Source organism: Hypanus sabinus, chromosome 4 (assembly GCF_030144855.1).
Source record: "Hypanus sabinus isolate sHypSab1 chromosome 4, sHypSab1.hap1, whole genome shotgun sequence".
NCBI classification, from domain to species: Eukaryota; Metazoa; Chordata; class Chondrichthyes; order Myliobatiformes; family Dasyatidae; genus Hypanus; species Hypanus sabinus.
Genome location: NC_082709.1, coordinates 54,963,836 through 55,108,014, shown reverse-complemented (window position 1 = coordinate 55,108,014; position 144,179 = coordinate 54,963,836). Strand labels below are relative to the sequence as shown.

General features: G+C 40.8%; 1 protein-coding gene across 1 annotated transcript; it reads right to left on the bottom strand.

Moving 5' to 3' along the window:
* Positions 1-52,284: 52,284 nt before the first annotated feature.
* Positions 52,285-142,895, bottom strand: ndufa10 (NADH:ubiquinone oxidoreductase subunit A10). The gene is made up of 10 exons (XM_059967104.1): positions 142,761-142,895; positions 139,825-139,993; positions 134,301-134,516; positions 131,460-131,546; positions 129,857-129,978; positions 104,626-104,705; positions 90,737-90,791; positions 78,400-78,485; positions 60,436-60,544; positions 52,285-52,558 (listed from the first exon to the last, which is right to left on the bottom strand). The coding sequence occupies exons 1-10, from the start codon at positions 142,830-142,832 to the stop codon at positions 52,490-52,492; spliced, it is 1,065 nt and encodes a 354-aa protein (XP_059823087.1). The 5' UTR covers positions 142,833-142,895; the 3' UTR covers positions 52,285-52,489.
* Between the last annotated feature and the right edge of the window lie 1,284 nt (positions 142,896-144,179).

Below are 144,179 nucleotides of genomic sequence, written 5' to 3'. Positions count from 1 at the left end.
TATCTCTACAGCCACTGCCTCACTGCCTCACCCCTAGTCTATCTCTACAGCCACTGCCTCACCCTAGCCTATCTCTACAGCCTCTGCCTCACTGCCTCACCCCTAGCCTATCTCTACAGCCTCTGCCTCACCCTAGCCTATCTCTACAGCCTCTGCCTCACTGCCTCACCCCTAGCCTATCTCTACAGCCACTGCCTCACCCTAGCCTATCTCTACAGCCTCTGCCTCACTGCCTCACCCCTAGCCTATCTCTACAGCCTCTGCCTCACTGCCTCACCCCTAGCCTATCTCTACAGCCACTGCCTCACACCTAGCCTATCTCTACAGCCACTGCCTCACTGCCTCACCGCTAGCCTATCTCTACAGCCACTGCCTCACCCTAGCCTATCTCTACAGCCTCTGCCTCACTGCCTCACCCCTAGCCTATCTCTACAGCCACTGCCTCACCCCTAGCCTATCTCTACAGCCACTGCCTCACCCTAGCCTATCTCTACAGCCACTGCCTCACTGCCTCACACTAGCCTATCTCTACAGCCACTGTCTCACTGCCTCACCCCTAGCCTATCTCTACAGCCACTGCCTCACCCCTAGCCTATCTCTACACCACTGCCTCACCCTAGCCTATCTCTACAGCCACTGCCTCACCCCTAGCCTATCTCTACAGCCACTGCCTCACTGCCTCATCCCTAGCCTATCTCTACAGCCACTGCCTCACTGCCTCACCCCTAGTCTATCTCTACAGCCACTGCCTCACTGCCTCACTCCTAGTCTATCTCTACAGCCACTGCCTCACCCCTAGCCTATCTCTACAGCCACTGCCTCACCCTAGCCTATCTCTACAGCCACTGCCTCACTGCCTAACCTCTAGCCTATCTCTACAGCCACTGCCTCACCCCTAGCCTATCTCTAGCCACTGCCTCACTGCCTCACCTCTAGCCTATCTCTACAGCCTCTGCCTCACTGCCTCACCCCTAGCCTATCTCTACAGCCTCTGCCTCACTGCCTCACCCCTAGTCTATCTCTACAGCCACTGCCTCACTGCCTCACCTCTAGCCTATCTCTACAGCCTCTGCCTCACTGCCTCACTGCCTCACCTCTAGCCTATCTCTACAGCCTCTGCCTCACTGCATCACTGCCTCACCCTAGCCTATCTCTACAGCCTCTGCCTCACTGCCTCACCCCTAGCCTATCTCTACAGCCTCTGCCTCACTGCATTACTGCCTCACCCTAGCCTATCTCTACAGCCTCTGCCTCACTGCCTCACCCCTAGCCTATCTCTGCCTCTGCCTCACTGCCTCACCCTAGCCTATCTCTACAGCCTCTGCCTCACTGCCTCACCTCTAGCCTATCTCTACAGCCTCTGCCTCACCCTAGCCTCTGTACAGCCTCTGCCTCACTGCCTCACTGCCTCACCCTAGCCTATCTCTACAGCCACTGCCTCACTGCCTCACCCCTAGTCTATCTCTACAGCCACTGCCTCACTGCCTCACCCTAGCCTATCTCTACAGCCTCTGCCTCACCCTAGCCTATCTCTACAGCCTCTGCCTCACTGCCTCACCCCTAGCCTATCTCTACAGCCACGTCCTCACTGCCTCACTGCCTCACCCCTAGCTTATCTCTACAGCCTCTGCCTCACTGCCTCACCCTAGCCTATCTCTACAGCCACTGCCTCACTGCCTCACCCCTAGTCTATCTCTACAGCCACTGCCTCACTGCCTCACCCTAGCCTATCTCTACAGCCACTGCCTCACCCCTAGTCTATCTCTACAGCCTCTGCCTCACTGCTTCACTGCCTCACCCTAGCCTATCTCTACAGCCACTGCCTCACTGCCTCACCCCTAGTCTCTCTACAGCCTCTGCCTCCCTGCCTCACCCCTAGCCTATCTCTACAGCCTCTGCCTCACTGCCTCACCCCTAGCCTATCTCTACAGCCTCTGCCTCACTGCCTCACCCTAGCCTATCTCTACAGCCACTGCCTCACCCCTAGCCTATCTCTACAGCCTCTGCCTCACGTCCTCACTGCCTCACCCTAGCCTATCTCTACAGCCACTGCCTCACTGCCTCACCCTAGCCTATCTCTACAGCCACTGCCTCACTGCCTCACCCCTAGCCTATCTCTACAGTCTCTGCCTGTCCTGCAGCATGTTTCCATAATTTTCACTTTTTAAGTCTAAGACAAAGTAAAATTATTAACAAAGTATACAAATGTCACCATATACTACCTTGAGATTCATTTTCTTGCAGGCATTTACAGGAAAATAAAGAAATACAACAGAATTTATGAAGCATTATACATAAATAAAGTCTAACCAACAAGAAATCTGCAAAAGAAGGGAATTTGTGCAAATAATAAAAAAAATGCTAAGAACATGAGTTGTAGAAGCCTTGAAAGTGAGTCTGCAGGGTGTGGAATCGGTTCAGTGTTGAGGTGATGGAAGTTATCCATACTGGATTGGGAGCCTGATGTTTGAAGGGTAATGATTGTTTTGAATCTGGTGGTGTGGGACCTGAGGCTCCTGTACCTTCTGCACGAGAAGAGAGCACGGCCTGAATGGTGGGGGACCTTCATTACAGATGCTGTTTTCTTCTGGCAGCACCTATTGTATATGTACTCAGTGGTGGGGAGGCCTTTGCCTGTGAAGGACTAAGCTAAATGCACCAGTTTTTGTAGATTTTACCCTTCCTGGACATTGGTGTTTGCATACCCTGCCCGTCTTCCAGAGGCCTATCAAGTTCAGATTATTTGGAATTGAAACTTCACGTGTACACAAATTCAGAGATAAGCTGCCATAATTATCTTCCAGAGTTGCTGTGCCCAATTGTGCAGGGGTTCCACCTCCCGTACCAGTGCTGCATGACCATCTTTTCAGATTGTTACTGAGCTATGGGCAGCTATGGCAAGGCCAACACCTGCTGCTTCTGAATGGAGCTTTTTTGCTACGTCAGATAGAGGGCAGGCCAGCCAAGGTCTCCTTCCCTGAAGGACATCAGAGATTTTATAACAATCTATTAGCTATGTCCTCACAATTATTAATAGCATTTTATTTTACAGTTCCAAATTTATTTAGATAAGCCACTGAATCATGGAGAAATAGAGCAAGCCCTTTGGCCCATTGTGTCCATGCCAGCTAACAACTGTCATTAAATTTAAGCTCATGGGCTTAAGGTGAGAGCAGAAAGATACGAAAGGGCCTAAAAATAACTTCATCAGGCAGAGGGTTGAGGGTCTGTGGAATGAGCTGCAAAAGTGGTTGAAGCAGGTAGAATAACAACATTTAAAAAGACAAGTATATGGATTTTGGCCAAACGTGGGCAAATGGGGTTGGCTTAGATTGGCACCAAGGTGGGCACAGAAGAATTTGGCCAAAGAGCCCATTTTCATGCTGTATGGTCATAACACAATTACTCAAATTTTAAATTAGATACCCCCTAGGATTTGAATTCTTATCACCACATCCATGGTCCAGGTGTACAATTACTTATACAGTATTGCAACTATTATAATGCAGACTCCAGCATTCCAACACTAAAGAAGCTGGCCTTTAAAACAATTAGCAGGTTCTTTCATAGAATACATGTTGTGGGCTTTCCTTGCTCTTAGGGTACATCCACACTACACAGGATAAGCCCGTAACTGAAGCTTTTTCTCTTCATTTTTACCCTCTGTCCACACTAAAACAGCGTTTTTGTTCCCCGAAACTGGAGCTTTTCAGAAACGCTTTCCAGGGTGGGTATTTTTGAAAACGCTGCTCGGGCAGATCAGTGTGGATGGGGTAACCGGAGAAATCTGAAAACACTGTCAGACGGCAGTGCGCCATTTCATTGTTTTCTTGAATGCAACCTAACAATTTCAGAAAAGACGGCAATGAGACTGAAGCCAGAAGAGTTAGAAATGTACTCACCAAATACTTTGACCCATAACTTCTGAATAAATAAGTATACTCACTTTGCCCTGTTTTCTGTCCTTGCTCGTATGAAGGTGGTTTACCTATTTATGCAAGTACTTCTCTGGCAATAGATGTGTAACAGCCTAATGTAACATTGTATGGAAATACAAGATAACACTGATGCAGACGTGTTTTATACATTTAACAAGGTGCTTTATTAATGCAACAGAGTTAGTCAATTTTTCAATGTTCGTTGTCAGCCGGATCCATCTGTCCGTGAATTCCTTGTCGGTTGCCTCCGTACGCTCCGGTATTTGTTTTTTTTTTACTTTTAAGTTCTCCTGCGTGAGAGCCAACAGCGGTCCGTCGTTTTAAGTTTTTCTAGTCTGTAACTACACAAATGCACACTTTCACACCGAGATTCAACACCAAACAGGTTGCTTGTTTTCGGTAGATGTGTCATGCACATGCGCAGTAGGAGGAGATTCACCAAAATCTCCATTTCAAGGTAGACAGAGATACTTTTAAAAACGCATAGTGTGGGCAGCTATCGTTTTTATGCGAAACCGGCGTTTTCAAAATTATCCAGTCTAGTGTGGATGTAGCCTTAATTTACTGGAAAATTACTTTAGTTATGATGGTTTAATCTGTGCAAGTCTGCTTGTATATTATTCGAGTCAAATAGTCATTCAACACGGATAAAGGACATTCTGCCCACTGCGCCAGAATCAGAATCAGGGCTATTATCACTGGTATGTGTCGTGAAATTTGTTAAATTAGCAGCAGCACTTCAATTCGATACATAATATAGAAGAAAAATCAATCAATCTATCAATTACAGTATATATATATTGAATAGATTAAAAATCATGGAAAACCAGAAATAATATATTTTTAAAAAGTGAGGTAGTATTCATGGGCTCAATGTCCATTTAGGAATCAGATGGCAGAGGGGAAGAAGCTGTTCCTGAATCGCTGAGTGTGTTGCCTTCAGGCTTCTGTATCTCCTACCTGATGGTAACAGTGAGAAAAGGGCATGTCCTGGGTGCTGGAGGTGCTTAATAATGGACACTGCCTTTCTGAGACACCACTCCTTGAAAATGTCCTAGGTACTTTGCAGGCTAGTACCCAAGATGGGGCCAACTAAGTTTACAACCCTCTGCAGTTTCTTTTGGTCCTGTGCAGTAGCCCTCCCCCCACCATACCAGACAGTGATGCAGCCTGTCAGAATGTTCTCCACAGTACATCTATAAAAGTTTTTGAGTGCTTCTGTTGACATACCAAATCTCTTCAAACTCCTAATGAAGTATAGTTGCTTCTTGCCTTCTTTATAGTTGCATTGATATGTTGAGACCAGATTAGGTCCTTAGAGATCTTGACACCCAGGAACTTGAAACTGCTCACTCTCAACACCTATTTATGTTACATCTACTCCATTCACCCCACATTTATCTCAGCTAACACTTACAGTAGCTAAATGGCCAACCAACTTGGATGCTTTTGGGATGTGGGAGGAAACTGGAGGACCCAGAGCAAATCCTCCCAGTCACAGGGAGAGCCATCAGGCCAGAGGTCAGGGTTCAACCTAGGCCTCTGGGGCTGTGAGGTAGCAGCACAACCAGCTGCTCTTTATTGCAGGGAGCTTAAGCTACCTCATATATCAGATAATCAGGAGCAGCAGAGAGCTACCCAATATTCTGATCAACAATCTCTTCCATTCACCAGGGCACGATCCGCACTGGTAGTTTGAGAACTTGCTGCAGCAATAGTACTGATGAAAATAAAAGCAATTAGTACAAGTTTTTTAAAATAAGAAGTAAGCAAGAAAGTTACTACATTTTTAATAAGCAGTCAGCTCTGAACTTTAACTACATATTTTGAACCATATTAAATAAGGAAAAACCTATCTTGATGACTATTGTCCAGTAGCACTTACATCCACAATGATGAGTGTTTTTAGTTGGTTGGTAATGAGGATCTGTCCTGGGCCCAGCATGTAAGTGAAATTACAAAGCAAGCAGGGCAATGCCTCTACTTCCTTAGAAATTTGCAAAGATTTGCCATGACATCTAAAACTTTAACAGACTTCTATAGACGTTTGGTGGAGAGTACGTATTGACTGGCTGCATCGTAGCTTGGTATGGAAACAGCAATGCCCTTGACTGGCAAATCCTGGATATGGCCCAGTCACTCATGGGAAAAGCCTCCCCCACCACTGGGCACATTTACATTCATCATCAAAGACCCCTACCATCCAGTCATGCTTTCTCCTAGCTGCTGCCATCAGGAAGAAGGTACAGAAGCCTCAGGACTCACACCACCAGGTTCAGGAAAGTACTACCCCTCAACGATCAGGCTCTTAAACCAGAGGGAATAACTTCACTTGCCCCATCACTGAACTGTTCCCACAACCTATGAACTCACTTTCAAGAACTCTTCATCACATGTCGTCGATATTTATTGTTTGTTTGTTTATTTATTTATTATTTTGTATTTGCACATTTTGATGTCTTTTGCACGCTAGCTGTCCACCCAGTTGGGATGGTCTTTCACTGGTTCTATGATGGCTATTGGATTTATTGAGTATGCCCACAAGGAAATGAATCACAAGATTATTTATGGTGACATATATGTACGTATATACAATTATATATATAGTTATACAATAAATTTACTTTGATCTCTGAACTTCGAACATAATGACGCAGTCTTAAGCACCAAGAATTTGGAGCTTCTCTCTGAACACTCATCACTGCGAGTATGGAAAAACACTCATAGTTTTGTGACAAGTTATTTACAAAGGGCCTGGAAGCCCTCTCCTCGGACAGCCCCCTCCTCAGACAGCCAGCCCCACCCCATTCCCTGGAGGTTCCTTTTAATCCCTCCTTGCCTTTGATGCGAGTGCAATGTGGGGGAAATTTGCCAAGTGGGGCTGTCCAGGATGAATAACCCACGCAGAAATTCTTCATAAGGCCAAATGACATTTCTGGAATTTAAGTAAATTTGATTATTAATATTTCATTCAGGCTTCCTCTGTCATTAATCTCCAGATGTACAATTATGTTACTCCCACTAACTGCCAAAGTTCATAATACCATATCACCCTCGTGAGAGGCAATGAAGGAACATTTCTCCATTCACCCACTTAACATAGCTCCCGTAGGCTTTTTTACACCATGGCCATGGGTTTGTTTTTGTTATTCCATATAAATAGAAGGTAGCAGTGATTATGAAAACAAATGGGAATAGGTTTGGAAGCTAATTCAATTCTAGATGTTGACATAATTTTACCTGGCTTGGTCCAGATGTTAATCTGCTCAAAAGCATGTGTAGCTTTGCTGTTTCTGTTACAGATGTTGTCACTATGGCAGTCTGAAAAGTGTGGCAGGACAAAAAATAGCGATCACAGCATGAAGGAGTCTTAACACAAAGTAACAATCCATATGCTTGGAGACAGAGAATCAGCGGTGCTATGACAATGATTTGCTTTTTAAAACCTCTGAATTTATGCAGCAACATCTCATATTTCCTTTACAAGAGAGGAGTGGGTCACTCAGCTGACTGTGCCAGCTCACGTCGCAAACCCTCTTCCCACAAATTTTCTCTGCAATCTCTTCTTGTCCATCCTACCGCTTACATACGTTCAGGAAAATTTACACTGGCCAATTAATCTACCAGGTCGCGTATTTGTGGGATGTGGGAGGAAACCAGAACACCATGAAGAACCCTGTACAATCACCCGGAGAATCAGAAAACTCCACATAGCTAGCATGAGAGTTTGGGATCGAATCTGCGTCACTGACACTGCAAGGCAGTGGCTGCACTAGCTGTGCCACTGTGTCACGCATCCCAAATTACCTTACAGTTAACCCACCATCATTTGAAGCTGTGATGCAATTGTGTGAAATATCTGTTGTGCTTCTTATATCACTGTGACATAGGAAACACAACAGATAATTTACACGCACAACATGACAAAGAACATTTTGAACTCCATTTTGAAGATCCTTGGGATCCTTAATTGCCAACATCTCATCTGAAAGATGTTCCGAATGCAGAGGTGCTTGTGAAATCCCTGACTCAATATAAAGATAAAAATAGCATTCAGCTGATGAAAGGGAATTATGGAATGCTGTACATTCACAGAACTAAACCATCGAGAAGGAATCACTTGGAAACACAAACAAGGGCAGTTCAGAGCTGGATCCTATTAGGATTGGTATTCTAGATAACGGGAGAATCACACTGGTCTGACCCTCCTGAAATCAAATGGTTCTTTGATCCACTGCAGTATGGATGGTTTGTAGAATAACATTTCCTTGGCACTATATTCCACCCCATCTGGTACTATCAATGAGGTTTAAATGTAGGTTAGATGCAGGGTAAGGGTACTTTGCATTACCCTATGGGGTCATGGAATCAATAGCTGTCCATGTGGGTTAGATATTGGGTAAGACTCATTATGCTGTGAGATAACAGGGTGACTTATACCCACGCTAGAACTCACTGGGAGAAATTTACTAAAAAGTAAGTCAATGAAAGAAGAAGAAACATAAAGTAACACAGCAATGTCACTAAAACTCTATTTACCTTATCTTTTGCAAGTTCAATAATACTATAGAAGATCTGGCCCTTGAATATAGTCAGACTTTCTTCCATATACCAAGTGCACACAGTATGTGATGCATAATCCTTTTGTGTCCCAAAGATCGTAATGGATCCTTTTACAGAAAATCCTATTTTTAACTTACTGTAAATTAATTATTTCTGTAAATTGGTTCCCATGTTTTTCCCAGTTTTCTGGGCATTAAATTTACAGTAAACAAGATACCACAAATTGCAAATTACATACACAAGAGATTCTGCAGATACTGGAAATCTTGAGCAACACACACAAAATGCTGGTGGAACTCAACGAGTCAGGTTATACCTATGGAGGGAAATGAACAGCTGACATTTCAGGCTGAGACCCCGCATTAGGATGAAGGATCCTGATGAAAGGTTTGTTTCCATCCATAGATGCTGCCTGACCCACTGAGTTCCTCCAGCATTTTGTGTGTGTTGCTCCCAGTTGGAGTTATGATTTCATAATGTGAATTAATGTTCTGCCGGGATACTGAAAAACCCTCTTTACTTTGTTGAATGATGATTTTTGAACTCAAGTTTGAATGAAGGTTCCTCTCACAATGCAGCACTCCTTCAGTCCAGCACCAAATCTGTTTTGATACTTGCTTACAAATAATGTTCTTGTGACTCCATGGAAATGCCTTTGTCTGCTTTTTTTTCCTGTCTATCACCTCAAAAGTTGATTAAGACATACTGGAGACCAGCAAACAATCACTTTCACATCAGAAACACAGCTGCAGATGAATTAGAGTCATAGAATCATACACCACAAAAACAAGCCCTTTCAGCCATCACATCCATATTGTTGAGTGAACTAATCTACACTAAACCCAGTTCCTCTCATTTGGCCCATTACCTTCTGTGCTAACAACTCAATTGTTCATCTAGATATTAAAATATTGTGAGAGTCTCAGCCTCCAAAGCTTCTAGAGGCACTGCGTTCCAGACTGTAATCATCCAGGATCAAAAAAATTGCCCCTCAGATTCCCTCTAATCCTCTTCCCTCTCACTTTAAAGCAATGCTCTCTTGATTTAGAGCAGGGGAAAATGATTCTCACTACCTGCCTCACGGGTATCCCTCATAACCCTCCACACTTTGATCAGCCCTCAGCCTTCTCCAATGCATGGGGAACAACCCCTTCCTATTTCCAAAGCTATAGAGGGAGACCAAAGAACGTCCTGGTGAATCCCCTCTGCAGTCTCTTCAGTGCGATCACTTCTCCCTCTCTGGTGAATTATCTCTGTCGGTGCAGATACTTGCTCCCTATATAAAGGAAGGCTTGGAACACTTCTCAGTAGCAAGAAGATGGCAGAGTAAAATAATATTGCATTCTCATCTGCCACTGACACTTTTTTTAATAAACCCGTAATTTCCCATAATGCTCCAGTTTATATAAAATAACCCACTTGCTCAGTTTACAGCTTCCTTTGTTCTTTGATTTGACTTTGAAAGCTGCAATGTCCAGCTGAGCTCTCTCGCTGTGAAAGCAATAATCATTCAGGGGACTTCCTGCCATAAGGGATTGAGCATTGCCAAAACAACCATCTGCAGGTAGATCATTATTTCCCCAAATGATGCCAGCTACAACGCAAATAGTTTTTAGATTACACAAGCCAGTGAGAATTTTGTCTGGAGGGATTCTTACAGAGGAGCTTTTTAATCTTTGCACATGCAAAAGCATTAATGGAAGATTTTTTTTAAATGCATTAAGTCGTGAATGACACAGTAGCATATCAGTTAGAAACATGGGTGCCAAAGACATGGGTTTGGTCCTGAGCTCAAATGGGGTTTCGACGCTCTCCTTGTGACCAAGTTGGTTTCCTCGGATGCTCCTGTTTCTTCTCTCATCCCAAACTTAACAGGCCCGATAAGTACTCCCTCAGGTGTAGATGAGGGGTAGAGTCCATGGGGAGATGATGACACTATGGATGAGAATAAAGTTATGTGATTGAAGTGGAATTGGTGTAAGTGGGTGGTTTATGGTCAGTGTGGTCACAGTGGGCTGAAGGGCCTGTATCAGTGTCTCACAGTACAATGAGATAGTGTGCTCCATGTCAATGAAGGGCTGGCAATAAGTCCTGAGACCATTGCATCTGTGTCTTGGAGGAAGAGTGAATTGCTGTCCTTGTCTTCCAGCTGTAGAGGCAATGGGTTTGAAAGGACTCGGTGAGTAAATGCAATGCATTTTGTAGATGGTACATGGTGTAGCTATGGTGCATCGGTGGTGGAAGAGGTGCATATCTCATTGTGTATTAGGCAGACTGTGACACACAAAAATGTTGGACAAACTCGGTGGGTCAGGCAGCATCGATGGAGGGAAATGTTTGGGCTGAGACCTTTCATCAGTTCTGGAAAGCAAGAAGGCAAAAACCAGATTGATTCTCTTTCTTTCCAGTTCTCGTGATGAAAGGTCGACTGTACATCTTTCACCGGAATTCCAGGATCTGCAGTCTGCCTTGCGTTTCAGTCAAGCAGGCTTCTTTTTCCTACATGGCTTCACATTACCTGCACTAATTTAGGCAGACTATTCCATTGTACTACTGTTGTGTGGCTTGTGGATGTGGAAAGGCTCCAGAGGATTAGAATGTAAGTCACTCACTGCAGAATACCAGTCAATATCTGATTTATATGGCTGATCCAATTAAATTTCTGGTCAAAGGCAAGAAATGAGAATGAGATTCAGATTTATTTTTCACATCCACATCAAAACATAGAGTGAAATATGACATTTGTATTAACAATCAACACACGTGAGGATGTGCTGGGGCAACTGTAAGTATCACCACATATTCTGGCACCAAAATAGCATGCCCACGATGTTTGACAGAACACAACAAGCAACAAAACATCAACAGCAAAACAAACTCCTTTCTCCAGCCCACCAATCACACACACATGAACAGTCCTCCAAATCCAGGACAGGGCTCTGGGCCTACAAGCACTAGGTCTTGGCTATTGGGCCTCAACCTCTGGACTTCCATTGATATTTTGGTTTGATGTTTGGTATCTAACCAGGATGATGTGATGAAAGGACCCTAAAATCAAGGCTCAATGTCCAGCTGACTCACCAGCGCTCGTGCCTCCTGTTTGCATGGACGTCCAGTTCTGAGACCCACCGACCAGGGACAGCCCGACATCCATGGATGTCCTTCATCATACATCCATATCACTGGATTTTGAGTGTGGAGAGGAGGCCTGGACTCTGGATGCCCTTTGTCCAATGGTCACATCACAATCCTTTGAATGCAGAGCACAGGCTAGACCCTGGATGTCCTTTGTCACCCATCCACGTCACTGGATGTTGAACACAGAGCACAAAGTGGAGGCCTAGACTCCAGCCTGACCCCTAATTCATCCACATTTCTGTCCCTAAATCCTAATCTGACCTCGAAAGAGCAGACCAGACTAGGGTGGAAAGGAGGTTTCCTTAGTAGACTTACTCTGCTCATGAGAATTTCCACTGAAATGTGTTTCATTGCACAGAAAATCATTTTGCAAATGACAATGATCATTATCTAACTGAATTTCTGGCACCAATTTGTGCATGCAAAAGGCAAGCCCATTTCAAGTGTCAAGTGTGAAACAGTAGTTTATAATTGAGAAATGTGCTTTCTCATGATCCTTCCAAGTCAGATACCTGTGCGATTCAAAAATTCACAATCTGATGTATTCTTCAGCACGGAACGGTGGCTCATAATGATCAGAATGCTCTGAGCCTTCCTGCAGTCTCGCTGCCTGCTCTTCCAGCACCACCTGCTGGGATCTTTTGAGCAGCTCTTTGATATAATGTTAAACAAGAACAGAGCTCTGCCCAGCATGGAATGTGGACTCATTTCTTGCACTGGTGTAAGCTGCTCAAGCCAACCCATTCCAAGAACCAATATTAGAGTCAAAGAGTAACCTAGCACTGATACAAGGCCTTCAGCCCAACTTGTCCTGGCTAACTAAGATGTCTATCTGAGTTAGTCCTATTTATCTGCATATGGCCATATCCCTTCAGGTCTTTGCAATCCATATTATTATTGCTGTTATTATTAGTATTATTAATCCATTATTTTCTCCTTTATCAAATAAAATATTGATCTTTAATGTTTTAAGTTTAGGAACAGGATGAGACTTCAGCCAGTGCTGAATTTGGATCAGATGCCTCAACTTCATTCCCTTGCCTTGCTCTGTAACCCATTGTCTCCTCCTCAAAGCAGAATCTATTGATCACAGTCTTGAAATTTCAACTCACCCCCAGTCCACATCTGTATGTATTCCTGGCTGCTCTTGTGTAAAAATTATTGTCTACTTGCTTGACTGATCGGTAAATTAAGACCTTAAGATATAGGAGCAGAGTTAAGCCATTCGTCTCATCGAGTCTGCTCTGTCATTCAGTCATGGCTGATATTTTTTAAACCCTTTCTCCAGCTTCCCTCCCAAAACCCTTAGCACTTTTTACCAATCAAGAACAATCAATCTCTGAAGTAAATACACATGATCAGTTAGCCTCCACAACACTTTGTGGTAATGAATTCCACAAATTCACCATCCTCTGACTGAAGAAATTCCTTCATATCGCAGTATTAAAGGACATCCCTTTATTCTGAGGCTGTACCCTTGGATCTTAACTCTCTTACTAGTGGAAATATTCTCTCTACATTCATCTATCCAAGCCTGCCGATATCCGGTAGGTTTCAGCAAGGTCTCCCCAACCCTTCTGAATTCTGTTGGATACGAGTCCAGAGACATCAAACACTCATCATAAGATAAGCCTTTCATTCCTGAGATAGATCTCCAGGCTAGCACGTCTTTCCTTAGATACAGGACACAAATTGCTCATAATTTTCCAAATATGGTCTAATCTACACCTTCAGCAGTGCATCCTTGCATTTATGTTCTTACTGCCTGTTATGCTGCAGGCATTTAGGGTAGCAATGAAGGTCCTCCATCTCTGTCTGTCCTTGGCCACTCAGGTGTAGGATTCTCCACTGCTGTTATTGTAACACTTCTGTTTTACCAGTCAGGGTTGTTACCCTGAGCTGAACCCTGAATCTAGAGGACCGATGGACCACTCTTAGTCTGGCCTTTACCCTTTGACTTGTATGGAATGGGTAGCCCTACCATGAACTAAAGTCAAAAACCCTGACTCCAGTCAACACAGCTCTCCAGGTCACTGAAGCACACAAACCTCCAAACTATGACAAGGTTGTGGTCCTCTTGGATGTTTTATGTTCTAGTCTCCTCAAAATGTTGAAAAGAAAGAAAAAACAATTTGTACAGAGCTGTACAATGGAACATTATAACCGAGTTTCTCAGGAAAGGTCGGAGGATGCAAAGATAGGAGTATAACTCCAATCATCTTGACTTCTTGCCTCATACTTCAAACAACGTAGGGGGCCATTTGGCCGATGAGATCCATGCTGGTTCCCAGGGGAACAATCTCATCAGCACCACCCATCTTGTCCATATGCCACAGTTAATTCTCTCTCAAACATGCCCACCAACTCCCCTTTGGTTTTCTTGCTACCCACCTACACCAGAGTTAATTCACAGTAGCAAAATAACCTACCAGTATGTTTTTGGGATGTGGCAGGATACCAGACAACCATGGGTTAAAGTTTAGAGCAAAGATAAAGTGTAAATGAACAAACACGAATGTTCTTTTTCTTAATGTGCTCAGCATGTCACAAAAAGGTAGGCGAATGAATGGCTCAAGTAGATATAAATGTGTAGAGATTTACAGACACAGGATTTTCTGCAGATGCTGGAAATCTTTTCTTTCACTGTGTGTGGTGCTCAATGGATAGAAGTTAATGGTCTTTTTGGAAGTATAGTTCTGGTGACCAAGACTGGAAATTAACTATTCCAGAAGAGGTGAAATTGGATTAAAAGCAGTGTATGAGAGGAAACTCAGTTTAGAAGATCAAGAGGTAGATTCAGTCTGGGTGCAGCTCGGAAACAGTGACAGGTGGGAAACATTGATGGGAATTGTGTGTGGGCCCTGAACAAGGGATGGTATTAATCAAGAAGTTAGGGTGTGCATGCAACCTTTCATCATGGAGAACTTTAATTTACAATTAAAATGGACAAACTAAAGTAACAGGTATAGTGTGGAAGAGAGATTAATGGTGTGTATAGCAGATGGTTTTCCAGATCAGAACACGGAACAACCTATAAGAGAGCAGGTGGTTTTAGATGTGCACAGAGCAATGGGCCTTTAACAAACACTGATCATAATATGATTGGATTTTGTAACAAAATAAGGCTTGGCTCCATTGTAAAACGAACGTCTTAAATTTGAATAAACTGCAAAAGCATGAAGCTGGAGTTGGCTGGAGACTGTGAAACTATGTCAAAAATGTAACAGTAAACAAATGCCTGACATTTAGAAAATTAATAAATTGTGCAAAAGTAACACATAAGTAAATCAAAAAGATAGACATGTCAGAGCTATCAAGAGAAATTATAAGTAGTACTTGACCAAAGGGAAAGGCAGATAATGCTGCCAAAAGAAACATTAAGCTTGAGGGTGGGAAGGTCTCAGCATTCAACAAAAGAGAACCAAAACTTTGATAAGGAATGGAGAAATAAACTTGGAGAATGATCTAGTGGGAAGCATTAAAAGTAAACTGTAAAAAATGTGAGAGAAAATCATCGACGATTTTGACACGTAACATCTAAAGGTCCTTTCCCTGTCTCCTCTCACAGATGCTGCTTGACCCATTGAGTTCCTCCAGGGGATTGTTTGTTGCTCCAGATTCCAGCATCTGCAGTCTCTTGGGTCAGCATCAAGAAAATAATTGACATAAGTTTTTGCAGTTCCCTTAGAGATCAAAGCAGAAGAAATAATTATTTTTCTGCCCTTCCTTGAAAAAGGAAGGGCATAAAAATTAACCAAATATCTGTGCTTGCCTTATGGAAGAAGGAATAGAAACATGCCAGATATAAAGGAGATGCATCCAAAATGAAGAATAAGGTATAATAATCAGTGTTGGAAAAAATAATGGGCATTAAAGTTGATAAACCCAGAGGATTGAGGACCTGCTCCCCAGAGTTTTGAAAGAGATAGCAGTAGAGATAATGAGTGCACTGGATGCCACCTTTCAAAGTTAATTGTTCTGAGAATGGTTCATACAGAATAGAAGATGAGAGAGAAAACAGGAGACTATAGACCCAACAATCTGACCTCTAACAGGAAAAAGGCTGGAATTTCTTATTAAGGAAATGTTAATAGAAAATAATGATGGAATTAGGCAGAAATCATGGGTTTATGAAAAGGAAATATTGTTTAATTTGTTTTTAGTTTTTAAAGATTGTGACTAGCAAAATAGATTACAGGGATTTGTAAACATTTGAACTTCAAAATGCCTTCAATAAGGTGCAATACCTGATGCCATTAAATTAAACTGCAGTACATGGTATTGGGGCTAATATAGTGGCATGCATTGATAATTAGTTAACAGACAAAAATGGATTGTAATCAATAATTGACAGACCATAACTACTGGTGTGAAGCATGAATTGTTACCACACCCCCCAGCTATTCACATTCTGTATGAATGATTAAGGTGAGAGGATCATGTAATATATTCAGGTTTGCAAAGTATCAGCTGTCAGGAGGGTGCAGAGAGATCTCAACAGAATATAAACTAACTAAATGAATAGACAAGGAATTGGTAGACAATAATAAAAATGTGAGGTGATCAATTTCAGTAATAAAATAGAAATGTGAACTATATTTTTAAATAGTAAGTGACTGAAAGTTTAGTGTTCAAAGGGACCTGGACATCCTTGAACACATATTATTGAAAATTATTATGCGGACACAAGAAGCAATAAGGAAGGTTAATAATTGGATTTGAATGCAAGAATACAGATGCGATGCTTCAATTGCACAGGACCATGGAAAGTACACCTCGAATATTGTGTGTAGGTCTGCTCACCCTGTTGACTCTATAGAGGAAAGATATACACATGTGAAAGAGGGAGTGCAGCAACAGTTCACAGATTGACTGTTGAGATAGTATGCTTGTCATATAGGGAGAGATTAACCAGACCAAGCTCTCCTGCTTTTAAAAAAATAAAGGGGGAATCTCATTGAAATGTACAAAAGTCACACAGAGATTAACAGAGTAGATATTTCCCATGGCTGAGATATCTCGAAGCAAGGGTCACCATCTTGAAATAAGGATCCAGCCATTTGGGACTGATGAGAAGAAATTGCTTCTCTCAGAGGACAGTCACTTATATACAAGAGGACTGTGGAGACTTCGTCACTCATTTTATTGAAGGTCAAGGCAGATACATCTTTCGGATCACCATTTTGATTTGAGACTGTGTATCAAGACTTGTTGGTCACTAGAATAGAGAACATCTACTTTACTTGAGACTGTCAAGGTAATTCACCATCCTCTATTGATGCCACTACCATCAATATACCAAAAATCCTCCACTGGTCCTGATGGGAGGTCTTCATCACCCACTTTAACAATATACATAAGATTCTGGAGTTCTTTCAGCAGCTTTTTTTTTCCCTTCACGTTCCAGCATCTGCAATCTTTTGATCCCTATATTTATTTCAGTGCCCATCCAACTCAAACCAATCACATGGCACAGCTAAGCAGCTAAGCAGCTGAGGAGACGAGGAGCAGAAGGCTTGATTCCTCAGTGAATGTGAACATCCGTATGCATTATTGAGTGCTGTCTAAACATTTATCCAATCTGTTTGATACCTTTGGGAAAAGATGGATATAGCAGCTAACCATATAACCGCAGGAACATGAAGGGAAAATCAAATGACAGGTTAATGAAAGCAAGGATCCAGTGGCCCCATTGAATTATAAGTGAAGAATAAGGCACAGTCGAAGTTGAGCTTTTGTCATGTACACAAGTTCTGTACATGTATACACAGGGCAAAGAAAAACTTAGCTGCAGCAGCATCACAGGCACATAACATTAGAAACATTAGAGACACAATAGCCACAAGAGAAACATAAATTAAGCACAATTATACAAAGAAAACACGATGTGAACAAAAAGAAGTGTCTATTGCAATCTAAAGTGGTCATGTATTGCTGTATTGAAAAGTGACAAGGCAGCAATGGCAGATGTTTCTTTTAATAGGCTACCTTCTCTATCTACTGGAGATAAAGACAAGTTGTGCTTAAAGTTTAATAAAACTGATTACACCACTCCTTTTAGTGGGTTATAGAAACATAGAAAACCTACAGCACAATACAGGCCCTTTGGCCCGCAATGCTGTGCTGTACATGTCCTTACTTTAGAAATTACCTAGGGTTACCCATAGCCCTCAATTTTCCCAAGTTCCATGTACCTATCTAAGAGTCTCAAAAGACCCTATCGTATCCACCTCCACCACTGTTGCTGACAGCCCATTCTACGCACTCACCACTCTCTGCATAAAAAACATACCCCTGACATCTCCTCTATACCTACTTCCAAGCACCATAAAACTGTGCCCTCTCGGGTTAGCAATTTCCGCCCTGGGAAAAAGCCTCTGACTATCCACATGTTTATTATTTATTGTAATGCCTACACTGTTTTTGTGCACTTTATGCAGTCCAGTGTAGGTCTGTAGTCTAGTGTAGCTTTCTCTGTGTTTTTTTTATTACGTAGTTCAGTCTAGTTTTTTGTACTGTGTCATGTAACACCATGGTCCTGAAAAACGTTGTCTCATTTTTACTATGCACTGTACCAGCAGTTATGGTTGAAATGACAATAAAAGTTGACTTGACTTGATGATCAATGCCTCTCATCATCTTATAGACTTCTATCAGGTTACCTCTCATTCTCCGTCACTCCAAAGAAAAAAGGCCAAGTTCACTCAACCTGTTCTCATAAGGCATGCTCCCCAATCCAGGAAACATCCTTGTAAATCTCTTCTGCACCCTTTCTATAGTTTCCACATTCTTCCTGTAGTGAGGTGACCAGAACTGAGCACAGTACTCCAAGTGGGGTCTGACCAGGGTCCTATATAGCTGTAATATTACCTCTCGGCTCTTCAACTCAATCGCACAATTGATGAAGGTCAATTCACCGTATGCCTTCTTAACCACAGAGTCAACCTACGCAGCTACCAACCTCAATGTGTTTAGTCACATCCTCAAAAAATTCAATCAGGCTCATAAGGCATGACCAGCCCTTGACAAAGCCATGCTGACTATTTCTAGTCATATTATGCCTCTCCAAATGTTCATAAATCCTGCTTTTCAGTATCTTTTCCATCAACTTACCAACCACTGAAGTAAGACTCACTGGTCTATAATTTCCTGGTCTATCTCTACTCCCTTTCTTGAATAAGGGAACAACATTTGCAACCCTCTAATCCTCCAGAACCTCTCCCATCCCTATTGATGATGCAAAGATCATTGTCAGAAGCTCAGCAGTCTCCTCCCTCACCTCCCACGGTAGCCTGGGCTACATCCAATCCTGTCCTGCAGACTTATCCAACTTGATGCTTTCTACATATTGTGTCAGGACACACTTAACAAACTCCACCCCATCTAAACCCCTTGCTTTAGGAAGATGCCAGTCAATATTTTGGAAATTAAAATTTCCCACCACGCCAACCCTGTTATTATTACACCTTTCCAGAATCTGTCTCCCTATCTGCTCCTTGATGTCCCTGTTACTATTGGGTGGTCTATAAAAAACACCCAGTAGAGTTAATGACCTCTTCCTGTTCCTAACTTCCACCCATGGAGACTCAGTAGACAATTCCTCCATGACTTCCTCCTTTTCTGCAGCCCTGTTACTATCTCTCATCAACAGTGCCATGCCCCCACCTCTTTTGCCTCACTCCCTATCCCTTCTGAAACATCTAAAGCCTGGCACTTGAAGTGACCATTCTTGCCCCTGAGCCACCTAAGTCTCTGTAATTGTCCCAGCATCATAGCTCCAAGTACTGATCCATGCTCGAAGCTCATCCGCTTTGTTCATGATGCTTCTTGCATTAATATATTCACATCTTAAATCATCTGTCTGAGCGCATCCCTTCTCAATCACCTGTCTATCCTCCCTCTCACACTGTCACCAAGCTTTCTCTATTTGTGAGCCAACCACCCCTTCCTCCGTCTCTTCAGTTTGGTTCCCACCCTCCAGCAATTCTAGTTTAAACTCTCTCCAATATCTTTAGCAAACCTCCGTGCCAGGATATTGCTCCCCTTTGGATTCAAGTGCAACCCATCCTTTTTGTACAGGTCACACCTACCCCAAAAGAGGACCCAGTGATACAGAAATATGAATCCCTGCCCCCTGCTCCAATCCCTCAGCCACGGATTTATCCTCCACCTCATTCTATTCCTATACTGACTGTTGCATGGCACAGGCAGTAATCCCGAGATTACTACCTTTGAGGTCCTGCTCCTCAACTTCCTTCCTAACTCCCTGTAGTCTGTTTTCAGGTTATGGACATCCCTGGTGGAAAAATAACACATTTGGCTTTACCAGCAATACTCAGTTGCTCCTGGCTCTGATCATCGAGCTTTCACTCCTTAAGACCCTTTCCTTGAGTAATTGAACCTTCCTTTACCCTGACAGATTTTGGATATCTTTTGAATGTGTCAGCTGTTCTGATATGGAAGAAATGTTTTTGAACCTGAGCCACCTTGTTCCAATCTTCTAATTAATTTAAAGTCCGATGACCCGTCAGGACACAGCATCAGCAGCAGCCAAGCCAGTGGCACTGCGGCTGGCTCTGAGGCTCTGCAGGGAAGGATAAAGTCAAGTACAGCGATAGTGATAAGGCACCTGATAGTGGGACAGACAAGAGATTCTGTGGCTGCGAAAGAGACATAAGGATGGTGTGTTGCCTCCCAGGTGCTGGGGTTAAGTGTATGTGAGAGCAGCTGCAGAGTATTTTCAAGAGGAAGGGTGAGCAGTTGGAGGTCATTGCATCAACGACACTGGGAGAAAGGGGGAAGAGGTCCTGCACCATGAGTATAGCGAGTTAGGGAAGATGCTGAAGAGCAGCACCTCCAAAGTAGTAATCACTTAATCAATCCCAGTGCCATGTGCTAATCAGGGCAGGAATAGGACGACAGAACATGTGAATGAGTGGTTGAGGAACTGGTGCAGGGGGCAGGATTTTAGATTTCTGGATCACTAGGATCTCTTCTAGGGGAAGCAAGACCTGTACAAAAAGGTTGGGCTACACCTGAACACGAGGGGCTTCAATATCCTTGTGGGCAAGCATGCTGGAGCTGTTGGGGAAGATTTAAGCCAATTTGGCGGGGATGGGTGATAGGACTGAGGATGGGGCAGTTGGTGTATGAGTAGATGCAGTGTGCAGTGAGACGAGGAAGGACAGGCAGATGATAGGGCAAAATTGCAGTCTGCAGGATGAGTTGCAATGTAAAAGGGGGACAAAATCAAAAAAGGTAATAAATACAGGACTGAAAGTATTATTTTGATGTAATATGCAGAATAAGGTATATAATCTTGTCTGCACAATATGATGTTGTGGGCATCACTGAGTCATGGCTGAAGGAAGATTAACATCCGGAGATACACACAGTATCAAAAGGACAGGCAAGCAGGCAGAGAGGGGTGACATGGCTCTGTTAGTATAAAATGAAATCAAATTCTTAGAAAGAGATGAAACAGAATCAGAAGATGTAGAATCCTTGTGTGTGGAGTTATGAAAATGCAAGGGTAAGAAGTTATATAAGGCCTCCCAACAGTGGTAAGGATGCAGGATACAAATTACAAATGAGAGTAGAAAAGGCATGTAAAAAGGCCAATGTCATGGGGGAGTTTCGATATTCAGGTAGTCTGAAAAAAATCAGGTTGGTGCCAAATCCCAAGAGGGAAGTTGTAGAACGTCCACAAGGTGGGTTTTTAGAGCAACTTGTAGATGAGCCCACTGGGGTAAAGGTAATCCTGGACTGGGTGTTGTGTAATGAACCAGATTTGATTAGGAAACTTAAGGCAAATAAACTGCTAGGAGACAGTGATCATAATATGACAGAATTCACTCTGCAGTTTGAGAGGGGGTAGATAAAGTCATATGCATCAGTATTACAGTGGAGTAAAGTGTATTTAAGAGGCATGAGAGAGGATCTGGCCAAAGCTGATTGGAAGGGGACACTAACAGGAATGACAGCAAAATCGCAATGGCTGGAGTATCTGTGGATAATTCAGAAGGCACAGGGTAGATACATCCCAAATATGAAGAAATACTCTAAAGGGAGGATGATGCAACCGTAGCTAACAAGAGAAGTCGAAGAGAGCATTAAAGCAAAAAAGAGGGGAGGTAATAGAACAAAAATTAGTGTGAAGTTTGAGGATTGGAGGGTTTTAAAAACTAACAAAATGCAACTAAAGAACCCATAAGGAAAGAAAAGATTGAATATGAAGGCAAGCTAGCCAATAATATCAAAGAGGATACAAATATTTTTTCAGATATATGAAGTGTAAAAGTGGGGCAGTAGTGGAAATCAGACTACTGAAAATGACACTGGAGAGGTAGTAATGGGGATAAAGAAATGACAGACAAATGTAGTAAGTATTTTCCATCAGTCTTCACTGTGGAAGACACAAACAGTAGGCTAGAAATTTGAGAGTATCAGGGGCAAAGGTAAGTGTTATTAGTAATGAGAAGGTGCTTGTGAAACTAAAAGGTCTGAAGGTTGATAAGTTACCCCAAGGAATATACAGAGGTAACTGAAGAAATCGTGGAGATGTTAGCATTGATCTTTCACGAATGACTAGATTCTGGAATGGTGCTTAATGACTGGAAAATTAGAAATGTCACTCCACTGTCTAAGAAGGAAGGGAAGCAGAGGAAAGGAAATTACAGGCTTGTTAGCCTGTCTTCAGTGGTTGGGAAGTTGTTGGAGTCCATTATTAAGAATGAGGTTTCAGGGTACTTGGAGTCACGTCATAGTATAGGCCAAAGTCAGCATGGTTTCCTTAAGGGGAAATCTAGTCTGACTAATCTTTTGGAATTCTTTGAGGAAATAATAGGAAGGATAGATGAAGGAGTGTCAGTTTATGTTTATTTGGATTTTCAAAAGGCCTCTTATCTTTAAAAAGATAAGAGCCCAGAGTATTACTGGAAGGATACTAGCATAGATAGAAGATTGACTGACTGGTAAGAGGCAAATAGTGGCAATAAATGGGGCCTTTTCAGGTTGGCTGTAATGCCTAGTGGAGTTCTGCATGGGGTTGGCATTGGGTCCACTTTTTTCATGTTGTATGTCAATGATTTGGATGATGGAACTGATGGCTTTGTGACCAAGTTAGCGGATAATACCAAAAGAGGTGGAGAGGCAGGTGGTGTTGCGAAAGCAGTGAGTCTGCAGCAGGACTTGGACAGGTTGGGAGAATGGGCAAAGAAGTGGAAGATGGAATATAGTGTAGGGAAATGTATGGTCATGCACTTTGAAAAAGGAATAAATTTTCTGAATGGAGAGAAAATTCATATTCCAGAGATGCGAATGGACTTGGGAGTACTTGTACAAGATTGCCTAAAGGTTAACTTGGAGATTGAGTAGGGGTAAGGAAGGCAAATGCAATGTTAGTATTAATTTTGAGAGGACTAGAATATAAGAGCAGGAATGTAATGCGGCTCTGGTCAGACTGAATTTGGAATATTCTGAGCAGTTTTGGGCATCTTATCTAAGAAAGGATGTGCTGCCATTGGAGAGGGTGCAGAAGAGGTTTATGAGAATGATTCTAGGAATGAAAGGGTTAATGTTTGAAGAGTAGTTTATGACTCTGCACCTGTAACTTCCTGTAGTTTAAACAATGGTGGGGAGGAGATTGGTATATCTCTTTGAAGCCTATCGAATATTGAAAGGCCTAGATAGAATGAATATGGAAAGGGTGTTTCCTGTAGTTGGGGAGTCCAGCACCAGAGGACATGGCCTCAGAACTGAGAGGTGAAAAGGAATTTCTTTAGCCAGAGGATGGCTGTGGAGGCCAAATCACTGAGTACATTTAAAACAGAGGTTGATAGGTTCTTGATTAGTTCTGGCATAAAAGGCTACAAGGAAGAGGCAAGAGAATGGGGTTGAGAGGGATAATAAATCAGCCTTGATGGAATGGTAAAGCAGACGATGGGTCAAATGGCCTAATTCTGCTCCAATATCCTTGGCCTGAAATCTAAGTATTGCCTAGTTTTAGCATTTTGTGCTCTCATTGTTAGCTTAATCAGGTTTCTTGGTTTGATGTGCCTGACCATCTCTTTAATACACGTTTAGGGAAGAGATTCTGCTCCAAGGATTTGGGGTTAATAAGCTTCAGTGAACTTTTGCTATATGAAACTGTTGTGTAAGTGCCACATTTTGTAATTATTTTCTTAACACAGAGAAGAGTCTGTGTATCCTGTTGGTAACTCCTACTGGCTTTTATGTGAGTCCAGCCCAGTTGCATCCTGTTGGTGTCAGCCATGACTGTGATCAGCCTTTGAATATGAAAATCTACAGCACAATACAGGCCCTTCAGCCCACGATGGTTGAATGGGCTGTTATCATTCACTGTGTAAATTCACTGGTGTGAAATGGTTTAGAAGCAACAATGCCTGCGAGACTGGACCTGAACGTGTGACAGTTTCTTCAATAGGGAAGGAAGCTGAGAAATGACCATCATCCCACAGCAGCTTTAAAGATCTATGAAAAAGAAATGCATTCCATTTGCAGTTCACTCAGCTTTGCAACAGGAACTCAGTTTAACCACAGAAGCATCCTCTGGCAGGTGGGTAAGACAGAAAGGGTAAAGTTTCTGGAGAAAGTAACTGGAGTAGGAGTGATGCACCATCAATAACTCTCAGAGACGTGAGGCGAGATACAGGCTTTTATTGGCTGGAAGAAAGAACAAGCAGCAATTGACCACCACACTGCACCCTGGAGACTGAGGCAGGGGCTGTGCCTCTAATCGCCTTTAGACTGGGGTCAGTGGGAGGAGTCACAGGAGCAGTCAGCGGGGGGGGGGGGGGGGGGGGCGTGTCCAGACAGGTATATGTAGTTTACCACAAGGAGTGATGAGATTAAGTCAGTTACTGAGGCCTTGATAAAATTGATATTAACCTGTAAAATTGGAAATACTTCACTACCCAGTTTAAGGAAAGCTCAGGATACATCTCCCTTAAAATAGAGTGATGGCTGTGGACATTCCTGTCCTCACTTTTAAAGACTGAATCTGTAATTAGGAGAGATATCCGGAGGACTCCCATCATCCAGGCCATGTTCTCTTCTCACAACTACCATCAAGGAGGAGGTAGAGGAGCCTTAGGTGTCACACCACCAGGTAGTCATCAGGCTCCGGAACCAGCGTGGATAACTTCTCTCACCTCATTGCCAAACAGATTCCACAACCTACAGACTCACTTTCAAGGACTCCATGACACATGTTTTGAATATCATATTTTTATTTGCATGTCTTGTTTGCTTTTGCACATTGTTTGTCAGTATTTGATATTCATAGTTTTTCATAAATTCTATTGCATTTCTTTATTTTCCTGTAAGTGCCTGCAAGAAAAATAATCTAAAGGTTGAATATAGTGACATATATGTACTTTGAAAATAAATTTATTTAGACCTTTGACTTTGATGCAGAAACATGTGACTTCACTGTTCTCTCCGCTGCTTCAGCTATTGTTTGTTTGACACATATACTACATGAGGACTCTGCACACTTTTCCCATGCTTATTGAAAATGAAATTAAGTATATGCTAGATGAACCTTGCTAGGTACTCTAAAAACTTTAACTCATTTCCAATAAGTTAATAAACACCATGTTCAATGTTTAAAAAAACACTCGGTTCACTCTCCTTCATTATGCAGAGCAGTGGGTACACTGTACAAACTTGGAAGGCATAGAGTAAAAACTCTGACTGCATATCTCTTTGGTCTTTGAAGGGAAATGAAATGTACCATAAATCCTACAGCAAGTCAGTAATTGCAAAACTCCTTCCTGCGCATGACCAGAAGGAAGACATTGCAGAATAATGCTTCCAATTTTCTCATTCACCTCTTAAACATCACTATATTTTATAGTGTAATCACTCAGTTTTTCTCCTATCCACAATAGCACATTCTGCTGAACAGCTCTGCACCAACCCTCACCCTTACACAGGCCAGAATCAGCCCAAGTATTTCCTGAATGAAGTAATCAAATCAATGGAATTTAGAATCATGTGTAGTTTGTTTGCTCATGTTAAATACTGCATCTCCATAAAATCACTCACAACATGACTAGTAACTGTTCACAAAGTCAAGAACCAATCAAACTCAATAGAATTCTGGGGCAGTAACTTAATGAGAATTGTCCACAACAGCCATCATCACTTACACTGGTATAATATATTTTCTTTGGTGCATGTGGTATGGTAAAGAGTTACCATTGTGCTTCTCCATCTGTCCAATCAAAGCACTGACTTGCCAGAATTCGTACATGGATGTGTCCTTCTTTGCCATTTTAATCAACATAGATGTTGTCTGAACTTGATGGTGTTGGTAATAGGGAAGGATAACTTCTGTTGCAGAATACGAGAATGAGGTATTGGGTGAAGGTTGAATTACAGTGCTTTTATCCTGTCTGTACACCCTCTGTGTCCAGTAACATTCTCACAATAGGTCCTCCTATATTAGGTATGGAGTTAATTGATTTCTCATTCCCTTCTTAAATAATAGAATACGATTTGCAATTTTTCAATGAAAAGACACAATCTCTGGGAAAATTATGAGTAATATGTACATCTGTCATTTTCAAAATACATTGGAACTCTCTTTCCAAGATTTTCCACATCACTACATTTTACAATAAATCCAATAGACTTTCTTTTCTTTTGTTTTTATTTATTTAGTGATACAGTGTGGTAACAGGCCTTTCTGGCCCACGCTGCCTAATTATCCCCATGCGACTAACTAACTTACTAAGCCGTACATCTCTGGAGCGTGGGAGATAAATGGAACACAATAAGAAAGCCCACGTGGTTATGGGGAGAACATACAAACTCCTTACAGACAGTAGTGGAATTAGCTGGCACAGTAAAAGCATTGTGCTAACTGCTACACTACCATGCTACAAGCCTAAAAAGAAAATGCTTCTATTAAAATAACTTGTAATGGCAGTTTTAGGTTTCGTGTTCTGACCTTTGAACCTTCATTCGCTATAACCTGTCTATGATGAGACCCTGCTCCCATGAATGTTTATGATGCTATTCAGTTTTCCTTCACTAAATCTGGCTAGACCACAAAAGTGCCTTGAGGCCCTTAACCTCAGTGGCCACCTGTGCATCTGCTTGTTAATGCAAATCTCTAATCAGCCAATCATGTTGCAGCAATACAATGTATAAAAGCATCCAAACATGGTCAAGGGGTTCAGTTGTTGTTCAGATCAAACATCAGAATAGGGAGGAAATGTGATCAAAGTGGCTTTAACTGTGGAATGATTGTTGGTGCCAGGTGGGGTGGTTTGAGTATCTCAGAAACTCCTCACCTCTTGGGATTTTCACACACAACAGTCTCTTGAGTTTACAGAAAATGGTGTGATACAAAAAGAAAATCCAGTAAGTGGCAGTTCTGGGGGAACAACTTGTTAATGAGAGAGGTCAAAGGAGAATGGCCAGACTGATTCAAGCTGACAAGATGGTGATAGCAACTCACATAACCATGTGTTGCAACAGTGATGTGCAGAATGGCATCTTGGAATGCACAACATGTCAAACCTTCAAGTGGATGGGCTACAGCAGCAGAAGAGCATGAGCATACACTCAGTGGCCTCTTTATTAGGTACAGGAGGTACCTGATAAAGTGGCCACTAAGTGTATATCAGCTAAACTTGTTCAATGCACCACCATTCTTGTGATGTTTAGGCTTGTGATTGAAGACAATTTATATTTTTTAAGATTTATTGTTTGGGACCTGAACGCTAGAAAGACCATCTTTTGTTGCTTGTCCCATGCTGCCCTGAGAAAATGGTGATGAGATGCTTTCTTACTCCCGTTCCGAAGGTTCCTGACTGTGCTGTTGGGCAAAGGGATCCAGGATTCGGACCCAGCAGTGATAAATGACAGCTGATACATTTTCCATGTCAGGATCGTGTGTGACTTGCAGCTGTCAGTGCGCCATGTGCCTGCCGTTCTTGACAAAAGAAATCATGGGGTTTAAGAGATGTTTGGAGTTGGCTTTGCGTATAAATGGAGTGCAATTTGCAGATGGTACACACTGTAACCACTGTGCACTGGCAGTGGATGGGATGCTGATCAAGTGTCTTGCTGTGTCCAGGATGGTTTAGTTTAGATGGTTTAGTTTACAGACCCTTCTGGCCTAACAGGCCTGTGCCGTCCAGTTACACCCATGTGACCAATGAACCTACTAACTCATATGTCCTTGGAATGGAAACCAGAGCATCTGGAAGAAACCCTTGCGGTCACGGGGAGAATGAGTGAACTCTTCACAACAGACAGCGGCAGATCTGAACCCAGCTCTTTGGCGCTGTCGTGGTGTTACAATAACTGCTACCTTACTGAGCCACCCTGGTGTTGAGCTGCTTGAGAGCTCATCCAAGCATTGGAGAGTGTCCCATCAACCCTTGTAGACGGTAGAAAAGATCTTAGGTCCCAGGAGGTGAAACACTTACTGCATGACACCTGACCTCTGATCTACTCTTGTAGCCACCAGTATTTGTGCAGTTGTACAGGTGAGTTTCTGATCAAGGTTAATACCAAGGGTTCTAATGGTAGTCATCTCAGTAATGGTAATGCCACTGAATGTAAAGGGTTGGCAGATAGACTCTGTTTTAGAGGTAGTGAGCTCCTGATACTTCTCGGCCACTAAGGTTACTTGTCACTTATTAGCCCATGCTTGAATGTTGTCCTGGTCTTGCTGCATGCAAAGAGGGTTGTTTCATTTGATGGTGAATGGAACTAAACGCTATGTAGTCATCAGTAAACATCCCCTAAAATTATTATGGAAGGAAGGTGGCTGATGAAGCAGTTGAAGATGGTTGGTCCCAGGATACTGTCCTGGGGCTGAGATGATAGACCTCTGACAACCACAACCAACTTCCTTTATGAAAGGTATGACTTATAGGAAGGATGTGGAATCTTTAGAGAGGGTGCAGGGCGCTGCACGTATTAGAGAGCAGGTGCAGCGAGCTAGGGCTTTTCTCTTTGGAGAAAATGAGGATAAGAGGTGAATTGATAAAGATGTACAAGATGGTAAGAGGCATCGATTAAGTGGATAGCCAGAGATTTTTTTGCAGGACAGAAATGGCTAATATGAGAAGGCATAATTTTAAGGTGATTGGAGGAAAGTATAGGGGGAATGTCAGAGGTAAGTTTTTTTTTAATAAGAGTGGTGAGCGTGTAGTATGTCCTGCCAAGGTGATGGAAGAGGCAGATACATTAGGAACACTTAAGAAACTCTTGCATGGCTGGTAGAAAAATGAAAGGCTATGTAGGAGGGAAGTGTTAGATTGATTTTAGAGGAGATGATAAGGTTGATACAACATTGTGGGTCAAAGGGCCTATACTGTACTGTAATGTCCTATGTTTCACTTAATGGAGCGTTTTCCCTTTAATGTCCATTGTCCTGCTTTACCAGGGTTCCTTGATGCCACAATCATTGAAAAGCTGCATTGACGTTGAAGGCATTAGTCTCAGCTCACATCTGGAGTTCATCTCTTTGGCCCCGTCAGGAAGTAGGCTGTGATGCGATCTGGAGCTGGGTGGTTCTGGTCACATGCAAACTGGACATTGGTGAGCAGGCTGTGAGTGAGTAAGTCAGGTGTCTTGGCAGTTGCTGTTCTTCTCATCCAGGCCAGCGGATAATTTGTACCGCACAAAAATTAAACTAAATCAAAAATCAACCCTTCCTAAGGGCACTCACTTTAACATTTATCTTATACATGACGTTAACTGAAAGAAGACTGAGCCACTGATTTGTATAGTGTTCTCTCATCATTCCCACCTCCCATCTCCCCCCAAGTCTTGCGGGAAGGGAGACCATAAGACATAGGAACAGAATTCGCCATTTGAGTGATGCTGCACTCAACACTAGTAAGGCCAAAGAGCTGATTGTGGACTTCAGGAAGGGTAAGACAGAGGAACACAAACCAATCCTTACAGGGGGTTCAGAAGTGGGGAGAGCATGAGCAGTTTCAAGTTCCTGGGTGTCAATATCTCTGAGGACCTAACTAGGACACAACATATCGATGCAGCTACAAAGAAGGCTATATTTCATTAGGAGTTTGAGGAGATTTGGTTTGTCAACTGAAACACTTGAAAATTTCTACAAATGTATCATGGGGAGCATTTTGACTGGCTGCATCACCAGCTGGTAACTCCAGCAAGTGTGTGTGCATGAGGGTGTGTGGATGCACCCTATCTTCATCCATCCCCCCTGCCCTTTACATTCAATGGCATTAATATTGCCCAGACCACCACCTTCAGTTATCCTTGGTTTCTCCTTTAAATAGACACTCTACTTGTCTTGTACTGGTGGCTACATGAGCAAGCCAGAAGCTGGGTATCATTCAGTAAGTATCCTGCAGCATCTCCTGGGGCTACAAACCTTTTCTACTGTTTATATGGTACAAGTCTAGAGTGTGATGGAACAGTTCCACTTTTCTGCATGTTGTATAAATCAATAAAGACTGATTCAGAATTTAACACACATCACAAACGCAGAATCAGTAATACATTTCAGGCTAGGTAGATGAGGGTGGGGCATATACAGTGAATGGCAGGGCATTGACAAGTGTTCTGGAACAGAGAGACCTGGGACTGTAAGTCCACTGTTCGCTGAAAGCACCTGCCCAGTTAGATAAGGCAGCGGAGAAAGTGTTTAACATGCTGGCCTTCATTAGTCAGCCAATGAGCTTAGGAGTAGGGAAGTTTGTAAGTCATTGGTGAGACCACACTTGGAGTATTGTGTAGTTTTACTCACCCTGTTAAAGGAAAGCCATTGTCAGATGAAGAGGGTACAGTAGATTAGAGGACACAAAGTACACTGCAGATGCTGTGGTCAAATCAAGACGTACAAAAAAGCTGGATGAACTCAGCAGGTCAGGCAGCATCCATTGAAAGAAGCAGTCAACATTTCAGGTCGAGACCCTTCGTCAGGACTAAAAGGCTTCTTTTTCATAGATTAGAGGGCCTGAGTTATAGTGAGAGGCCAGTCATAGTAGATCTTTATTTCTTGGAGTGTAGGAGAATGGGAGGTGACTTCATGGAAGGTTATAACATCATGAAGGATATGGATAAGGTGGACAGTCATAGTCTTTTCTTCAGGATTGGTAAGTCCAAAAGAGATATAAGATAAAAAGGGGGAGATTTAAAAGAAAATTAAGTGGTAACTCCTTTACACAAAGAGTATACTGAGTACTTGGAATGAGCATCCAAAGGAAGCGGTTGAGGCAGGTGCAACTGCAATATTTAAGAAGCTTTTGGATAGGTACATGAAGTGGAAATGCTTGGAGGGTTGTGGAAATGCTTGGAGGGTTATGGTCTGAATGCAGGCATCTGAGACTAGCAGGGAGGATGCTGTGGTTGTCATGGACCAGATAGGCTGGAGGGCCTTTTCCCATGCTGTATTGCTGTATGGCTCTCTGACTTTGATAGTTTTCCTTAATATAACCATATAACAATTACAGCATGGAAACAGGCCATCTTGGCCCTTCTAGTCCATGCTGAACGCTTATTCTCACCTAGTCCCACCAACCTGCACTCAGCTCATAACCCTCCATTCCTTTCCTGTCCAAATACCTATCCAATTTTACTTTAAATGACAATATTGAACCTGCCTCTACAACTTCTACTGGAAGCTCATTCCACACAGCTACCACTCTCTGACTGAAGAAATTCCCCCTCATGTTACCCTTAAACTTTTGCCCCCTAACTCTCAACTCATGTCCTCTTGATTGAATCTCCCCTACTCTCAATGGAAAAAGCCTAATCACGTCAACTCTATCTATCCCCCTCATAATTTTAAATACCTCTATCAAGTCCCCCCTCAACCTTCTATGCTCCAAAGAATAAAGACCTAGCTTATTCAACCTTTCTCTGTAACTTAGGTGCTGAAACCCAGGTAACATTCTAGTAAATCTCCTCTGTACTCTCTATTTTGTTGACATTCTCTCTATTTTGTTGACATAATTGTAAATGATGCATGGTAATTTCAAACCCCACTCTTGCTCACACACCATCCCCTTCCCACTACTCACTCCTGTCCAACTAGCAATAAACTAAGCTCCACCAACCACACTTACTCATATTCTCAGCCACAAAACTCAACTGAAATACAATGAGAGGCAGTCATGAGTTTTATTAAAAAACTTGGAGGAGGAGGAGGAGGAGGAGCTCTTTTGTTTTTAGGAGCAGAATTCCACATTGGAAAAGGCAAATCATTTTCCTGTTTTGCCAATTTTGCATGGCTGAGATTCTTGGCTTCTCTGTAATCTGTTATTCAAAGGGTAACCGGAAATTTGTGGAAACTGGTGTCAGTTGTTTATCACCCTGCTGAGGTGTTTGTACATGGATTTAAAACTAACCACACTTGAAGGGACAAATATAATTCACATAACCACATATCTGGCTATCCTCAGTCTGTATTGTAGCCCCAACTGGTGACTCTCTACCATCACCCAATAATGCCACAGAGCACATGTTGGGCCATACTGGGGTTGGCGCATGGTACAGTGGGTAGAGTCACTGCCTCATGGTTCCAGAAACCCGGGTTCAGTCCTGAATTCTGCCCTCTGTCCGTGTGGAGTTTGCATGTTCTCCCTGTGACGGTGTTGGTTTCTCCTGGTTACTCTAGTTCCCTCCCACATTCCAAGGATGCGTGGATTCATGAGTTAATTACAGATCATAGCTCACATGCAGCTGTTTTCCTTCCATCAAAACAGAGTTGGCATTGCTAAAGCAATGCTGTAAAGCATCACAACGTGTTACACAGGGATGTCTTCTGATCTGAATGAAGAGGAGCTAAAGCAGGTTACCAAATTTCTCAGTGAATAGGGGCTGGTTTTAAAGTGTAAAGTCATAAAAAGATATAGAAAGGGATAAGGCCCTTTGGCCCACTGAGACTGTACTGAGCATTCGCCACCCAATTACACTGATCCTAATCCAATTGCTCGCTCTCTGCCTATCCTCATCAACTTCCCCCAGATTCTTCCAATCACTTAGACACTGGGGACTGTTTACAGTGATCAATTAACCTATCAACATTCTTGTCTTTGGGAGGTGGGAGGAAACCAGAGGACCAAGGACAAACCCACATGGTCACAGGGAGAATGTGCAAACTCCGCAGAGACAGCACCAAAGGTCAGGATTGAACCTGAGTTACTGGAGCAGTGAGGCAGCAACTCTATGAGCTATGCCACTGTGCCGCCTGTGTTAGGAAGGGAAAATGTCATCAGGGAAGTTCTAATGGAGGACAAAGAAATGACGGACAAACTCAATAGTATTTTGCATCAGTGTTCATAGAAAGAAACATAGAAAACCTACAGCACAATACAGGCCCTTCGGCCCACAAAGTTGTGCCGAACATATCCCTACCTTAGAAGTTACTCGGCTTACCCATTGCCCCCTATATTTCTTATCTCCATGTACCTATCCAAAAGTCTCTAAAAAGACCCTATCGTATCCACCTCCACCACCGTTGCCAGCAGCCCATTCCACACAGTGACCATTCTGCATAAAAAAACGTAGCCCTGACATCTCCTATGTACCTTCTCCCAAGCACCTGTGCCCTCTTGTGGCAACCATTTCAGCCCTGGGAAAAAAGCCTCTGACTATCCACACAATCAATGCCTCTCATTATCTTGTACACCTCTATCAGGTCACCTCTCATCCTTTGTCACTCCAAGGAGAAAAGGCCAAGTTCACTCAACTTATTCTCATAAGGCATGCTCCCCAATCCAGGCAACATCCTTGTAAATCTCCTCTGCACCCTTTCTATGGTTTCCACATCCTTCCTGTAGTGAGGCAACCAGAACTGAGCACAGTACTCCAAGTGGGGTCTGACCAGGGCCCTATATAGCTGCAACATTACCTCTCAGCTCCTAAATTCAATTCCAAGATTGATGAAGGCCAACACACTGTATGCCTTCTTAACCACAGAGTCAACCTGTGTAGCTGCTTTGAGCATCCTATGGACTCGGACCCCAAGATCCCTCTGATCCTCCACACTGCCAAGTTTCTTACCATTGATACTATATTCTGCCATCATATTCACTATGAAAGGCACCAGCAGCATGCCAAAAATTTTAAAGTGTCAGCGGCAGAAGTGAGTGTAATCACTATTACTAAGGAGAAGGTGCTTATGAAGCTGAAAGGTCTGAAGGTAGATAAGACAGCTGAATCAGATTAATTATAAGCTAGTGTTCTGAAAGAGGGAGCTGAAGATATTGTGGAGGGGGTAGTAGTGATCCTTCAAGAATCACTGGATTCTGGAATGGTTCTGGAGGACTGGAAGGTCACAAATATCACTCCACTCTTTAAGAAAGGAGGGAGGCAAATGAAAGGAAATTATAGGCCAGTTAGCCTGACATTGCCAAGGTGTTAGAGTCAGAAGTCAGTATGGTTTCCTAAGGGAAAATCATGCCTGGCAAATCTGTTGGAATTATTTGAGGAAATAACAGGCAGGATAGGCAACAGGCAACAGGCAACAGAGGGATAATAAATTAGCAATGATGGAATAATGGATAATAATAGTGGATAATTTTCAGAAGGCTTTTGACATAGTGTGGTATATGAGACTGATAAACAATATGGGAGTCCATGCTATTACAGGAACTATATTAGCATGGACAGATGGTTAATTGACTGGCAGAAGGCAGAGTGCAAATAAAGGGGGCCTTACCTGGTTGGCTGCCAGTGACTGGAGTTGGTCAGCCACTTTTCTCATTACATGTTAATGATCTGAATGAAGGAATTGATGGCACTGCAGCCAAGTTTGCAGATGATCTAAAGATAGGTGGAGAGCCAGATAGTTCTGAAGAAGCAGGGAGTCTGCAGAAGGACTTGGACAGATTAGAAGAATGGGTAAATAAGTGGCAGATGGAATACAGCGTAGGGAAGTGTATGGTCATGTACTTTGGTAGAAAGAATATAGGTGTAGATTATTTTTTAAATGGGCAGCAAATTCCAAAGTTGGAGGTGCAAATGGATTTGGCAATCCTACTGCAGAATTCCCTAAAGGTTAACTTGCACGTTGAGTCAGTAATAAGAAAGGCAAATACAATGTCAGCATTTATTTCAAGAGGACTAGTATATAATAGCAAGGAGGTAATACTGAGACTTTATAAGGCAATGGTAAGACCGCATTTGGAGTATTGTGAGCAGTATTGGGTGCCATGTGTAAGAAAAGATGTGCTGGCATTGGAGAGGGTCCAGAAGAGGCTCACGAGAATTATCCCAGGAATGAAAGGGTTAAGTATGAGGAGTGTTTGATGGCTCTGGGTCTGTACATACTGGAGCTTAAAAGAATATGGAAAGGCTTAGAGCGGATGTGAAGAGGATGCTGCCAGTTATGGGAAAGTCTGTGACCAGAGGGCACTGTCTCAGAATAGAAGGATGTCCCACGGAACAGAGATGAGGAATAATTTCTTTAGCCAGAGGGTGGTAAATAGTGGAATTCATTGTCACAAATGGCTGTGGAGCCCAAGTCATTGAGTCTATTTAAAGTGGAGGCAGATTGGTCCTTGATTACTAAGAGCATCAAAGGTTACAGGGAGAAAGCAAGTGAATGGGGTTGAAGGGGTAATAAATTAGCAATGATGGAATAATGGAAAAGATGTGATGGGCCAAATGGCCTAATTCTGCTCCTATGTTTAATCATCTGTGGTCTTGTGTAAGGAATTTAATGAGAAAATCTTGCACATTAATGGCATGGCAGCTGAAGGTAAGTCTAGCAAGTGTGAGCAAGAGAAATTGAGAATGTGCCCCATATTAAATAATTCTGTTCATAATCATTTATGCACCATGGCCAATTCAATTCTACTCATGATAGTGACAAGTCATTAGGTATAGAGCATATAATGTGGAGGTTGATATGTTCTTGGTTACTAAGGGTACCAATGGTTACCGGGGAGAAGGCAGGAGAATGGGGCTGAGAGAGAAAATAAGTGAGCCATGACTGGATAGCACAGCACACTCGATAGACCGAATGGCCTGACGCTGCTCTTGCTTCTTATGATCTTACGGTCTTAAACTGTTCTTCAGTGTCTCTTTGAGACTTCTTAAGAAGGACTACTATATTCAGCGTAAATTAATTGATTAAGAATAAATGTTCTATTAACTGGTCATCTCATAGGCACTATCAGGAAGTTAATTCATATATTGCAGAAGCAGAACTACCAGGAATTATTCACTGCAGTTAAGTAAACACAATATCCAAACTAGAATTTAACTCTGATTCAACCTCAAACCTTTGTATTTTCTACAGGCAGTGAGGAGATTGAGAAAGTGTAGTCTGTTGACGGATGCATTTTTTTCATAATTATGAAATGGTATTGTTTTTACCATAAGTAATTCTGGAGATTCTCTGCAAGATTTTCAGAGAAGATGAAGAGATTATTTTTCTTCTAATAAACAATAGCTTTCAAAACACAGACACTCGGGGTTTGGCATCTTGCTTAATCTGGCTGTTCAAAACCACAAGATTTCCTTCTCAGAACCGGCAGCTCAATTCATTTTATGGTAATGTTGCCTGCAGAGAATATGTGGGCTGAATAAAGACATAACTTAAATTCCCATCGAGCATTACGTGACCACAGAAATCTAAAAATGCACCGTACCTTTGCAATCCCAGTTAAAATAACCTATGGGTGGCTACAAAGTATGACAAATTGGACCAGGGTTTTCCATTGGTAAACCCTGATTTTTTTCCAGTCCAATTTATGCTGAAGAGTTGAATAGTTCCTGAACCTACCAGTTGTAAGAATTTTAAAGGAAATGGGATTCAGAAACACAAGAGACTGCAGATACTGGGATCTGGAGCATAAAACAAACTGCTAGGAGGTATCAATTGGTTCAGCAGCATCTGTGGGGGGAGGGGGGTGAAGAATTGTTAATGTTGCAAATTAAGAAACTGCGTCATCCCGAACTATCCTTTCCCCTCCACAGATGCTGACTGACTGCTGAGTTCCTCCAGCAGTTTGTTTATTGCTTGAGAACCACAAGTCTTTTCTGATATGAACAAATGATCACAGGTAGTGCTTTACAACATTGGAATTTGCCTAGCATGCAATAAATGTTGAAAACCACCATGACAACCACATAGAATAGAAACCGTAAGACAATTACAATGACAGGTCTGTTGTTAGTTTTTACAGAATTAAGGATGTTATCTGGGACACCACAAAACTCTCTGCTCTTCTGCGAACAGTCTCAAGATTTCACATCTATCAAATCGAGGGCACCTCTGACTATGCAACACAGATCTCAAGTGTCAAACTAAATTTTATGCCCAGATCCCTGGTTGAGGACAGTCTCAATGAACAAAGCTAAGTGATGAGTGGGAATATGTTAACTAGGCATGACACTCAATCCCACAAAGTTGTTTCCTTGCTTCACTACAAATCAAAGCACACTTTCCACTCACAACTCTGTTCTATCATGTCTCATCCATTCTGTTGAATTCAGTTGTAAAGTTCACTTCCATTTTTAATAGCTGTATCATTTTTGGACTATTAACCAATAATCTAGTCAGAAAAGTACACTTCCCCACATCAGTTCCTTTTTAAAATTTGTGAAGTGATCCATATTTTTCGGCGCTGAATAAAGTATTTTCTGAGACGTTCTGTAGACAGTTCTACAAGAGACAAGACTGTCTTCTATGTTATCTTGGGAAGTGAAGCTGGGCAGATAGTAGAAGTGTTGGTGGCAGAACTCTTTGGTAACAGTGACCATAATTATTTTAAATTTCAAGATGGTCCTGGAAAGGCTGATCCTCAGCTTAAGGTCCTGAACTGAGGGAAAGCTGATTTTAATAGTACCTCACAAAAACAGATTAGGAACAGGTGTTTGCAGGTAAAACAACATCTATCAAGTGGGAGCCTTTAAGGCCAGCATATACCAGAAAGGATGAATGGAAAATATGGTGAGAAGGGGAACCTTGGATGGCAACATTCATTGAAAATATGATCAGGAAAAAGAAAACTGAACTATGATATGGGCTACTGGAATCAAGGGAGGTTGGAGGAGAGACCATGCTTAAGAAATTAGGTGGTCAAATAGGGATCATGAAACATTCTATTGGCTACCAAAGGAGTACTTAAAATCTGAAATTGCGAGATACTTGTCAGGCAAAGATATCATGGTTTGCGGAAGTAGGTTGGGAAGATGGAGTTATCGGAAAGATCAGACCTAGTCTGAGCAATAATGGCTAGACCCAGGAGGGTGTGGGTGAACTGAATGGTTTTATTACTGTCTCTGAGTAGAACCGGCCATTACTCCCCATTTAACAGATGTTTAAGTAATACTTGATGAACTGGGCAAGGAGTGTTGGCCCATTCCCAAGTGGGAGGTGGTGGTCCCATACCTGAGACCTACCCGCAGACAGGATTCCTTGTGCACCTGAGATCCCAGTGCAAGGATCAGTAGAATATCTGGCTGAGCTTCAGTGGCAGGTTCAGAGGCACACAGTCAGAATTACCGTTCACACTGAGCTCACGGACATGAAAACCAAGCCACTTACCTTTCATTGTGGATTCCCATACAGTAGTTCATTAGCAGAGCAATTTTAACTCTAATTCACTATTTTGACAGCAGCGTTTCTACAGTTCTCTCGTGTTCCCTATGCCAGTGTTAATTTAAAATAGTGAAAATAATTAACAAGATATCTTCTTGAAGATATCAATATAAACAACTGTTTTCCTTACACTCACCCTTTCTAGCGGTGATTTCCATTGCTCCTTGTTCTCCCCGGTTGGATTCCTTTGGTCTGAAGGTATTAATTTTGGCAATTACTGGGAAATATTCGGTTCCACTGATTATAACTAAAGAAAATGAATGACTCAGAATAACCATGTAATGGCTGATAATGTGATTACAGTTCTGTGAATGTACAAACACAATCAGAACATTAGAATTATCAGCAGGAGTAAGTCAGATGGCCTATCAACCTCTGTGCTCAATATTCTCCCTAAGCCAGTCCCTCGCACACATCTTCCTAGCCCATCACCAAGATTCCTTGAAAAGACTCCACAACAGAATGCCCACCTGAGTATTTTTAAGATTCACAACTCACTGCATAAAGAAGTTTCTTGTGGTTTGAGTCCAAAATCTTCATTCTTCATTCCAAAATACTCCTTGTCTTCCTCCAGGCCTGAACTCTCAGCTGAGAGGAATTGGCATCCAGTTGATCCCTTACAGAATCTTGTCCTCTAACGAGATCAGCTCTCACTCTTAAAACCAATGGTAATAGACTCATTCACTCTTACAATGCAATCCTCTCATCTGGATAAATCTACATTGCTCTGCATTCAAGGCCAATTTGTCTTTCTTCTAGTATGGAGTTAAGAAAATGTTTCTAGCTGCAACTTTAGCTGTGGTTTAGTGGCTACTATTTGCACCTGTGATTCTGCAGATTGTTATTTCAACTTTTATCTAGAGACTTGATAAAAACAAATGCACAAGATGCTTTTATGCTGTACTGAGGGAGTCATAGAGTCAGCATGGAAACAGATAATTTCTTACTGAGTACATGCAAACCATCAACCATCCAGTTATATCTAACCTACACAAAACCCATTACCATGGGTATCTTGACTATACTTCTTCCTACCCTGTCTCCTGTAAAAATGCCATTCTTTTTTCTCCACCACATCTGTTCCCAGGGTGAGGCTTTCCTTTCCATGACACCAGAGATGTCAACCTTCTTCAAAGAATAGGGTTTCCCTTCCTCCACCATTGATATTGCCCTCACCAGCAACTCCTTCATTTTCTGGACATTCGTACTCACTCCATCATTCTGCCCCCTTAATAGGGAGAGAGTTCTTCTTCTCCTTCCCTACCACCACACGAGTCTCCGCATCCACACATTATTCTCTGCAGCTTCCGGTGTATTCTGGCTTCTTCCCCCTTCCTGTGCGGTCCTGATGAAGGGTCTCAGCCCAATGCCGCCAGGCCTGCTGAGTTCTGCCAGCATTTTGTGTGTATTGCTCAAAATTCATTTTCTTATTTGCCCCACATTCCCATCAACACCAGTAGATTAACCAACCAGTCCTTCTCAGTGGGGGTACAGGAGCCTGAAGACACAAACTCAATGTCTTGGGAACAGCTTATTCCCCTCTGGCATCAGATTTTTGAATGGACAATGAACCCACGAACACTACCTCAGTATTTTATTGCCCTCTCTTTTTGCACTGTATTTGCTTTATGTATACTTCCTATTGTAATTTATCGACTTTATTACTATTGCAGTGATATTAAACCTGATTGTGATTCCGATTCAACCTGCATGGCATTGGGACGTGGGAAGAAACAATCCGGACCTCAGGCTACTTGCTGTGTGGAGTTTGCGTGTCATCCCCGACTGCGCGGCATTCACTTGATGCTTTTGGCTTCCACCCACATCCCCAAAGCTTGTATGTTGGTAGGTTAAATTGCAGCAAGTGCATAGGTGAGTGATGGAATCAGGGAAAAGTTAACTAGAATGCAGAGAGAGTAAAATGGGATTAGTACTGGATTTGTGAAAAAGGGTGGATGATGGGAGGGAAGGGGGAGCAGGGTTTGTTTCACTTTTGTTGCTTGGTACGCTCTGTTTTGTTGTGTGCTGTGTTGTTCTGCTGAACATTCTGGGCATGCTATGTAGGTGCTGGAATGTGTGGTGACACTTAGAACTGTCGCCAGCACATCCTCAGGTATGTTGGTTGTTAATACAATTTACACATTTCACTGTGTGCTGCAGTGTGTGATAAATAAAATAGAAATGTGAATCCGATTTCTATGATTTCATGATTTTATAACAATGCAGTGGGCGAAGAATATGAAAAAGGAGCCGCATGTTTTAACTAATGGTTTTACTATTGCAACAAATCTAAAGTAGTTTGACCTTGAGCGCCATCTGTCTGCCGTTCAATTCAGTCAAGTTGTCGCTGCTCTACATGGGAATTCTGCATCACTTCAGAATAACCCAAAAACAGTTATCACAGAGCAAGGTGGAGCCTTTGTGAAGGAAGCCATACCGCAGTACTGATCTCACTGCCTGTTCCAAATAAAGTCAGGGCTAAAAGCAGCCAAAAGATGGCAGAATCTGTGAACTGGGAGCATTGGGAATATAGGAGTGCCAGATAACCTAATCCATGATATTTGGCCACTGCGCTGGCAAGACTGTAACTTTGTAATGGGTCAGAAAGGTTAAGTTAGACTCTGCTGTGAGTACAATTAAACAAGACAGCTATGCAAACTAATCCTTTACTAAAGTCCTAGGAAAATTAACAAGGCAAATTTAGTCCATCTTAATCCCAGCATATGAAATACCTTGATCAATTTCTAGTGATACTTCACAGAACAGTAAGCACGTGTGAGTATCAGAGAAGGAACTGACTGTTCAGGAAGTTCCCAGCCAGACTCAAGTATCCGACTATTCATTACTCAGGTTTACACATACAGAGAGACCAGTTAGTGCAGTTGCTGGTGGCACTGGAACCATACTACAGAACAACCTATTGTTTTCTGGGCAGGGGTTAATAGTAGGAATTTTACCGAGGTATCCCTCTTACATGATAGAGTACCTCAATCCAGTTTAGCAATCTGACCAGGGGCCTTCTGTTTGGTGTTGCCAATTTCACGCATGTATTGACTGAGCCTTCTTCCAATGGTGTGGGTTGCAGTTATAAATTGAACAAGCGAGGGCTTGTTCCAAGATGTTTTGGCAGCACTGTATAATCATGCAGGCAGCTGTTGTCCTTCAAGGTCAGTTTGGTCACTGAATAATTCCTGTTATCTCTTATCGAATGACCCTTTAATTCTTCTGCACTAAGAACAATCTCTCCTCCAGTTTCTCCACATACAGTGGCTTCATCAATATTCATCACAACCATATTTCCTGTTCCTAATTTTTCTCTTTAACACATAGAGCATTGGACAGTACAGCACGGGAATAGGCCTATGCTGAGCATTATGCCAAATTCAGTGGTACAACTATATCCCTCTAGTTCTCTTTCGGTGTCTTAATGCCTCTATGCTATTGCTTTTTCACTTTTCTTTCACCATGGAACACTACTAAGACCAGTGTTGCTGTCAGATTCACTTTGAGAGAGTCTGAGAAAGGATCTGACAAAAGTTGACTGGAAGGGGACACTAGCAGGGATGGTGGCAGAACAACAATGACTGGAGTTCCTGGGAGCAATTTGGAAGGCACAGGATAGATACATCTCAAAATAGAAGCATTCTAAAGAAAGGGTGTGGCAACTGTGGCTGACAAGAGAAGTCAAAGACAGCATAAAAACAGAAATTATTGGGCAGCTAGAGGATTGGGGAGTTTTTAAAAATGAACAAAAGGCAACAAAAAAAAGCAATGTAAGAAAAGGTGAAAAATGAAGGTAAGCTAGCCAATGAGAGACGTTTTTCAGATATATGGAGTAAAAGAGAGGTGAGAGTGGATAATGTACCCCTGGAAAACCATGCTAGAGTGGTAGTAATGGGGGCAAAGGACAAGTGGACAAACTTAAGTATTTTGCATCATTGTTCATTGTGGAAGACACCAGCAGAATGCCAGAAATTTGAAAAGGTCAGGGGGCTGAAGAAAGTGTAGTTGCTATTACTAAGGAGGAGCTATTTGGAAGCTGAAAGGTCTGAAGGTAGATAAGTCACTTGGACCATATGGACCGCACCCCAGGGTTCTGAAAGAAGAAGCTGAAGAGACTGTGGCCACATTATTTATTACTGTTTAGAGATACAGCACAGAAAAGGCCCTACTGGCCCAACAAGCTATGCCACCCAGCAACCCATTAGTCCAACTCTAGCTTAATCACAAGACAGTTTACAAAGACCAATTACCCTACAAACTAGTACATCTTTGGACCATGAGATCAAATTGGAGCAACTGGAGGACATCCATGCAGTCGCAGGGACAAAATCCTTACCAACAGAGCCGGAATTGAACTCTGATGCCTCAAGCTGTGATTGCATTGCGCTAACTACTATGCTACCATGGTGCCAGTAGTGTTCCTTCAAGTATCACTAGGCTTTGGAATGGATCCAGATGACTGGAAAATTGAAATATCACTCCATTGTTTAAGAATAGAAGGAGGCAAAACGAAGGAAATTACAAGCTGGTTAGCCAGATTTCAGTGGTTGGGAAGATATTGTATTTCATTACTAAGGATGTGGTTTCAGGGTACTTGGAGGAACATGATAAAATAGGTTAAAGTCAGCATGGTTTCCTTCAGGGGAAATCTTGTCTAACAAATCTGTTGGAATTCTTTGAGGAAATCACAAGGGGAATAAACAAAGGAGAGTCAGTGGATATTGTGTACTTGTATGTACTCCGTGACTAAAAGTATTCCACTGCAGGAATCGGTGTTAGGACTACTTCACGGTACATGTCAATGATTTGGATGACAGAATTGATAGTTTCGTGGCCAAGTTTGTGGATGATATGAAGATAGGTGGAGGAGCAGGGAGTCTGCAGAAGGAGGGATTAGGAGAATGGGCAAAGAAATGGCAGATGGAATATAGTCAGAAACATGAGAAAATCTGCAGATGCTGGAAATCCAAAGCAATCTCCATCACCGCTGCCCTCACCTGCATCTCTTCCATTTCATGCACACCTACCCTCACCCCATCCTTCTGCCACCACTCCACGGATAGGGTTCCACTTGTCCTCACAACACCCCACATAATTCTCCTTAACTTCTGCCATCTCCAACGGGATCCCACCGCCAAACACATCTTTCCCTTGCCCCACTTTCCACAGGGATTGCTCCCTACATGGGTCCATTCACCCTCTCCACTGATCTCCCTCCTGGCAATTACCCTTGCAAGCAGAAACGCCACACCTGCTCTTACACCTCCTCCCTCACCAAGGGTCCCAAACAGTCCTTCCAGATGAGATGACACTTCACCTGCGAGTATGAAGGTGAAGTCTGTTGTTTTGATGATCCCGGTCTGGCCTCCTGTGTATTGGTGGGCCCCAACTTAGACTGGGAGTCTGCTTTGTCGAGCATCTTCACTCTATGCAGCACAAAAAGTGGAATTTCCCATTGGCCACCCATTTCAATTCTACTTCCCATTCCCATTCCACCTTGTCAGTCCATGGTCTCCTCTGCTGTCAGGATGAGGCCATACTCAGGACGAAGAAGCAAAACCTTATATTCCAAATGGGTAGTCTCCAACCTGATGGTGCGAACATTGATTTCTCAAACTTCTGGTAATAGTCCCCGCCTTTCACCGTTGCCCATTCATGTTTCCCTCTCACAATTTCTCCTCTTACCTGCCCATCACCTCCCTCTGGTGGTCCTCCCTCTTCCCCTTCTCCTATGGTCTTCAACCTTCTCCTATCAGATTCCCCCATTCTCCAGCCCTTTATCTTTTTCACCAATCAACTTCCCAGCTCTTTACTTCACCCCTTTCCCCCTCCTTCTTATTCTGACTTCTCCCCTTCCTTTCTAAACCCAATGAAGGCTCTTGGCCTGAAATATCAACTGTTTACTCTTCTCCATAGATGCTGCCCAACCTGCTGAACTCTTCCAGCATCTTGTGTGTGTTGCAGATGAAATATAGTGTGGGGAAGTGTATGGTTATGCATTTTTGTAGAAGGAATGAAACCGTAGACTATTTTCTAATCAGGAAGAAAATTCAAAAATCAGAGCTGCAAAGGGATTTGGGAGTCTTTGTGCAGGATTCCATGAAGGTTAACTTGCAGGTTGAGTCAGTGGTAAAGAAGGCAAATACAATGTTAACACTCATTTCAGGAGGATTTGAATATAACAGCAAGGGTGTGATGCTGAGGTTTTATAAGGCATTGGTAACATGGCACTTGGAGAATTAATTGCAGTTTTGGGCCCCTTATCTAACAACACGTGCTGGCATTGGGGAAAGTCTGGAGGAGGTTCCTGAGAATGATTCTGGGAATGAAAGGTTAATGTATGATGGGTGTGTGATCCTGTACCTGCTGGAGTTTTGAAGAATAAGGGGTATCTCATTGAAGGCCTAGATAGAGTGGATGTGGAAAGGATGTTTCCAATAGCAGGGGAATCTAGGAATAGAGGGCACAGCCTCAGAATAGAGGGGTGTCCCTTTAGAAGAGATGAAGAGAAATTCATCTCTTCATCACCATTGATAGCTGTGGAGGCCAAGCCATTGAGGTTGAGAGGGATAATAAATCTGCCATGATGGAAGGGCAGAACAGACTTGATGGGCTAAATGGCCTAATTCTGTTTGTCTTATGGTTACCAGTTCTAGTTTATTGAGATACAGCACAGAAATACTCCTGCCTGCTGGATTCTCCATTAATGGGTGCCATCTGATACACTGAGTTTCAACAAATGTTTCCTCTTATTTTAGAATTCTACTGTCCACAATTTGTAACTCATGGTTCTTTTGCCTTGAAGAACCTCTACTCTTCATTGTGATAAAGTTTCTCTGTCTCCCACTTATCTTCCCTACGCCACTGACCTGGCAGGCTCAGGATTTGGTGGGATTGGATCAGCAGATTTTCCAGATTCACTTTTTGTTAGCCATTAGACAGTACTCCATTTTCCAGTAAACCCAATAGGTTTAAAGGGAGTCTGGGAGCAGAGTCCCAGTGAGTTGGAAACATGTTCAACATGGCAAGCCAGATGCTGAACATCAGGATCTCTGAACAGGCAGGTAGCAGATTATCTGAGTTTCACTGTTTCTACAAAGACTCAGCTACAGACACTGTAATCATTCGCAATTCTCGCCCAACTTTCACCTTTCCATTCTTATCTCTTGACATTCAGCCTGACTGTTAGTCATAAATGCAGTGCAGGAACAGTCCCTTCAGCCCACTGAGCTCATGCTATCACCCACCCATTCATATGTAGCCTACACTAAATCTATTTTTATTTTCCCCGCATTCTCATTGACTCTGGGTTGGCCAAAGTGTATTTTTCTGTATTGTATAGGTCTGCATCCCTTCCCCGACTCACCTACACACTAGAGGCAATTTACAGTGGCTGATAAACTCACCAACTTGCCTGTGTTGGGGTGTGGGAGGAAGGCAGAAAACCCAGGGAAAATCCCTGTTGGTCACAGGGAGAAGGTGTGAACTCCACACAAGCAGCAGGTCAGTGGGGCTACGAGGCAGCAACTCTACTTGCTGCACTGCCTAAATCCTACTCCCAAAGTCTCTGGTGCGTCCATATAACTGACCCATCAAACTGTGCCATTCTCCCTCTGTTTTTAATTCCTAGCACCATATTCAGCTAGAGAGCCTCTCACCTCGACACCAGGAGCTATGGGTTCACATCAGCCTGGCAGTAAACTGGCATTACAGGGCAGGGCTGAAGGGACACTGTACTGGGTGATGAGCTGACTACACAATGAAGCCTGACTGATCAATCACATAGATGCAAAAGGTTCCCTCAGGGAAGATGATCTTTCTCTTTCAAAATGGCGGCACCAAATCGGATAGCCTGATCATTCCAGAGTGCTATTTGTGGGATCTTGCTGTGCTTGGGTGATGGGAATCGACTGGTTTGGTTTGAATGATACTTCATAGATCGAAGAATGCCTTTTCTTCTAGCATTCTCAAAGCTGCTCCCTGCCCAACAGATTCAGCCGAGATTCCAAGATTTTCTGATTGTATAGTAAATTTCTAGAGCAATTTGAATGTCGAAATTTTGATTGAGCAAGGGGGAGAAGCTCACTGAGATCAGTGGAGATTACAGTTACAGCAACACCATTTCAAAAACCTGGCAACCAACCAAAGTTACTTGGCAACAATAAATGCTCACATTCCCTGTGTACATTAACATTCAGCAGCACATTCCAAAGAGCCAGACTCCCCACCCATTCATTTATTTTTACAAAGGTTTTGTTTTAAACAATGGCGAATATTTCAACATGTATCGTGCAGAGAGGACTGTTTTGCTTGCAGTGAGACAAAACTTCTTAATGCACATCTGATATCTCTGAGACCCATGGCTATTTACACTTGCCAAGAAATGGGTCCCTTCTGCCATACCATTCTGGTGATATCAAGCTGGAAAAGGAAAAAATAAAACATACACTAAAGTGCCATTTCAATAATGCTTTCAGAAGTAACGCAACATGATTCTTCCAGTTAACATTTGCGTGTTATTAATGACTCTTATAAAAAAAAGTGTGCACCATGTTCAGAGATACACGGTCGCTTATGTTTTGAAATATGTGTTCTCAAATCTAGGTGCATGTTATCAGCTAGAAAATAAAACAAAATCAGCAATTTTTAATGATCGATGTATGATTTTAAAACATGCTCAAACTTCCAGATGGTTCCTGGCAATGAATTAAAATAAAATGTGCCAGTATTATGTGTGAACATAACGCAATGACCATTTATTTCCTTACATGCGTAGTGGTCGACACTAGATTTAGTGGATAATTATATATTTGAAGTAAAATGTAATGTTGTCTTTAGTCTGCTTTAAAATTTCTGGCAAATGTGAGGGTGGGTTTAGGCAGCAGTACATTCAATCCCTCTCACTCATGGGCTGAATTTAGGCTCACGCCAGAAGGCAAAGCTTCTACTTCAAGCCACACGTTTGGAGCACATACTGTATGGGTGCCTGTGAACGGTTTAATGACAGGACTTAAGCAAAAAGCTGTGACACTCACAAGTTGCGTGGGAAGCTTTCCTGAACAAGAACCTAAAGTGTTTAGTGGAAAAACATTGCACATCTGAGAAAGTGGCTTTTCCTTTATGAATTCATTCACTCTGCCTGATATTGAAACCAAAGCTCTTAATGTGGGCCCAGCAACCAGCCATAGGTCAGCATTAACCAACAATTTTAATTGGCAGGAAAGTAGAGGCTGTACAGCTAGGCTAATTACCTAATTGCTTCCTTGGTTAGAAGGCTTCTTATAATATGATATGGCCACAATATTGGAAGAATGGCAATAGAATTAGAATAATGCTTACATCATTTCATCTGTCCTATGCCTCAGCCAATGCTGTTGTAGAACAGAATGAGAAGCACCTCTGTAAATGCACGACACACAGAGTCAATGTGCGTGGGGTAGGTTTTGCTCATCATCTGGGGACTAAGCTGATTTTCATTTAGGTGTACATGCGGCATCACTTTGTGAACTTCCAAACATTCAAAGATCTGGGCTGGCAGCACCTCTCTGAAGCAAGAGGGAACCCCACCTGTAGTGTTTATTGCCCATTAATGTTTGGTGCACTCTGAACTTGTGCTTCAGAAGACATGTGCTTATGGGTTTGTCCTAAGGAAGTAGGGTAAAAAAAAAGTAAGTGGTTGTACAATGTGTAATGAGGAACCTCTCAGCAGGAACAAGACCCCGGCTCCAAAGCAAGTGGAAGGAGAGCCTGAGGGCAGCCCTGGCACTCAGCAAGTCTTCTACACAACACGAGTTGATGCAGGTATCCGTGGGAAAAACTGCCCACAAAGGCCTTCTCTGTCGACGAGATATAAACATAATAAAAACACCCATTATCTTATATTTTTCATGCTGCATTAACAACAGTGTGAATTCCAGAGGAAACGTCCTGATGAAGGGTCTCAGCCCAAAACATTGATTGTTTATTCACTTCCATTGACACTGCCCAACCTGCTGAGTCTCTCCAGCAATTTGCGCATGTTGCTCTGGATTTCCAGCATATGCAGAAGTACTTATGTTAATTGCAGGCAGACTACAAATTATTTAAATAAAGGAGTGTGTTATCACAAAATCTGATTTTATATTAAATAAGCACATATGTTCGCTGGGCTTTTGGCTTTAGCTAATATTTTTAGAAGAACTGCAGGCAATGCTGGAACAGTAATTTTGCATTCTAACCTTGCTCTTATACAAGTCCAGGTGACACTATAATGGGGGAAAGTTCACACCCAATTTTGTTCCATCATGATGCCATACAAGAGAAAGTGTATGTCCCAGGCTGCCCATAATCTTCCCACAGCTAACTCAATCAATGATAAACTTTGTGGACAATCTGCTGTCACTGGACAAGTAACATTGTTGGTGCTCGATAATACCCCAGGTCACCCTGAGAATCTTGACACATTTCAGACCTGCATTCCTGTAGAAGTGGTTTACCTTCCACCCAACACCACTTCATTACTCCAACCAATGGATCAAGGAAAAATATCCAATCTTAAAGCCTACTACCTGCATTGCACATTCAGGCAACTTGTAGGGGAAACAAAAGATCAAGACGAACAATCCATCAGGCAACTTTGGAAAAACTACAACGTCATGAAAGCTGTAGACAATATCTGAGCAGCCTGAGATGAAGTAACTTCAAAATGCATGAACGGAGTGTGGAAGAAGCAATGACTAGAAGCTTGCAACAACATTCTAGGATTTCAGGCGGAACCAGTCAACCAAAACATCATTGAACTAGCCAATGAAGCAGGATTACAGGATGTTAATGATAGTGATGTTGAAGAGTTACTGCATTCTCGTGGTGAGAGTGTTAATAATGATGAGCTTTGAGAATTGGCAGAGCAACGCATCATGGTTGAATCTGAGTACCTGGATGGAGAAGAGGAAACACCAGCAAGAAGCCTCATCACAAAATTCCTCAGCACTAGCATCACCACAATCATTGATAATGACCCTGACTGTGAGTGAAGCAATAAGGCAAAGAAGGGTGTTCTCAACATGATCTCCTGCTACTGAGAACTGCTTCATAAGAAGAAACTTAAGAAAAGGCAGTCAAATCTCGACACCTACTTGAAGAAGCTACCAAAGTTAGAGGAGAATCCACAACCTGGTCCCTCCTCTAAGACTAACCACCACTCACTTCCCTCCGCCTATTTGCATGTTTTCTACTCCACAAATTACTGTGTACACAGAAAATAATATATCTTGGGTCTTGGCCCGAAACATCGACAGTGCTTCTCCCTATAGATGCTGCCTGGCCTGCTGTGTTCCACCAGCATTTTGTGTGTGTTGTTGTTTGTGTTTCCAGCATCTGCAGATTTCCTCGTGTTATATCTTGGGTTTGATTTTTTTTAAATCAGACACACTTGTCCATTTACATAATGTTATAATGACCCCGCATGGCGCTGATTTACATAGTGCTCCACCTCCAAGGAACACATCCTCAGCATTAAGCAGGGTCTGACTGCATAATCCTTTATCAGATGAGGGAATGATTAGATAAAGGATTATTGTCTTTGAACAAGTGTAAAAACCTTGTGCATTTCATTTGTGATTTTTTGGATTAATTTCAAAATGTAGATTGAATTTCCATTTTCAGCAGAATAGGGTAACAGGGACAAACATCTCTCAAATAAAGCAAAAAAAAATCACTCAGTAGATCAGGCAGCTCTGTCTGCAGAGTTAACATATCCAGACAATAACCTTGCATCAAGTCAGCAACTGCTGTCTAATCTAATGAGTACTTTCAACTTTTTCTCATTTCTTTCACTTTGTGACAGCATTTTGCTTTTGATTTATGTTCATTTTCCAATTTTATTGTATACTGTATCATTGTTTGATATCCGAATTGTACAAAGTGCCTGTAACGGGCTATTTCAGAAATAGAATAAAAATAAATCTGACAACACATCTGCACTTTGGGACACGTGACCACAAGGTTTTAACAAGAGCCTTAAAAGTTGAATGGTGTTGAGGAAGGCAGAGTTCATACAGCTGAACATAAGAACAAAAGAAATTGGAGGAGTAGACCATCTGGCCTGTCGAGCCTGCTCCACCATTCAGTAAGATCATGGCTAATCTGACTACAGACTCATCTCCATCCCAATAACCTTTAATTCCCCTACTTTGTAAAAATCTATCCAACCTTGTCTTAAATATATTTACTGAAGTAGCCTCCACTGCTTCATCGGACGGAGAATTACACTCTCTGGGAAAAGCAGTTCCTCCGTTTTAAGTCTACTCCTCCGAATCGTCAGGCTATGTCCCCTAGTTCTAGTCTCACCTATCATTGGAAACAACTTTCCTGCCTCTATCTTAGCTATTGTTTTCATAATTTTATATGTTTCTATAAGACCTCCACTTATTCTTCTGAATTCTAGCGAGTATAGTTCCAGGCGACTCAATCTCTCCTCATAGTCTAACCCCCTCGTCTCTGGAATCAACTTGGTTGACCTCCTCTGCACCACCTCCAAAGCCAATTAATTCTGAAAACAGGGCTCCACTTTAAATTGGAAAATGCCCATGTTATAGGAACATGGCAATATGAAAAATGTTAGGAGCCCAAAAGAACCTTATACAGTATCAGCCAGAAACAAAACCACACTCACTTATAGGAATGCAAGAGGTCACATCTATTAGAGAATAGCCCATTCCAAAGGTCCATACCCGACCTAGATCAGGCCTTGGATAACTTGCATTTGGATTCTGGGCCCTTCTTAACTATTATAATTGAAACAAGTTGCCATACACAAGTTCTCTGTAGCATCTTAGAATACTTAATTAAACAGTTCCCCCAGCAACACTCTTCTGAGGTGGGTCCCAACTCATCCAAATAAGGTGACATACTGAAAATTGATTAAATGACCCTCCCGTGGATTCTCTGCAAATCATCCACCATAAAGAAATACAGTCGGCCCTCCTTATCCGCGGGGGATTGGTTCCAGGACCCCCTGTGGATACCAAAAAACGCGGATGCTCAAGTCGGTGGACTTTAGGGCCCAGTGGAGCTCGGGACCTGCCGCCCGCAGTGTTTCTGTTTCGAAAAACGATCACAATTGAAATAATAATAATAATAATGGAAATAATGAAGCGTTCGGAAAGAGGTGAAATGCCATTGGTCATTGGAAAAGTGTTAGGCTGCATTTGGTCAATGATTGGAATCATTTTAAAGGAAAAAGTGAGAATAATGGAGCATGTGAAGGCCCTGCCCTGATGAAAGCTACAATTATTACTAAGCAACGCAGTGGTTTAATTATTGAACTACATATGATTCTAAAGTGTTTTACATGCATAGAAAGGTAAAATATATACTATATACTAAGACAAACGTTTGACTGACACTAAATAATACCGGGTATATCTGCTCTGACTGAGAGAACTTCCATTTCTTTTTTCGATTCCTGATCCGCAGTAACTTATGCACATCCTCCTGTGTACTTTAAATTGTCTCTAGATTACTTATAATACATAATACTTTGTAAATGCTATGTAAATAGCTGTTATACTGTATTGTTTATGGAATAATGACAAGAAAGTCTGTACATGCTCAAACAAGTGCTGGAGAGAGAACTTCCAGGTTTTCCTGATCCGCGGTTGGTTGAATCCGTGCATGCAGAATCCACGGATAAGGAGGGCTGACTGTGATGTTCTAGATCTCATGTTATTTAATCCTCCCCTTTATCAACAAGAAAAATTCTGCTCAAATCTGGATGTTGGACAGTTAGACTAACAATACAATGGAAGGGCTATGAGAGCTGGTGAAGTGTAGCTAGTCACTATCAGGGAACAGGTTCAGGAAACACAAACCTCTTAGATAATGTAAGTGGGCACATCTTATCAGGTGTGTTCCTCTGGGTTGGGAGCCCACCTTTCACTGGACTACAGAATGATGATATACCACTTCAATCAATCTGCCATAGCACATTGGTGCTGTATCTATCTTACATGTGGAATGCATATCTAAGTCTGCTACATGTCACCACACTTTGTTTCATTTAGACCGACAGGACACCAGTGAGTTCAATGTTGAGTTTTATTAGATACCTGTCAATTAATAAGGTGCTCAAAATTCTGAACAGACTGAGAGCAACTGCAGACAGGTTTGCTGTGCTTAGCTCAGTGGGACACCAGTTTTTCACATGAGAGCAAAGAGTTCCCTCTCCTTACCACTTTCTGTTCCTCTTAAATCAATTTTAATTGTTCTTTTCGAAGCTGCACAGTTACTTTAACCAGATCCATTTGTCCCCAACGTCAGCATTGAAACCTTTCTCATACTTCCGACCTGGGAGCTGAAAGAGAGAGAGAAAAAAAATCAAAGGTACCAAGGTGTGAATGCTTTGTACAAGTTGTGCGAAATCCAGTCTGAAAGTAGTCACGGTTTCACAATTTGTTTTGTTCTATTTTTAATTGACCTGTGAAAAAAATAAATTATAATTCTGAAAGCAAATTCCCCTATTTGTACTGCATCTTCCATTTTACTAAAATTTGCAAAGAATTTTACCCGAAAATAGAGCAAGAACTAGGGTTTATGGCAGCAAGGAGGAAATGAAATTAAGAGAGTTAATGAGAGTGAAGCAGGATGCAGGGGAGAACCCATTTCATCACAGCTGATAATTCACCAATACCCAAAACACTTCCCATAGTTTTCACACTGAAATATTCCTTCCTGCTGAAGCAATCATTTACTTATCATTCTTCCAATTTCACGTACTGTGCAATTCGGTAGGAGGTCTCCTCCAGATTAGAGACACCACATGCAAATCAGGTAACCATTTTGAAAAACTCTTCCACTCAGTCTTTGGGCATCTGGAGGCTCCAGTTTCCTGTCACTGTAATTTTCCATCCCATCCCCTTCTACATTGCTCCAATGAAGCCCAACATCGTACCATCTGAGTTCTTACTTTACAGGCTGAAGACTCAATATCAAATTTAAAAATTTCTCAGAAACAGCACTGTGTTGCTCTTCCTCGTCTCCTGCCATTCACAACCTGCTACTTACACCATCCCCTGGTATATCTTTTGTTATTCACCAACTTTCACCAACACCACTACAATTTGTGCCATTTAATTCCTTCCAGTGTTTGCCTGTCCTGCATCTTCCCCTTTGTTCCCCTGTTGTCTCCCCATTTTTCTGCAAATTAAAACTTGTTTTCTAGACGGTTCTGAAACACGAACTGTTTCTCTTTCCACAGGTGTTTACTGACCTAACATTCTCTGTTTTTATTTTAAGGCTTTAATAAGCCCTGACATCAATACTCCCAGGGTAGGAAGTAGAGAGGAAGGCAGGGCAGCTCCTGTCAGTCTCGTGCTGAGATCACAGCACCTTTCAGCAACTGCCCACATTTTTGGTAGAACAAAAAGATTAGCTGATTATTCCCAGAAGGAGTCGCATGCATCTGTGGTAAGCTCCATTCATTATTTAATGCAGTGCTTAACAGGACAAGCTTGCAAGTATGCAATAAGCGCCTCTGCCCTTTTCATTTACAACCTTCCTTGTATTTCTCAAATATTTCAGCCAAATAGCCTTAAGAACTGGGCAAAGTAAATACATTAAAGACACTCAATTCCCAAAGACAACCTCAGCTAAATATGAAATAAAAATAAGATCTGAATGATCAGTCGTCCTTTATAAAGCCTCTCTCATCTTCAGTGCAAAGCACCAATGACCCTAAACATCTTAGAACAATATAAAAAGGTCAGAGATAAATTTAGTCCCAAGGGGAGTAAAACCTCTGTTCAAAACAGAAGTAAAAGCAAGATTTCCGGTGAACAATATTCTGTGGGTTTTTTTTTTGCTTCATCTTTATGTTTAATGTCAGTCTTACATTGCTTTCCACAGAATCATTAACCCTGACACATCCCCTGAGATCACATTTCCTCTTTCCTTCACAGTAACAACTCAGCTTGTGGCTAGACTAAAAATAGCCAGCTTTGAACTGTGCTGCCAAAAATGCCTTTAAAATGAGAGGCTGTATAGAAGAGTTGTGGTTTGCGGCCAGAACAGAAATGTGCAGTCTCTGTGCTGGACACTGTGACTGGCTCAAAACATTCTTTTTCTTTCCCATGGCAGATTTTTCATTTCATTAATCATAAAAAACACAGCTTTGACAAAAATCTCTTTGGTCACCACTCATTACACTAACCCAAATGTATTTTTGGCAATGGATACTTTAGTTGAAGGTCCTTGGTCAATGTCTTTAATTAGTTTGATTTAATTCTGCAGTTTACTCATTTTTGGTTTGATGTTTCTGTGTGTGGGGCAAGGGGCAGGGGTCCTGGGTAATGAAATATGCCCTTCTAGCTCTAAAATCCAGCCTGGATAAGGAACAGTTCTATCATTGTCCTTAAGGTCTCCGACCAGTTCGCCAGTAATCATGGACTCCAGCTTTTGATGGCCAACAGCCATGTCCTAAACTTGGCAAATTACACAAAAGGATTTTGATTGGGAAATAAACCTAACTACATTATTTTATGCACTCTGCCTTGGAAATTCTTTCCACTAACATACTTGACCTAGTTATGAGGGAAATGGGCATTACAATTGAAAGAAACATTAATTCCTAAAAACTGGAAAAAACATCTCTTCCAAATGCATGTAGTTAACCCTTCATATCAATATATTCCAAATTTTTGAATTATCATTTTAAACTTTAAACATTTCATCAAGCCACTGAAAGATACTGAGAACAGATCTGAACCAGTTATCACTCTGCCCTCCCGTCCTCCCAGTTTGAGTGCTGGTTTTTTAGCCACTTCACCGTGAGGAATGATGAAGGAGGAAGAGAAAACTCCTGCACTCCCATCAAATTCTGGGGACACAGTGGAAAGAAAAGCTTTTCTCATTCTCGGACACGAGAACATTAGCTTACCCACCAGCTGCTTCCATTGGATAGCTAGTGGGAAAGGACTAGAGCGGGGATTCCCAACATTTTGTATCCCACGGACCCCTACCATTAACCGAGGGGCCCGTGGACCTCAGGTTGGTAACCCCTAGTATAGAAGCAGAACAAGAAGGCAGAACAGTAGCAGAAAGGAACATGAAGGTATTTCTAGCTTGAAGGATACCGTGGCCTAATTGCTCTAGCAGCAGACTTGAGTTTGGTGAAAACATTACCACTGCCATATATGATTTAATCAAGTTTAGAATGGCATGATTGCATGAGTAGAGCCACTGCCTCTCAGATCCAGCAAACTCAGATTCAACCCTCACGTATGCCACTGACTGTGTGGAGCTTGCATGTTCTCACCATGCAAGTTTCCTCCAGGTGCTCAGGTTTCTTCCCACATCCCAAAGATGTGCAGATCAGTAAATTAACTGGCTGTTGCAAATTGTCCTTAGTGTGTGAGTGAGTGGTACATCCTGGGGGTGAGGGGGGAGTTCTTGGGAATGTGGGGGACAAAGAAATGGGATCAGTGTGTAAATGGGTGTTTGGTAGTGGGCATGGATTGACTAGATTAGCTTTTATTTTACTGAAGCATACAGTGAAATGCACCATTAGCATCAAATTGAATCAGCGAGGATTGTGCGGGCAGTCTGCAAGTGTTGACATGCTTCCAGTGATAATAAAGCATGCCCAGAACTTACTAACCCTAACCTACACATCTTGTTGGAACTTGGTGGAAACCAGAGCAACAGGAAACCCACTGTATATTGTCACGGGTAGTGTGTATAAAATCCTTGCAGACAGTGAAGCCCAATCTTACAGCTGGCGTGCAGTAAAGCATTATGCTAACCACTACACGACTGTGTCGTCCCTGTCCATTCAATCAACTTATTTCCATGCTGAAAGGCTCTGTGACTTTGGTCTAAAGGATAACACAGGAAGCAGAAAAAAAGCTCTGAAGCAAAGAATATTATGAAAGGTTTCTCCAAAGAAGGATCTATAAAGTAAGGAAGTGTTTCATGAAACTGGGGAAGAAAATCAGATAGAAATATAGAACTTGCATGACTTTGGCTTTAACTGTAGGTTTAACTCTCTCAACGTCTGCTGGTGCCGTTCTGTTACGAGCAAGAAGATCGAGCAGAAGAAGCAGCATCACGGGGGAAATCCAGTGAATGGATCAAGGACCATAACGGGTAAAATTCAACAGAAGCCACCTCATTAGTATATAATGAGATCTTCCTATCTGCTAAGCTTTATAAACTAATGAAGACAGCTGACATCGGATGGGATACATAAGGGACTTTGCTAGGATTCCTACAGGCATCTAAACAGGAAAATGTGACAAGGATAATCAGTTACGTAGGAATGGGGTGGAGAGACTCTGTATCATAGAAATTTGTTTATTTCCATGGCCAGAAAAATACAGATGTGTGTCTTTAATGACTGCTTAAAAGTGCTATTGCTTTACTTCTGAGAAATGTCTAATGTGGCTTCAGAGCAAACAACAGCAAAACTGGTTTTCATGGTAGATGGTGGATTGAGAAACACACAATGGATTCTTTGTTCATCTGACTTCCAACTGTGAAAAACCCTTTTTCAATGCAGAGAATTCAGATTTTTATCTGATGTTGCATCAATTCAGCAGTTCACAGGCTGATTAAGCATGTATTGTTGGACTCCTGTCTAAGGCTGCTAAGTTCATCAGGTCAAAAATAGGGTGAGAGCTTCAACTGACTAATGAACAACCATAAACCAGTAATATTAAGACTCAGCCAACATTCAGGCATGGGCTAATGATTAAATTTAAATCACCCCTTGCAAGGCCAACTTCAGTAAGAAAGAGACAGATAGTCGGTCTTTTACCCTGGGTAGAAATACCAAATTCCAGAGGATGCGGCTTTAAGGTGAAAGGGGGATATATGAGACAAGTTTTATTAGAGTGGCAAATACCTGAAAAGTACTTCTAGAGGAAGTGGTGGAAGCAGACGTAATAGCAACATTTAAGAGCATTTAGATAGGTTATAGAGGGAGCATGGACCATGCATTAATAGAAGAGATTGGTTTGTATTGGCATCGTAAGCCAAAGGGACTGTTCTATGTTCAACAAACTACCCTGGACATTACGACTGCTGACCTCCCCAGAATCTTGGGGGTCACGTTGACTAGGAACTCTACTGGACCAGCCAGATAAGTGTTGCAACTACCCAGGTAGGCCAGAAGCTGGGTATTCTATGGTGACTGACCTCCCAACTCCCAAAGCTTTCCCACCATCAGCTATGATGGAATACTTTCCACTTGCCAGAAAAAGTCCTATGCCATCATCTATCAAAAAGCTCAACACTCGAGGACAAAGCACCCACTTGACTTTTACACCACCCAACAGCCTAAATGCTTATTCTCTCCACCAACGGTGTACCTATAAAATGAATTACAACATGCATCCAGACTATTCTGACTGTTCCTCCTAAACCTCTGTAACCAAGGACAAGGGCAGTGGGTACAAGAGAACATCAGCACCTTCATGTTCCCCTCTAAGTCACATATGATCCTGACTAGGAAATATATCACTTTCACTCCGAATCCTGGAACAAACATTGTGAGGCAACCTTCATGAAACACCTACAATAGTTCAAAAAGATGGCTTATCACCACCTTCTTGACAGCAATTAGGGATCTGCAATTAAAGTTCAAAGTACATTTATTATTGAAGTATGTATACAATATACAATTTTGAAATCCTTCTTATAGGCAGCCACAAAAACACAGAAACCCAACAGAACCCATTAAAAAAAGACTGTCAAACACACAATGTGTGGAAAAAAGAACAAATTGTGCAAACATTAAAAAGTAGACGAGTAACACTCAGAACTACAGTTTACGAGAGTGAGTGCACAGCCACAAAGTCAATTCATTGCTGCAGCCAGACCAGGAGCCATAGCCTCAGTTCAGCGCAGAGTAGAGTAAATCTCAAGTTGAACACTGGCCCATCCGCCGCCATCAATCTGGCCCTGCACTTAAACTGGCCAAACATTGGCTCATTCCTCGCTCTCCAGTCCAGGCTTTGCTGCTTTGATCTGGCCACAAATCCACAACAGCAATGGTCAGAAATCAATACTGGCCTTACCAGCTATGCCTGCATTCCAAAGATCAACTTAACAAAAAAAAATTGCTGAAAAGATTGCATGCTATACTAGTTGGAATAATTAGAATTCCAAAGAGTCTTACAATGCGAAGTAGAGTAGGTGACAGGATATCATTGAGTCATGGTGGGGTAGAACAAAAAATATTCATTATGGTCTGAATTTTGTAATGATTCCTGTAATGTGTCTGTAAGTCTGGCACAATATGCTGTCAGATTTTGCTTCAGGGTATGCCTGGCTTCAAGCACTAATGATGTCATTCTCAGTGAGCAGCCCTTGAAAAATTCTCAACACAATTTTTAACAAATATTTTGTAAAAACGCAGAAGGAATTCACAACTGAAGCACAGGCATAACATTTGAAAGCTATCAAATGTTAAACGTCAAATGTCAAAAGCTATCAAAACTTAGAGAATAAAAGAAAATCACTGAAACAAACTACTGAAGAAACCCAGTGGGCCAAGCAAAATTATTTGGGGGAGGGCAAAGGAACTGCGTGGAGGGTCTCAACCCAAACATCAACAATTGCTTTCTCCCTCTCCTCCTCCACCCCACAGATACTGCTCAACCTGCGAGTATAGTAGTTTGTCCCTTTTTTTTTGCTCCAGATTCCTGCATCTGCAGTCTTGTATCTCTGAGGAAAATTAAAAATCTGGTGTAAATTATTTAGCGATCATTTACAATACATGCATGTAAAATCAGTTTATTTAGGCCTAGGAAGCTTGCCATGCAACAATAATAGTTGCCATATTAACTATTAGAAACTCACACTGCAGGTGACTAGATGGAACACTAAGTCTACAAAAATAGTTTAGAAATACCTGAGGCTATGAACATAAAAATTACAAGAAATAGCAATTGTAGGTCAAATGTCGCCTAAGCTGCTCTGCCATTCAACACCACCTTGTCTAATCAAACTTTGGTCTCAAACCCACTTTCTTGCCCAATCTGTATAATCCACAATTCCCCCAAAGTTTACTAACCACAAATATACTTATGAATCTTTATCAGTTCACTGGTTTTCCTTGATAGAGCCAGAATAAGATGCCAAATTGTGCAGCTCATGAGAGTAGAGATTTGTAGTCAGTGAGGTTCAGATTTTTATATTTAAATATGCGTGTGTGTTGCCCAGAAACGCCTGACAGTTTCAAGCTTATTACTGCCAACAAACACTCAGTTTTATTATTGTTACAACCACGGAAACCAGGCCCAATACATGACAGAGCAGAGAGTCAAACTAAATAATATCAATGCCTGGAAAAGTCTAGCACTGAAATGTGTGAACAGATGAACAATGATGGATAGTGCAGGCACTCTCCCAGATATTGTCAATGGAAAGCAGCAGCAATAGAGGTGCCAATAGCTGAACAAACCCAAAGAAACTGCTAAAATCTCTAAACGTTGGGACCTGTGCCAGTCACCTATACACTATACTCAATAACATCATCAGTTAGGATAGGGGTGGCATGGTAGCGTAAAGCTATACAGCACCAGCTATAAGATTGGGATTCAATTCCTGCCCCTGCCGGTAAGGAATTTGTACTGTGTGGTTTTCCTCCAGGTGCTTTGGTTTCCTCCCACAGCCCAAAGACAAGCTGGGTAGATTAATTGGTCATTTGTAAATTGTCCCATGATTAGGATAGGGCTAATATGGTTTTTCCAGGGTTGCCAGTTCAGCTTGGCTTGACAGGCTTGAAGGGCCTACTCCTTGCTGTATAGTTAGATAGATAAATAAAGCTAATCTTTTATCTTTCATCTTGAAACAGGGTAAAACCTTCCATAGAAATAATTGTCTCCTCTGTTGAAGGTCTCTGCTCTCTTGAAGAAGCAGCCGGTCTTGTTGCCCTCGTGTTAAAGGGGAGAAAATAATCTTTGGGTTGCTTGTGGCAAGTAAGAGTGTAAGGGAAATTACACCTCCACATCCTATATCCCACTGGCCTCGGACAATGGCCAATTGATCTGCAGCTTACTGGGCAGTGACCAGAATGACGCTGGATGTGTAGAACAAAATGCAGCCTGTGTATGAAGAAACATCAGCCATCCCCAGCCACAAACTGCTCATCCAGTCAGACTGCGAATGATTTACAAATCTAAATTTATAAACCCAGAAACAAAGAATATGGGATTATGCCATGTTTCTTACCTGCTTGTAAGCGTGATAAATTTCATCAAACTCATGGGCTCCCACTGTAATCTCCGGAAGGAATCTGGGGATTGATGTCAGGTCAGCTATGCGTGATTTATCCTGAACCCTATTCAAGGAGAAAAAAATAAATGTTAATAAACACTGTTACTGCTTTGTATCTGTGAACTTAGAGCTGGTCCCAACTATGATTAAGAAGGAATGAAGTGAAGTTAAGAAGTGATGGGTCTGACACACTGATGCACGACTGGGGCAGAAGAGCTTGCAAATGATAACCTAAACCATGCAGCAACAGCATCCCCTAGTGGTTTTCTGTGGTGCAGGAAAGAACTCAACATCTTAATAACAGTATAGTTAATTACGTCGCAAGAAAGTTATTTTCAGAGGTGGAACCTACTCCATCAAAACCTTTGGTTGAAAATTTCCATTTTCTCACATTTTTCTGTCAATCTTCAGCATTTGGGCAGGATTCAAATGAAGCCGCCCTACTGAACCTTCCCTGAAATAAAACAAACAATCTACCACTGCCAGCACTCAGCTTAAAAGATTAAGTCGTCAAGAGCTGGGTATATAATTTTATCTTTAATTAAATTCAAATGCAAAGGAAAACATTGAGCTATCATGGTGTTCTCTCCTTCAAGGGAAACTTAACAATTCTGTAACAGGACTAGAAAAATTAAAGGGGTTTCTGCTACATTCCACACATTACAATTTCAATTTTTACAGAACAATCTGAGCTTGCTTATTCAAAGTTCCTTCTGCTGATTTTAACTGCTCCATTACATTGTTGTAGGATGATAAGTATATGTATATAATGTTTGTACAATAGTATTAGTAACGTCAATCTATGTAGAACAGTCAACCCAGAAGCAGGCCTTTCGGCTCATGATGTGCAGAACACGATGTAAATTAAAGCTTGTATCCATATCCCTCCATTCACTGTATATTTGTGTGCCTATCTAACAGTCTCTTAAATGGCACCATTATATTTGCTCCCACCTCTACCCACGAGTAGCCTCCAAACTGATTACATGAACATTGAATTTTCTAATTTCCAGTAATTTCTCCCCCTCCCCTCTTTTTCCATTCCTCGTTCTGGTTCCACTCTCACTCTTTATCTTCCCTTCAACTGTCCATCACCTCCCTCTGGTGCCCTTTCTTCCATGGCCCACTGTCCTCCTATGAGATTTCTCCTTCTTAAGCCCTTTACCTCTTCAACCTATTAATTCTCAGCTTCTTACTTCATCCCCCTTTCCCCCCAATACCCACTTTTCCCCTCACCTGGTTTCACCTATCATGTGCCAGCATGTACTCTTTGCCCTCCCACCACCTTTCTCTGGCTCCTACCCCATTCTCTTCCAGCCCTGATGAAGGATCTCAGTCTGAACTGTGGTTTATTCCCCTTCTGTCTCAGGGTACAATCCATTAAGTTAGCACTAGATTTGGACCATCAATTGCCAATTGTTTCATGAGTAATACCTTAAGTGTTGTTTAAAGATAATTATTTTGAAGTTAGTAAAAGCAGTAACTGATGGTGCAATCAACTTCCTGAAATGAGTGATTTTTTTTTTTGGTGTATGTGCCCCCATGCAATTCACATTACAAAGTCCTTCATAAGTTTTGTTTATTGAAGCTGCTTCTGGACATACCAGTCAGGAAAAACAGAACATTTAGCACAGGGCAGAGTGTGATTCAAAGGCAAAACCCTGGGCTTATGTGATATGGTAAGGGGAAATTATCTCAGTATAAGGCAATGATTTTTGATGAGCCCTGAAAGAGTTTCCTTTCATAACCTGATTGAATAGGCCAGGATTGTCATGCATTCTTTTTCTAATCTTTGAAGAATTTCAAAATAAATATGAAGTCGACATCAACCCTCCATTTATTTTCCTGTTAGCTAGCTGCAGAAAGCTGAGAATAGTATTTAGGGAGTTAGGACACAGCTAATGAGACTTGTGCCTGAAATACACAACCAACAAATCCAGAAAAGAAACAAAGCAATGGAGTATTACATTCAGTATTTTCCCTTTGTCACTCTTTCCTCCCTCTTAATTTAATTGCTAACCTTTATTTTTGCATGTTATTTTCACCCTATTTCTTGCATTGCTGTTCATTTTGTCACTCTTAAATATCATCAGCCCTGCCACTCACACAAGTCCAAGATGTCCATTGTCCTCACTCTTATTTCACAATTCCAGATAATCAAATGTCTCAAAAGTTTAGGGCTCATGGATTCAAGAAATAATCCAGCCTCTACTAAATGGAAACTTTTTTCTGAAAAAAAGTGTCCCTGCCACCATTTCACCAATGTAGAGAGGAGCATTCACCTGCATTAACAAGCTTTCACCACTCTCTCTCAACCACTGCCATTCAACTTCTCTTGGTCACCACAAAATCAGACAGTCTTGTTCTCTTGATCCCTTCTCCTCTTCTGCAACTTAAAACATGTTCTTAAACTAATAAAAGGATGAAATGCCACTTCAGTTTTGTTCTCCACATATAAGGTTTGACTTGGCATCTTTCAGTTTATTTCAGAAACCTAATGTCTGGAGGCTTTTGCTTTGGGACTCAGCCATTGCTTTTTTGTTTTCATCATTTGGGTCCAAGTGTTGGTCTACATAACATCCAGGGACCACGTATCCCACCCAAGGTGTGGTACCTACAACTATTCACAGTACTGTTTTAATGACACAAATCTATTCCACTCATATTTCCTTGGGAAACACTAGAAATAGTGCTGCTATTCCTGTAGAGCAGCCTTTCTCAACCTTTTTGCCCTGGAGGAACCTTTAAAATAATTTTCAGGCCTCAGGGAACCCGTGCTAAACATTCTTATATCTACAGCTCACGGTACCTTATCATGATCAGTAAGCTGTAGATATAATAATCCCAAAATAATTGTAAGTACTCTTTTGAGTAGAGAATAAATGTTCAGCTAACCTTTCTTGAAAAAAAAACTTAAGCTTAGCTTACCTTTCTTGAATTAATTTCTTTCTTACCTATTCATAAATTTTAAAAACTCGTAAGGCAAACATAATACATTTCTATTAAAGAACTGGCCTCAGCCAAAAAGGGATTTAATTTTTCTACAGGTAGGCTCAGTAGATTTAACTTAAATAAAAGTTGTAAATTGATTTCAATTATTGTAATTTACACCATGAAAAATTATTTGCAATGTTGAAACAGTGTGTTGTGACAAGGTCAAGATTTTCTTTTTTTTAAAAAAAAAGAAATCTCTCATGGAGCCAACCATTGATAGGGCACCATCAGTACAGATGCCAACACAGTTCCTCCAAGACAAACCTTTTGTTTCCAGCTGGGAAGACCAAACATTAAATACATCTTGGCCTTTCAGGTAGCTCTTTGTAACAGAAAAAGTTTTCTTGAATGTCACCACCATTTATAACTCTTACAAACACTACAAAATGACATTTATTGATGAAATCTGTTGACTTGTCTCTCTATTTTTCAGTCTGTCACACAAGACTTCTTCAGCATCATGTGTTATGTCATCAATACGTCTACTTATCGTACTGTTTGAGAGGGAAACCTTTCAATTTCTTGTAGTGCATCTTGCCCTAGCATTTTACCCATTATAATTTTATATGCTGGCTTTATTAGGTTCACATCAACTGTGTGACCTTTCCTTTTCCGAGTAACAAGTTCTGCCACTAAATAACCTGCTTCCTGGGCCCTTTTACTGACTGTTACTTTATTAACAAAAGCTTTACTCTGTTTTGAAATTCCAACAGCCTACAGTTTAGAATAATCAGTACTTTTACGAGTCATACAGGTGTGATATGTAGTTATGTGTCTGTTCAATTTTGCTGGAGCCATTGCTGCATGTGTAAGTGTTTGTCACAGACGAGGAACAATGGAATAGGACAACTTGGATCACCGGTCCATGTAAAACCCATTGTTAAGTAATTTTCATTGTAAAGACAGACTGTATAAGAAGAACTGCATAATAAGAACAGCATAATAAATAACTAAACGAGAAAACCACAAAAAATACTAAAACCACAATACAGTTCACTTCTAGCCTACACAATCCACCTTCTGCAACATTTACAACAACGGCAAAGTGGCAGGCCAGCAGCTGAGCTGCAGCACATAAAAATTCCTTCTTTATAATGAAAATTCCCCTCCAATTTTCTACTACACTGGTAGCTTGTTCACTCCCATAAGTCTATCAGTGGCACACAAGGGGAAGTTTGAGGAGGTAATTCGGGAGGGAGAGGCTGACTACACAGCCCAAGTTGGGAGAGTCTATTCATTGCTTGAAAGACACACTTCATTCTCCTCGTCCCATCCGTACAATGCAGCGCTCACCAATTACCAATGGTTGCCCCCGTCTCGCATCAAAAACTGAAAATGGACTCAACCAAATAAACACAGTCCTCCTGCCCACTGCCATACTGGTCTGAGGGACCTCTAACGAGATTGCTAATGGGGCTGCTCAGTCACTGCCTACCACTATAAGCACTAGCATCACATATCACGCAAAGTTCGAAAAACCATGCCTTTTTTTTTAATTACTATCTCTAGGAACCCTGGCTGAGAAATCCTGCTGTAGAGTGTAGCTTTGAAACAAAGGCATATTTAGCATGCTGTATTTATCCTTGTTAGACAAAGAGCATTTTATACAGAGACTGGCATAGACTGAGCTAGCTTCTTTACAGATTACGGAATCTCTCCTGGATCGGTGCCACACTATGAATCATACAAACACAGACCAGTTGGGATGTAACAACCTGTGTCAAGTGTAAAAGTCCTTTGAATTCTAACATGCCTTTTCATATGTCTCAGTTTCTGCAGTTTTAGTACAGCACAGGACTGGAAGCTAGTGTTATTTTATTACCCAATGCATTTTTACAGAATGTACAGTTGCCCTGAAATTAATAACCTGATATCACAATACTACACCCAGTGCTAGTACCTTGCCTCAAACCTGAATAGGGAACAAACTAAGAAGACATACCGACAAATCAACCCCTTTAACACACTGGAATACAGAGGTGATCTATGGTGGCAAACAATTCATTTAAACAGCATTAAACTAGGTAAACAGCAGGGAAGAAATAACAAACTTGGAACTGCAAAAATTTACAACACGGGAGGTGACCAGTCAGCTTATCATGTACATGCCAGGCCAAATAAAAATCATGGGAACTGATTAGACCATGCATTTCAGCAGGTTACACCACATCAAATACCTCTCGAGTTCTGTGAAGTCTTCTGGCTGAAAGAAGCCCATAATGAAAAAAAAATATTTCCAGTCCCCTTGACTGCTTATACTGGTACCATTAAATCCATAGCCTCATTAAGTGACTCCTCCATTGAGAGAGAAAGGTTCTTTTTATTCAACTTTCAGAACTCTCATCATTTTATGTGCTATCCAAGTCTCACCTTGCAGTAAAAGCCCCTAGCCCTGATACTCTCTTTGATAAAATCCTTTGTTCCTTCCCTAATACCGTTACACAATGGTATCCTGGCACAATCACAACTTTTCCTTGTATTATACGGAGCCAATATAAACTTTCTTGCTCTTGCTTACTATACGTGGCTCAAGAAAGGCAAGTCGTCTGTATATTACCTTATGATCTAGTCAGCTTACAGCTCTGCTACTAACACTGGTGCATATCCTTACAATGCAGTTGATTTTTTTTTAAAACCTCCTTACAACCTGATAAAATTAATCCTTTACATCATGTGGGCAGTTCGGGCTATTTTAAGAACTTCATCTCTTTATGAATGCAAGGGATGTAGCCAGTCAGTGACTCCACAGATGGGACTAGTTACTACTCATCAGTAGGAGTTCATGTGGTGTGTTTTGATTGCACTGCAAACTAGATCTGCCCTTTAGAGGGCCCCATTCCACAGCCATTTAACTCATCTCGTGAAAAATTTACTCAGTCTGATCCTGGCATATAATGAATCTAAAATTCAACAAAAGAGGGCAGGGATTTTATTGGAACAACAAAATGCTGACAAAATTCAGCATGGATTTGTAGACAAACATTTACGTTATTGTGGATTATCTGTTCTCTAAGCTGCCCATTATTTATTGTTGTTATTGCCTGTACTGCCATAAAGTATTTTCAATCCCAACGGTTTGTAAAGCTTCCTGTTGCAGGGCCTTTCTACAACAACAGCCTCATTCTGACAGAAACAGAAATGGTGTTCCTCTTAAGCATGGCGAAAGTTAATTTCCTTGAAGCAGGATAAGGAACATTAGTTACTGGAATACGTAATCACATGAGACCAGCTGTTGTTGCAGGCCTGTATCAAACAGACACAATATAACTAGCACTCTGTAAGATTTCTCTGTAGCAGCAATGTTTGGGTTATGACTACAGATAACGGGGGCTTTGGAATGTGCACTATCCAATGAGAGGCGTGTTGTTTCTTCTTGTGTGTCTGAGAGAAGGTATTCACGGGCTTTTTGTTGGTGAGAGATGAAGGGAGAAGACACGAGTGGAGAGTCGGTAGACTGCAGAACGGAGTGGACAGAGCGAGGGTCCATGAGCTCCAACGTGTTAGACTGTGTCATTAAAACGGGTCCTTTTTCTTTTAATTTTCTTTACTAACCCTATAGTCAGATTAAGAACTATAAAGCTCAATTGTTTAATTGCATATGGTGTACTGTCTGATATTTTGCAGTACGGATTTGTAACCGGGCAACACACAGCATCGAAACAAACAAGATTTCTCAGTCTGGCTGGGCCGGAGGCTACCTTCCCCGAGACAAACGCATGCTGGCCGAACCTGAGGGTTACACAACTGACACACACACAAGATGCTGGAGGAACAGGTCAAGAAGCATCTATGGAAAGGAAGAGTCAATGTTTTGGGCTGAGACCCATAATCAAGCCAACTAACCCAACACAATTAACATCTGGCGTACTCAGATGCCTCACAGAAAGCATTAATAACAACATTCATGAAGGCTAATAGGCAATAGAGGAGGCTTTAATACAGGGTTTTAAAAGGAACAAAGGGAAACTTCAAAGGTTTAAGGATGGAGCACTGGAACTCAGCAACGCTGCAGAGAAGGTAAAGCTTGCGAAGCACGAACTGGAAGACTGATATGTGTTAGAGACATCCACTCAGAAGCCGGTGCATTCTCCTGGTAAGAAAGCTGTAATGAATTGCTGCGGATTTACTTGAAACTCAGAAGGCTGCAGGGAGCCAAGCTTTAAGGTCACTTAGCGCTGCATTTTTACCAAGCAATTAGGTGCAGGATAAAGTTATAAAAAGTCATTGTGCATTAGGACTGTGAAGAACAAATCTCAGTATACAAAGTCAGATAATATGGAATGGGTTAAAACCAGGAAAGCAAAATATTGCTCCTCCTTGAGATCCAAAATAAGATTGCAACTTCAAAAGCACCACTCGTTTCCTCCTTCTCATACTTGTCTTGCTCACTATCACTGTTGTCATTATCTGCCACTTAGAATAAATTCCTGTTCTACTGGCTATCTCTTACATCATCTCCTCCCCTCCGGGATGCCCCATGGACCTGTCACTTCCTCAGACAGCAGCCATGTGTAACAACCCACACCTCTGCTTCGCCCAACATGTTCAACAACCTCACCTTCACCCTATTCATTTCTTCCAAGTAAAAGACATCACTATGGGAACAAGAATGTGCCCTAACACCCCCCAGCGGCTCACTGGATATGTTTAAAGCTTGAAGGTGTTAGCATTATGCACCCCTGAATGCCTGCTTATAAAAACTGTGTAATTCTTCCCTGTGGAAAGAATAAATGGCAGCCTCGGAAAATCTAATTTTTGCTTTCAGAGCATCAGGAATGCAGCTTTTGAAACTTGTATGTACATTAATCCAGTGCATTAGTGATTTGACCAGTGACTTGACAATGGGGAAAAAAAAACATAATAGTTAAAACCCTGCAGAAATGGGACAGTAAAACAAAGATGTGTACAGTTATGCAAAGAAAAACATTTTCTTGAAATTACTTGGGAATGTGAGCCTGAGGCTTTCAAAGGCCTTCTGAAAATCCAAATATCCACTGACTATCCTTTGTCTATCCTAAAAACATAGGAAACCTACCACACAATACAGGCCCTTCGGCCCGCAAAGCTTTGCCAAACATGTCCTTAACTTAGAACTACCTAGGCTTTACCCATAGCCCTCTATTTTTCTAAACTCCACATAGCCATCCAGGTGTCTCTTAAAAGACCCTATTGTTTTGCCTCCACCACCACCGCCGGCAGCCCATTCCATGCACATCACTCTCTGCGTAAAATTAATAAAAACTTACCCCTGACATCTCCTCTGTACCTACTTCAAAGCACCTTAAGACTATGCCCTCCTGTGCTAACCATTTCAGTCCTGGGAAAAAGCCTCTGATTATCCGCATGATCAATGCCTCTCATTATCTTGAACACCTTGATCAGGTCACCTCTCATCCTCTGTCGATCCAAGGATATCCTGCCTGATATTTCTTCACATAATTCCAACAGATTAGTCAGGCAAAATTTCCCTTCAGGAAACCATGCTGACTTCAGCCTATTTTATCATGTACCTCTAAGTACCCTGAAGCCTCTTCCTTAATAATGGACTGCAACATCTTCAGAACCACTGAAAAGTTCAAAGCAAATTTAGTATCAAAGTGCATATATGTCACCATATACAACCGAGGTTCATTTTCACGGATCAGCATCTCAAAGATGCGGCCTAGATGACGAGTGCACTCTCAATGTGCTGAGGCTCTGCGGCCCTGGGAACAAACCAATTCCACGCCGGTGTCACCGACTGAAGAATTGCTGGACAAAATGGAATATCACAAACAGCGGATCAGCTGTCAGAGGCCTCTGTACTCAGATCACTCTCTTCCTCCCTCTCTCTTTTTCTCTCAGTGGGGAAGAGCTTGTTGCCGATTCTTAAGTCGAAGAACTTGGGGGAAGAAAAGCAACGCATCAGACTTTAAAGCCATAATCAGTGAGCTGTTTTATTTTTGTCTTGTTAGTCTCCCCACTCACTGTGTGACACCTCTCTGCCCCTTCATTAGGGGGAGAGAAAGAGAGAGCCTGTGGTCTGTCGAATTATTGAGTGAACAATTGTGAAGAAAGCACAACAGCGCCTTTACATCCTCAGGAGTCTGCAGAGATTCAGCATGTCATCAAAAACCTTGGCAAACTTCTATAGATGCGTGGTGGAAAACATGCTGACTGGCTGCATTATGGCCTGGTATGGGAACACAAAATGCCCTTGAGTAGAAAATCATACAAAAGGTAGTGGATTTGGCCCACTACATCACAGGTAAAACCCTCCCTACCATTGAGCACAGTTACATGAAATGTTACCATAGAAAAGCAGCTTCCATGATCAGAGAGGCTCACTACTCAGGCCATGCTCTTTTCTCGCTGATGCCATCAGGTAGAAGGTACAAGTACCTGAGGACTCACACCACCAGGTTCAAGTACAGTGACTACCCCTCAGCCATCAGGCTCTTGAACAAAAGAGAATCATATAATCGTTTAAGGACTCTTTTATCTTGTTATTTCATGCTCGTTATTTACTGCTATCTATTTAATACCTGCATTTGCACAGTTTCTTTACAGTTCCTGATGCTTACTTTATAGATCTTGTTTACAGTTTACTGTTCTATAGATTTGCTAAGTATGCCTGCAGAAGATTCTCAGGGTTGTATGTGGTGATATGCATGTGTTCTGATAATAAATTTTACTTTGAACTTTGAATGATTATTTTTTGTTGTACTGCTGACCATGTTCTTTCTTGGGGGCTTTGCTATTGCTTGCTTCGTGGGTGGTGGGTGCTGATACCTTATGCTGAAGTAGGGGTGGGTGGGGGGAAGGGGAGGGTCGATGCTTTGCTTGTACGTGGGAAGGGAGTTCTAACATTTTTACTGTCACTCATTCTTTGGGGCACCCTTCTATTTTCGTGGATGTCTGAGAAGAACAAGAATTTTGGGTTGTATATTCAATACATTCTCTGATATTAAATGGAACTATTGAACTATTTTCTTGTGGGCATTTGGAGGAGGAGCTTAGGAGGAGACAATGGTGCCTAACGGCGACTCCTTTGCTTGCATCTTCAGAAACAGCTCTATTTCATCTTTAATATCTCTATTTTTCTCTTTCAGGGTTCTTTTGAAGACCCTGACCTGGAGTTACACGCTGACTTTGTTTCCTTGCAGGAATGGGACCTGCACTCGGGGTTTCACAACTGTCCGTTATTCGATATGCCAAGGATGTAGTCAAAGAGATTAGCTCGCCTTCGGAGTTCCGGGATCTCGAGGCTCTGGAGGCGGGCGGACCGAAGGTTGGTGCCTCTGCAGGAATCCAATGTGTCAGGGGAGATGGAAGATCGAAAGCAGCTAGCTGCCTGCTGGCTGTGTGCCCAGAGACCTGAGTTCTTTGGACACAGAGCTCGGAAAAAGCGACGCAACGGACTTTTTACTTCATAAATCAGTGAGTCCCCTCTCACTGTGAAACAGAGATACCTCTTTCTCCCTTATTAAGAAGAGGGGGAAAGGGGGAGAGAGACAGACAGAGACAGAGACACACACTATGGTATGTCGAATACTGGGTGAACAAATAGTCTTTGGGGTACTGTGTCACTGATGATGTTTTGCTGCAGTGCTCGGTGGTAAGTGCTGATGCTTTTCGTTTTGCTGGTGGGGGAAGGGGATTTGTTGCTTTGCTGCTGTTTACGGGTGGGAGGGAGAGCTGGGGGGGGGGGCCTTGGCGTTCATTTAACTGTCATTCATTCTTTGGGGACATTCGTCTGTTTTTGTAGATGATTGCAAAGAAAAGGTATTTTAGGATGTGCATTGCATACATTTCTCTGACATTAAATGTACCTTTGAAAACCAATAACCATAATTGAATCAATGAATGAAAGGACACACCAATTAAGCGCACAACCTGTGTGCAAAAGACAACAAACTTTGCAAATACAAAAAGAAAGAAATAATAATAGATAAGCGAACAATAAATATTGAGAATTTGAGATGAAGAGTCCTTGAATGTGAGTCCACAGCTTGTGGGAACGTTGCAGTGATGGGGCAAGTGAAGTTGAGTAAAATCAGGCTAGCTGGCCTATAATTTATTTTCTTCTACCTCCCTCCCTTCTTAAAGAGTGGAGTGACATCTGCAACGTTCCAGTCCACTGGAACCATTCCAGAATCTAGTGACTCTTGAAAGATCATTACTAATGCCTCTACAATCTTTTCAGCAATCTCTTTCATAACACAGGGGTGTAATCCATCTGGCCCAGGTGACTTATCAATCTTCAGATCTGTCACCCTCCCAAACACCTTCTCCTTAGTAAAAGTAACTACACTCACTTCTGCTCTCTGACACTCTCAAAGTCCCAGCATAACTGCCACAGTTAAGATTGACGCAAAATACTTAAGTTTATTCACCATTTCTTTGTCCCGCATTACTACCTTTCCAGTGATCTGATATTCACTCTAACCTTGCTTTTACTCTCTATATATCTTAAAGAACTTTTGGTATCCTCTTTGATGTTATTAGCTAGCTTACCTTCATATTTCATTTTTTCTCTCCTTATGGCTTTTTTTAATTGCCTTATTTTGGTTTTTAAAACTTCCCAATCTTGTAACTTCCCACTTATTTTTGCGATATTATATATCCTCTCTTTTCCTTTTATGCTGTCTTTGACTAACTTCGTCATCCACACTTTAGAAAACTTCATCTTTGGGATTTATCTATCCAGCACCTTCCGAGTTATGCCCAGAAACTCCAGCTATTGTTATTCTGCTATCATCCCAGCTTTATCTTTACCTTAAGGTCTCAAATCAGTCTAGTTTATTACACAACACCCAATCCCATTTGCCTTCCCACTAGTGGAATCAAGCACAAGCTGCTCTAAAATGCCATCTCCTAGGCATTCTACAAATTAGCTCTCTTAGGATCCAGCACCAACCTGATCTACCTTAAACTACCTGCATATTGAAATCCCCCATGACGATTGTAACATTGTCCTTATTACATTCCTTTTCTAATTCCCATTGTAATTAATATCCCATATACTTGCTACTGTTCAGAGGTCTGTATGTAACTACCATCAGGGTCTTTTTACCCTTAGTTTCTCAACTCTCCCCACAGGGATTCTACATCTTCCTATCCTATTTCACCTCTTTCTAAGCATTTGATTTCATTTTTTACCCACAGAGCCACTCCACCTGGTCTGTCTGACCTTTTGACACTTGGATGTTAAGCTCCCAAAAATAATACTCTTTCTGCCATGACTCAGTGATGCCCACAATATTATACTGCCAATCTCTAACTATGCTACAAGATCATCCACCTCAAAGTGTATATTGTGTGCATTCCAATATAATACCTTCAGTCCTATATTCATCACCCTTTGCAATTCTGCCCCCATGTTACATCTCAACTCATCCCATTCACAACATACAATCCAACCTCAACCCTAAAACTTCAGTTCTTATAACCTCTGCCAAATTGGCTTAAATCAACCCCAACAGCTCTAGCAAAACTGCCTGCAAGGATATTGGTCCTATATGGGTTCAGGTGTAATCCATCCTTTTTGCACAGGTTACCCCTTCCCCAGAAGGGATCAGTGATCCAGAAATCTAAACCTCTGAGCCTGCACCAGTTCCTCAGGCACTCATTCATCAGTACTATCCTCCTATTCCTGTCCTGACTAGCACATTGCATTGGGACTTCTGATTACTTGACTTCTGGCCAAAATGACACCTGCTCCTTCGGTCAACATCTTCTGGATAGATCGTGGAACTGTATTTTTCACTTCTTTTATGTCTTTCACCTTTGTTTTTCATCTTGAATGTGATTCTGGAACTGGTGGAGCCTGTGATTTGCAATTTGGAGATTGTTTGGCTGTTTCAGCATTCTGCTATCTCTGAGGGAACTCCAGCAGATAGATGCAGCTCGCTGAAACCTCGTGGCGGGAAGGCTGCAAGCTGATTATCAAATCCATTTCGCCAATTAAAGCTTCCAATGTTCAATGATTAAAGCAATGAGGGACATTGAAATGCTAGGTGCCTGCCTTTTTATCTCCACCCCCTGCAGTATCCAAAAGGGTATACTTGATCTGAGGAGAATGCCAGAGGGTTACCCTGCACTGACTGCTTTCTCCCCTTACTTCTCCTGGTGGTCATCCATCTACCATCTGAAGCCTGCACTCTGGGTGTGACCACCTCAGTAAATGTCTCATCTATGAGGATTTTAGCCTCCTGGATGGTCATGAGTCCATCCAGCTCCAGCTCCAGTTCCTTGATCATGTCAATTAGGAACTGAAGTTGGGTGCACTTCCTGCAGATGTAGTCATGAGGAAGACCATTAGGTACCCTGCAATCCTACATCTTACAGGAAGAACATTACTGCCATCCTGCCTACACTGGCTATACTTTTGGCTCTACTTCTTGAGCTTAATTTCCACAATCAACTAAGTTATTCCAAATGCCTCAGCACGTTGAACGTGCATCTGTTCTCGCTGGTGTATGTTGAGCCAAAGCCTGACCACTCTAACACAGGCCCGCTCACACAATAGCCACTCTACTTACACCTCGTTTCTTTTTATTGGCTCAAATAAGACTCATTCCAGTTGAGATTTGCTGTTTTCAAATGGCTCCTGCCCTGCAAGATGTTAAAGCAATGGTGAAAGCAAACCAAAGAGCCACAGCAGCCAACATGATCCCTTTGAATGCAAAACTTCCTCTTCTGGCAAATTGGAAAATAGGTTTATTTCAATTCTGATCCACCAGCACAGAAAACCAAATTAAACACCTCTACCCAGAGGAAGGCCAGATGCATTGGCTTGTCTAAATATTGTGTGGTTCCACAACACAGTTTGAAAATCAGTTTGTAAATCTTAAATCACAAAACAGTAGTTAGCCAATTCAAAGATAGACATATCACATCAATAGCGTTATGTTCAGAGTCTAAAAATTGTTACATCCTAATTGACTTCGATTTCTCCTGCTGTAACAAAATTAATAGTTGACAAAATTCTGAAACATAGCCAAACTGAACCAGAAATAAAAACAGAAAATCTCAAGCCCTGGTATTTTGAAAGCTCTGTTCCAGTTCAACTTGGACTCTTAACTCCTGTCCCTGTAGTTCATATTATGTCTATTGTTTCTTCCTGATTTTGAGAATCCGCTTTAATTTTGCCTCAAAAGCCCAATCATTCTTCTACCTGATCTATATCTCAATCCAGCCTTTCTGGATTCAGACTTACTCTTTAAATTTAAGGTGGAGCTTAGGAGGGATAATGGTGCCCAACGACGACTCCATTGTTTACATCTTCGGAAACAGCACTATTTCTACCTTTAATATCTTTATTTTTCCCTTTCAGGGTTCTTTTGAAGACCCTGACCCGAAGCTACATGCAGCTTTGGTTCTTTGCAGGAATGGGACCCGTTCTTGGCGTTCCATGACTGGCCATTATTCGACATGCCAACGGTTTGGCCTGAGAATTATGATTGTGCTTGGAAGCCTATGATCTCAGGGCTCTGGACATGGGCAGATCAAGGGTCGGTGTCGAGGCAGGAGACCCATGTGTCATCGGGGAGGCCAGATGATCTTTCGCTGTGGGCCTGAAGACCCAAGGTCTTTGCGATCTTCGGACGCAGAGCTTGAAAAAAGTGACAAAATGGTCTTTTAACATCGTAAACCAGCAGAATGTTGTTATGTCTCCCGCTCGCTGTGAAAATGGGGGACACCACCCTCTCTCTTGCCAGGGAGAGAGAGAACCCATGGTTTGTCGAATTTTGGATGAAATGCGAAGCTTTTGGGGTAACTCTGGCCTGTGTCTTTGCTATTGCTTAGCACACACTTGGACTCAGTGATGGTACCGATATGCGTTTTTTTTTGCTGGATGAGGACTTTGGGGTTCTCACGTTAAACTGTCGTTCATTCTTTGGGGCACTTCTCTGTTTTTGTGGATGTCTGTGAAGAAAAAGCATTTCAGGATGTATATTGTATACATCTCTCTGACATTAAATTTGACCTTTGAACCTTTGAAATTTATGGGCTGTGTTTGTGAACGGATTCACCAACTTGGATATTTGTCCTAACCACTTTATCTAAAAATGAAATTGCTTTTCTCTTCCTCTCTCTGCACTATAGTTTCCCTGACACCATCGTCCACTGCCAAGTTTACAAACTATCCATGATAAATTGGAGTTTTAGCTAAACCCATCCCGTTTCTTGCATATTTATCTTTGCTACTACAGGTGTCTCCCACTTTACGAAAGTTTGCTTTACGCCACTTCGCTTTTACGAAAGACCTACATCTGTTTTCGCTAACCAAAAGAAATCTGAAGAGGATTTTCACTTTTATGAAAAAAAAACACTTGCTTTAAACTTGTGTTTACCCCATGAAAGACTACCATGACCGTGAAGCCTTGCGCGGGCAGGTGTGTACGTATGTGTGTATGTGCCAATATTTTTCTACAGATCTGCTTTGGCTAAATCTTTCTGATTCTGATAAGTGAAGTTACACTGCACATACATTATTTCTACTTTATATAGGCTGTGTATTTATCATATCATTCCTGTTTTTACTATATGTTAGAGTTATTTTAGGTTTTATGTGCTATTTGGTATGATTTGTTAGGTTATTTTTTGGGTCTGGGAATGCTCAAAAATTTTTTCCATATAAATTCATGGTAATTGCTTCTTCGCTTTACGACATTTCGGCTTACAGAAGTTTTCATAGGAACGCTCTACTTTCGAATAGCAGGGGAAACCTGTATACATTGCCCCTAAACCTTAAACACAAGAGATTCTGTGGTTACTGGAAATCTAGAGTGACAAAATGCTGGAGAAACTCAGCGGGTCAGGTAGCATCTATGGAAATGAATAAACAGTTGATATTTCAGGTCAAAGCCCTTCTTCAGGACTGGAAAGGAAGGGGGTACATGGTAGAATAAAAGGTTGAGGAGAGGGAAAGAGGACTAGCTAGATGATATGTGTGAAGAGTCGGCGGACGACTGTGGGGGAGCAGTGAGACAGGGCTTCACTTAATTCCTGTCAAAGAAAGATTTAAAGTTCTTTAGGGTGGGTATCCCTCGAAAAGCCCATCAAAGAGATTTCCCTGACAAGTTTTCCACCAGCCCCCAATACTGAGAGAGCCTGTCCCACTATCTTTCTTTCCTATGATTCCTCTGCTGCTTGTTTGTTAATATTTAAAAATCCCATCCCAATTGTTCTCTTGCTAGCTAGGATATTTGTTCATATTGAAATAATGGTCCCAAAATATTAAGCGGGGCTGTCACTATAATTTCTTGTTGCATGAAATAATTTTTCCTCAAAAAGTACTGCTGGAGCTGTCACAGACAAGAAAGGTATAATCCTCTAGGACAACACTTCATCCCCATTTGGAAATCTGATAATGTATCAGAGCAATTATAGAGACAGGAGTTCTACTGGGAAAAGCCCCTTTGCCCCAACTCATCCATGCTAACCAAGGTGCCTACCCCAGCTAGCCCCATTTGCTTGCAATTGGCCTATTTCCTTCCAAGCATTTCCTGTCCATTTATTAATCTAAATGAGTTTTAAAGATTGTAAATGTACCCGCCTCAGACAGTTCCTCCAACAGACGATCCTATATACACAACACTCTGTGTGAGGAAATTACTTGTCAAGTCCCTCAAATTCTTCCCATCTCTCCTTAAACTTATGGTCACTAATTTTAGACCCTTCTCCCCTGGGAAATAGACAGTGGCCAGTCACCTTATTTGTGACACTCATAATTTTATGTACCTTATTAAGATCACTCCCTCAGCCTTCTATACGTGAGGCACAAAAGGCCCCAAACTATCCAGCCTTTCTATAATTGAAGCCCTCCAGTTCCAATAACATCCTTGTGAATCTTCTCTACACTCTCTCCAGCTTAATTACACCTTTTTTCTACAGATCACAGCATCAGAACTACACACAATTCTCCAAATGTAGAATAAATTAGTAAAAATTAAAAATCAACTATACACTTTAACAGCCGTGTCTTTGTTCATTTTTATAGCGCGTAAAGAAACCTTACTTTAAAATACAGTATTTTTCCAATCTGCTCAGAAAACAAGAAAAATCGTCAATGACTTACTGAAAAGGAAAGCCTTTGGAAATGTACGACTATACATACAGTACTGTGCAAAAGGCTTAGGCACATATATATATATAGCTAGGGTGCCTAAGACTTTTGCATAGTGCTGCATTTGTCAATGTGGAATGGAGAGCAAGTCTGCAAATCTGGCAGGAGCAGAGGATGTTGGGAATGGTGAGAGTGGAACACTGTGGGGGGGGGGGGGGTTGTGGGACAGGTGGGAGATTAGTGCCAGTGGCAGGTTGGCACAGACCCAGGCACCCAGCCCTAAGATACATGCAGGGTAACTTGTTTCCAATCAACTGGTTTATTGATCATTACAGAATGTCTCTCTGGTGTTTCCCGCTTTCTCTCCCCTCTCCCTTCCCCTTTTCCCAATCATGATTCCCCTCTCCCTGCCTCCTTCCCACTCTCAGCTCTCACTCCACAATAGATACCCATCACTCACATGTCAGGAAATTTGTTGTCTTTTGTAGCAGTACAGTGCAATACATAATATTATTACAGTACTGTGCAAATCTTGGTCTCTCTCTCTCTCTCTCTCTCTCTCTATATATATATATATATATATATATATACACACACACACACACACACACACATATATATAAAGACAAGACATGTTGTAAATGCACAGCACGTGTCTCAATATCTGTAATAAACAAAATCTGGGGGAACATCTCAGATGCAGACTCTATTAGAACACCAAATTTTTTTTCAAGTGTGACATAGCTCTCAGGTAATCAAAGTTTCATCAACTTATCTATAAACAGGATGGTGAACTCTTCAGAGAACAATGAGTTGGAAATAATTTTAAAAGCCTGTTTCCCACTCCAATTAAATGTGATCACTGTACTCACAGCTGTCTGAGTATATGGAAGGAAACGTTATTTTGCTCCAGCCATGGTCCCTTATCCCACTTCAAGATGCTGATGTCTTCCATGACCTGTAATTACAGCAGTAGTACTAGTCAGATGCAGCATGGTAGCTTCATGGAACATGGAGAAAAATAGCAAGAATATTCTTATTAGAGGAGGGAGCTTCAGTTGGAAGGCTATGTCTGGTGCTAACAAAACACAAGCTCAACCACTGCTACAATGCATCAGCTTCGGCGCAGGAACAATTTGTACTTACGCAGCATCAGCAGTAGAGGCTCACAGGTTCAAGCAGTTAGTGTGCCCTAGCCATAAGTCAACCAACATCAGGAAAAGGAACACCTTGCCATTCATCACTGCAATTAGTGGGATTTTACTGTACATACATTAGAGTATACAACGCTGACGTAGGCCCTTCGGCCCACTATGCTTGTGCCAACCATAATGCCAATCTAACCAATCCCATCTATTTGCACAAGGTCTGTTGTTCCTTTCCATGCTTAATTATGTGCCAGTTTAAATGCCATTTAAACATTGCTATTGTTTCAGCTTCCACCTTCTCTCCTGACAGGGCATACTAAACAACGATCACTGTGTAAAAAAACTTGCCTCTAAACTCCTCCCCATGACACACCTAAAAGCATTACCCTCAAGTCTTTTACTCAGGGCGGAAATGTCAAATATCTGTGCCTCTCATAATTTTATATACATCAGATCACCCCTCAGTTTTTGACACGCCAGTGAAAACAATCCAGGCTTGTCCAATTGCTCCTTATTGTTAATGTTCTCTAATCCAGGCGACATCCTTTTCTGCACCCTTTTCTAAAGCTTCCACATCCTTCCTGTGATGTGGTGAACAGAACTGCATGTAATACCCCAAATGTGGCTTAGCCAAAGTTTCTCAGATGAAAATTCTGACTTGTACATCTCCCACTCATGCAAAGAATAATGCACAAAATCTCTCCAAGCTTGCCACTTTTTAAAAAACAGTCAATCCTTGGTCTGAGCTACTCTATTAGAAATGACATAGCATCATGGCTTAGCACTGTAACTTACCATCAAAAGACTTGCTCAATATATGCATCCAATGAAAGCAACAAACAAAGCAACTAATCCAATGAGTGCCACTGTAGACTCTGAGTTGAGTTGCAGGTTCATTTACAAGTCTCACAAACACAAGAAAATCTGTAGATGCTGGAAATCCAAAGCAACACACACAAAATGCTGGAGGAACTCAGCAGGTCAGGCGGCATCTTATTGATCGGTGATTGTTGATTGGCATTAATAAGCCCTGATTCAAGGACACTGTACTCTCCATTTAACAGTACTACTTACTAGTTAAACACACTGAACACAGAGGTTCTTCAACTGCAGTTTTAGAATTTCAAAACAAAGTTTAATGTCCAAGTATAACCACAAGATACAATATTCTTCAAGAATAAACCAATTCAATAGTCTTGTCTCTACTGCTTCACATTACATTCGAAATCAGCTCACTAAATGGGTTGGCACAACATCGAGGGCTGAAGGGCCTGTACTGTGCTGTAGTATTCTAGTGTAAATATTTAAACAAGATGGGAGATCACTATTCTGTAAAAGAACTTGTTTAATTGTAAAGTTTCTATGGTGGTCCAAAGATGGGGTTGAAAGGAGGAGAACAAAAGTGTTCACTAACAGCCTGCAGATGATATCCGAGCTGGCTACTACCCTAAACAATGAAGTAAAGCACTTGAGATCATGCAATCCATGGCCTGGCTCTGCTTAAAAGTGCATCTGTCAACGCACTGGATTGAGAATGGAAACTATGATATCTGCACTGCACTTAACACACAAACCACCATGGTGCAGAGAAATTAAATTTGAGATCTGTATGGTGGGACAGAAAGAAACTATCTTTAAATGCCTGAAGGGCAACTCTATCCAAGCTAACCCAGAGCAAAACACAGTACAGTTAGAAGTAGCCCACTGAAACTAAGAAATAAAACTGTGTTACCTGGATGTTTAATATTATAACAGACTATTAAGGTCACTGCTGTTCAAAGTAGTTTCAATAAGGGAACTCAATAGCATAAAAAATTTAAAAACTTACATTTTAAGAGTAGATGTTGTGGTGATGAACAATGAATAATTTGAGAAATATGAATGTGCATTTCATTTTCATATCTGGATCCTGGATTCAAATCCCTGGTATGATTAAATTTCCTATTTCTACAATTGCAAAGGTTGATCACAAACGAGCTTAGTCAATTTTGGCAAAGATTTTGAAATCGGGCTCCAACTCCAGAACTGAAGCACAACTGACGGCTTCATTTGTAGAGTTTATTCTTGGGCTGGCAAGAGAGATAGCAGCATCATAATCATGAAGCAGAAGGCTCCCCTGTGAGACTGAGATTAAGCTCTGTAGCTCAGGGGCCTTTACTCTGCACCTGGACTGTGCTAGAATGAACAAGTGGCTAGATGCCAGCCAGTACTAAAATTAAAACAATAGAAAAATGACAAAAAATGAAAAATACAAAATAAAATTTATCTTAAAAACCTCACTGGTAAGGATACCTTAAATTACAACAGGGTTTCTCTTGTTACAGTTCAAAATACAAAGCACTCACGACCATAATTGCACAATCAACTTAATACTGTTGAAGTAATATATCCTTAATTGTTTGGGAAAGAGGTCAAAAAGTATATAGGGTGGACCATTTCCTTTGTATTCTGGTAATAAATTTAATACTTTAACTTTTATGTATGGGTTTTAGCAATGTCAAATTCACTTAAAATTAAGCAAACAGGACTTAGGTAAGCTTTTCAACTCATTTATTCTGGCAGGGAATGCTTTTGGCATTGTAATGTATACTGCTGAAGTTGCTTCTTGGAGAGAAAGCAACTTACAGATCAAACAAGCTGAATGACTTTGCCTAGTGCAGTTTTTTTTATCTTAAGTGAAATAAATCAAGATGAAATATAGATCTTAATAGCTTTCATACTGGAATTAAAAAAACGATGTCAACTTGGATTTGTTGAAGTAAGTAACAAACACTTAAAATGGAAATTTTTGCAAAACAATGCTTCCAAATTTTAGCTCTCCAAAGTGAATGAGTATAACAATAAAATTGTTTTGAGTAAAACTTATTGAAATACAAACATTTTGTACTTGAAATGGGGTATGTACACATTTTCAAAATAGTTGGCCTTACTGAAAACAATTTACGAAGTTTTATTTTTGGCATATGTCAGTGATCACCAAAAACCACAAGCCTAATGCCACCAAGAAAAAAAAACTGTTTTTGTATTTCATCATTACAACTTTTCTTACCAAACACAGTGGTAGAGAAAGAAGGATTTATGCTTTTAGATAATACAGAAACAACTGTTTGCAGAGTCTCTATTGACAATTACCAATGTCAAAAAATAGAATTAAAATTATTTGGTTTTACATTTGAAATGATAGTACCTCAATCAAAATATTATCACTTGGTTTATTAAAGAAAAAGTAGAAGTCTGATGGCCTGTTTTTGACAGTGGGCAAAATAAAATTGTTAGAATCGTAGAGCGCTGTAGTACAGAAACAGGCTCTTCAGCCCATTCACTGCCAAACTGTTATTCTGCGTAGTCCCATTGACCCGTGCTTGGAACATAGCCCTCCATACACCTCCCATCCATGTACTTAGCCAAACTTCTCTAAAATGTTGCAATCAAACCTGCATCCACTACTTCTGCTGACAACTCGTTCCACTCATATCACCCTCTGAGAGAAGATGGTACTCAAGTTTCCCCTAAATATTTCACACTTAACCACATGGAATAACCTTTCAAATGGGCTGTCGACGTTTTGGGCCGAGACCCTTCGTCAGGACTAACTGAAAGGAAAGATACTAAGAGATTTTGAAGTAGTGGGGGGAGGGGGAAATGCGAAATGATAGAAGACCGGAGGGGGTGGGATGAAGCTAAGAGCTGGAAAGGTGATTGGTGAAAGTGACACAGAGCTGGAGAAGGGAAAGGATCATGGGACGGGAGGCCTAGGGAGAAAGAAAGGGGGAGGGGAGCACCAGAGTGAGATGGGGAACAGGCAAACAACTAAATATGTCACGGATGGGGTAAGAAGGGGAGGAGGGGCATTAACGGAAGTTAGGGAAGTCAATGTTCATGCCATCAGGTTGGAGGCTACCCAGCTGGTATATAAAGTGTTGTTCCTCCAACCTGAGTTTGGATTCATTTTGACAATCGAGGAGGCCATCTATCCTCCAACCTGATGGCATGAACATTGACTTCTCTAACTTCCGTTAATGCCCCTCCTCCCCTTCTTACCCCATCCCTGACATATTTAGTTGTGTGCCTGTTCTCCATCTCCCTCTGGTGCTCCCCACCCTCCTTTCTTTCTCCTGAGGCCTCCCATCCTATGATCCTTTCCCTTCTCCAGCTCTGTATCACTTTTGCCAATCACCTTTCCAGCTCTTAGCTTCATCCCACCCCCTCCGGTCTTCTCCTATCATTTCGCATTTCCCCCTCCCCCCCACTACTTTCAAATCTCTTACTACTTTTCCTTTCAGTTAGTCCTGACGAAGGGTGTCAGCCCGAAACACTGACAGCGCTTCTCCCTATAGATGCTGCCTGGCCTGCTGTGTTCCAATTTTATTTGTGTTGTTGTTTGAATTTCCAGCATCCGCAGATTTCCTCGTGTTTAACCTTTCAAATAATCATTCTGCCCTTCACATGCCCATTATATCTGCCCCTTTTGCCACTTTAACGATGATCTTCCGGAATGCCAATTGCTGCATTGTGTTTAATAAAAACTTACTAGCAAAAGTTCAGATTTTCAAATGTAATGATTGCATGATAGATTTCATCACAGCTGCATAAGACTTGGCACATGAATAACAATGTAGTTACTGTCCATCATGCCACTGGAGTTTAGGACAGTGTTAAAGGTCTTTCATCTCTGACTGTACATGGCCATCTTCTCTACTGTGCCCCAGGTGTGGTTCAGGGTCCTCATTTATGCTTCTATGGTATGGTGCTAAGATGTCTTTGGTCTCTCACTTTTCCTCTGCCCTTCAGGGGTCCAGTGAAGTGTTATCTGATGGGGTTGGCCTCTCTTGTCATCACATGCCCAATCCATCTCCAATGTTTCCTCATGATGACTGTGACCATGTTCTCTTGATGACACTGAAGGAGTAGGGCTTGGTTGGAGATCTTTCTTAGCCAGAAAATACGGAGCACCTTCTGGAGGCTCATGGTGTGGAATAACAACAGCTTGGCAAGGTCATTCTCTGTTATGTGCCAACATTCTGGCCCGTACAAGAGTATGGACAGAACACGGCCCTGGTATAACTTCTCCTTGGTATGGATACTATACTTAGTTAATCCCCATATGTTGCTCATTGATCTGAAATGTTTCCAGCTTTGCTGAGACTGCACTAGATATCGTTCTTAGCCCCACCATTCTGCTGAATGATGCCACCCAAGTAGGTGAATCTGTCAGTGCTGGGCAAGTCAATGCCACATGTCTTGATGGGAGGAGGAGACTCTACTTTGAGGTCATAGTCTCAGTCTTTCTCTGGCTGAGGCCAACCTGTCCATCAAAGATACCCAGGTGTTGAGTTTACTCTTGCATGTGCTGGTATGTATGTGATAGTAATGTGAGGTCATCCACAAAGTCACGGTCTTCTAAAGTCAAGAATAGAGTCCACCTAAAGCCTCCCTGCTCATCTTTTGGTATTGGCCTCGAATCCCAGTCAATTACCAGGTTAAACATTATTGCCGACATCATACAGTCTTGCCTGACCCCTGTCTTGACTTCAAAGCTCAAGCTGTGCAGGTGAAATTAGCATAGAAACTCTGGATAAGCTAAATAATTTTGGAAGGATAGCACATGATCTGAGAATTTGCCAAAGTTTCTCCATGTGGCTGTTATCAAAAGCCTTTTCAAAGTCCATGAAATTCACATACAGTTGTCTCTACGTAATATGGGGTCTAGACAACACAGCCTGGTTCCTCCTGAAGCCAGCCTGCTCTTTCCTCAAGCACACATCAACAGTAACTGTAATTCATTGGACAATGACCTTGGTGAGGGCACTGATAGAAGTGTGAAGCCACGTCAGTTGTTGCAATCAAGTTAGTACTCCTTTCTTGGGGATTTTAACAAAGCTTCCCTTTGTCCAGTTCTTGAGTACTTGCCCCCATTCAAAAGTAGTTGCAAGGTGACTGCTGCCACTTTTGGTTCAGCTTCGAACAGTTCGCCATTTAACTTGTCACGTCCTGGAGCTTCGCTGTTCTTTAATGATTTAATCACAGCACCAATCTCTTCTTTCTTGGGTGGATTTGAGTTGATGTCAAGATCCTCTACTGCCTCTTGTATGCCAGGTTCTTCTTCTGGTGGTGGTCTATTCTGTGATTTTCTGAAATACTCTGTTCATTGTACTTGCTCTTTCTCAGTTGTCAAAAGCAAGCAGTTCTTATTTCTCACAGGACACTCTATCTGACCTGGAACGTTCCGCATACGAATTTTGAAATCTTGTATATATTTCCCTGATCACCTCAACCGGCTGCTGCTTTGGCCTCCTCTGCAAGGACTTCCATGTAGACTCTCTTACCCTTCCTTACAAGTCTCTTCACTTTCTTGTTAGCTTCAGTGTATGCTAGATGAAGTTTTCGCCTTTATTTATATTGATTATACATCTAACATTTTCGTCTCAATTTTCTGTATTTTTTCTAACGCTGTCCATGCTACCTGCTGTATCCATTCTTTGTTCTTCTTTCCAGCTTCGTATCTTAGACAAGCCTCACTGCTCTCTTTGAAGACTAAGGCAATCTGGTTCCACGTTGTGTTGATCTTGTCTACTGACACATTCTCAAGGTCTTGCAAAGCCTGGAATCTGTTCTCAAGCTGAATGCTGAAGGCAGATCTCACATTAGCATCCTTGAGCTTTTCAACATTAAAACGTTTTTGTACATGTGTTCTGGTCCCAGTGCTTCTCAGCCTGAGTTTCATCACTGCTATCATCCTGTGTCTGCTGCTCTCTTCACCTTTACAACCTGCAAGGATTGGCTCCACATACCATTGATCACTTAATGGTGAATCTGGCTCTCGTCGTATCCATTGGGTGAGCACCATGTCAATTTGTGGATTTCATGGTGAGGAAAGTAGGTCCCTCCTTTGACCATGGCACAGAACTTCACCAGTCTTTCACCACTGTTATTCATTGTTCAACATCTGCACCTGCACTTTGGCAAAACAGCTAGGAACCAGGTGCTGCAAGGCTGCCCAGGCGTTTGGTTTTGCCTGGGTGACGTCATTGTTACCAGTGAGGATCAGCCCCAAAAATCTCAAAACAATGTTCTAAAGATTTGAAGATTACAGGCTAACGCAACAAGTGTGAATTATTTCAAGCAAGCATCAATTTCTGTGGGGTCACAATACTGATGGCACAGGGATTGCACACGAGCGCTGAGAAAATTCAAAATTCAGACAAGGCCAAAGGACGAGTCACGGCTGAGATCCTCTGTAGGATTTGTCAATTACTATAGTAGTTTACTGGCAAACCTGGCTGCTGTGCTCTACCGCTTGAATTCACTTCTAAGAATCAGGAAGAAATGGCAGAGTGAAGTAGCTTTCCAAAAGACAAAGGAAAGGGTGACATCAGGCACTGTACTGACACATTAGGAAGCACGTCGCCCTTTATGCTTCACCTTATAATATAGCTGCAATCACATCCCATGTTAAGAGTTATGGAAGGGAACACACAATAGCCTTTGCATCACATTCCCTTATTGCTCCAGAGAAGAAAGTATGAACAGATTGCCAGAAAGGCATTCAGTCTGGTCTGGGGTTTAAAATGTTTCAATCAGTACTCTTATTGGAAAGAGTTTATCCTTATTACTGACCATCAACCACTGGCATCCATTTTCAGTACACAGAAAGGTGCACCACTAACAGCAGCAGCACGAATGCAGAGATGAGCTCTGTTTCTTGGAGATGACAATTACAAGATCAAATTCAAGAGGACAACTAATTATGGAAAGTCTGATAGATTGGCCCGTTAACCCTTGGAAAAGGAAACACCTGAAAAATTTACCGAAGAGGACATTGTGCTTGATGTATTCTCCCCAGTGCAAATCACAGGGCTCACTATTACGATATAGATTATTCAGAGGGAGAGCTGAAAAGCCCTCACATAGACTCAGGTGTACAAGGTCACTCAAAGTGGCTGGAACGTTCAGCTAAAAATTCAGATCCCCCATTTTTACCAGCACTGGGACGAACTTGCCCTTGACAGGGTTGCCTTATGTGGGGATTGAAAATTGTTGTTACATCCAAACTGAGAGCTGAAATGCTGGAGGAGCTACATGTCGGTCACCTAGGCATGGTCAAAATGAAAGCATTCACTCGAAGCTTTGGCTAGTGGCTTGCGGTAAATCAGTGGATTGAGCAGCTTGCCATGCACTGTTCGAGATGCCAACATGTCCAGAAGAAAAGTTTTCAGACCTATCAGAACCACTTCCTGCAGGCCCAGAGTCAACTCCTACAACCACCAAGGAAGAGGCCTCAGTACCTAAGATCTGGGGCACTGCACGGGATCAGAATAAGCTTGTGCTGTCTTTACGACAGTTATTTAGTTTATAATATTTCCGCTTAGTAATTCATTCGATAGTATTTTCTAGTTAGAATTAGAAGTGTTTAAAGTATATTCATTGCATGTAAAATATATCGGCATGCGATGACGTCACATCCGGTTTCGCCGCGTCTTGTGGGAAAATACCGGTTTGAAATTAGCGCGAGGGTGGGGGCTCACCACGAGGCAGACCCGAGCAGAAGTTGTTTTGCAGGCATGAGAAATCACAGTGAGAGCAATGCTGTAAGTTAATAGATAATCGATATATTGAACTAAGATGTTAATGCCGATCCTATTAGAAGTAACGACGGTAGATAATGTTTATGCTTTCGTTAGTTAAAGAGTCGCGGATAGTTTGCATGGAAGTGTATTTAAAGTAGTCAATGGAGCAGGTAAACTCTCCCTGTATACTGCACCTTAGTGTAATGTAGTTATAGTCACCTTTGCAAGTATTTATACTTGAAATGTGATATTAAGGAAGGAACAAATACTGTATCAATCTTGTATTGTTTTATCAACAGTTTTCACCATATGTTAATGTGAAGAGTGAACAGTAAATGGTTAATCTTACTGCGATCTGGTTCTTATTAACTGTGGTTTATCTCGACGTTAAATTCGGCGTTCGTTACACGCGAAGGAGAACGTTACAGTGAAAAAGCGACATTATCAGGTGTTTCAAGTGCTGCAATGTCAGCTCGAACCAGCATCAAGTCGACGCCGCCCAGCGACAAGGGCGGTAAACCGACATCAAGTAAGTCCACCCAGGCAAGAGCCAAGGCAGAAGCCGCCAAGGTGCGACTGCGTTACGCCAGACAAGAAGCAGTTTTGAAAATGAAACTGGCCACCAGAGAAGCCGAAATCCAGAAAGAAAAGGCTGCCAGAGAAGCCGAAATCCAGAAAGAAAAGGCTGCCAGAGAAGCCGAAATCCAGAAAGAAAGGGCCGCCAGAGAAGCCGAAAGGGCCGCCAGAGAAGCCGAAATCCAGAAGGAAAAGGCCGCCAGACAAAGGAAAGCGGCCGCCCGAGAAGCCGAAACCCAGTTGGAAATGGCAAAAATATCGACAGAGTTGCAAGTGCTGCAGCTAGAAAGAGAAGAAGAAGCTGCCAGAGAAGCCGAAATCCAGAAAGAAAGGGCCGCCAGAGAAGCCAAAATCCAGAAAGAAAAGGCTGCCAGACAAAGGAAAGCGGCCGCCCGAGAAGCCGAAACCCAGTTGGAAATGGCAAAAATATCGACAGAGTTGCAAGTGCTGCAGCTAGAAAGAGAAGAAGAAGCTGCCATGGCGGAAGCAGAGTACATAGAAGAAGCTGAAGGGTCGCGTGATCTGACCGAAGCAAGATCTACTTTAGAAAGGACCAGACTGGAACGCACAAGCGACTATGTACAATCTCAAATAGACAGGCAGGCTCATCTCCCCTCTCCATACGTATTCGATAACTTCCCCAGCTACGAGGAACCTCAGAGAGTCACGATTGCATCACATCCATACGAGGAAGGAAATTTACCCTCACAGCTCCGTGATGAAGTCAAGAATGAAAGAACCGACAACGCTCCTTCACCCCCACAACAGGACGGCAGGGAGGGAGAGGTTCACTCCAGGACAACAATTGTCAGCTCGAACTGTACAGAAGTTTGCGGTCAAACTCAGTCAAGCCGTTCTTGTTCCAAGATCTGCCTCACTGAGGTGTACCCTAAAGAAGCACAACAAGACATTACCAAGCGTAAAGTAACCGACGAGACGCTAGGTCAGTCAGTTTTCATTCAAACCGAGCACGGAAACAAACTTGCACAATCAGCTCAAGATACCATTTCTTTAAAACCCAAAGACACCAAGGTCTTCAGAGATGAAGCAAATAATGGGGTTGCCCCATTGCCTTTCAGAGAACCACGCCAGCGCTCACCAGATAACAAAGAGCAGGCAGTCAAACGGTTCACGGCCTTACGGAAAACCCGGAAAAGGAAACCTGAGATGCAGCAACGCACCCGATTGGCCCACGAGGTACTGTGCACCCTAATGGCAGAGGTCACAGCCATTATAAACGCACAATCATTCCTACCTGTGTCTTCTGACCCAGAAAACCCCTTTATACTTTCGCCATCAACGCTCCTTACGCAGAAGGCAGGAGCACCTCCTCCACCAGGAGACTTCTCAGACAAGAATTTGTACACAAAGCAATGGAGACAAGTCCAGGCTCTGGCAAATCAGTTCTGGCCTCGCTGGAGACAAAAATATCTACCTTTGTTGCAACAGAGACAAAAGTGGACAGAACCCCACAGGAATCTTCAAGTTGGAGACTTAGTCCTGCTCAGGGACAAGCAAATCGCCCGCAACAGCTGGCCAACGGCCAGAATCACTGCTACATTCCCTAGCGGGGATGGACATGTCAGGAAGATCGAATTGAAGACTACCGACCAAGGCGATGTGAAAATTTACCAAGGGCCAGTTACAGAAGTTATTCTACTTCTACCCAATGACTGATTAAGAGACTAAGTTTTGTACTCTGCTCATTGTGACCTTATGAAGGTCAAGCGGGGAGTGTGCTGTCTTTACGACAGTTATTTAGTTTATAATATTTCCGCTTAGTAATTCATTCGATAGTATTTTCTAGTTAGAATTAGAAGTGTTTAAAGTATATTCATTGCATGTAAAATATATCGGCATGCGATGACGTCACATCCGGTTTCGCCGCGTCTTGTGGGAAAATACCGGTTTGAAATTAGCGCGAGGGTGGAGGCTCACCACGAGGCAGACCCGAGCAGAAGTTGTTTTGCAGGCATGAGAAATCACAGTGAGAGCAACGCTGTAAGTTAATAGATAATCGATATATTGAACTAAGATGTTAATGCCGATCCTGTTAGAAGTAACGACGGTAGATAATGTTTATGCTTTCGTTAGTTAAAGAGTCGCGGATAGTTTGCATGGAAGTGTATTTAAAGTAGTCAATGGAGCAGGTAAACTCTCCCTGTATACTGCACCTTAGTGTAATGTAGTTATAGTCACCTTTGCAAGTATTTACACTTGAAATGTGATATTAAGGAAGGAACAAATACTGTATCAATCTTGTATTGTTTTATCAACAGTTTTCACCATATGTTAATGTGAAGAGTGAACAGTAAATGGTTAATCTTACTGCGATCTGGTTCTTATTAACTGTGGTTTATCTCGACGTTAAATTCGGCGTTCGTTACATGCGAAGGAGAACGTTACAAAGCTATTGAAAGTTGTAAACTCAGTCAGCTCTATCATTGGCACTAGCTGCCACAGCATCCAGGATACCTTCAAGGAATGATGCCTTAAAAAGGCACCATCCATCATTAAGGACCCCCATCACCCAAGACATGCCCTCTTCTCATTGCTACAATTAAGGAGGTGGTACTGGACCCTTAAGGTACTTACCAACTGATTCAAGAATAGCCTCTTCCCCTCTGTCATCAGATTTATAAATGTTGAACCCCTGAACAGTACCTCACTACTTTTTTTTTTCTTTTATACTTACTGTAATTCATATTAAATGTGATTCTGAAACAGCTGAGCACCAGTGATTTCAGACCGAAGAACACAAGGATTCAAGCCTACAAGATTCTCTTTTTATCCACTTTGATGCAAGCATATTTCCATCGCTAGAAAACCAGGTTGCAATACTTCTCAATGAGTAAAACAGAGCAACAAGAGAGAAAGCTGTAACAGGAAAGTTTAGCAATTGTTATAATTATTCTTACCTGTTCTTCATCAGGAAGCTCTGTAGCTTCATACTGCAAAACATTAGATATCCCACTGAAAAACAAAGTTATTACTGTTAGACCTAGAATAGCCATGCTGCAGATATTCAGTGTTTTAGAGACTTTTTAAAATAAATAAGTCCATTCATAATCTATTAGCAGCTTCTGCAAATGAAGCATCTTCATGATAATACCAGGAACTGTCACATCCATAAATGTTAATTATTTCCAGAAAAGGCCCATTCCCTTGGCCTTCAACTTTTTTTCACTCCCCTTCAAACATTGACAGATTTTCTGTGATACCAGATCATCATCGTGTGCTGTGTCGTATTATGTGGGCGATCATGATCTATGATCATTATTGTTCTTGGTAAATTTTGTATAAGTAGCTTGCCATGGCTTTCTTTTGGAACGCGTCTTTCCAAACAGATGACCCCAGCTATAATCAATACTCTTCAGACATTGACTGTGGTCACATAACCAGAACTTGTGATATGCACCAGCTGCTCATACAACCATCCACTATCTGCTCTCATGACTTCATGTGACCCCAATTGGGGGCTAAGCAAGTGCTATACTTTGACCTGCAGGTTAGTGAAGGGAAGGAACACCTTGCACCTCTTTAGATAGAGATGCATCTCCACCCCACTACCCAAAACTGGAAATTACTACCGTGAAAATGCTAACAATGAAAAAACAAACAATGAAAGGTCACTTTTTTAAAATTGGTTGATACACAGCAGTTTAACGAATTTTCCAGCGAAGAGGTATATCCAGAGCAGGCACTGGGAACAGTGACTTCTAAGTGTCCAGTCCATACTCTAGCTCACTTCTGAAGCAGATGCTGAACTATCAGCAAAATTCTGAACAATGGGACAGTGGATTATTGGTGTTTTACTGCAGTTTTATTCTTTCACATTTAAGCTGGCTTATTATTGCCACTTACTAATGTGAACTTCAGTGAAAGTTCTCAATGGCGAGCATCCACAATGAATCAGGTACTAATTACTTGATTGCTGTGGGATAGAAGTGTGGTATGGGAATACCATATGGCAACAAATTCACGACAAGAGATTGGATACAGGATAAAAAGAACATTTGGAAAACTAAGTTTAAACAAAAAATGTATTTCATAAGGAAGCTGCTTTGGCAAAATGTGCAAATAAACATTGTTTAAACAGCAATGTATATGCGCAATCATTCAATATGTTAAGAATTATGAACACAAGAACCCATTTTTTTCGTAAAAGTCAGTCGTGGGATTTTATTTAAAACAGGCCTTCAAACAGAAATGCAAACTATCAGCACCACACAGAGTATAGGATCATCATTGGTGCCATTTTTAAAACCCTCGTCATTTTTTCCAGAACAAAGGCATCAGTGTCTGACTTGTTTGATTTTGTTACAGGAGCAGATTTCTGTGAAGTATTCCGCTTGACATTTAGCTTAAATGTCACAAAAACAAACAATGAAAGGTCATGTTAATAGGCTCTACATCTGGAAAGCTCAGCTTGCACATTCATTTCACAAAATGTGCAAGTATTTAAAATCACCGCCTATTAACACTGGCAAAATAGAAACAAATATGAAAGAATTAGAATACTAAATTCAAAATAAGTTTTGGGTGCAGTTACAATGGTGAAAAGTCAGGGAATTCACTGCTGTTGCATGAGTATCGAAAGCTACAGGTACAGGGCAGCACTTTAGCACAGCGGTTAGCACGGTATAGCCAACCCGGGTTCGATTCCTGCTGCTGACTGTAAGGAGTTTGTACGGTCTCCCTGTGACCACATGGGTTTCCTCTGGATGCTCTGGTTTTCTCCCATAGTCCAAAGACTGGTTGGTAGGTTAACTGGTAATTTATCCAATAATTAGGCGAGGATTAAATTGGGGATTGCTAAGCAGCAAGGCTCAAAGAGCCAAAGGACTTATTCTGTGCTGCATCTCAATAAATAAATTAATACAAAGCTGAGAGAACTGAACATTAGCTGCTCAAGAGAGGCCCTGGCGAGGAGTGAGAGTGGGATTTAGGTTCTTTACTTTGTACAGAAAGATCACACTTTAAATTCAAACATGTTCACCACACACTCGCAATTGGGAACACAGGATTGCTTTTTCCAGATGGAACACTGAGAAAGCTTTTGATATTAGAAACATAGAAACCTAAAAAGCCTACAGCACAATACAAGCCCTTTGGCCCACAAAGCTGTGTCAAACATGTCCTTACCTTAGAACTATCTAGGCTTACCCATAGCCCTCTATATTTCTAAGCTCCATGGATCTATCCAAAAATCTCTTCCTTTCTTTCTAAATCTTTTTATTATTATTAGTAATACGGACAGATTACAAATGATATATTGATAAAGAAATTACAAACATACAAATTCCATTACATATGAAAAAAAACATAAAACAATAGTTACAATATAAATGAGTTTACCAAGACATAAGCCATACAATATATGTTTGAACATGGTAAGTCTAAATATTTCATAATATATGATATAAAAAAACCCAGAAAAAATAAAGAAAAAAAACAAAAAATATATATAATGCAAAACTAGCTAATCTACTAATCTAACAACTAATAACTAATATAGAAGAAAAAGGAAGCAAAGAAAAAAAAGAGAGAAAAAAAAGGGGGCTGTTTATAATATCTCAAAAGAATAAATATTCATCAATGCCGTCACCTCCGGTCCTCTCAACATACATAAGCTAAAAGCTGGGAAATCAAATGAACTTGGAACAGGGTCATATTACATCATATGAAAATGTTGAATAAATGGTCTCCATAACTTTTCAAATTTAATAGAAGTCTCAAAAACACCACTTCTAATTTTTTCTAAATTTAAACATAACATAGTTTGAGAGAACCAATTAAATACAGTGGGAGGATTAATTTCCTTCCAATTCAGCAAAATAGATCTTCTAGCCATCATAGTTAAAAATGCAATCATTCGACGGGCAGAAAAAGATAAATGCAGTGAGTCTAACATTGGTAAACCAAAAATTGCAGTAATAGGATGAGGTTGTAAATCAATATTCAAAACCGCAGAAATAATATCAAAAATATCTTTCCAATATTTTTCCAAAAATGGACAAGACCAAAACATATGAGTTAAAGACGCAATTTCAGATTGACATCTATCACAGATAGGACTAATATGAGAGTAAAAATGAGCTAATTTATCCTTGGACATATGAGCCCTATGTACGACCTTAAATTGTATTAATGAATGTTTGGCACATATCGATGATGTATTAACTAATTGAAGAATTCTATCCCAATTCTCACTAGAAATAATAAGGCTAAGCTCTCTTTCCCAATCCCTTTTGGTCTTATAAAGGGGCTCTAAATGTATCTTCATAATTATATTATAAAGTTTTGAAATAAGCCCTTTTTGAAAAGGGTCTAATTCAAATAAACTCTCCAAGATATCTGAAGGCACAAAATTTGAAAACGTAGAGAGTACAGAACTTAAAAAATGTCTAATCTGTAAATATCTAAAAAAATGAAATCTAGGCAAGTTATATTTGTTGGATAATTGCTCAAAAGACATAAAACAATTGTCCAAAAATAAATCAGAAAATCTTAGTAATCCCTTAGTTTTCCAAACCGAATAAGCTTGATCTATAATGGAAGGATGGAAAAAACAATTAGATACAATAGGACTATTTAAAACGAATTGAGTCAACCCAAAAAATCTCCGAAATTGAAACCATATACATAAAGTATGTTTAACTATCGGGTTGTCAATTCGTTTCAGCAATTTAGAAAGAGCAAAAGGGAGAGAAGTCCCTAAAATAGAACCCAAAGCATAAGCTGATACAGATTTAATTTCTAAACTCACCCAACGAGGGCTGAAAGATCCACCCCCATCTTTCAACCAGCATAACAAGTATCTAATATTAACTGCCCAATAATAAAATCTGAAATTAGGTAATGCTAACCCGCCTTCCATTTTTGTCTTCTGTAAATATATTTTACCTAACCTGGGATTTTTATTCTGCCATATATATGAAGAAATTTTTGAATCAACATTAGTAAAAAAAGATTTCGGAATAAAAATTGGTATCGCTTGAAAAATATATAAAAACTTAGGTAAAATAACCATCTTAATAGCATTAATCCTACCTATTAGGGATAAAGATAATGGTGACCACTTAGTAAACAAACCTTTAATCGGATCAATTAAGGGTAAAAAATTAAATCTAAATAAATCTTTATGGTTTTTTGTGATTTAGATCCCTAAATAAATAAAAGAATCATTAACTAATTTAAAAGGTAAGTTTCCATAAATTGGGACCTGTTTATTCAAAGGAAACAATTCACTTTTATTAAGATTTAATTTATACCCAGAAAACTCACTAAATTGAGCCAGTAATGATAAAACTGCTGGGATGGATTTCTCCGGGTTAGAAATAAATAGTAATAAATCATCAGCATACAAAGATAACTTATGAATGTCTGTCCCACGATTAATACCCAAAATTGTCTGATGGCAATTGCCAAAGGTTCTAAGGCAATGTTAAATAGTAATGGACTAAGAGGACATCCTTGTCTAGCGCCCCGAAATAGGCGAGAAAAGGGAGATCTTTGATTATTGGTAAACACTGAGGCTACTGGAGTATGATAAATCAATTTAATCCATGATATAAATATCGGACTAAAATTAAACTTCTCCAAATCATTAAATAAGTAAGGCCATTCAACTCTATCAAATGCTTTCTCCGCATCTAATGAAATCACGCATTCTGAAGTGTCATGTGAGGGAGTATAAACAATATTCAACAATCTCCTAATGTTAAAAAAAGAATAGCGATTTTTAATAAAACCGGTTTGATCTTCTGAAATAATTTTGGGTAATACCTTCTCCAATCTAGATGCCAGTAACTTGGAAAAAATCTTGGAGTCTACATTCAATAAAGATATTGGTCTATAGGAAGCACAGTTAGTAGGGTCTTTTATCTTTCTTCAATATTAGAGAAATGGAAGCTCTATAAAAAGATTGTGGCAAATTCCCCAATCTAATAGCTTCCTCAAAAACCTTACATAACCAAGGGGAAAGAGTAGCGGAAATTTTTTTTAAAAATTCAACTGTATAACCATCTGGACCCGGTGCTTTCTCAGAATTCATTGAGGAAATAGCCCCTTTAATTTCTACATCCGTAATAGGAGTATCCAATATTGAAAGATCATCAGATGATAAACTTGGAAAATTTAATTTCCCAAGAAAATCAGACATGGTATTATGATCTTGAGGAAATTCAGATTGATACAGGGAGGTATAGAAGTCTTGAAATGCCTTATTTATCTCATCATGATTAACTGTCAAATTCCCATTCTGCTGACAAATCTTAGTGATTTGACGTTTAACCAAAGTATTCTTCAATTGACTAGCTAACAGTTTACCAGATTTATCACTATGTATATAAAAATCAGATCTAGTTTTCATTAATTGATTTTCAATCGAGGATGTAAGTAATAAACTATGTTCCATTTGAAGTTCAACCCTTTGTTTGTAAAGCTCCTTACTAGGAGCAATCGAATAATTCTTATCAATCTCTTTAATTTTATCAACCAATAAAAGAGTTTCCGTCTCAGTACGTTTCCTCAAACCAACAGAATAAGAAATAATCTGTCCACGTATATACGCTTTAAAAGTGTCCCAAAGTGTTCCGCAGGAGATATCATCTGTAGAATTAGTTGAAAAGAAGTCGATCTGCTCCTCCATAAATTTTATAAAGTCTGAGTCTTGCAATAAGGTAGAGTCAAATCGCCATTGTCTGGCATTAGAAGCTGTATCCGTAAATTTCATAGAAAGTAATAATGGGGCATGATCAGAGATAGCTATAATATCATAATTACAACCGATTACCGATGGAATAAAACAAGAGTCAATAAAAAAATAATCAATTCTCAAATAAGAATAAGAATAAGAATGGACTCAGCGGGAGACGCTGGAGTGAGTACTGTTTTGGATTCGCTCCATAACCTTTACTTTTTTTTAACCTTTGATCACCCTTATTCAGCTTATTTTTACCTATACCGAAAGTTTCTTTGTTATTTTTTTTTAAACTTACTGCCAAGAGTTTGTTGTGAACTTTTGAAGATATGCAAACAGAAATGTCTCTCAGGTCTAAGGGATGAGAACCCGGACGCAATCCGAACGGTAACAGAAAGAAGCAGGCTTATGTGAAATTTTTAATGATGCGTTTGCTAAGAAGAGATTACCTCAATCTTTTTATGAAGCTAATATTTCTCTAATTCTTAAAAAAGATAAAGATCCTACTTTATGTACATCTTATCGCCCTATATCACTATTAAATGTAGATTCTAAGATTCTTACAAAAATTTTAGCTATTAGATTAGAAAAAGTACTATCTCAGATTATTTCAGAAGATCAAACTGGTTTTATGAGGAATCGGTATTCCTTTTTTAATGTTAGAAAATTGATTAATATAATTCATACTTCACCACCCACAATCCCAGAAAGTGTTATCTCATTAGATGCTGAAAAAGCTTTTGATAGAGTTGAATGGATATATTTATTTAATACATTGAGAAATTTTAATTTTAGTCCTAACTTTATATCATGGATTAAATTAATATATCATAAACCTGTTGCTTCTGTTTTCACAAATAACTATAGATCCTCTTTTTTTCAATTATCTCGTGGTACGGGACAAGGCTGTCCCTTAAGTCCTTTATTATTTAATATTGCATTAGAACCTTTAGCTATTGCTATTCGTGAATCTCCTAATATTTTTGGTATTACCCGTAATGAGAAGTTAAACAAATTATCACTTTATGCTGATGATTTGCTGTTATATATTTCTGACCCTGATAGGTCTATTCCTGTTATTTTATCCTTGTTGGTTCAATTTGGTACTTTTTCTGGTTATAAACTAAATTTAGATAAGAGTGAATTATTTCCTTTAAATGCACAAACTTTATTGAGTGATAGGATACCATTTAAAGTTGTTACTGATAACTTTACCTATTTAGGTATAAAAATTACCAAGAAATATAAAGATTTATTTAGACTGAATTTTTTACCTATGCTTCATCAAATTCATCAACTTACTACAAGATGGTCTCCTTTGTTTTTATCATTAATTGGTCGGATTAATGCTATTAAAATGATGATTTTACCGAAATTTTTATACTTATTTCAAGCCCTACCAGTTTTTATTCCTAAATCTGTTTTTGATAACATTGATTCAAAAATTTCCTCATTTGTGTGGCAAAATAAAAACCCTAGGTTAAGTAAAAAGCAATTACAAAAATCAAAAAAAGATGGTGGTTTAGCTTTACCCAATTTTAGATATTATTATTGGGCAAATAATATTCGTAATTTATTGTATTGGAAACTAGATTTGGATTCACCACTGTGCCCACAGTGGGTAAATTTGGAATGTAATGAGGTAAAGGGATATTCTCTATTCTCTGTTCTTGGTTCTTGTTTTCCTGCGGATTTAGTTAAATTTAATAAACAAATATCTAATCCTGTTATTAAACATACATTACAAATTTGGTTTCAATTTCGTAAGTTTTTTACTTTGAAAAACTTTGTTCTTGATAGCCCTATCTTACTTAATTTCTTTTTCAAACCCTCTTGGACAGATCAAGCTTTTAACATATGGAAAAGGAAAGGTATAAAATGTTTTCGTGATCTCTTTTTTGAAGATATTTTGATGTCATTTGATCAACTTTCCAACAAATTTGAATTACCTAAATCTAATTTTTTCAGATATTTACAAATTAGAAATTTCTTACATAAAGTTTTACCATCTTTTCCTAATTCAACTTTGGTGGACATTACAGATTTGATTTTTACCTTAAATCCTTGTCAGAAGGGATTAGTAGCTTTTATTTATAATATGATTATGAAGATACAACCAGAAATATCAGTTAGAATTAAACAAGAATGGGAAAAAGAACTTCGATATAACATATCAACAGATAAATGGGAAAAAATTTTGCAAATGGTTAATTCTTCTTCTATATGTGCTAAACATGCTTTAATACAATTTAAAATTGTACATAGAGCTCATATGTCTAAAGATAAACTTGCTCGATTCTATTCTCATATTAACCCTCAATGTGACAGATGTCATTCAGAAGTGGCCTCATTGACCCATATGTTCTGGTCATGTCCCACTTTACATAATTACTGGAAGGACATATTTACTACTATTTCCTCAATTTGGAATATAGATTTACAACCTCATTTTATTACTGCAATTTTTGGCATACCAAATGAAGATGGTAATCAGTTTTCCCCTTCAATCAGACGAATGATTGCTTTTGTAACATTAATGGCCAGAAGGTCTATATTACAAAATTGGAAAGAAGTAAATCCTCCTACCACATTTCAATGGCTTTCTCAAACTATTTCTTATCTGAGTTTGGAAAAAATTAGAAAAAATTATTTTTGACTCATCAATTAAATTTGAAGAAACTTGGACACCGTTTATTCGACATTTTCATATGAATTAATTTGGCCTTTTCCAGACCTTCTTTCTGCTTATTCATGTTCAGGTATGGAGTTCCGGAGTTCTTTGACACTATCATATACTTGTAAACTGTTATTATTGCCCATGTTAGTTTAGTTTAGTGTTTTATTTTTCTTAATATATACTTTTTTTCACATATTTTCAAATTTTTTTTCTTTTTTAATGGTTATTTTTGTTTTTTTTTCATATAATCATATGGACTTGATTGATTAAGGTATTTTCTTCTGTTGATGTTTAGTAGGATATTGTTATCTTATTATCAACGTGATTTCAAGTCTATTGTATTCATAATTTACTTATTATTATGTTATTTTTTTTTGTGTATATATGAAAATCAATAAAAAGATTGAAAAAGAAAGAAAGAAAAGAAGCAGGCTCCGCCACAACAAACTCAATTAACTTATGAATTGTTTATGGAGGCTTTGGACAAAAAATTTGATCAACTACAACAATTTTTTAAAGAAGATATAAAGGCTTTTCAAGAGTACATGGTTAAGACGGATTCAGTAATTAACCAGCAACAAGCTCTTATCGCGTCTCTGCAAGAAGATGCTCGGAAGCGAGATTTGACTATTGAAAAACTGCAACAGGATTTAATTACGACCATTAAGCTGATGGAAGCCCTTAAAACTAAGAATGACGATTTTGAGAATCGGTCTAGAAGACAGAACCTACGTATACTGGGTCTTCCAGACGGCATAGAAAAAGATGACCCTTCGAAATATTTTGCTCAACTTTTAAAAGAAGCATTTCCGACGATTTTCCTGAATAACCCTCCTTTATTGGATCGGGCACATAGAATTCGGCGTCGATCACCGAGTGTTACAGACAAACCTTTGGTTGTATTTGTCTGGTTCCATTACGTACACGACAAAGAACAACTTGTACGTGCAGCTCGTCGGGCAGGAATGGTTAAATTCAAAGATTACTGCTTCCGTCTGGTTGAAGACTTTAGCCCTGACCTTTTAAAAAAAAAGGCTTCTTTTTAAACCGTTGATGGCTGAACGTTATGAGAAAAATCTGAAACCTGCGCTCCTATACCCTGCGAAGCTTCGGATCTCTCCGTCGAATGCTCCACGACAAGTTTTTCTTTCAACTTCAGAAGCGAGAAATTATCTGGAGAAGAACTTCCCTACTGCTACAGACACCAGTTTCTAATAAATGAACGATTCTGATCGTGTAAGGTGGTTCTCGATTTCTTAAACCAGAATTAACCTCTGGTTATTGGTGTAGGTTCATCCTATACTTTATACTTAAGTTAAAGTGTGTTTTTGTTATATCAATTGTTTTGCCTTATACACTTTAACCATTATACTACATTCTTGTCCATTAACTTTGTTCCTTCGAAGGTATATTTTTAATTCTTTGAAGGTGAATTTTTTTTGATTAAGATGGTGGTTTTTTGGAAAAGATTTTTGGTTTTGCTTAAGATGGTGTTATTTTTTTCTTTCTTTCGTCTTCTTCCTACAATGCATCGCTTATCATAGCTTAAATATTTTTTGTTTTGTCTGGGCTAGAGCCCGATTTATAATTTATTTTTTATTTTTTTTTAGTGACTATATTCTTTTTTTACAACTAAATATACTTAGAAATATGGTTTTTATTATAGCGATTTTAATTTTTTAAAGTTGGGGTGATTCTTTGATATATATATCCTTTATATATGGAGTGTTCTTCCGCTGACATGGGGGTAGAATTAGTCTTATTCCTTCCTTTTTTAAGTCATATTTTGGCTTTTTCTCTTTTTCTTGGGGGGTGGGGGGATGGTCTGTTTCCTTATTCTATTTTTTTTGCATCAGTTTGAGTTCGTTTTTTTATTTGGGCTGTTTTTGAACTTCAAATATGTCTGTGTTGTCGTCATTTCCAGGTCTTTCCTTTACCTTTGTTCCTCTTCCGGGTGCATGAGTTTACAAGTTGGTTAACCCTTTCTATACTAAAGGGTTGATTTTAGAATTATGGCTCAGACCATTAATTTTGTGTCTTGGAATACTAATGTTTTAAATCATCCAATTAAATTAAATTAAGATTTTCAAAGTATTCCAAAGACTTAATGCTCATATCATTTTTGTACAAGAAACTCATGTGAGGAAGGTGGACAAATTTCGTTTTTTTAGATTTTGGCGGGGTCAACAGTATCACGCAAATTCGAACACTAAAGTCAAAGGAGTTTCAATTTTTATTGACTCCTCTATTCCATTTGTTCAACATGATATTTTTTCGGATCCGAATGGTAGATTTTTGTTAATTATGGGTTTACTTTGTAATAAAAAGGTTGCTTTGGTTAATGTTTACGCTCCAAATGTGGATTGTCCTCACTTTTTTAAGTCCTTATTTACCTCTTTACCCAATCTAAATGAATATAAGTTAATAATGGGTGGTGACTTTAATTGCTGTTTAAATCCTTTGATGGATAAATCTTTATCTATTCAGACTTTACCCAATAAGTCAGCCACTTGTATTAACTCCTTTTTGACTGATAATGGAGTTTTTGATATTTGGAGATTTCGGCATCCTAACGACAAAGAGTTTTCTTTTTTCTCACATGTTTATCATTCTTATTCAAAAATCTCTTAAAAGACCCTACGGTATCCACCTCCACCACCGCCACCGACAGCCCATTCCATGTACTCATCACTCTCTGCGTAAAAAACTTATCCCTGACATCTCCTCTGTACCTACTGCCAAGCACCTTAAAACTGTGCCCTCTTATGCTAGCCATTTCAGCCCTGGGAAAAAGCCTCTGACTATCCACAAGATCAATGCCCCTCATTATCTTGTACACTTCTATCAGGTCACCTCTCATCCTCAGTCACTAAGGAGAAAAGGCCAAATTCACTCAACCTATTCTCAGAAGGCATGCTCCCCAATCCAGGCAACATTCTTGAAAATCTCCTCTGCACCCTTTCTACGGTTTCCACATCCTTCCTGTAGTGAGGTGACCAGAATTCAGCACGTTCTCCAAGTGGGGTCTGACCAGGGTCCTATATAGCTGTAACATTACCTCTCGGCTCTTGAACTCAATCCCATGATTGATGAAGGCCAATATACCGTATGGCTTCTTAACCACAGAGTCAACCTGTGTAGCAGCTTTGAGTGTCCTATGGACTCGGACTCCAAGATCCCTCTGATCCTCCACACAGCCAAGAGTTTTGCCATTAATGCTATATTCTGCCATCATATTTGACCTACCAAAATGAACCCCCTCACACTTATCTGGGTTGAACTCCACCTGTCACTACTTAGCCCAGTTTTGCATTGTATCAATGTCCCATTGTAACTTCTGACAGCCCTCCACACTATCCACAACACCCCCAACCTTTATGTCATCAGCAAATTTACTAACCCATCCCTCCACTTCCTCATCCAGGTCTTTTATAAAAATCACAAAGAGTAGGGGTCCCAGAACAGATCAGATATTGTACAGTAGATCATGATTGTCACAATACTGAGTTTTGGATTAAGTAGAATACTTAATTGACTGAAAAGTTGAAAGCAAATGGAGATTACAGGTTTCCCCCGCTATCCTAAGGCAGAGCGTTCCTATGGAACCATTTCTAAGTCGAAATGTCGTAAAGCGAAGAAGCAATTACCATTAATTTATATGCAAAAAATTTTTAAACGTTCCCAGACCCAAAAAAATAACCTACCAAATCATACCAAATAACACATAAAACCTAAAATAACACAGACTTATAGTAAAAACAGGAATTATATGGTAAGTATACAGCCTGTATAAAGTAGAAATATTGTATGTATGGTATTGTTTCACTTATCAGGATTGGGAGACCGTGAGCCAAAATCGATTTGGAGAAAAAAAAATTGGCAAGTACATGCATGCGAACGTACATGCCTGCGCACATACACGCATGCACACACAACTGCCCGCACAAGGCTTCACGGTCATGGTAGTCTTTCTCAGAGTAAACACACGTATAAAGCAGGTGCCTTAGCGAAAGCAGGTACTAATGTAGGCCTTTCGTAATGACGAGCTGTCGTAAAGTGAACGATCGAAAAACGGGGGCCACCTGTATTGCTCAGGTTTAAAAACATTGAGAACCGACATTCCACAACCATTAAGTACGATTTACATGTACTGCTTGGATTCAAATTTACTTCTAATACTGGAAGCTTGTCAGTAACATCAAATTTTGAGTCTTGCAAGGATTGATGGGTAATACAGAGGTGTGCAATATTAATAAGCTTGCAAAATTATTTTAAATTAAATAATTTCAGTGTAAAGTAATAAGTGGATGCTACAATGTCAGAATGTGTAGCCAAAAAGGTTAAAGGGATACAGAGATCAAATAAACAAATCACAAAAGAGACTGTTTAAACACATAAAAGCATTAGGGTTTGATTTCAAAAACAGAGAAATTATCTAAGTTTGCAGAGAACAAATAGAGTACAGTGTGTTGTCCTGCTCACCTCCCTACAGGAAAGGTAACAACAGCACTGAAAGAAGTACAGTGAAAATTTACAAGGATGTTGCTGAGACTTGAGGCTATAGGGAAAGCTTAAATAGATTAGCATGTTATTCCTGGATCATAGAACGACGGGAGATTTGATAGGAGTATACAAAATTATGAAGGGTATAGATAAGATAAATGCTGCAGGCCTTTTCCACTGAGATTGGATGAGAGTAACAGTAGAGGTCACTGGGTTAAAGGTGAAAGGTGAAATATGTAAGGGGTAACCTGAGGAGGAGCTTCTTTACTCAGCGCGGTGTGACTTTGGAAACAGCTGCCAGCAGAAGTGGTGGATGCGGCTTCGATTACAATGTTTTAAAAAAGTTAGGGTGGGAGGGCTATAGTCCAGGTGTGGGTCGATGGGTCTAAGCAAAATAACCCTTTGGCATGGACTAGTTGGGCCAAAGGGCCTGTTTCTGTGCTGTAGTGATCAATCCCTCTATGACTCCAACATTCATGAAGTCATTCCGAGAATACTGTGGACAGTCACTTGGTCTTTATATTATACATAGATGCAAAAGTAATTTACTTGAATACTCAACTGAGAACTTATGACTATCAGAAAAGATTAAATAGGTTGACACAACTTTTATGGAAAGGAGATTATTACAACATCTTCAAAATTATGAAAGACAAATGGACAAATAAAGGAAAAGTTCAGAACTGTAGGAATACTTCATTGGGAATATCAGGAGAAAAAAGGGACATCATGATGAGTTAGATGGAGAGGGATGGAAGAGAGATATTTGGAACCTAAACAGCAGCATGTGCCATTCAACCCAGCAATCCTATTAATGCTCTAAAGTGTAAAGTCTGTTGTGCTGTGACACCAGATTGGTTGAAAAGCCATAAACTCTTTGCATTGAAACCCAAAAATCAATATAGGGTTTGCAGTACACTTACCGAATCTCTGGAATGAAGGACTTTTTGTAGGCTTCTTCGATGCTTTGCAGATAAGCTGTAGAGATATTCTGTTCATATTTCTGCATAGGAAAAGACAGTTCACTGTGATGCAAATGAAGGTTACAACTACAAGGAAAATCTCTTAAACTAGAATTTGCAAAGTTCACTGAAATCAAGTATCTCCAGGAAACAAATTTGGTCCACGATCAATTGACCTTCAAGAACCAGCAAAGAAATAAAGCATTGCTACTCTTAAAGTAATACTTGGTGAATGGTGAATACTGATCAGGACATCAGAATACTTCAGTACAAACTGTTCTACAGAAGACATTGCATCTACCCAAAAAGAATAGCTTGCAATATGTTATCCAGCAATTGACTAAATGAAGTAAAAATTGCAGTATCTCAAACACTGAAGCAGATTTCACACCAAAATTAGACACAAGTCTTGGAGTTAGGAATCAAGTTAGGGCGAGTCTTGTTCAATTTTATTCCCATTCCTGCTTACATGCCTTGGCATTGTCCAGCTCATTACAACAGGGCATTGAGGTAGTACAAGGTAAAATAGCAACAGAGGGCAGAATAAGGTGTTACAGTTGCACAGCAAAGTGCAGTACAGGTAGACAGTAATGTGCAAGATCATAACAAAGTAGACTGTGAGATCAAGAATCCATCTTATCATAGGGAACTGCCCAATAATCTTATAACAGTGGGGTGGTGCGGGGGTGAGAAGTGGGAATGTTGGGCATAAGTGAAATCTTTGATTATGCTGGGCTTCTTTACTGAAGCAGCAGGAAATGTAGACAGAGCCCAAGGACGGGTTTAATTCTGTGATGTGCTAGACTCTGCATTTTTTTTGTGGTCAAAGGCAGAATAGTTGTCATATCAAGCAGGGATGCATCCAGATAGGATGCATTCTATGGTGTATCTCTGAAAACTGGTGATGGTCAGAGGGTCAGTGGCAAATTTCTTTAGCCTCTTGAGGAAGAAGAGGCAATGGTCAGCTTTCTTAACCATGGTGTCAACATGACTAAGTTGACAACATGACCAATGCCAAATTTAAACTACATCCCTGCTTTAAGAAGACCACTATAATCGCAGTACCCAAAACAAGGTCATATGCTTGGGACCAATATCTTTGTGGGCAGGTTGCGAGAGCTGTCCAGGATGATTTAAACTCATTTGACAGGGGGATGGAGACTAGGGTGATAGAGCTGAGGATAAGGTAGTTGGTTTACACACAGAGGCAGTGTGTAGTGACAGTGCTAGCAAGGAGAGGTTGATGATAGGACAAAATTGCAGTAAATGGGTTGAGTTGCAATGGAAAAGACCGGCAAAATTGAAAAGGGAAAATAAAGGACTGAAGGTGTTATATTTTTATTGCATGCAGTATACAGCACAAGGTAGATTAACTTGAAGCAGTTACAAATTGGTATGTATGAAATCGTGGGCATCACTGAATTGTGGCTGAAAGAAGATTACAGCTGGGAGCTTAATATCCAAGGATACACATTGAATGAAAAGGACAGGCAGGTAGGTGGAGAGGGAGGATGGCTCTGTTGGTAAAAGGTGAAATCAAATCATTAAAAGAGATGACATAAGACCAGAAGGTGTAGAACTGTTGTGGGTAGAGGCAAGAAACTGCAAGAGTAAAAAGAACCTTATTGGAGTTATATACAGGTTTTTGAACAGTGGCAAGTATGTGGGATATGAATAACAACACAAAATAGAAAAGGCATGTAATAGGGGTGATATTGCAATACAGTCAGCCCTCCTTATCCGCGAGTTCCACATGCCCACGGATCGCAAAAACCCTGAAGTGCTCTTCCAGCACTTGGTGTTCGAGCATATATAGACTTTTTTTCCTTGTCATTATTCCCTAAACAATGCAATATAACAACTAGTTTATGTAGCATTTACATTGTATTAGGTATTATAAGTAATCTAGAGATGATTTAAAGTATAAGGGAGGATGTGCGTAGGTTACCGTGGATCAGGATTGAAAAAAAATCGGAAGTTCTCTTACTATGTAAGTCGGAACAGGTACATCTGGTATTATTTAGTGTCAGTTAGTCAACCGTTTGTCTTAGTATATAGTATATATTTTACCTTTCTATGCACATAAAACATATAAGAACGTATGTTTCAGCGCCGGGCTTGGGAACAGAAGTTCTCAGGATTCGGGACAGATCACTCCCAAGTGCACTCTCCACCGTGCCAGGTTGACGCGGAGGATCAAAAACCCAAAACCCCAAAACCCAATAATTAAACCACTGTGTTGCTTAGTAATAATTGTAGCTTTCATTGGGGCAGAACCTTTCTCACTTTATCCTTTAAAATTGTTCCGATCGTTGACCGACTGTAGCCTAACGCTTTTCCAATGACCGACCGATGACATTTCACCTCTTTCCGATTGCTTTATTATTTCCACTTTATTTTCAATCGTGATCATGATTATTTTTGTGAACAGAAGCATTGTGGATTTAGACCTCCGCCGCTGGGTCCTAACGTCCACCGCACTGAGACAGGTTAAATAAGGTCTGGGGTTCCGCTGGGTCCTAAGATCCACCACATTGAGACAGGTTGAATAAGGGACTTGAGCATCCGCGTTTTTGGTATCTGCGAGGGGTCCTGGAACCAAACCCTTGCGGATAAGGAGGGCCGACTGTAGTCATGGGGAATTTCAATATGCAGATAGACTGGAAAAAGAGGGCTGGTGATGGATCCCATGAGGGGGAATTTGTAGAGTGCTTACAAAATGGGTTTATTAGTGCAGCTCATGTTTGAGCCCACTTGGGGATTAGCTAATCTGGAGTGGATGTTGTACAGTGGACCAGAATTAATTAGGGAGCTTAAGGTCAAAAGATCAGTAATCATAATATGACAGAATTCACCCTGCAATTTGAGGAAGTCAGCTGTGCCAGTATTACAGTAAAAGGAATTACAGAGGCATGAAAGAGGAGCTGGCCAAAATTGATAGGTAGGGAACAGCAGCAGGGATGACAGCACATCAATGGCTGGAATTTCTGGGAACAATTCGGAGGGAGCAATTCTGAAGGTGAACAACCCAAAGAAGTTGTGTTCTAAAGGAAGGGTGATGCAGCCATGGCTGACAAGTCAAAGCCAACATAAAAGTCAAAAAGAGGGCATATAATAGAGCAAAAATTAGTGGGACGTTAGAGGATTCGGAAGCTTTTAAAAACTAACAGAAGGCAACAAAAAAGTCATAAAGGAGCAAAAGATGAAATACAAAAGTAAGATAGCCAATAATATTAAAAATACCAAAAGTTTCTTCAGATATAAGAAGTGTAAAAGAGAGATGAGACCAGTGGAAAATGATGCTGGTGAGCTAGTAACGGGGCACAAGGAAATGGCCGATGAACTGAATAAGTATTTTACATGAGTCTTCACGAAGGAGGATACTAGCTGAATGCCAGATATTTGACAGTGTCAAGGGGTAGAAGTGTGTGAAGCTGCCATTACTAGGGAGATGGTTCTTGGAAATCTAAAGGTCTAAAGGCAGTTAAGTCACCTGGACCAGACAGTCTGCACCATAAGGATCTGAAAGATGTAGCTGAAGAGACTGACGAGGTATTAGTAAGAGTCATTCCACTCTTCAATAAGGGAGAAAGGCAGAAGAGAGGAAACTATGGGCCAGTTAGTCTGATGTCAGTGGTTGGGAAGATGTTGGAGTCGATTGTTAAGGATGTGGTCTTTGGGGTACCTGGAGGCACATTTTAAAATAGGACAAAGTCAGCATGGTGTAAAGGAAAAAAATTTGCCTGACAAATCTGTTGGAAGTCTTTGAAGAAACAATACACACTATAGAAAAAGGAGAATTGGAGGATGTTGTGTATTTGATTGTCGGAAAGCATTTAACAAAGCGTCACACATGAGGCTACTTAACATAGGATTACAGGAAGGATACTAACATGGATAAAACATTGGCCAAGTTGCAGGAGTTATTCCACAGGGACCACTTCTTTATGTTATATGTCAATGATTTTGATGACAGAATTGTTGGTTTTGTGGCCAAGTTTGCGGACGATACGAAGATAGGTGGAGGGACAGGTAATTTTGAGGAAGCAGAGAGGCTACAGAAGGACTTAGACAGATTAGGAGGATGGGAAAAGGAGTGGCTGATAGAATACAGAGTCAGGAAGTGTATGGCCATGCACTTTGATAGAAGGAATAAAAGTACACTATTTTCTAAAAGGAGAGAAAATTAAAAAGTCTGAGTTGCAAAGTGACTTGGGAGGATTTCATGAAGGTTAATTTGCAGCTTGAGTCAATGGTAAGAAAGGCAAATGCAATATTAGCATTCTTTTTGAGAGGACTAGAATATAAAAGTAAGGATGTTATGTTGAAGCTTTATAAAGCACTGGTGAGGCCTCACATGGGGGTATCGTGAGCAGGTTTGGGTCTCTTATCTAAGAAAGAATGTACTAACAATGGAGAAGGTTCAAAGGAGGTTCACGAAAATACCACCAGGTTTGAAACGCTTATCATATGAGGACTGTTTGATGGCTCTGGGTCTCTACTCACTGGAATTCAGAAGAATGATGGGTGACCTCATTGAAGCCTATCAAATGTTGATATCTAAGATCAGCCTCAGAAGAGAAGGATGGTCATTTAGAACTGAGATGATGAGGAATTTCTTTAGCCAGAGTGGTGAAACTGTGGAATTCGTTGCCACAGTCGGCTGTTATTTTTAAGGCACAGGTTTATAGATTCTTGATTAGTCAGGGTATGAAGAAATATAGGGAGAAGACATGAGAATGGGGCTGAAAGGGAAAATGGATCTGCTAAATGGCCTAAATCTGCTCCTGTATTTTTTAGTCTTATGATCTTAATTACAATTTCCCAGTGGCTCTGGCAAAGATGGCTGAATGAGAACATAGTATTGGTGATATTCACTCTTGGGAACTTGGAAGCTCTCAACCTCAGCACCAATGATGTCAACAGCGGTACATGCATCTCCCCCTTCCTGAAGCCAATGTTTAGTTTTGCTGACATTGAGGGAAAGTATGTCATACCATGTCACTTGGCCCTCCATCTCCTTCCTGTACTCTTGAGTCATTGTCATTTGGGACATGGCCCAATGCCGAGGTATCACCTGCAAATTTGTGGATGGAGTTAGAGCCGAGTCTGGCCACACAGTCATGAGAGCTACCATCCAGCAGGAGATACAAAAGCCTGAAGTCCTACACCAGAGGTTTGAAAACAGCTACTTCCCTTCAACAATCCAGTTCTTGAATTAACTGGAAAACCACTAATCCCTCCAGTTTAAGCAACACTATGAACACTTTGCAACCTTGCAATAAAATGGACTTCTTTCTTGATCTACTTTTCTTTCTTGCAAATGTATAATATAAAATTTTCTATGTATAAGTTATAACAAATTCATGTTCTTCTTGTGAATGCAGCTTAACCATAAGACATTGGAGCAGAATTGGGCCATTTGGCCCATTGAGTCTGCTCCACCATTTCATCATGGCTAATTCATTTCCCTCTCAACCCCAATATCTTACCCTCTACCCATTACCCATCATGCCCTGATTAAGCAAAAAACTATCAGCCTCTGCCTTAAATATACTCAATGACTTGGCCTTCACAACCAAATGTAACTACGAATTCCACTTATTCGCCACTCTCTGGCCAAGGAAATTCCTCCTCATCTCCATTTTAAATAGACACCCCTCAATTCTGAGGTTGTGCACTCCAGAACTAGACTCTCCCACCAGAGGAAACATCCTCTCCACATTTACTCTATCAAAAATTTTCAACATTTGACAGGTTTTAATGAGATCCTCCCAAATTCTTCTGAATGCCAGTGAGTACAGACCCAGAGCCATTTATTGGGCCTCATATGGTAACCCTTTCATTTCTAGATTCATTCTCCTGAACTTCCTCTGAACCCTCTCCAATATCAGCACATCCTTTGTTAGAGAAGGGGCCCAAAACTGCTCACAGTACTCCAAAGGAGGCCTCACCAGTGCCTTAAAGCCTCGACATTACATCCTTGTTTTTATATTCTAGTCCTCTTGAAATGAATGCTAACATCACATTTGCCTTTTTCACCACTGAGTCAACCTCCAAATTAAACTAGCAAATCCTTCACAAGGACTCCCAAGTCCCTTTGCACCTCAGATTTTTCTATTTTCCAAATGGAGTGAAAATTGTCTACCCTTTTATTTCTTCTAACAAGGTGTATGAGCATACACTTCCCGACACTATATTTCATCTGCCACTTCTTTGATCATTCTCCTAATCTGTCCAAGTCCTTCTGCAGCCCTTCGGCTTCCTCAATATTACCTGCTCCTCCAATTATCTTCGTCTCGTTCGCAAATTTGGCCACAAAGCTATCCATTCTGTCATTTAAATCATTGACAAATAATGTTAAAAAAAGCAGTCTCAACATAGACCCTTGCAGAAAACAACTAGTCACCACCAGCCAACCCGAAAAGGCTCTTTTTATTTCCACACTTTGCCTCCTGCCAATCAGCCAATGCTCTATCCATACTGTTATCTTTCCTGTAATACCATGGGCTCTTAACTTGTCAAGCAGCCTCATGTGCGGCACCTTGTCACAGGCCTTCTTAAAATCCATACACAACACCCACCAATTCTACTTTGTTCAAAGAATTCAAAGATACGTCAGGCAAGATTTTCCCTAATGGAAACAAGGCTAATTATAGCCTATTTTATCATGTGCCTCTAAGTACTCCTTAACAATCAACTCCAACATATTCCCAACCACTGAGGTCAGACTAACCTATAATTTTCTTTCTTCAGCTCCTCTCACTTCTTAAACAGTGGTGACATTTGCAATTTTTCAATCCTCCAGAACCATACCAGAATCTAGTGATTCTTGAAAGATCATTATTAATGCCTCCAAAATCTCTTCAGCCACCTCTTTCAGAACCCTGGGGTGTAGACCAGATGATTTATCTACCTCCAGACATTTCAGTTTCCCCAAGCACCTTCTCCCCAATAATGGCAACTTCACTCAGCTCTGACACTCTCATACTTCCGGCATACTGTTAGTGCCTTCCACAGTGAAGACTGATGCAAAATACTTATTCTGTTCAGCTGCCATTTTCTTGTTCATCATTACTCCCTCTTCAGCATCTCTTTCCAGTGGCCAATATCTACTCTCACCTCTGTATAATCCTTTATACATCTGAAGCAACTTTTGGTATCTGCTTTAATATTGGCTAGCTTACCTTCTAACTTCCCTTCTGCACTATTATATGCACTCTCTTTTGCTTTTATGTTGGCTTTGACTTCCCTTGTCAGCCATGGTTGCATCTTCTTCCTTTCTATAAATTATCCCTCTTGAGATCCAGACCATCTGATTTTCCTAATCTATCTGCATATTGAAATCTCCCATGACTATGGTAACATTGTCCTTTTGACATGCCTTTCCTATCTCCTGTTGTAATTAGTAGCCCACAGCTTTGCTACTGTTCAGAGACCTGTATACAACTCCCATTAGGGTCTTTTTAAGCTTGCAGTTTCTTAGCGCTCCTCACAAGAATTCTACATTTTCTGATTCTATGTTACCTCTGTCTAAGAATCTGATCTCTGCTTTTTACAAACAGAGCCTACCCTTCTCCCTACCCTTTCGATATAATGTGTATTCTTGGATGTTGAACTCCCAGTTATCACCTTGTACAGCCACAGTTCAGTGACACCTACAACATCATACCTGCAATCTCTAACTATGTTAGAAGCTCAAGTACCTTATCCGGTATACTGCATGCATTCAAATATAATATCTTCAGTTCTGTATTCATCACCCTTTTCGATTTTGTCCCCTGTTTACATTGCAACTCATCCCACTGACTGCTATTTTGCCCTGTTCATTTGTCTGTCCTTGCTAGCAATCTCACTGCTTCACTGCCTGTTTGTAAGGCAACTGTCCCATCCTCAGCCCTATCACTCTGGTTCCTATTCCCTTGCCAAATTACGTTAAACGCTCCCAAACAACTCTAGCAAACCTACTTGCAAGGATATTGGTCCCCCTTGGGCAAAAGTACATCCTTCAATACTCTGAGCCTACACTTATGATTGCGATTTAAACTGACATTCCGAGTAAGTTCTTAATTCTTGATTCTTAATTTTCTCAAAACTTACAGGGAGAAGGCAGGAGAAGGGATTTGAGAAAGAAAATAAATTAGCAATTGTTTTATATAATGTTATGTGCCTATGATGCTGCTGCAAATAAGCTTTTCCTTGTAGATGTGCATACAAGTACTTGTGCATGATAATAAACTCCACTTTGAACTCTTTTGTTTCTGTTTTAGAATTGGGCATACCGCTGCAGGCCAAACAAAAGAACATTACCCAGATTTTACAATATTAGCCAACCCATGGTTGGTTCCATTACTCCTCGCTGATTAAAGCATTGAACAAGATTGAAATCAACGAGGATAGTGGAAGACGATTGGGTGTTAAGCATGCCTGCCTTTGTTTGACCCGTCTCCCTCTTGCTGCTGCCAGAGGAAATTGTAGGTTCAATCGGCTCAATGTGGCTCCTGGCTCCGCAACTCATTTTTGTAGGGCCCTGCAGTTCGATGTTTAACGTCTACAGTGCTGAACAGTGTGATTGTTGACTCATTTTTGGAGGACTCTACGGTTCACGTTCCATGTGTTTCTGGTTTCTCTTTTTGCTATTTGCACGGTTTGGTTGTGGTGCTTTGGCACAGAACAGGTTCTGCGGCTGTAGCTGGCAGTCATCAACACAGTGCTAAACTGAACTGACTCTGTGGCCGTCACCATTTCAGGGATTCTGTGGTTTGATGTTTAATATTCTGTGTTATTTGCTCATATGGGAAACTGAGGAGGATGGATAGATAGGAGCTACATGGAGGTGATCACCCTTAAGTTGCAAGAGGCAGATACCTGGGTGACTGGAGAGGGAAAGGAAATGAGCAGCCAATGCAGAGTACGCCTGTAGCCATTCCCCTTGGTAATAAGTATACCACTTTGGATACTGTTGGGGTGGACGATCTACTGGAGAAGTCTGAATCTCTGGCACTGAGTCAGGATCTGTAGCTCAGAAGGGAAGGGGGGGAGAAGAGGACTGCAGTAGTGATAGGGTATTCCATAGTTAGAGCAGTAGGCACGAGTTTCTGTGGATGCAATACAGACACCTGGATGGTACATTGCCTTCGGATGTCAGGGTCGGGGATGCCTTGGATCGGGTCCATGACCTTTTAAAGGGGAGAGGATAAGCAGCCAGAAGTCTTGGTACATATTGACACCAGTAACATAAGGTAGTAAAAGGGAGGAAGTCTTGAAGAGAGAATTTAGGGAGCTGGGTAGAAAGCTGAAAAGCCAGACCTCCAGGGTAGTAATCTCTGGACTGCTGTCTGTGCCAAACTAGAGTGAGGGAAAGAACAGGATGCTTTGGCAGATGAATGTGTAGCTGGAGAACCGGTGCAGGGGACAGGGATTAAGATTTCTGAATTATTGGGAACTCTTCAAGGTAAGATATGACACATAAAAAAGGGTTACACCTGAACCAGAGGAGGGCCAAAATCCTTGCATGCAGGTTTGCTGGAACTATTGGGGAGGGTTTGAACTAATTTGGCAACGGGATGGGAAACTGAGTGATAGGGCTGAGGAAGGGCAGTTGGTATACAAGCATAGGCAGGGTGTAGTGAGACTGTCGAGTTAGACAGGCAGATGATAGGGCAAAATTATAGTCAGTGGAATGAGTTGCAGTGGAACAGGAGGATAAAATTAAAAACAGGCCTGAAGGTGTTATATTTGAATGCATGCAGTATATCAAATAGGTAGATGAGTTAGAGATTGGCACGTATGACATCGTGAGTATCACTGAGTCGTGGCTGAAAGAAGATTATAGCTGGGAGCTCGATATCGAAGGATATCAAAAGGGCAGGCAGGTAGGCAGAGGGGGGGAGTTGACTCTGTTGGTAAATAAAAATTACATCTAATCCTTTGAAAGATGTGACGTAAGAGTGGAAGATGTAGAGTTGTTGTGGATAGGTTAAGGAACTACAAAGGTAAAAAGGCCCTGACGGAAGTGTTATACAAGACTCTCAAGAGTAGACAGGATGTAGGCTACAAATTATAATGGAGGATAGAAAATGCATGTCAAAAAGGCAATGTTACAATGGTCATGGGGGATTTCAATATGCAGGTAGATTGGGAAAAATCGGGTTGGTGCTGGGTCCCAAGAGAGGGAATTTATAGAATGCCCATGCGATTGCTTTTTAGAGCAGCTTGTGGCTGAGCCCACTAGGGTATCAGCTTTCCAGGACTGGGTGATGTGTAATGAACTGGCTATGATTAAGGAGTTTAAGGTAAAGGAACCATAGGAGTCAGTGAAAATATGATAAAATTCACCCTACAATTTGAGAGGGAGAAGCTAAAGACAAATATATCAGATTACAGTGGCGTAAAGGGAATTACAGAGGATTAAGAGAGAAGCTAGACAAAGCTGATTGGAAGGGACCCTAGCAAGGATGACGACAGAGCACCAATGGCTGGAGTTTCTGGGAACAATTCAGAAGGCGCAGGATAGATACATCCCAAAGAAGTATTCTAAAGACAGAATGATACACGTGCTGAATGGGAAGTTAAAGCCTACATAAAAGCAAAAGAAAAGGCATATGATAGAGCAAAAATGAGTGGGAAGTTAGAGGATTGGGAAGCTTTTTAAAACCCTATAGAAGCCAACTAAAAAAGCCATAAGGAGCACAAAGATGTTAAGCTGGTCAACAATATCAAAGAGGATACCAAAAGATTTTTCAGATATATGAAGAGTAAAAGAGAGCTGGGAGTAAATATTGGATAGCTGGAAAATTACACTGAAGAGGTAGTAATGGGGGACAAGGAAATGGTGGAAAACTGACTATGTATTTTGCGTCAGCCTTCACTGTAGAAGACAGTAGCAGGATGCTGGATGTTCGAGAGTATCAGGGGACAGAAGTGAGTGCAGTTGCTAACTACTAAGAAGGTGCTTGGAAAACTGGAAGGTCTCAAGTTAGAAAAGCCACCTGGACCAGATGGACAATATGTGAGGGCTCTGAAAGAGGCAATGCAAGAGATTGTGGAGGCTTTAGTAATAATCTTTCAAGAATCACTAGATTCTAGAATACTTCCAGAAGACTGGAGAATTGCAAATGACTCTCCACTCTTAAAGAAGGGAGACAGAAGGAAGAAAATTTTATGCCAGTTAGCCTGACCTCAGTGATTGGGAAGACACAAGAGTCAATTGTTAAGGATGAGGTTTTGGGGTACTTGGAGGCATGAAATAAAATGGGCTAAAGTCAGCATGCTTTCCTTGAGGGAAAACATTGCTTGACAAATCTGCTGGAATGCTTTGAATAAATAGCAAGCATTATAGAAAAAGGAGAATTGATGGATGTTATGTACTTAGATTTTCAAAAAGCCTTTGGCAAGATGCCACATGAGGGTGCTTAGCATGGATAGAGCATTGGCTAATTGGCAGGAGGCAAAGAGTGGGAATAAAGGGAACCTTTTCCGATTGGGTACCAGTGATGAGTAATGTTCCACAGGGATCGGCAATGGGACTGCTCTTTTCACCTTGTATGTCAATGACTTAAATGACAGAATTGATGGCAGTATGACCAAGTTTGCAGACAATATGTAAGTAGGTAGAAGGGCAGGTCATGTTGAGGAAGCAGGGAGGCTGCAGAAGGTCTTGGAGAGATTAGAAGATGGACAAAGAAGTGGCAGATAGAATATAATGTTGGGGATGTATGATCTTGCACTTTGGTTGAAAAAATAAAAGGGCAGACTATTTTCTAAATGGGATAGAATTCAAAGTCTGAGGCGCGCAACGGGATTTGGGAGTCTTCATGCAGGATTCCCTAAAGGTTAACTTGCAGGTTGAGTTGGTAGTGAGGAGGGCAAATGCAATGTTAGCATTCATTTTGAAAGGACTAAAATATAAAAACAAGGATGTAATGCTGAAGCTTTATAATGAACTGGTGAGGCCTCACTTGGAGCATTGAGAGTAGTCTTGGGCCTCTTATCTAAGAAAAGATGTGCTGACATTGGACAGGTTTCATAGGTTCACAAAAATGATTCCAGGATTGAAAGGCTTATCATATGAACTGTGTTTGATGGCTCTGGGCCTGTATTCTCTGGAATTTAGAAGAATAAGTAGGTTATCTCATTGAAACCAATTGACTGTTGAAAGACCTAGAAAGATTGGATATGGAAAGGATGTTTCCTATAACGGGGAAGTCCAAGACTACAGGGAAGAATCTTGGAATGGAGATGAGGTGTAATATCTTTAGTCAGAGGGTGGTGAATCTGTGGAATTCACTGCCACAGGCGGCTGTGGAGGATAGATCATTGAGTGTATTTAAGGCAGAGGTCAACAGATTCTTGATAAGTCAAGGCGTGAAAGTTAGAGAGAATTAAGAAGAATGCGGTTGAGAGGGAAATGGATTGGCCATGATCAAATGGCAGAGCAGACTTGATGGTCCGAATTGCTCAACTCTGCTCCAGTGTCTTACAGTCTTTTTGCTGTTTGCGCGGTGTGTTCTTTTTAGTGCATTGGATTTTTGATGTTTTCTTTAAATGGGCTCCATGGTGTTTTTGTTTCATGGCTGTATGCAGGAGGATGAATGTCAGGGTTGTATACTGTATACATATTTTGATAATCAATGTACTTTGAAACTTTGAACAAATTGCACAGCTAATGGAGCTTAATCACCCATTAACTGCAACATTATCTCACCCTATTACAGATATTCCTTTTATTCCTTCCATCACCCTCCTTTATCTTCTCTGACGTTTTGCTTTAGCAGTTCTGATGAAGGGTCCTGTGGATGAACTAAGTGTTTTTCTCACCATTGCTGCTGCCTGACTTACTGTTTGTTTCTGATTTTATTTAAGCAACTAATCCTCTGTAAACACAACTGTGTCAATCCCACTACAAGAAATGTTCTCCATGAAGACTCAACATTCATTTCTGAAGCAAAAAACACAGCTTCTATATTATATATGTTGAATTATTGCCTCAGTAACTGCACTCCAAACAGCAAACACAGAGTCTAAGGCATTTAGCTAAAGCATCTATTTTTTATCTTTTAGTGAGGAAAATATCATGTTTTATCCTAGGGATACTAGGATATACTAGGGAGCATAACCCAAACTATGACTCAAGGACTTTAGGATACATCTGCACGCGATCAGTGGTAGAAGTTTGAAACTCCTCCACAATTGAAAACCAACGTGAAGTCACTTGTTTATTTTATATTCAAACCATCCTTTAAAGAAGGTTGAGCAATCACAGATTAATGGCATTAAAAAAAAATCACAGCTATACAAAGTGGAAACAGGCTCTTCAGCCTGCATACTCCATGCAGACCCAGTTACATTAATCGCTTTTTTTTTAAAAAGTCTTCCCAGATTCTCATTTTGCCCACCACACCCCAGGTTGTTCCACTAATCTATACAGTGGTGCTAGAAAGTTTATGAATCCTATAGAATTTTCCCTATTTCTGCATAAATATCACCTACAATTCAGCCAAGTCCTAAAACTAGATAAAGAGACCCAATTAAATAAATATCACAAAAAATATATACTGTTCATTGATTTATTAAGAAAAATTATCTAATATTACATGTATTTGTTGGAAAAAGTATGTGAACCTTTGCTTTCAGTAACTGGTGTGACCCCCTTGTACAGCAATAACTTCAACTAAACCCTTCCAGTAACTGTTGATCAGTCCTTCACATCCACTGGGAGGAATTTTAGGCCATTCCTCCATACAAAACTGATGGGATGGTGGTGGGCTTTCAGGTCCTTCTACTGCATTTCTATAGGATTTGGGACAGGACTTTGACTCGGTCATTCCAAACCATGAATTGTCTTCTTTTTAAACCATTCTGTTCTTGATTTACTCGTCTTTCAGAGTTGTCTTGTTGCATTAACTAACTTCTATTAACCTTCAGGTGATGAACTGCTACCCTGACATTCTCCTGTAAAATGTCTTGATACAATTTTGAAGTCATTGTTCACTCAACGATTGCAAGCTGTCAAGGCCCTGAGGCAGGAAAGCAGCCCCAAACCATGATGCTTCACAGTTGGGATGAGGTTTTAGTGTTGATGTACAGTACCCTTTTTCCTCCAAACATAGCAATGTGCATTTCTGCCAAAACATTCAACTTTTGTCTCTTCTGTCCAATTGTCCCAGACGCATTGTAGAACATACAGGTGGTCTTTTTCAAACTTCATACATACAGCAAAGTTTTTTTTGGAGAGCAATTTTTTTTTGTTTCCTCCGTGGAGTCCTTCCACAAACACCATTCTTGTTCAGTGTTTTTCTTATAGTGGACCCATGAACAGAGACTTTAGCAAGTTCTAGAGATCTCTGCAGGTCCTTTGTTATAACCCTTTGGTTCTTTTACACCTCCTCCAGCATTGCATATTGTGGTCTTGGAATGATCTTTTCAGGATGCCCCCTCCTAGGGAGAGTAGCAACAGTACTGAGTTTCGTCCATTTGTCACCAATTTCTCTTACTGTGGACTGATGAACAGTCGGGTCTTTAGAAATGCTTTTGTAGCTTTTTCCAGATTCATGCATCTGTACAATCCTTCGAAGGTCCTTTGAAAGTTGTTTTAATTGGGACATGGTGCACATAAACAGATCGTTCTTGGAAAGAGCTGGCTTCTGTCAGCAACCTGACTTTGTGTGCCTTTTTTATAGGACAGAACATCTCTACAACCTATACCTCCAATCTCATGTCTGTTTGGAACACCCGAGTCCAAATAGCTTTTGCAGAAGGCACTAGCGCACAGGTTCACATACTTCTAACGAATGGTGAAATATTGAATCATTTTTCTCAATAAATAAATGAACTATAATATTTTTGTGTTATTTATTTTATTGTTTTCTCTTTATCTAGTTTTAGACATGAAGATCTGATCACATTTTAGGTCAGATCCATGCAGAAATAGAGAAAATTCTACAGTGTTCACAAACTTTCTAGCACCACTGTATACCACAGAAAAGCTAAGGGAAAGTGATACCAACAATCTTATTTTAATATGCAGCTAATAAATAGTTCGTTTATGTACTGATGAAAAACATACTCCTATAATTTAAATATAAAACAGTCAATCACTATAGTGTTTCCAAATAAAACAGCTCCATTTACATTGAATACACTTCTCCACGGATAACCAGGCGTACACAAGACCAACATCTTAGGCAGCGCAGAGGTGCAGTTGGCAAAGCCACTGTCTCACTGCAACCAAAGACTCACATTCAATTTTGTCTGGGTGTGGAGTTCCAGCGGGTGCTAGAGTTTTTTTTTCATATCCCAAAGCCACGTGGATTATTAGGTTAATTGGCTGCTGTAAATAGCCCCTAGTGTGTGGGTGACTGATAGAATGGGGGGGGGGGGGGGGAGAACAAAAAAGTGGAATTAACCTAAGATTAGGTAAAATGGTTGGTCGATAGTCAATGAAGACTTGATAGGAATGATCAGAAATATTACTGATGGAGCTTCACTAGCACACTGTTCCTTCGGACTGATCACATTTAGTTCTCTCCTCACCAGAGGGCTAATAAGGTTGCACCATGATGAGATGCCTCATTCAGAGAAAGATGGTGAGTGGGTGGGAAGAGAGCAATAAAAACCAATTCGTCAGGTGCTTCAAGACTCCTTTCATTTACTCATTGTTCAGCCAGTGGCCAATTCATATAGAAAATGAGCTGATTGCAGATTTTTATTTTTAGAAAAATTTAGCATGCCTTCCGACAACACCGAATTGAAATAAGCCACTGAAAGAGGTAGATGTGTCTTCTGCACTTCCTCTCTGCTACAATCTTCCGGAGGAAACTGAACTCATTTGCTCTGTCATACCAATATCCTGTACCTTCCTAACTGGAAACATTTATAATGCTTTTCCTTTTCCTTTCTTAGTTCTGTTAATGAAAGGAGGAAGGACAAAGAGGAAGTTGTGCCCTGATCAAGGTGAAGCCAAGTTCCACTACTGCAAAGGATTCATGATAAAGATTAGCACTTATCCTTCCCTCTGACTGTGGGGATTTTTAAAGCATGATAAGTACAGAATCATATAACACAGAAAGAGGCCCTTCAGCCCACAGTCTATGCTGCCCATCTATATTGATCTCATTTACCAGCATTTAGTCCATAGTTTACAAAGCTTTAGCAATTCAGATGCTTTTTAAATGTTGTTAAGTCTTGCCTCCACCACCCCCTTAAGCAGTGCTTTCCAGGTTGTGACTACCATCTGGGTATAAAATAAAGTTGTGATAAGTTCCTCAGATTCCATCTAACTTCTTACTCCTCACTTACCCAAGACCTCTAGTACTAGGTATCTTTACTATGGAGAAAATGATTGTACTTAAGAGTTTTGCAATACTCTTATCAGCTCTCCCCTGAGTCTTATCTATTCCAAGGAAAACAAATCTGGCCTGGAGATTAAACAAGAATTGAGCTTGAAGTGGGACTAAATGAGTTGATTGATATAGAAATATAGAAAATATTGGCTGTAAGCTCCCCTCGGTACAACAGCAACTCAATAAACTGTGGGTGCCAATGTCTAATGGGAAAATCAAAGTTCCACTGGGGTAAAGAAACAAATGGGAAAGTCGTCTTCAATTAGTCACATGCTAGTTTGGGTACTCGGATGCAAAACTGCCTTTTGTTGCCAAATGGGGGTCAGACCATTTATGTAATTTGAGGCGGGGGGGGGGAAGGCAATTTGGTGCTCAGTATATTACATGTGATGATAGGCAAACGGGCATGATTTTATCTATGCTGCCAAATATTTGTTATAAATAAAATCAAACCAAAACTTTAAATTTGACAGATATTGCTCCATTTGAGTAACGAAACAGCTCTTTGTCAAGTTACAAAACATTCCTTGTGACAAGATCTTGACAAGAATTCTGTTCTCCACATGTATGCACCCTTTACCAATCTGGAAGAACGGCCCTCATTCACTCACAGCCAGATGTTACACCATGTGAAGTCCTAAACTGTGCAATTCATAAGAACATAAGAAGTCCAAGCAGGCATATGCTTCATAACTCTTCAGCCTGCTCATGCAGTCAAAGTGATTAAGGCTGTCATTTTGCTACAGCACCACTTTCCTGTACTATATACTTTAATTCTCTTAATTTCCAACAACTTATCATTCTTGATCTTGAATATGCTCGATCAGGCTTTATAACTTTTAAGGGCAGAGAATTCCAAAGATTATTTCACCTCTAGGTAAAGTAATCTCTTTTCATGTCTGTCTTTAATGGCTGATCCTTTAATTGCTAATCCCTTAATCTGAGAATCTGAACTCTGGTTCTGAACACCATAGCCAGGGGAAACATTGGTTTTGTACCCACCCTGTTGTAAGTTCCCTCTATGCCTGTTTCCCTCTTCTCTTTGGCCTTTTGTTTTAAATATTTTAACATATTGTTTAGTTAAGTTCCTTGGTGTAACTCGCTATATTAAATGCAGATACAAGATTTTATTAAAATAATTAAGTGTTTTGAACTTTTATTATTCCTGAAGTTTCTCACATATACCTCTGTTAGATAACAAGTGAAGTAAAACTACAGATTCTGATGCAACTATTCAAAACTTACTGTGATGTTGCACTTTTTTGTCCACAAAACCTTGTTAAAACAAAAATAAAGCAATGCAAGAAAAAGTTCATTCAAAAATCTTACACTCTCCATACCGATAATGATCAACAGACAAATCTGGATGAAGTATGTGTCACATTTGGATTCACTGACTGTCGTGGCTTTGCCATTCACAATGTTTTAATCAGAGTGGTTTAGATTGCACAAATCAATCCTGCGGTCTGTAATTAGCTAATCATAACACAATATGCATTTAATTTTACATCTTTAACAAAGAAAAACATTCTAGCAGACTTCAGAGATCAAAAAGAACAGTGAGCAAGGATTAAGAAAATATAGTCAACATTGAGTAGAGACAGAGAAAGCAAGATGGAATGCATTCTAAAGGTTAGTGTCAAGACTCTTGCATGCTTTAATACCCAACATGGAAATCTGCAGAATAATGTGAGAGGAGAAAGAGGTAATAAAATGAGTTAGCTTGGAATTAAATCCTTTGAAAATGGAAAACAGTTGAGAACAAAAAAACTAATAAAAATCCAGCCGACAGTCCTTTCCAGTTTTAAGCTACTTCATTGAATCAGAATCAGGTTTATTATCACCGGCATATGACTTGAAATTTATTAACTTAACAGCAGCAGTTCAATGCAATACATAATATAGAAAAAAAACAAAATAACATAATAATAAAGTAAATTAATTACAGTATACCTATATTGAATAGATTTTAAATCATGCAAAAAACAAAAACATATATTTTAAAAAACTGAGGTAGTGTCCAAGGGTTCAATGTCCATTTAGGAATTGGATGGCAGAGGGGAAGAAGCTGTTCCTGAATTGTTGAATGTGTGCCTTCAGGCTTCTGTACCACTTAACTGATGTTAACAGTGAGAAAAGGGCATGCCCTGGGTGCTGGGGGTCCTTAATAATGGACACTACTTTTCCTAGACACCGCTCCTTTAAGATATCCTGGGTACTTTGTAGGCTAGTACCCAAGATGGAGCAGACTATAATTACAACCCTCTGCAGCTTCTTTCGGTTCTGTACAGTGACCCTCCCCCCCCCCCGCCCATACCAGACAGTGATGCAGCCTGCCAGAATGCTCTCCATGGTACATCCATAGAAGTTTTTGAGTGTATTTGTTGACATACTAAATCTCTTCAAATCCTAATGAAGTATAGCCACTTTCTTGCCTTCTTTATAACTGCATCAATATGTTGGTTAGATTCTCAGAGATCGTGACACCCAGGAACTTTAAGCTGCTCACTCTCTCCACTTCCGAACCCTCTATGAGGATTGGTACGTGTTCCTTTGTCTTCCCTTCTGCAAGTCCACCATCAACTCTTTCATCATACTAATGTTGAGTGTCATGTTGTTGCTGTGAAACCACTCCACTAGTTGGCATATCTTGCTCCTGTATGCCTTCTTGTCACCACGTGAGATTCTACTAACATTGGTTGTATTATCAGCAAATTTATAGATGGTATTTGAGCTACACCTAGCAACATAGTCATGGGTAGATAGAGAGTAGAGCAGTGGGCTAAGCACATACCCTTAAGGTGCATCAGTGTTGATCGTCAGTGAAGAGATGTTATCACCAATTCGCACGGATTGCGGTCTTCCAGTTAGGAAGTTGAGAATCCAATTGCAGAGGGAGGTACAGAGGCCCAGGTTCTGCAACTTCTCAATCAGGATTGTGGGAATGATGGTATTAAATGCTGAGCTATAGTCGATGAACAGCATCCTGACGTAGGTGTTTGTGTTGTCCAGGTGGTCTAAAGCCGTGTGAAAAGCCATTGAGATTGCATCTGCCATGGACCTATTGTGGCGGTAGGCAAAATGCAATGGGTCCAGGTCCTTGCTGAGGCAGGAGATGCACAAACAGCAAGTTATTATAGAAAGCAGGCAGAGATGCAAATGACGGTTTGAGCTATGATGGGGATGACTCACTGGTAAAGGTAATTGATGTTTTGGAGACCGAAATAAGTCATGCTGAGGATGAGCTCTTGGTTCAAAGCTTAATCAGAACAGACCCAGAGTGCAAGTTCAGATAAGTGATCAAGTAAGCCAAGAAGAGTGACAACAATAAGTCTGGGCAGGAGTAACTGGATTGCAAGAATTCTCATGGCATCTTTTTATCACACTGTAGGAAATAGAGGTGCATATTCCTAAGAACCAACCCAATATCTGAGGATATTGTATAAATAGAAAAACACATGTCAAGTAAGAGATAACACCAAAAAAAACACTGAAATCTATTTTAGAAAAGATCCAGACAAGTATCCAGACAAGAAATGATAAAAAGTAAAGGTTAAATGGAGAATACAGTCACAGATTACAGAGTCAACGTAATTTGCTTATGTACTGTGTCAGAAAGAGGTTGAGGTGAATAACGAGGAACTCATAACTATTGAACAATTGAAAGAGGTTTACAATAACCAGAAAGTCAAGGCTCAGACTGAAGGAATTAAAATAACAACAAGAAATTATGTCAATGCATTCAAAACCATTGACAGGAACATGACACAAGTCAGAGGCAGTGCATTAGAAATTTCTCCTGGAGGAGGAATTAAGTTGTTGTGTTTGTAAACCATTGTTTAAATGGAGTTGACTATGTAATCTGACTTGGATTAGTGATTTTAAATAGATGCAATTGCAGCACTGTGTAGGTAAGTGGCTAAAAACATGGCTATTTATAAAAAGCTTCTGATTTCATTTTCCAGCAATAAGATCAGAACTACAGAGCTGAAATTTCTTTATGTGGTAGGTCATTAAGTTATGTGGATAGGAAAGACCAGAATTTAGGCCAGTTTCTGCTTCCAAGTCTATTTTTGCCCATATTTAGGAATTTCAAGTGCTCGGGTGATATCTGCAGGAATGAAGACTTCTTGCCTATGAAGATCACTAGAAAAAGGCTAGAAAATCACTAGAAAACCATGGAAGGTGTTCCTTGCCAGATAGCCTGCTTTCAAGGAAAGGTACGGCTAAATAATATTTCTAAAAAGGATGCTCAAGTCCCTGGAACCTGTTGAGAATTTTACTGAAATCCTTTTAATCAAATTCTCTCAAATTCAAAAATTCCTCCTCACTCCAGACTCTCAATCATTCCACAATTATTTTTACAGTGGCACATTAGGTAATATCACAATAAAAAGGAACCTCATTCACTTGGCCCTCTCATAATCTCTTCAAAACCACCAAGGAACTCTTGCTCTAAACTATCTGCTTTACGGAAGAGCATCAATGCTTACATTGCTGATTTTTAAAAAAAAGAATTTTGGGAGGACAAGAAGTATGGCACCAGATAAATGAAACTTCATTTCCTTTCAGAACTTGTTAAACTGATCTTGTTTTCAGTGACTTCCATTACTTATATTCTTTTTGGACATTTCCAGGGTGTCTCTTCCATTGAATGCAACACTATTTTATTCTCAACAAACCCCCAAAGTGCAGCTTGTAGTCACACTAACTAAAGCAGTCAAAGCAGTTTTTTTTGAATAGTGCTATTTTGCTACTAACTCTGCACCAGTTTGTCAAATGTTAAATCTGCTGCAGAGCAAGACATTCTGCAATTTAAAGGCTTCAGGCAAAATAAAAACAAGTAAAACTGGATTCTCCTCAACACCCACACTGTTCCAGATAAGTTATGATTACCTCAGAGACCTTCCACAAGGATGAACATTACTGGAATAATAATTCATTATTGGTCCCAGATCATTATCTCATTAAAAATTCAAACTAGCTCCAATAAAAATAGGTTGATGTTGCAATTGGTCATTTTTTAAATTCCAACATTAGGAAGGAACAAACACACAAACTCACTCTATTTAATAATAAGTATTCAGCAGCACCGGGAGGAAACATGCATTTTCAGTGAAGGTTAATATGGAGTTTAGGTATCTGTACTACTCTAATCTCATCGCGTTTAGCAGCACAATTAAATGTTTTGTAATGAAAACTTTGAATATTGGCTGGTGTAGTAGTACAGAGGTCTCGTAAACGGCTGTAAGCCTCATCCAAGCAAATGTGCTCAAATGTATTTTTCTCTTCCAAAAGGGCATCATCACGATGGAACTAAACTTATGCGTATTATCACTGTTCCCTGACTGTGCCCATACTGGATACAGTATCCTAAAAGACTTATCCTTAATTCTGATTCACATGCAGCCTCTTGTCAACATTTGGGAATGGCACAAGATGCTGCCCAGAAACCAATATTTCCCAGGTCCACCACATCAAAATTTCCAATGATATTGGAGAAGAGGGGGCATAGTTCTAAGCCAGTTGGTTGAAGGATTAAAGGAGAGCCAAGAAGGAACAATCATCATTCAAGCAGCAGGGGATCAGAACACCCTGATGGAGGTGGGTTTCTTGTTATATATACTCAAAATCTGCAGACCAAGAATTACAGTGAACAGTGGAGTTTACTAATATTCTTCTGACTTGGGGCTCATATTTATTTGACTCATGTTCCAAGCACACATACTGACTGCTTCCATTCCTAACTTGGCTCACCAGCTCATTTATATATAATTACAATTAAACTTGATTGTTCCAACATCCATCAGGTCGGCTTTCTCCATTTTACCCCTTGGAATCCAAAATTCCACATTTCCAAATCACTACAAGTCCTCTCTCCGAAACACTTAAATCTCATCCAGCCCCATATCACAGTGAGATATTGTTCTCCTCCATCTCTGTCATCTTGTTCACTCTCAAATATAATTGCTCCAACACTGAAGAGCACGCTGTCAATTGCCAATGCCCTAAGCTCTGGAAATATCTACATTAATCTCTACATTACTGCTATGTTTAACTCCTTTCAGGTTCCTTAAAAAAATGTGTTGATCAATCTTTCAGTCATGTGCCCTTATATCTCTTTATGTAGCTAAGCATCAAATTTCAGTCTAAAATTTGTGGGTATGTTTGCTATAGAAGGTGCTATCTGAAACTGAAAACAAGCTGTTGAGTTCAAGGGAATGTTTTTTAAATGAAAATCAAATAGAGTTGTATAGCATAGAAACTGCCCTTTCAGCCCAACATATCTAAGCAAACTATCATGCCTACCTACATAAATCCCATCTGCCAGCATTAATTCCATATCCTCCATGCCCAGTTCATTCTAATTCCTATCCAAAGACCTCTTAAATATTGTTACTCTTCCTGCCTTGATTACCTCCAAGGTAGCTCATTTTAGATAGTAACTACTTGTGTGAAAAATAAGATTCTCCGATCTCCTTTCTCTCACAGGAACTTATTTCCTCTTGTTTTAGACACCCCAACCATGGAGAACAGACACTGGGTACCTCAGACTATGTTAATGAAGGGCTATTTGGTACAGGTGTCCATTGTGTTATTTGTTCAGGTAAAGGAAATTTCCCCTTACAGAATTCACAAACCACTATTAAAAATTTTGAGATATGTAAGTAATAAAATTTATTCTCATGAAATTTATGTGAAAGTAAAGTAAATAAATAAAAACATAAAACACTAGACATAGAGCAGCAGATGTAGTGTATATGGATTTCAGCAAGGCATTTGATAAGGTACCCCATGCAAGGCTTATTGAGAAAGTAAGGAGGCATGGGATCCAAGGAGACATTGCTTTGTGGATCCAGAACTGGCTTGACCAGAGAAGGCAAAGAGTGGCTGTAGACGGGTCATATTCTGCATGGAGTTTGGTTACCAGTGGTGTATCTCAGGGATCTGTTCTGAGGCCCCTACTCTTTGTGATTTTTATAAATGATCTGGATGAGGATGTGGAGGGATGGGTTACACAAAGGTTGAGGGTGTTGTGGATAGTGTGGAGGGCTGTTAGAGGTTACAGTGGGACATTGATAGGATGCAAAACTGGGCAGAGAAGTGGCAGATGGAGTTCAACCCAGATAAGTGTGAGGTGATTCATTTTGGTAGGTCAAATATGATGGCAGAATATAGTATTAATGGTAAAACTCTTGGCAGTGTGGAGGATCAGAGGGATCTTGGGGTCCGAGTCCATAGGACACTCAAAGCTGCTGCTCAGGTTGACTCTGTGGTTAAGAAACCATGCTGCCTGGATTGGGGAGCATGCCTTATGAGAATAGGTTGAGTGAACTCGGCCTTTTCTCCTTGGAGTGACGGAGGATGAGAGGTGACCTGATAGAGGTGTACAAGATGATAAGAGGCATTGATCGTGTGGATAGTCAGAGATCTTTCCCAGGGCTGAAATGGCTAGCACAAGAGGGCACAGTTTTAATGTGCTTGGAAGTAGGTATAGAGGAGATGTCGGGGTAAGTCTTTTTACGCAGAGTGGTGAGTGCGTGGAATGGGCTGCCGGAGACAGTGGTGGAGGTGGATACTATAGGGTCTTTTAAGAGACTCCTGGATAGGTACAAAGAGTTTAGAAAAATAGTGGGCTATGGGTAACCATAGGTAATTTCTAAGGTAAGGGCATGTTTGGCACAGCTTTGTGGGCCGAAGGGCCTGTATTGTGCTGTAGGATTTCTACGTTTCTATGTTTTCTACTATTTTCATCTCTCTCTTCCTGACGCATGCATAAATGATGCCACTTCATTTAAAAGGTTAAGATATGGACCATTTTCTAGGAACATAACATATACACCCTGCCACTTCCCATAATACAGTGGTTGCCTGTATTTCGGGGGAAACTCACACAACATCCCTTCACCACTAAGCCAGATCAAAAGAAATATTTAAGAAGATACATAAATACTTGAAACAGTTGAATTAAGTAAGTTAGGAAGTGGCACAGAAGAGGAATTGAATTCATCATATCACACGGAATGCCATCGTCACATTGGTGGGGGAGGTTTCAGGGCCTAGTGGCCTACTCCTGCTTGTATTTCCTTCTGTTAAAAGCACCTCTAAGTTTCTGTACCGTTATACAGAAGTTTCATTTGCACAGAAGTGCATCCTTCAGTCAATAACTCCAGCATTATATGAAAAAAACAGGTTTGTTTATCCAATTACAATATACCTAACTAAGTTGGTAAAAATAGGTGGTCACTAAAATCCTCTCAGTGGTCACTGAGTGCACATTCATGGTCTTCTGCTGCTGTAGCCCATCCACTACAAGCTTTGGCATGTTGTACATTGAGAGATATTCTCCTAACACCAATGCTGCAGCACGTGGTTATTTGAGTTGCTGCTGCCTTCCTGTCAATTGAATCAGTCTGGCCAGATTCCTCTGTCCTCTCTTACTAAAAAGACAATTTCGTCCACAGAATTGCCGCTCACTGGATTTTTTTTGTTCTTCACAACATTGTCTGTTAACTCTAGAGACTGTGTGCGTGAAAATCCCAGGAGATCAGCAGTTTCTGAGATATTCAAACCACCCTGTCTGGCACCAATGATCATTCCACAGTCAGTCACTTAGATCACATTTCTTCACCATTCTGATGTTTGGTCTGACCAACAAATGAAACTCTTGACCACGCCTGCATGTTTTTATGCATTGAGTTACTGCCATGTGATTGGCTGATTAGAAATCTGCATTAATGAGGTGTACAGGTGTATCTAATAAAGTGGCCACTGCATGTATATCTGCATTATGTATATGTGGAATTGTTGTGTGTTAATAAAATAAATGTAAAGTGTAAAAATCTTACCTTTCCATGCTGTTTCAATCGCTTCTTTACTTCCTCAACAGGTACATCCAGGTAGACAACTAGGTGAGGAGGCAGGAATTCAGAAATGCTATTCTCTTTTATTTCATTATAATGATTGACACCTAAAAGAAAACAAACACTGCATGAGCATAGTAACCTGCAGATGAGCAATAAAAAAATTGTTAGACAATACAAATGAAGGAAAGCAGTGGCTAGTGAACAGCAAAGTTCAAATTTAAACCTTGTAACATGTTGTACCAATTATGATGGCCAATGTTTGTAAAACAGGAATCTACAAATATACATCAAAACATTGATAAAAATTGTCCTGATTTATCTGCTTTCAAAATACAAATGACTGACATTTTAAAAATTAAAGTTAAAATTTAGTCACAAATATGGTTAAGAATTTTTAAATTACCTTTGTAGATTTCATATTTGCAGGCATGCACGGCATGTCAAAATCAGGATGAAGAGGAAGGCAACTGCAGAAGATAACTGACCTAAAGTCACCTGCATTTAGCTTGGCCTTGACAAACATTAAAGGACTGGCAAAGGAGATGATCTACCACATAGGAAACAAAGACTACCTAGCTCAGGTTGATCAGTTCTGTTGTAATGTGAAATGCAAGGTTTCTACAAATCCACTAGCAAAAAGTATTAAAAGCCACAAGATCTTTAATGATTTTATCCATTAATTTCCACACAGTTGGAGGGTGAAGGATACCCCAGTATCAAATTTCTGCAATTTGTCTTTGCCATTAGCTTCCTGTGTCAAAGAATGTGTTTTCCCCCAGGGCTGCAGTAATGTTAGGTGAAGTGAAAGTGATAGAAAAGGCAGGTGCATGGCACTATACTCTTCATCCTCCAGATCATGGCTATAGTTTCCTCACATAATTAGGCAAAAGATCAAGTCTGCCTCTTGCAGGAAAATGAAGTGATAGACTGACCATTCAGCCGGTCACCACTGTCCCAGGGTTAGCAAACAGATTGACACTTTAAAGATTTGCTTCAGGCTTAAGACAATAAATGTTGGCAACTTGCCACTTAACTGAGAAGTAGAATACAAGGTTCTTAACATTAAAAAAAAATTCAATTCAATGGCAAATTCATCAGATTATGCAGTAATTTTTTTGGAAACAATCCAGTGCTTCTACCTTAAAGAGACTAGAGCTGTTTACAAAATTATAAGCAAGGCTCTATGCAGTTTGGGAGTCACTTGTACTGGTAAATTGTGAGAAGTGGAATTCCAAGAGGAACAGCATTGGAAGTATACAGTATATCTGAGCAGCTTTTACATGAACTGAGAATCAAAAGGTTCAATTTCAGATCTGTGATGCTTTCAAACTGAGATGAGGTTAATACAGAAGACTATAACTAAATATAGGCATATTAATATGTGTAGAATAAATGGATCCGATCAACATTATGGTATGGTAAGGTATCTCCTGTGTCCTTTCTCACACTAAGCAATGTTACATGCTCTTCCAGACTTAGACCTGCAATAATAAATAACTTCAAGAAAACAGGACAACAAACACAATTCTCAGTAATAATTGAATACCATAAGTAAAAAAACTTTCTTGCAGAAGGTGCTACTTACATTCTTTCCGGATATAGCCTTGCTTGTACATCGCCATGAGAAAAACATAATCACTATACAGCGATCGCTCCAAAACTACACCTTGCCCTGTTGGCATAAAAAGGCAATTGGATCAAACTGTGTGTATCTTGTTGACTATACCAAGATATAGCTGATAGAACCTTTTGCTATTGTCAACCCTTCATCTCACTTAACTCCCATACTTGCATCTAAGGCTGGAATATCATTCAACCTTTACATATTGTTTTACTACATTTGTGAATCACTTTGGCAGTTGGAAGCTTAACTTAAGTTCTCTCAAACAGGGAGCCAATGGGTGCACAAGTAATTAGGTCACATCTGACCAGCTGATGCTATGTTTGCTAATCTGTCCTCAACTCGCTCTGGGATAAGTACAAAGAACATGAATAGATAACCAAGCAAAATGAGAGAAAATTCTGATGTGCAGATGCCAGCGGATGGGAGGTGTGCTTTCTAACCTAGTGTTGTGTTGGACAGCTAGCCACCAGGACTGTACATGAGAAGGATTGCTGAACTTCAGCAAACTAATTCAAGGTGAACAGACACAATGGAATCAAAATTCAACCAGATTTGTGCCAAAAGTAAAGATTGCCAATTTACAGAATATTTCACACCCCAAAATTATGCCAAGTCCAACTGCAACTTTATAGTGTTATTTCATTTATCATATACATTTCAAGAAAATTAAGCACATGAAAGCACGGGCAATCTTGGGTCGTGTGAAGAGCAATTTTTTTTCTGATTAACAGATTAGCAATAGTAAGCAACATGAGTAAATCAGTCAGATCTCGAAATGTTATTTCTCACCTGATGAGATTATAGGTGGTTGTACCTCAACTCTCATTAAACTGCAATGTCTCAATATACACTTAAACCAAGAGAAATTCTATGATGTGATATTTATCTGAAGTAGCATGAACTGGTTATTTAGTGAGTGAATTCCACACTTCTATCTTTCCTTGGAAACGTTCCCTACCTTAAATCTCGGGCTCTGATGTTATTAAGTATATATTATCCTAAACTCCACCAGTAGAAAAGGTTTCCCTCCAACCGTACAAAGTCCAAAAAACTTCAAGCAAATAAAAGCTCGATATTCCATATTCCAAGCACTTGCCTTGAATGTATTCTGCATAGCAGTAATGATTATTTTGGCAAATCAGCAGCAACTTCTTTTTTGACCCAATATATTCAAATATGAAATGCTTACAATTGTACACCATCCTGTGCACAAATTCAGTGATTTGTGCTGGCAAGAAGCATTTAGACCACTGGTTTATCTGCCTCCTGGGGTAGTGGGAGTTTCTACGGGAGGGGGGCAAAAAGATAAATGGGGTGGCAGGAGGGAGCTGCTAAGTAGCTGGAGGAATATGTTAAAACAATGAAGAAGTGAATAGTTGAACTGTCAATGTACACTCTTAAAATTGTTGATGAAATTTGTTTTCACTGTAATTAAAGGAAAATTTTACTTGTTGGTAGCATTAAATAGATTTGAATAATTTTTGTGATTATGTTAGCACCTTGAATTTGTACTTCCTATTTTCTTTCACTATGCATCATAAATCAAAATTCTTTATAGTTTTTACGTAACGGCTGAAAAGGGAGAGGGGCATTCTGGGGATATGATCTGGGAGCCAAGGGAGCAGTAACCCAAAAGTTTGAGAACCACTAAATTTTTGACCATACAAGACAGCTTCCCTTGCTTACTATAACACCTCTTCATTCATTCTTCCCACACACAGCTTTTCTAGTCTATCCAACCATTGGAACTTATCTATGAATAGCCATCGTCCTTTCCTTGGCCAACGCCATGGGAACAGTGGAGCACAGGAACAGATCTTTCAGCCCATGATGTTGTGCTGAATTAGTTAGATTCATAATCAAATGTGTAACTAAACTAATCCCTTCTGTCCACCACCCCATTTATCTTTTTGCATCCCCCCCCCCCCAGAAACTCCCACTGCCCCAGGAGGCAGATAAACCACTGGCCTAAATGCTTCCTGCCAGCACGAATCACTGAATTTGTGCACAGGATGATGTACAATTGTCCATATGATGTCAAATGTTCATATCCTCCCGTTCCTACACATCTATGTGCCTCATGAACACATCTATCTTATTTGCTTCCACTATCAGCACTGGCAGAGGATTCCAGGCAGCCACCTGTGCACTGCACTGTCTCTGCAACACTTTATTCTGCACTGTTATTCCTTTGATTTTAGACTTAAGAACACAAGGATTCAAGACTACAAGATTCACATCTGTGTATTTGGTAACTTTGGTATTACTATCAGAAGTACCATAGTATTCTACAAACCAGTGTAGAGAATGGTTTGACAGCTAAATTAAACTTTCCACAAGCAGTGTACTAAAGCAAAATATAAAAATGAGATTGAGTGAAATTCATTACTTTCAAATTCTGTGCCTATGTGATCAGATTTTGAATGATAAGATTTTAATGAAAATTACACGAATAGTGATCAAACATGAGGCAAATCCAGATAGATAAAAGAAACAAAATAGCATGGGGCCAGTAAAGCAATCTCATCTACACAGATTAATCTAATTTGTCCCACTCTCCTGTTATCTCTAAGCTGTGCAAATTGTTTCCCTCGCAATATTTATCCAGTTCCTCTTGAAAAGCTCAAATATATGTGCATCCTCCACATTTTTAAGGTATAAAGTGATCTAAAATATATATACCTGAACAAGTCTTTTATTTTGCTTAATTCTACATCTGAAGTATTTAAAGCATTTTACATACAAAATTAGATTTAATGGAACATAATCTCTATTCAAGTTTACTCTGCACAAAATTAGTACCTGTCTCGAGCAGATGCTCCAGTGCATCTGAGTATTGCAGTGTGCGAAGATGGTACATCCAAGCTTGTAGCCGGTAGGAATTGCCATCCGGAGATTTGGGATCAGTGTAGAATTTTTCCACACTGCAGTTACCATTAAATTCAATACTTAATGGCTTGCCATCACCTGTCTTCCAATCCCAGTAATGGACATCAACCTCTGGGATGTACAGCATGCCTAGAAAAATGCAAATCAGTGATAACTTGCAGGATAACAAACAATAAAGTGTTAGGTTATGCCTTTAATGATTACATATATGGGATTTAAAAATAGAGATGTTTACTGGTTCACATCTACACGTCAGCTGCCATATCAGAATGCAGTTATATGAAGTAAATATATAATACAAAGAATGACGTGGCTAACAGGTGACAGAGTCTCAGCAGCCATTCACATGAGTGAGTCAAGGTATTAAAAAAGATGAAGGAAACAGGGTAGTCTCTCCGAGAGCGTGTTATCTGCTTTTGCGATTAACTTTAGGGATGCCAGAACAATTCCTGGGTTCCTATTCAACCCTAAATTCACCCATTCAATTGCAAGATAGTATGCAGCACAATGGATTTATTTAAATACCTGGCCAAGTTCTGAAAAACAGGCAGAAGATACTCTTAAGCAAAAGAATTAAGAGCATCAGTCCCAACACTTGAAAAATCAAATTAACTTCATTTTTTCTTTTCCAGTTCTGATGAAACATACAACTTAAAACAGCATAGTACATTACAGGCCTTTCAGCCCACAATGCTGTGCTGATCCCTTAAACTACTCCAAGATCAAGCTAACCCTTTCCACACACATAACCCTCTATTTGCATAGAAATGTTAACTCTTTCTATACAAATGCTGTATGATAAGCTGAATGCTTTGGGCATTTTGTGTTTATAACACCAGTAGTTGTAGAAGTGTGATCATTTTGGTTGAGTATGATGTTTGCCTAAGGGATTCTCTATTGGTGGGTCCTCAAGTGGCTGTAGAAGCCGATCTGGGATCCACATATTCTGATGCAGTATGAGCAAGAGTAAGTGGTGGCTGTGGTTAGTGGCTGGCTGCTTTGATTGTTCACTCTTTCCTTTCACAGCTGCCACTTGGTCTCTGCAGCACAACAGATATCATTCTCGAACAGATTTCCTCCAGGTCTTTGAAGAATTCCCTTTGCCAACCAGGGGCTCATCGAACTTCCTTCAACTGGGGGTAAAGGATCTGTTTGGAGAGACATGAGCTAGACATGAGGATGACATGACCTATCCAGCAAAGGTAGTATTGTTTCTATCATAGTGGAGATGCTGGTCATGTTGACCTCCTCAATTATGCTTTCCAGCTGATCCTTAAAACCTTTCTTAAGAATCTTCGGGGGTATTTTTCTGTGGCTTACAGGTGTCTACAGTACATGGTCCATGATTCAGCTCCATACAGTAATACAGGAAGGACAACTGCTCTGTGAACCGAAAGTTTTGTTTGGACCTGTAGGTCATGGTCTTCAAAAACTCATCCTTGATCTTGCAAAGGCTTCACTAGCACTACTCAGGCAGTGGTTGATCTCTGAGTCAATGTCTGCTTTAGAGGTGAAAATGCTGTTAAGGTAGGGAAAGTGGACTATATTTTCAGGGGTGATATCATCAACTTTTATGAAGGGTTGGGGAGTGGCTGATATAGGACCAGTAACTTTTTTTTATATTCAAGACAAGACCAGGGCCCTATATGCCTTGGCAAAGATGCTCAGGATACATTGGTGGTCTTCTTTAGAGCGTGCTGCAATGGGGTTGTCACCTGCATTATAAAGCTCCATGTTAGTAGTAGCGCTGACTTTGGTTTTGGCCTTAAACCAGTTGAGGCTGAAAAGCTCGTTGTCCATTCTATACACAATTGGTTTTCCTTGTGACAGGTCTTGACCGATGAAATGGAGGATGGCAGCAATAAAGATGGCATATAGGGTGGATACAATGATGCAGCCCTGTTTTAACAGTGAAGGGTTCTGATTCAGCACCACTGTTGCTGACTGCTGTAGTTGACATGCCATCATGCAGTTGCCCCAGTATTCGGTTACTTGGCAGAGCAGCCATTTCTTAACCCCATTATGCTGTATCAAAGCCTGCTCTATCTCCAGCTTCCACTAATAATTTCTTTAAAGAATTGACACCATACCTTCAAAAACTATACCAACAGCATGTAGAAATGTGTCAAAGGACACCAACTCCTGCAAAACCACAAATTCATTGTCATACCTTTGCAAGTGTGAACTACATTTATAAACATAGAAAATGCATGACATAAACATCATTTCCAATAACTCAAAGCAGTGAATCCAGATAAAGTGCCAGCTTCTTGGTAGAGAAGATTGGCACATATCAGGAAAACCCTGACTCTAATCTCTGGTTTATAGATGATGATCTGGTCAGGGCCCATTAGGATATGCTTGATATTTATGAATTGCAGAGTTAGGTAGGAAACAAACAGTACTTCAATCAGAACTAAGATAATTTGTCTATTAATGGAAGAAAGGTGGTCATGGAAGGGCAGGGTTAGTACTTCTTAAACCCAATGGTCCAAAATTAACCTGGAAGTAAGAATGACAATTTAAGCGAATCACAAAAGGGATGCCAGGATTCTTCAGGGCTGCCTTTTACACCAAAGTCTCAAAGTGGAAGAGGAAAAATAATCAGACTACAAACAGCATAGAAAGTGTTTCTGAATGTCACCTTTAGCGTTCTGATCACTCTCCACCTTTAGCTTTCTGACCACTCTCCAAGTTAGGTTCAGTGAGTTACCCAAAATTCAGATTCATACAGCCTTGGAAAAAGTATTCTCCTCCCCACTGACTCTTTGTTCTCATAAATGAGTATTACAACCAGGGACTTTGATCAATTTAACTGAGAATTTTTATTTGTGAATCATATGCTCCTTCGTTCAATGTAGAGTATGCAAATTTCTAAATGACATGAAAACTGGGGGATAGCAGGAAGGCTTTCCAAAGCAACAGTAGGATAAAGGTTGGATGGAAAATTGGGTGAACCACTGTCAAATAGAATTTAATTCCATAAAGTGCAGGGTGAAGTATTTCGGAAAGTCAAATAAGACTTGGATCATACACAATAAATAGTAGAGCAGCAAGGAATGCTGACAAATAGACACTCAAGTCCACACCTCCCTGAAAGTGGCAACACGAGTAGATCGGGTGGGGAAAAGGCATATGGCAAGCTTGCCTTCATGGGTTGCAGCAGAATTTAAGATTTGGGATGTTATATTGCAACTTAACTAAACTCTGTTCAGAATACACTGGAATACCAAGTACAGGTTATTTTATTCTATTTTATTTAGAGACACAGTGCAGAATAGGCTCTCCTGGCCTTTGGGCCACACTGCTCAGTAACCTCCAATTTAACCCAAGGACAATTTACAACCACCAATTAACCTAATAACCATATGCCTTTGGAGGAAATCGAAGCACCTGGAGAAAACCTACTTTCCATGAGGACTCTGTACAGATGATGTTGGAATTGAGCTCCACGCTTCTGAAGCCCTGAGCAGCAACAGCACTATGCTAACCACCATGCTACTGTGCTGCCACACCACCACCACAGTATCGGAAAAACTTATTTCTGTACCATACAGCTCTATGAACATATCTTACCATTCAACCATGTCATCTTTTCACAGCTACCATCTGTACAGAAGCCTGAAGTCACACACCACCAGGTTCAAGAACAGCTATTTACCTTCAAGAACTCAGTCCTTGAGCCAAGGCAAAACTCAAATCACTGCAGCTAGAGCATTCCTATGAAACCTTTCTTAAGCTAAAACGGTGTAAAGTGAAGAACCATTAACTTATATGGGAAAAATTTACATAAAAGCAAAAATCCTCTTTGCAATGCGAAAACAGGTAACGTAGGTCTTCTGTAAAAGCAAAGTGGCGTAAAGCGAACATTTGTAAAGTGGGGGTCATCTGTACCTACATGTCAGCACATACTGTTATGAATGTACCACAGCTCTGAGGGGCCGAAGGGTGCGGGGTAGCCCCTTCCTTTGTGAGAATCGCAAGATCACTATTGATTTGGGTCAGGAGACCCAGGAAATGAGAGAGAGACGTGCGGAATGTCTTGCTCCCCCCTCCCCGGCGATATAAAGCTACGGGAAACGGCCATTGTCTCTTGGAGATGAACTTGTGTATTACAATACTGTGCTACATGGAAGCCCTCAGGCAAAGTGGGCTGGTTGGTGGAGGGATTGCATCATCCCAACCTGATTGAAATCGGAGACCCTGTGAGTCAGGATAAAAGAGGGTCTGTGGGAACAGCCCCTCAGACGCACCAGAAGAAATGCTAGCGATCCCGTAATAGCGGAAGCTGATGGGAGGAGGCCATGTGAGTTTGGTTCCATTTTGCCCCGGAACTGGTGGCTTTTACCACGGAAGAACGGCTTTTAGCTATCAACAGGGAAACCAACTCCCAAACACTCTCGAAGGATTGGTATCATAGAAAGGACTGGGCAAGTTTAACCCGTCTTTCTCTCAAAGCAAAACGCTGCCGCTTGAACGAATTAACAGTGACTTTTATATTTCCATCGGACAATTCATTATCCCCTAGACACAATAGAGCTATTTCTTATTGATTATTATTATACCCGCGCTTTTAGATTTAGTATTGATGACGTATATTATCTGTATGTTTGCATTGATATTATTTTTGTGTATCTTTATCAATATTGTTAAAAATAGTACCATCAGACTTCAACGGACCTCTCTATCTTTGCTGGTAAGTGACCCAGTTACGGGGTTCGTAACAAAATAACCCTGAGATTCTTTTTCTAAGAGCATATTTAGCAAATCTATAGAAAAACGACTGTAAACAGGATCAGTGAAAGAGCAGGAGCATAGAAGACAACAAACTGTGCAAATACAAATACAACTAAATAACAATAAATAGTGAGAGCATGAGATCATCGGCTGTGGGAACATCTCAATAGATGAGTGGAGCTGTCCTCCATTGTTCAAGAGTCTGATGGTTGAGGGATAGTAACCGTTCCTGAACCTGGTGGTGCGGGTCCTGAGGTTCCTGTACCTTCTACCTGATGGCAGCAGCAAGAAAGGAGCATGGCCTGGGTGGTGAGGATCTTTGATGATGGATGCTGCTTTCCTACGATCTTACAGGTGCTGCTTATATGAAGCTATGTGCCTGTGGCGCTGTTGCAAATAAGTTTTTCATTGTACATGTACACATGTGTACTTGGGCAAATGACAATAACCTTGACTTTGACTTTGAACAATTGCATAGTAGTAGCTACAATCTAACGACATCAGTAACTTAACCTGCCGAAGGGTTTCAGCCTGAAATGTCGACTGTACTTTTTCACAAAGATGCTGCCTGGCCTGCTGAGCTCCTCCAGCATTTTGTGTGCGTTGCAAAAGGGACAAAAGATGAAGTGTAACCATACATAAAGGAGGAATATTTAATATTAACTGCACAATGGAATATAAAGCAAAAGCAACACTTTACCTAGTTTGTCAGCTAGACTTTTGGCGAAGTCACCTTTCCCAGAAGCTAAGTTCCCTTCAACAGTGATGATTTTACTGTTCTCTTTGAATTTGCTCAACGTTCTTTCTCCCAGGGCGTAGGCCCACCACCCATAGATGATCTTTCTGTGGGAACTTGTATGGATCTGAGCCTGGAGCAAGCAAGAAATAGGAACAAGTTGTTAGACGTGCTGGGGAGAATCTACTCTTTTAACACAATTTCAATGATCAACTATGGAAAAAGTGCCAGTAGTGCACAGTAAATGCTCCTGACTTCTCCACTACAATTAGACATGTTTGCCCAGGGTGTACAAGCAATGCAGCACCTTTCCAAGCCAATCCTGACGAAAAGGACAGGTAGCTCTGTACCCAATCAGTCACCAGCTGTACAGAAACAATGAAGGGCTTGTGTTAAAGTACCACCCAGTGATATCTTTGCTTTCCTATTAACTTTGACAATGCCATTCATGTCAGGAATCAGAAAGCTTAAAGAAAGATTAGCTTGACTTGTCCCACCTACATTGAAACATTCAGAGAAATGTGCACTTATATCAAAACTAACCAACAAATCAATGGGCTGCTCCAAGTGTCACCACGCTTCTGATGCCAATACAGCATGTTCACGACATTCTAACCCTAACCAGTTTGTCTTTGGAACGTGGAAGAAAACTGAAGCAGCTGGAGGTAACCAATGTGCTCATAGCAAGAACATAAAAACTTTCCTTTTTTATACATACAGATGGCAGCAGGAATCAAACTCTGATTGGTGATTGCCGGTGCTGTAAAGTGATTGTGCTAACCACTGTGCTACCTTGCCACCCTCACACCAGACTCAAATACCTTATTTACCCTGGAAACCTACAGCAAGAGCTGAAGGTGTTTTGTAATATTTTTGGAATGAGCCTTTCAACTGAGGCTCAGTTCGTAACAAAATTGCTTCTGTTGGGGCAAGCTTGAAAGGCTGACGAGACTATCCAGGCTCTTATTTTCATGGTGGGGGCTTGCTGAGTGTTAATATCTACTTTGTTTCCAAGACACAATGACTACACTTAACAAGTACAGAAAAGATCTCCTCAGGAAAGATACCAAAAAAATCAAAGTCTTTCTTTCACAGTGGTCGAGCAATTCCAATATCATCTAATCAGAATGGATGAAAACAACTGCAGTTACAAGCCTGCAACTTTACGCTGTAGGGCAGCTGTTCTTCGCACAGGGAGCAACAGATCGCCATGTTACTAGTTTAAAAACATTGACTACCAAACACATAAAACTAAATGTTCACTCAAATGACTTAAGAACAACAATTAAAAATATAGAACAAATCTCTTTAGACTAGGGGTTCCCAACCTGGGGTCTACGGACCCCTTGCTTAATGGTATTGGTTCATGGTATAAATTGCTCTAGACACTGATGGGCCTCCAGTCCATTTACACTTTAGATCATGTTCATATGTAAATATTAAGAGTGGCAACTATTTCTTTCTTACTTTTCATCATTGAGAAAGTTTGACTGGGTAGCCTTAGTTTAAGCCAAGCTTGCAAGCCTGAAATTGTCTTGCTTTCAAGCAGTGCAGAGAAACTTCCTTGGGCATTCAAAGTCCTCTGCTGGTATTACTCCCGCAGCAGTAAACCTGAAAGCCTACAAGGTTGCAAAGTTATTCCCTTATTCATCCTGGGTCCTGCACCAAAACAAACTCCAACTTCTTCAGCCACATGAATCCTCACTCAAGGGGATCCATATCCCCTGATCTTCTTTTCGACCTCAAACTTCAATCCCTCTACCCCCACTTTCTAGTGGCTGTTGCCAATCCCTCCAGTCAACTGCTACACACACTTCCCTGCTCCCATACATTCAGCATCCATATCATCTTAATACATCCCACTGGGTGGTTTTTTGATAATGAGATACAGTAGGCAGGGTTTAGGAAGATAACAGGATCAAATCTGCTCAAGATGACAGCCAGCACAAGTGCACAGATTTCTTGCAACAAAGAAATTCCAATTCGTGTCAAAGTCAAAGATAGTGTTTAACATTTTCAAAAGAAAATCCTCTTGTCTTCCCTGTAATTATGTCTCACCTTTCCTATGTCTCTATTGCACCTCATAACCCAGTGACCACTCATTCAGTCTCATCTCCATTACTTCGATTTCCCCACTATTACTGTACTCATTTCTCTCATCGAGGCAGAGTCACACAGAAACAGGCCCTTTGGCCCGCTATGTCCATAATGATCAGTAAGATCCCATTAACACGATTATCATTTCCAGCACCTAAACAATTGCCTTTGAAAATTCACATACCTAATTGTGTGAGAATTTCTGCCTCCACCTCTTCAGTCAGTGACCGCCCTTGCAGTGACCCTCAACGCCACCTCCCCTACTGTAGCCTCCTTGCAGTAACCTCCCAGCCCCTTGCCATAACCCCCACCCTCTCGTTCAAATTCAAGTTTATTGTCATCTGACTATAAAATCAAACGAAACACCGGTCTTCCAGACCATGGTACACCCACAAAACGTATATCACACACTGCACACAAACCTAAATATTACCATAAATTATTAAAATATAATTATACATTAATATATCAAAAATAATTTAAAATATCGCGTGACCTCCACCCTCCCTGGATCCATCACCCTTGCGATGGCATCTAACCTCTCACCCTAAAATCTCTAAACCCATCCCGTGACCGCCATCCTTCCCACGTCCTCCATCCCCCCTCGTCACCGCCAACCCCTTTCACCATGATCTCCATCCATTTTGCCATAATCAATATCTCTGTGACCTCCATACCCTCGAACCCTCCTGCCATGACCTCCAGTCTGCCAGCGTCCTATAACCATCTTCTCCCATGACCTTCAAGCCCCTTCCCACCCCCCATTCCGACCGTCCCCGGATCTCGGTTTCCTTTCTCCTCACCATCTGCGGCCGCAGATCCCCCAAACTCCGACGTCTCCGAACGGCAGTCGCTAGCAGCCATCGCGACGCCATCTTGCCTCCGCCGGCCACCCTTAACCCCCCAGGCGGGTCCTCACTTAGTACCGGCGCGTCGCTAAGGCGACCGTCCAATTGCCTGATCGCGAAAGGAGCGCCCGGGTGAAAACAGCAGCTTTTAATCATCCTCCGCTAACCCTACTCCTTCTCCCTCTCTTCTTCCTCACCTTTCCCTCACCCCTACCCTTCCAGTGTGAACACGGTATATGTCATAGAAAACAATAGATTTCATGCCTTTGATTTTAAATGACTGTGGTGAGGACACATCTGAACAGCTTTGGTGGGAAGTGATGGAAGTGAGGTGTTATAGGGCTGGTTCTAGGAGTGGTGGTGAGGACTGTTCCCGCTAAGCTGCGCAGCCACACAGTAACTGAAATGTTCCCATGCACATAGTCTTTGTTACCACAGCTGGAATTTTGTTTTACATAATTCTGTTGATATGTTTGAAATCTATGTTAAAATAATTGTGAAATACCCAATAATTAATTATATCATAATGAATAAAATCCAAAAATTTTCTAATTAGTAAACATGCCTCAACCTTTGCTTTGAGCCCTCTGGACTTTGCTGAAGACCGCAGGACTCACTGATCGTGGGTTTGACTTTCAGGTCGTTCAAACTTGCACAGACATCTTACTTTGGTGACCTGAGATGTTCTCTGGCCCTTGTGACTCCTTCATGCCTCTACTTCACAGCTCACTGACTTAAAACTTTAACTATGCTTCTATTTCCAGACTTGGGGGAGCTCTGGACCATCTTGATCTTTTGCTCTGGCCTCTGGACTTCGCTGCAGTCCGGGTATCTGCCCCCGAACACACTGATCAATGGTTTGACCTTTGGGCTTCAACCCAAGGACTTGCAGATCATGGGTTTGGCATCCAGACCCCAACTTCTAGACTTGTATGGAGCTCCAAACCCAGTGACCTGGAGGGTCTCCTGCTCTTCTGACTCTTGTCTGTCTGGACCGCCGACCTGGGTCTCCTCAGTGCTTGCCGATATGACCGCTGGACTGCTGACCTTTGACTTCAGAGCACTCCTAATGGTGGTACCTGCCCAGAATATTCATTTACTGCCCCTGGCCTCAAACTCCCCCCATCTCTACCCTTAAACCCTAATGTGACCCCTAACTCCCTACGTTGTACCCAAAACCCTCCCAAAAAAACAAAAAAGAAAGTAAGTTGACGGATATTGAAGCTTGGTACCATCTTGACTGACAGGAAATTGCTTTATTATTGTCATATGTACTGAGATACAGTGAAGAATATGTCTTGCAAAGTGCCTGCACAGATTATTACCATAGTGGATTGAGGTAGTACATTATTTGGATTGAGATAAAACATTAAT

Coding starts and splice junctions, on each gene's coding strand:
- ndufa10 (XM_059967104.1), bottom strand. CDS start 142,832: ATGGCGTCGCGATGGCTGCTAGCGACTGCCGTTCGGAGACGTCGGAGT. Junction 131,547..134,300: donor GGAGCATCTGCTCGAGACAG/GTACTAATTTTG, acceptor TTATGCCAACAG/GGCAAGGTGTAGTTTTGGAG. Junction 60,545..78,399: donor TTCCATATACTCAGACAGCT/GTGAGTACAGTG, acceptor CTCCTTGAATAG/GGTTCAGGATAAATCACGCA.